This window comes from Bombina bombina, chromosome 4, assembly GCF_027579735.1.
Source record: "Bombina bombina isolate aBomBom1 chromosome 4, aBomBom1.pri, whole genome shotgun sequence".
NCBI lineage: Eukaryota > Metazoa > Chordata > Amphibia > Anura > Bombinatoridae > Bombina > Bombina bombina.
Window position 1 is genome coordinate 790,778,365 of NC_069502.1, and position 120,012 is coordinate 790,898,376.

Genomic DNA, 120,012 nt, shown 5'->3' on the forward strand with positions numbered 1-120,012 from the left:
ATTAAAAACAATGACAGCGTTATAGATTGGACATGGCGTCTATAATTGTAATACTGACATTTTAATGTTGTTACTCACAGTTATTCTATGTATGAGAAATGTATGATTGCTCTTTTTATCTATGATTTGTGACTGGGCACACATTCCGTTTTGTTGTGATTATCCAATACCTCAATAAAAATTATTTAAAAAAAACAATGACTGCTCTAAAATCAGAATTCCCAAGACTTTTCAATAACTGGCTTACCTATTATCAGATTTGCACCTACCTATCTACTCATCTGAACAAAGACTCTTTCGTCAGGCCTTTGACGCCATTTGAGACCTTATGTTCCACACATATCCTTAAAAAAGGCACACTAGGATTCTCATACAAAATTTTATCTGAGATCACATCTAGGTCTCTCCCCACTTACACAATCTCTTGGAATAGGTTAATATGGACATAACCTCGCAGCAATGGCACAAAATATTTTTATTCACAAAAAAATCCTCATTTTCAGCATCTATACTTGAAATGAACTATAAATTGCTCTTAAGATGGTATCTAACACCAACGCGAATAAAGTCTATATACCCCTCTACATCAGATCATTGTTTGAGAGAATGCGGTGAAATTGGGACGATCAGCCATATTTGGTGGGATTGTATAATACTTAAACCTTTTTGGTCACAAATTATACCTAATATAAATACAATCCTATCTGACCTCACCAACATATTCCCCCTCTTGTTGTCCTACTCATTTATCCACCCAAAATTTCATGCAAATATAAATGAACTCTTTTCAAGATAATGTTAAATAGTGCCAAACGCCTCATTCCAAGATATTGGAAAACAACTCAAATTTCCTCTATCCGAGAATGGAAAACTATTTACGAAAACTTTACAATTAGAAAAACCACACTATATGAGAACAGGAAATCTAGACTTCTTCCTCAATGTTGAATTCTATTGGAAGGAAACCCCCTAAAAGCATAATGGCTTCAGAAGTAGCGATCTCGCCTGGTCATTCCATTTTAGACTACAAACTACTTCTCCCTGATTTACATAAAACTGAACTCTCCTATGTTAACATCTGTGTTTATAATGTATGCTTCAAAAGGTAACCTTTATTATGTAATACTAGCCTAATTAACGCTAATAACTGTTCGTATCAAATTGTAACACTTTAGGTCACATCTATTTTCAAAGTCAGATTTGTACATGCCTTACTATCTTACTCAATATACGTCATGCACTTGCAATGTTTATTTTTCTATGAAAAAATTAATAAAAATATAAAATAAAAAATCATTATCGACAAGTCTGAGGTTACTTGGCTACAGAACAAACAAAACACCACACTGTTAAATACTGGAACTCAAGATCACAGATGGGTCATTCAAATATCTAGGTATACACTTACATGTGAATCCTAACAAACTATACCACCTCAATCTCAGGGAAACTGTCAAAAATATTAAACTTTTGGGCTGTGCGAAACTACCAATTTCTCTCTCTGGTAGGGTCCACCTTTTCAAAATGGTTGCTCTGCCTAAACTTCACTACCCTCTGCAGATGTTATGTACTTGAAATGCAAGAACCAAAGTTACTTTTAACAGTGTTTGTTTGTGTGTGTGCAGGAGTCCGGCTGGACCCTGATTTATTGGCAAAATATTATTTATTTATTTTATTCATTTTTTATTGAGGTTTTTGTGCATTAACATAATAGATAAAAGAAAAAGTACAAGGTATTGACAGATCAAGACAGTTGAGAGATTATACAACAGGCTAATATCTTGTTTCAATAACTGCTGTGCGCTAATTAGAACATAGAAGTCCAGTATACTCATTATGGTAAATCAAATAGTAGTAGGCAAGATATTCACTGTGAAGAGATAACATAAACACCAATGAAACCTCATTTTTCATTATAGGTATAGAAATGGAGTAACTATAGAATGAGCTCAGTGGATTACAGACTAAGTGGTGGATGATAGTTACCTGGAGGTCACTCATGGACCATGTGAAAACGAGTAAGGGGAAAATCAGCAGGCAAGAGCTGCTTGGAAATTGGGGGGGGGGGGAGGGAGGGGGAACGTGTCCAGGGAATTTAATGACCGCCTCAGGTATAGTCAGAGGGGTTGCCATCCTATAAAAGCATAGATATCTGGCACGTTAAGGAGATATATACATTTCTTTGTGACCCAATAAATAGTAGGATATACATGTTGGGATATGATACCTGGGGACATGTATCTGTTCATATGAGTCTGTAATAGAGACCTTACGAAGATAATATCTAAGAGAAACATAGGCAAATCCCCAGTGTACATTCTAGGTTTCTATACGTATTAGATAAAATACATTAAAACTTATTGGGGAAGAATAAGAGTGGAACAAATATAAAACAATACAGATTACAACACGTTACTAACGAGAGAGCAACAGGTATGCATATTCAACAGGTAACTAGGTATCCTACAGCGTGTACATGTCAGGAACTTTAAATCTAACCCTCTCCTCTCCCTCATAGTCTAAACATATAATGCAGGGGGAAATCGGGTCAACAACCGTGACTATGTGTCAAATGTGGCTATCATATTTGAAAGCAATTATAATCTGATTGTCATGAGCAGTGGTTGGGAATGAAGGCATGGTAGCAAATACCAATATGGAGTATATTCTAACTGGAAGGGAGTATAGAGGATAGAAATAAGGGGGAGGAAAATGGACTGTAATTGTGGGAGGGGGTAAGCCACAGGTATATATGGGGTTTTTCTTTTGTTTTTTTTTAATTTTCAAAAGAGCTTTATTGAAGATCAGCGTAATATACAAACTTGGCTCTGGTTACAATATGAGCCATTCAACATTCAAGTATACAAGTTTTATAGAGTAAGTGTGTTGGCATTTAAGCATCAAGAGTTTCCAAGTTTTCACTATATCTTTAGTTCCAGGTGAGGCCAGTCCATGTCACCCCACTCGTCCGGTGCCAGATAATCTGGCCACTTTTGGGCCATGGTTCAAGTGTCCATAAACTAGAGATAAGTGGGCAATGTGGGGATGTCTGACCCCTCCTAGCTTATAAACTTTGATATATAAGGATAATGGTGTCCTACAATTGAGTCTGGTAACAATATGAATAATTTTTTCGCTTTACATTGTTATAGTGTTTTCCATAAGTTTACATTTCGTGTAGGTCGGATCTTAACATAAAATTATAGGTAAAACGGGGAAAGGTAAGTGGGGTAAGGGGATGAGAGGTGCTAGTTCCATCTGGTCTGTTATCTAAAGCAAGCACACACTCCTAAATTATCAACTGACAAAGACAATTTAGACGATCACATTACCTTATCATAAGTTTTATCCGTCCTTAAAAATCTTCCTGCCGGCAATGCACCAGGCCCAGGCAGCTTTACCTCCCACTACTATACCCGATATACATATTAGCTGGCCCACTTACTGATATGTTTAATAAAATTGATTGGCTCCACCCCTTTTCAAAGTAAATGTTAGAAGCCCACATAACTGTTATCCCTAAACAAGGTAAATCACCACTTCATCCCCAAAATTACAGACCAATAGCATTAATCAACATGAATGTCAAGATTTATGTGAACATTTTTGGCAAACAGGTTGAATAAAATATTACCAAACCTCATCTACCCCGACTAAACTGGTTTCATTCTGGGACGTAAATCCAAAGACAATACTACCAGAGCCATAAAACTATTACATGTGGCAAAATCCTCCTCGGCACAAACGATCTTTGTCTCTATTGATGCAGAGAAAGCATTTGACAGGGTGGATTGGGCATTCATGTCTGCCACCCTGTCTCACTTTGGATTTTCCCAACCCTTTATAAATAAAATCTTTGCATTATATTCTCATCCCACGGCCAAAGTCAGAATCAATGGCACAATCTCTTCCGCCTTTCCAGTTTTAAATGGAACCAGACAGGGCTGTCCTTTATCCCCTCTATTATTCGCCCTCTGCATAGAACCCCTAGCCTGTCTTATCAGAGATAACACACTTATCCAAGGCCTTACGGTAAACCACACAGAATACAAAATATCACTGTTCGTAGGCGATATCTTGTTGACACTGACTTCTCCTATCGCTTCCATCCAACCCCTCCGTGTTTGCTGCTTATAGCAGATGGTCTAACTTCTCTATCAAATATACCAAATCAAACATACTAAACATCTCAGCTACTCCACAGGTATTAAGTTAAATAAACAGACCAACTCTTTAATCCAAACACAAAAACAATTAAATACCTAGGAATTACACTAGCAGACAATATCCCTGAAATCTTCAATCTAAATTACTTACCCCTATCACAAATGGTCCGTACAACCTTCTCCTCCTGGATCTCACATCTTGGCCTGTCCTGGTTAGGTAGAATCGTTGCCACCAAAATGACTATTCTACCAAAAATTCTTTATATATTCCAAGCAGCCCCAATATTCCTATCAAAGTCATATATACTATCTTTACAATCGCAGTTAAACCAATTCATATGGGTAAATAAGCGCCCCAGGATAAAAAAAAACATTTTATATAGACCCAAAGACAAGGGCGGCCTATGGGCTCCAAATATCCTACAATACTACTATGCCACTCACCTATCCCGTATAATACAATGGATTATTATGGATAACAATTCAAAGAGACATGTTAAAAATCAAGAATCTAGGAGATCAAGGTTGGCTAGCTACAAAAGATAGAGAGCCGAATATAACTTCTAACCCCTTGATCTCTGGCACTTTGAAGGTTTGGGATACACTGATTAGCAAATATCCTGTTCTTTCAACAATTCCGTCTCCCTTAACACCCTTGCTAGGAAACAGAGGTTATAAGTTTTTTTTCACACCTAACCACTGGTATACAAATAGAAGATATCATTTCCTATCTCCCTGCCTATAAACTATTCGAGAACCACTCATTAAAAACAATGACAGCGTTATAGATTGGACATGGCGTCTATAATTGTAATACTGACATTTTAATGTTGTTACTCACAGTTATTCTATGTATGAGAAATGTATGATTGCTCTTTTTATCTATGATTTGTGACTGGGCACACATTCCGTTTTGTTGTGATTATCCAATACCTCAATAAAAATTATTTAAAAAAAAACAATGACTGCTCTAAAATCAGAATTCCCAAGACTTTTCAATAACTGGCTTACCTATTATCAGATTTGCACCTACCTATCTACTCATCTGAACAAAGACTCTTTCGTCAGGCCTTTGACGCCATTTGAGACCTTATGTTCCACACATATCCTTAAAAAAGGCACACTAGGATTCTCATACAAAATTTTATCTGAGATCACATCTAGGTCTCTCCCCACTTACACAATCTCTTGGAATAGGTTAATATGGACATAACCTCGCAGCAATGGCATAAAATATTTTTATTCACAAAAAAATCCTCATTTTCAGCATCTATACTTGAAACGAACTATAAATTGCTCTTAAGATGGTATCTAACACCAACGCGAATAAAGTCTATATACCCCTCTACATCAGATCATTGTTTGAGAGAATGCGGTGAAATTGGGACGATCAGCCATATTTGGTGGGATTGTATAATACTTAAACCTTTTTGGTCACAAATTATACCTAATATAAATACAATCCTATCTGACCTCACCAACATATTCCCCCTCTTGTTGTCCTACTCATTTATCCACCCAAAATTTCATGCAAATATAAATGAACTCTTTTCAAGATAATGTTAAATAGTGCCAAACGCCTCATTCCAAGATATTGGAAAACAACTCAAATTTCCTCTATCCGAGAATGGAAAACTATTTACGAAAACTTTACAATTAGAAAAACCACACTATATGAGAACAGGAAATCTAGACTTCTTCCTCAATGTTGAATTCTATTGGAAGGAAACCCCCTAAAAGCATAATGGCTTCAGAAGTAGCGATCTCGCCTGGTCATTCCATTTTAGACTACAAACTACTTCTCCCTGATTTACATAAAACTGAACTCTCCTATGTTAACATCTGTGTTTATAATGTATGCTTCAAAAGGTAACCTTTATTATGTAATACTAGCCTAATTAACGCTAATAACTGTTCGTATCAAATTGTAACACTTTAGGTCACATCTATTTTCAAAGTCAGATTTGTACATGCCTTACTATCTTACTCAATATACGTCATGCACTTGCAATGTTTATTTTTCTATGAAAAAATTAATAAAAATATAAAATAAAAAAATAAAAAATCATTATCGACAAGTCTGAGGTTACTTGGCTACAGAACAAACAAAACACCACACTGTTAAATACTGGAACTCAAGATCACAGATGGGTCATTCAAATATCTAGGTATACACTTACATGTGAATCCTAACAAACTATACCACCTCAATCTCAGGGAAACTGTCAAAAATATTAAACTTTTGGGCTGTGCGAAACTACCAATTTCTCTCTCTGGTAGGGTCCACCTTTTCAAAATGGTTGCTCTGCCTAAACTTCACTACCCTCTGCAGATGTTATGTACTTGAAATGCAAGAACCAAAGTTACTTTTAACAGTGTTTGTTTGTGTGTGTGCAGGAGTCCGGCTGGACCCTGATTTATTGGCAAAATATTATTTATTTATTTTATTCATTTTTTATTGAGGTTTTTGTGCATTAACATAATAGATAAAAGAAAAAGTACAAGGTATTGACAGATCAAGACAGTTGAGAGATTATACAACAGGCTAATATCTTGTTTCAATAACTGCTGTGCGCTAATTAGAACATAGAAGTCCAGTATACTCATTATGGTAAATCAAATAGTAGTAGGCAAGATATTCACTGTGAAGAGATAACATAAACACCAATGAAACCTCATTTTTCATTATAGGTATAGAAATGGAGTAACTATAGAATGAGCTCAGTGGATTACAGACTAAGTGGTGGATGATAGTTACCTGGAGGTCACTCATGGACCATGTGAAAACGAGTAAGGGGAAAATCAGCAGGCAAGAGCTGCTTGGAAATTGGGGGGGGGGGGGGGGGGGGGGGGGGAACGTGTCCAGGGAATTTAATGACCGCCTCAGGTATAGTCAGAGGGGTTGCCATCCTATAAAAGCATAGATATCTGGCACGTTAAGGAGATATATACATTTCTTTGTGACCCAATAAATAGTAGGATATACATGTTGGGATATGATACCTGGGGACATGTATCTGTTCATATGAGTCTGTAATAGAGACCTTACGAAGATAATATCTAAGAGAAACATAGGCAAATCCCCAGTGTACATTCTAGGTTTCTATACGTATTAGATAAAATACATTAAAACTTATTGGGGAAGAATAAGAGTGGAACAAATATAAAACAATACAGATTACAACACGTTACTAACGAGAGAGCAACAGGTATGCATATTCAACAGGTAACTAGGTATCCTACAGCGTGTACATGTCAGGAACTTTAAATCTAACCCTCTCCTCTCCCTCATAGTCTAAACATATAATGCAGGGGGAAATCGGGTCAACAACCGTGACTATGTGTCAAATGTGGCTATCATATTTGAAAGCAATTATAATCTGATTGTCATGAGTAGTGGTTGGGAATGAAGGCATGGTAGCAAATACCAATATGGAGTATATTCTAACTGGAAGGGAGTATAGAGGATAGAAATAAGGGGGAGGAAAATGGACTGTAATTGTGGGAGGGGGTAAGCCACAGGTATATATGGGGTTTTTCTTTTGTTTTTTTTTAATTTTCAAAAGAGCTTTATTGAAGATCAGCGTAATATACAAACTTGGCTCTGGTTACAATATGAGCCATTCAACATTCAAGTATACAAGTTTTATAGAGTAAGTGTGTTGGCATTTAAGCATCAAGAGTTTCCAAGTTTTCACTATATCTTTAGTTCCAGGTGAGGCCAGTCCATGTCACCCCACTCGTCCGGTGCCAGATAATCTGGCCACTTTTGGGCCATGGTTCAAGTGTCCATAAACTAGAGATAAGTGGGCAATGTGGGGATGTCTGACCCCTCCTAGCTTATAAACTTTGATATATAAGGATAATGGTGTCCTACAATTGAGTCTAGTAACAATATGAATAATTTTTTCGCTTTACATTGTTATAGTGTTTTCCATAAGTTTACATTTCGTGTAGGTCGTATCTTAACATAAAATTATAGGTAAAACGGGGAAAGGTAAGTGGGGTAAGGGGATGAGAGGTGCTAGTTGTCGTTTTCTAAAGGTCATTTTGGCTCATAAAGGGCCCAGCCCCGCCACCCAGGTGGTTGCCTGACATCTGAGTCCGCAGGCCTCCGTTTCTAGGTCAGAGGCAATTGTGTATTAAGCTAAGTCGGGAAGGCAACATCTGTAAGTCGTCTTTCGTCTAACTGTTTGCTTTGTGTGCATTCCATCTCATTGTCATGTATTCATGGATTTCAATTTTCCCAATTTTGAGGAAGTGATATCTTACCATAATAAGCTGGTGCTCTACCTGTTGCTTCCATGTTTCTATGTCTGGCACTTCAGTGGATTTCCACTTTAATGGTATAAGTGTCTTTGCGCTATTAAGCATAATGAGCAGTAATGTTTGTTTTATTTCATCATTCAATGTCGGGAGACCGTGATACAGCAGTATACTCGGGTTCCCTATTATGCTTGTGTCTAGTGTTTTGTTAATGTGTTTGATGACATCTTCCCAAAAGGTTCCCAATCTGTCACAACCCCACCATATATGATGCATGTCAGCTATTTCTCCACAGCCCCTCCAGCAGCGATTACTAGCATGTTTGTATATTTTTATGATTCTTGCTGGCGTAAGGTACCACCGTGATAAGTATTTGAAGTTTGTTTCTTGGATTTTAGCTGATACAGATGCCTTTTTATGGTAGCGAAATATCCGCATCCAGTCAGTATGTTCTATGTCTAAGTGTAATTCTTTCTGCCACTTGTGGCAGTAGGGCGGGAGCTGCTCCCTATCAGGTAATAAGAGTATTTTGTATAATGTGGAAATGGTGTGACGGGGGTAGTGTGTAGAAGTGCACATGGTTTCAAAAGGTGTTAGTTGTCTTATCATGTTTTGTTTCAATTTGTGTGTGTTTAGGAAATGTGATATCTGCGAATGTAAAAACCATATTAATGGAGAGTCTCCTAGAACATCCGCAAGTTCTTCGCGGGTGCCCACCTTGTCTCCCGACATCACACTTCTGAGTATATATTCGGCTAATTGAGGGGCTTCCCCCATCGCTGGTTTGACCTGTTGCAGGAAGGGCACGTCAGGATTCACAGGTATATATGGTTCTATGTGTAGAGACCAGAATGTAAGTGGGGTCAAGAGAGTATAGTATTTAGGATTAAGTCCAGTTGGCCGAGAAGATGAGATTCTGTTGGGATGGACTGTGTAGGACAGGATGGGGAGGGATTATGATAACTTGATGCTGAGACTTCTAAGATGGGCCCAGAGTGAGTATAGGATACTGAAAAGTAGGGTCAAGATGATTAAACATGTAGCCTAAACCCCCCAGGGGAAATACAATATGAGTGACGCACATGTTAGTATGGGTGAATAGGGGTAAGGAGCAGGTGAATGTTTTGCGTGATGCACATGGTAGATATTGAAAAAACACAAATATTAGTGTGCAAACCAATACTCAATCTGGGGGTGATTCTGTACCTGGGGGTACTTTATATAAAAGTAAATGGACCTTGTGTCCACATATGCTAAAGTGAATTAATAGACTTATCTAGTAGTGAAATGACCTAGTGAACTTTCCTAACCCACTCCTATTCTATTGTCTGTCAGCAGGCTATGGTAGGATTCTGAAAGGATCCTTAACATGTTCATACATTACTTTACCCTCCATATCACATTAAGTGTGGCAATGGCATTAAGCTGAACTTAAATTTTTCGATACTCCTCATTATACAAGTGAGCTGCATTACCCTATCTCGGCCGCAGATAGGGGACCTGTATTTTAGGTATCAGAGGAAAAAAAAAAAAAAATATTATCTGAGAGTAGTTAGATATATAAACCATTAAGACAGCCACATAGAAAACATTTAGAGTTATCTTTCCTACCACTTGTCCCAAGTAGAGAGACAGAACGAGAGACAGCCATACACATATAACTGTGGTGCAATGTATGATATAAAGTAAACTGTATGACCATTCTAAGATAATGTTAAAAGGTTTGTCACAAAATAAAAAACATGTCAGTAAAAACAAAAAACAAAGCAAACCAGACATTCTATGGACTGGGATCAACATAGAGAGCTCATATTGGAAAAGACTAAAACAGTAACCGATATTAAACTGAGATTAAACAGGAGTAGTCAAGTAATGTCCGGATTGAAGAAATGGACACAGGAATTGTGGAACACTGTTAACCCTACTCCTGTACTCACAGAGTGCACTAATGGGATTGTGAGGTTTGCTAAATGGACCGTAGAGGGAGGTGTAAGTCCAAGAAGGTACTGACTTCTCATTAGCAATCTCAGAGGTCTCGTCAGTATATCTCTCCTCTGACCGGGTATGTTGTGTATCATTGCGACCCCTGACTTATACTGGAGACCCGAGCCAAGAGTAACACTGGTGTGGAGAGTCCCTCCCTTAGAATCCAGCGAGATCCCTGCACCATAGTCAGGCAAGTATATGCCTAGAATGATAAATGTCCGTTTCTGATACCTGGAGTCTATATCGGCTATGATTCCTGACATTGCGTCATCAGTGATTCGGCTGGGTCCAAGTTGCAAGAGTCCCCCAGCTATGTGCGGCGTGGATTCCAATTTTGTAATCATACGGGACCCATCTGATGTACTAGTCGGCACGATCTGAATGCCAACCTCAGGTTTTTTAGTGTTGTCCGATGCATAAGTTCCAGGTTTGAGGCAGGGAATCTCGTACTTTCCATGGTGCAGAGCCATTCTCTGATCCTGCGCAATAACTTCCGAATCTGAACTTCGATCGGCATTGCAATGAGGGGTGAAGTCACCGGTCATTCCCAGTTGCATATTGGCCTCTCCAATCTTAGCTATTTCTAGGGCATCATTGTTTCCCTCCTCACAAGAGTCTCTTACTGTGCAAATAAGATCCAGAAAATTGTATTCCATCCGCAGCTCAAAGGTCTTTAAGGAAAACAGAATTTATGCTTAGCTGATAAATTACTTTCTCCAACGGTGTGTCCGGTCCACGGCGTCATCCTTACTTGTGGGAAATATCTCTTCCCCAACAGGAAATGGCAAAGAGTCCCAGCAAAGCTGGCCATATAGTCCCTCCTAGGCTCCGCCCACCCCAGTCATTCGACCGACTGACAGGAGGAAAATATATAGGAGAAACCATATGGTACCGTGGTGACTGTAGTTAGAGAAAATAATTCATCAGACCTGATTAAAAAACCAGGGCGGGCCGTGGACCGGACACACCGTTGGAGAAAGTAATTTATCAGGTAAGCATAAATTCTGTTTTCTCCAACATTGGTGTGTCCGGTCCACGGCGTCATCCTTACTTGTGGGAACCAATACCAAAGCTTTAGGACACGGATGAAGGGAGGGAGCAAATCAGGTCACCTAAACGGAAGGCACCACGGCTTGCAAAACCTTTCTCCCAAAAATAGCCTCTGAAGAAGCAAAAGTATCAAATTTGTAAAATTTGGCAAAAGTGTGCAGTGAAGACCAAGTCGCTGCCTTACATATCTGGTCAACAGAAGCCTCGTTCTTGAAGGCCCATGTGGAAGCCACAGCCCTAGTGGAGTGAGCTGTAATTCTTTCAGGAGGCTGCCGTCCGGCAGTCTCGTAAGCCAATCGGATGATGCTTTTAAGCCAAAAGGAAAGAGAGGTAGAAGTCGCTTTTTGACCTCTCCTTTTACCAGAATAGACAACAAACACAGAAGATGTTTGTCTGAAATCTTTTGTAGCCTCTAAATAGAATTTTAGAGCACGGACTACGTCCAAATTGTGTAACAAACGTTCCTTCTTTGAAACTGGATTCGGACATAAAGAAGGAACAACTATCTCCTGGTTAATATTCTTGTTAGAAACAACCTTTGGAAGAAAACCAGGCTTAGTACGCAAAACCACCTTATCTGCATGGAACACCAGATAAGGCGGAGAACACTGCAAAGCAGATAACTCAGAAACTCTTCTAGCAGAAGAAATAGCAACTAAAAACAAAACTTTCCAAGATAGTAACTTAATATCTATGGAATGTAAAGGTTCAAACGGAACCCCTTGAAGAACTGAAAGAACTAGATTTAGACTCCAGGGAGGAGTCAAAGGTCTGTAAACAGGCTTGATCCTAACCAGAGCCTGAACAAATGCTTGAACATCTGGCACAGCTGCCAGTCTTTTGTGTAGTAAGACAGATAAAGCAGAGATCTGTCCCTTTAGAGAACTTGCAGATAATCCTTTCTCCAAACCTTCTTGTAGAAAGGAGAGAATCTTAGGGATTTTTATCTTATTCCATGGGAATCCTTTGGATTCACACCAACAGATATATTTTTTCCATATCTTATGGTAAATCTTTCTAGTTACTGGTTTTCTGGCCTGAACCAGAGTATCTATCACAGAATCTGAAAATCCACGCTTTGAAAGAATCAAGCGTTCAATCTCCAAGCCGCCAGCTGGAGGGAGACCAGATTTGGATGTTCGAATGGACCCTGAACAAGAAGGTCCTGTCTCAAAGGTAGCTTCCATGGTGGAACCGATGACATATTCACCAGGTCTGCATACCAAGTCCTGCGTGGCCACGCAGGAGCTATCAAGATCACCGAGGCCCTCTCCTGTTTGATCCTGGCTACCAGCCTGGAAATGAGAGGAAACGGTGGAAACACATAAGCTAGGTTGAAGGTCCAAGGTGCTACTAGTGCATCTACTAGAGTCGCCTTGGGATCCCTGGATCTGGACCCGTAACACGGAACCTTGAAGTTCTGACGAGACGCCATCAGATCCATGTCTGGAATGCCCCATAACTGAGTCAGTTGGGCAAAGATCTCCGGATGGAGTTCCCACTCCCCCGGATGGAAAGTCTGACGACTCAGATAATCCGCTTCCCAGTTTTCCACTCCTGGGATGTGGATCGCAGACAAGTGGCAGGAGTGATCCTCCGCCCATTGTATTATTTTGGTCACTTCTTTCATCGCCAGGGAACTCCTTGTTCCCCCCTGATGATTGATATACGCCACAGTCGTCATGTTGTCTGATTGGAATCTTATGAATCTGGCCTTTGCTAGTTGAGGCCAAGCCCTGAGAGCATTGAAAATCGCTCTTAGTTCCAGAATGTTTATCGGGAGAAGAGACTCTTCCCGAGACCATAGTCCCTGAGTCTTCAGGGATTCCCAGACCGCGCCCCAGCCCACTAGACTGGCGTCGGTCGTGACAATGACCCACTCTGGTCTGCGGAAGCTCATTCCCTTGGATAGATGGTCCAGGGTCAGCCACCAACGGAGTGAATCTCTGGTCTTCTGATCTACTTGAATCATTGGAGACAAGTCTGTATAGTCCCCATTCCACTGTTTGAGCATGCACAGTTGTAATGGTCTTAGATGAATTTGTGCAAAAGGAACTATGTCCATTGCTGCAACCATCAACCCTACTACTTCCATGCACTGAGCTATGGAAGGACGTGGAACAGAATGAAGAACTTGACAAGCGCTTAGAAGCTTTGATTTTCTGACCTCTGTCAGAAAAATCCTCATTTCTAAGGAATCTATTATTGTTCCCAAGAAGGGAACTCTTGTTGACGGAGACAGAGAACTTTTTTCTACGTTCACCTTCCATCCGTGCGATCTGAGAAAGGCCAGAACAATGCCTGTATGAGCCTTTGCTTTTGACAGGGACGACGCTTGTATTAGAATGTCGTCCAGGTACGGTACTACTGCAATGCCCCTCGGCCTTAGAACCGCTAGAAGGGACCCGAGTACCTTTGTGAAAATCCTTGGAGCAGTGGCTAACCCGAATGGGAGGGCCACAAACTGGTAATGTTTGTCCAGAAAGGCGAACCTTAGGAACTGATGATGTTCTTTGTGGATAGGAATATGTAGGTACGCATCCTTTAGATCCACGGTAGTCATAAATTGACCTTCCTGGATAGTGGGTAGAATCGTTCGAATGGTTTCCATTTTGAACGATGGTACCCTGAGAAATTTGTTTAGGATCTTCAGATCCAAAATTGGTCTGAATGTTCCCTCTTTTTTGGGAACTACGAACAGATTTGAATAAAATCCCATTCCCTGTTCTTTTATTGGGACAGGGTGTATCACTCCCATTTTTAACAGGTCTTCTACACAATGTAAGAACGCCTGTCTCTTTATTTGGTTTAAGGATAAGTGAGACATGTGGAACCTTCCCCTTGGGGGTAGTTCCCTGAATTCCAGAAGATAACCCTGAGAAACTATTTCTAGTGCCCAGGGATCCTGAACATCTCTTGCCCAAGCCTGAGCAAAGAGCGAGAGTCTGCCCCCTACTAGATCCGGTCCCGGATCGGGGGCTACTCCTTCATGCTGTTTTGTTAGCAGCAGCAGGCTTCTTGACCTGCTTACCCTTGTTCCAGCCCTGCATAGGTTTCCAGGCTGGTTTGGGCTGTGAGGCATTACCCTCTTGCTTAGAGGATGCAGAATTAGAGGCCGGTCCGTTCCTGAAATTGCGAAAGGAACGAAAATTAGACTTATTCTTGGCCTTGAACGGCCTATCTTGTGGAAGGGCGTGGCCCTTTCCCCCAGTGATGTCTGAGATAATCTCTTTCAATTCTGGTCCGAAGAGAGTTTTACCTTTGAAAGGGATGTTAAGCAATTTTGTCTTGGATGATACATCCGCTGACCAAGACTTTAGCCAAAGCGATCTACGCGCCACAATTGCAAACCCTGAATTTTTCGCCGCTAATTTAGCTAATTGCAAGGCGGCATCTAAAATAAAAGAGTTAGCCAACTTAAGTGCGTGAACTCTGTCCATAACCTCCTCATATGGAGTCTCTCTACCGAGCGACTTTTCTAGTTCCTCGAACCAGAACCACGCTGCAGTAGTGACAGGAACAATGCACGAAATGGGTTGTAGAAGGTAACCTTGCTGTACAAAAATCTTTTTAAGCAAACCTTCCAATTTTTTATCCATAGGATCTTTGAAAGCACAACTATCCTCGATAGGAATAGTAGTGCGCTTGTTTAAAGTAGAAACTGCCCCCTCGACCTTAGGGACTGTCTGCCATAAGTCCTTTCTGGGGTCGACCATAGGAAATAATTTCTTAAATATAGGAGGGGGAGCAAAAGGTATGCCGGGCTTCTCCCACTCCTTATTCACTATGTCCGCCAACCGCTTGGGTATAGGAAAAGCGACGGGGTGCACCGGAACCTCTAGGAACTTGTCCATTTTGCATAATTTCTCTGGAATGACCAAGTTGTCACAATCATCCAGAGTAGATAACACCTCCTTAAGCAGTGCGCGAAGATGTTCTAATTTAAATTTAAATGTCACAACATCAGGTTCAGCTTGTTGAGAAATTTTTCCTGAATCTGAAATTTCCCCATCTGACAAAACCTCCCTCATGGCCACTTCAGATTGGTGTGAGGGTATGACAGAACAATTATCATCAGCGCCCTCCTGCTCTTCAGTGTTTAAGACAGAGCAATCGCGCTTTCTCTGATATGCAGGCATTTTGGATAAAATATTTGCTATGGAGTTATCCATTACAGCCGTCAATTGTTGCATGGTAATAAGCATTGGCGCGCTAGATGTACTAGGGGCCTCCTGCGTGGGCAAGACTGGTGTAGACACAGTAGGAGATGATGTAGTATCATGTCTACTCCCCTCATCTGAGGGATCATCTTGGGCAATTTCATTATCTGTGGCAGTACTGTCCTTACTTTGTTTGGACGCTGTGGCACAATTATCACACAAATTTAAATGGGGAGACACATTGGCTTTCATACATATAGAACATAGCTTATCCGAAGGCACAGACATGTTAAACAGGCTTAAACTTGTTAATAAAGCACAAAAACCGTTTTTAAACAAAACCGTTACTGTCTCTTTAAATTTTAAACAGAAACACTTTATTACTGAATATGTGAAAAACTATGAAGGAATTGTTCAAAAATTACCAAAATTTCACCACAGTGTCTTAAAGGATTAAGAGTATTGCACACCAAATTTCAGAGCTTTAACCCTTAAAATAACGGAATCGGAGCCGTTTACAAATTTAACCCCTATACAGTCCCAGCTACAGCTTTGGCTGAGATCTAACCAAGCCCAGAGGGGAATACGATACCAAATGACGCCTTCTAGAAACTTTTCCAGCTATTTTCAGGTCCTCACACATGCATCTGCATGTCTTGCTCTCAAAAACAACTGCGCAGTAATGGCGCGAAAATGAGGCTCAGCCTAAAACTGGGAAGGCCCTCCCTGACTGGAAAAGGTGTCTAACATAGTGCCTGCCGTTAAAAAACGTTCCCCAAGCTTATAAATGTGAAATATCATCATAAACATGTATAAAATGCCCAAATAAAGCAATCGATTTAGCCCATAAAAGTGTCTACCAGTTTTATAGCCCATATTAAGCCCTTTATTCTGTTTGAGACTAAGAAAATGGCTTACCTATCCCCATGAGGGGAAAAATGACAGCCTTCCAGCATTACACAGTCTTGTTAGAAATATGGCTAGTCATACCTTAAGCAGAAAAGTCTGCTAACTGTTTCCCCCAACTGAAGTTACTTCATCTCAACAGTCCTATGTGGAAACAGCAATCGATTTTAGTTACTGTCTGCTAAAATCATCTTCCTCTCACAAACAGAAATCTTCATCTTTTTCTGTTTCAGAGTAAATAGTACATACCAGCACTATTTTAAAATAACAAACACTTGATAGAAGAATAAAAAACTACATTTAAACACCAAAAACTCTTAACCATCTCCGTGGAGATGTTGCCTGTGCAACGGCAAAGAGAATGACTGGGGTGGGCGGAGCCTAGGAGGGACTATATGGCCAGCTTTGCTGGGACTCTTTGCCATTTCCTGTTGGGGAAGAGATATTTCCCACAAGTAAGGATGACGCCGTGGACCGGACACACCAATGTTGGAGAAAGCTCTTATCCTTGTGTATTGGTCCTCCTCCATTCGTAAATAGGTATATCTGCGAATGCCACGTGTAGATATTCACTAATCGGCTATTGTACCCGGCGTACCGGGGGAGGAAATCCAAGGCCCTAGCTTACCAGGCCTCAACCGTCCAGATCAGAGTATAGGCGTCATAAATATATTCAAGTTTGGTATTTTAATGATCAGCTGGCTTGCGTTAGCTTGAATATATAGTCTTTTTCCAACTATATTGCTTGATTGCTTTGAAAACTTGTAAGTTTAATAGACTCAGCCTAGAGCTCTCTGATTTTGCGTCCTCTCCCAACGCTGCCCGGACACGCCCCCCGCAAAATAATTTTTAAATAAAGTTATTTAGTATGGATGTGCCAATTGAATGAATTTTTTCTTTTCAATGCAAGGCTTACAAACATTGATTGTCATTTGTACAATATACCAGAAACACAAAGAAAAAATAGTTTACAGCCAGTATAGGTCAGAAACAATAAAAATCTACTTAATAATATGACAAATAGCAGTTGTAGTTTAAACATTGTTTGCCTAAGGAACTGTACACCCACTTATTGACTCATGAGGTCACTCTTGGACCTCCATTAACATGTACAACATAAAGTTAGAATAGGTAGTCTGAAACTAAGGGAGACCACTCGGGTCCCAAATGGTAAACCAAATTTTACGAATAATAAATATCACATTTTTTAATAGTAACCTTATGCGCCAAACTTAAGAAGAACTAAAAAAAAAATCCAGTACTAGATGCTCCTGGACCCCCTGCTATTGAGAACAATGGGGAAATGGATCAACAACTATTATCAGTTATGGAAGAATCTTTGCCACTTCTTCTTACTCAGCAGGACGCTAATTTGTTGCAGTCTGCTTTGGGACAATTTATATGGAGGGGGGAAAACATAGGATATGGAAGACCTACTTAACAATGCCATTGTGTAGGGGTGAGCTTCGCCTCCCTAACATTTTATGGTATAATTGGGCTACACTAACAAAATTAACATTGGATTGGCTGGGCCAAGTTGTGCAGAATATGGGGGTGCTGAAATCTGTAAGTAAATATTTACCAATTCAATGTAATTTGCGTTTTTTACCTTGATAAACTACGAAAACATTCAGATTATGGCAACAGAAACATCTCACCACACTCAAACAGCTCTTCAACCCTTTAACGCTGGAAGTCATACCCTTTCAAGAATCGCAAAACTCATATGATCTCCCTAACACCCATAGATTTGCATATTTCCAGTGTAGACATATCAATAAGCTGAAATTAGATGGCTTGCTCACTAGGTAATCAACCAATATTGACAGGCTGTGTACGCTAACAAAGCAGGAATCTTACAAAATTACAAATACATATAACCTTATACTTCAACACTTTGAGGATTCTGCTATGCAGAAGATATTATCCAAATGGCTCAATTATGAAAACTTAACAGTAGACAAGGAACTTATTAATGCTAAGTTTCAATAAGATACAGGCCGTAACTATTTTAGCAAATCTAAGAGAGTCCTATCTGAAAATCCTGCAACAAGCCTATATAAAACTCCTGGTCTCCGCTCTAAATAGCTACCCGGGGCTGAAAATATCTGCACTAAATATAGTTATGCCTCACCAGACTGGATCCATTTGTTGTGGGATTGCCCCAAATTGAAAAGTTTTTGGCACAAAATTTCTTATTGGCTGCCCAAACTAACTAAATCACAGGTGTGCCTTTCAGCTCAACATGTAATATTCTTAATACCAAAAGATAGGAAATTTAATTTTGATATCTTCATATCTACAGTTATTGGGTTGGCAAAACAATTCATTTTGGCAGGTTGGGCAAGTAACAAAACACCCCCCTTACAACAACTAATTAGAAATATACATGCTCAGATGTTGGTTGAACAGGCCGATACAAAAGGAGATCCAGAGAAAAGAATCAAATGTTTTCTTCATAAATGGGAGGCTTATCTACTATACTTAACAGCCACTGTTATATATATCTTAAATGAGAATCTCAAGGGCAACTGGCGTTTTGTCTGAGTGTATTGTTGGTTGGGTCTCCCCCTGTTTCCCTCCTTACTGGCGCCTGTCTGTGGAGGGCGATCTGGAAGCACTCTGAGTAAGTTAATATATATATTGTTTATAAGGTTTTGTTTTATGTTTCTGTTTTCTTTTTTGTATAAATACTGAAAAAAAGGATCCAGGTCACTACATGAAAAACATCTTGACCTGCTCATACCTATCCGGACTATACTTACTATGAAACACAAGATTTCTGCTTTCTGCAGCAACAAAGTAAAATAGCTATTGCTATCTGGTTTGCCATGTGGGAAGTGACTCTTTTTGTTTTTCATTTCCTGGCCTCTACATGGCAACTGCATGGGTCTGCATTTATTTATTTAATCAAGATTGTACTTATTGATCTATGTATTGACTTCGGCTTTGTGAAAATAACGAAGTATTTGTATTATTTCTGCCAGGTTTGTTATGTGTGTAATGGATCTTATTACTACAAATAAAGTTATTAAAAAAGAAGAAAAAGCAGACTTGCTTGTGTGTGTGTGCACATAACTTTTCTTGACGCACTAGCATATGGATGAGAAGGACCAAGCTAGCACAGAGAACAAATGTACTTATTTGAAAAACTTGGTTTAACTGTGGATGTTGGCGTGCTTGCTGGACTATGCAGGTTAAGAGTCCGGGGGGGGGGGGGGACAGAGGGGGAGTGGTTGGGTTCCTTGTTCAGCCAGGCCAGGTGGTCTGGGGAGTCTGGGATGTGAGCAGAGGTTGAAGGGAGTGACAACATCCGAATGCAGCTACAAATGTGACCCAGTTGCCTCTATTTGGCCTTTTTTTCTATAGCTAATCATTATAGCAATACGTTTGTGCTAATTACTCTTAAGCATTCTCATATAAATTCTTGCTTCAATTATTGGTGAGTGATTCCCCTTAATGCTATTGCCTTTGTATTTAGGTTTACATTGCTATTAGTTGTTTATAATAGGTGCTGTAGTTACAGAGTGAGATAGGGGTACTTTTGATAGGTATTAGTTAAGCCCCTGTAAAGGTTCAGCTACTAGTCTATATTCTTTAGGCTATGCTTACTGGTTGTGATAAAATGTCGCCTAAGGGTTAAAGGTGTCATATAGAGTTTAAGACAGGGGCGTATTACTGCCTAGGCAAACTAGGCCTGGGCCTAGAGCAGCAGCCTAAAGGGGGAGCCAATTTTTGGAGCCTCTGTGCCGGCTTATCCTTCTAATGTGTCTTACTCTGGGCACATAATCTGGTGTGCATAGAACTACGGCTCTTTTACACACCCCTCAAGGTATACTGATCTCCATTACTGGGCTTCTTCAGGCTTTATTGTATGACACAATGAACCTGGAAGAAGCCCAATATAGCGCAGGAGAAACATGCGTAGTTTCCACATTGTGAGAGGGGATGTAGGACCAGTGAACACTCCAGACGGACAGTGTTTGGCCGAGGAGAATTTGCTGCTAGCATTTTGAATGCAATGTGAGTTGAATACAAGTGGAGTGTCACGGCAGATATCACTGAAGCAATCATAGGAGGCACTGGTTATAGGTATTGCCACCAATTATCAATGGCTGTCATAACGGTAACATAATTAAAAGCACAGTAACACAGAGGGTTGGGATAAGTAACGTTATAAGACCAACGTACCATAACCAAACTGTTTTACTCAGAGGATATACACATTTTTTCAGCAATCCAATTTTGCAATTTTACACAGCTGAATTTTAACTTAGAGGCTGCCAACTACTAGCATATCTTTGATTTAAAAAGTGTAAATATAAAAATTTGCGTTTATTTCATTTTTTTGAAAACATTTTTTTAAACAAATAATCTTTATAACCTTGTGATAAAGAGAACATTTTAGGCAGTTGAATGTATAGGGCAGAATCGACTGATACGGTTTGACTTTTACACTAAGGATTTACTGTTGCAAGGTAGTTAAAAAAAAAAGTAATTTTACACCCTAAACAAAAAATATTATCTATAAAAAAGCAGCAGAATTTTGAGTGCCTAGGGCAGCACAAAATCTAAATACGCCACTGGTTTAAGATGTTCTTAGAATTAACTGAAAAATAGACATCCTATGATGGGGGGGGGGGGGGTGACACCCCAACAGAGGGGGGCTGAGAGGTGAGCTAACCACAAGAACTGCAGCTGTAGAAATCTGTAAGTTTTACTGATGTACATGTTTGTTCCCATTTCTTTTTTGCAATTAGCAAATACTTCTGTTAGCAAAATTATAATATTGTTAATGCCTATTTTTGCTGTACTTTATATAGTGATGTAAGCAGATAGAAAAGGGTTGAGCCTTCTATCAGATTGTAAACCTGATATTTACTTTGGGGATAAAAGCCAGAAACCACATAATACTATTTACTATTTTCATGTTATCACTTTTTAATATCCCTTTAAAACACTGGAGCAACCTATACTCATAGCACTGATTAAAACGTAACCTCTGGGTCAGCCACACATGCAATAAGAGATGGAGGGAAGAGAGTATGAAAGAAGGAGAAACAGAAACTGTGAAAAAATAACAATTGTCTGTGGCCAAAGTGCAGTCAATGCAAAACAGAGAGGTGTGGCTGTCCAGGGAGAAAGATCAAACCCTTATCCTAGATGCCAGAGCCCAATTTTTCTTCGTTCTCTTGGTATCTTTATTTGAAAAGTTGTAATGTAAGCTTAGGGTAGCCACCAATCAGCAAGCGCTACCCAGGGTACTGAACCAAAAATGGTCCGTCTCCTAAGCTTACATTCATGCTTTTTTAAATTAAGATACCAAGAGAGCGAAGAAAAATTTATAATAGGAGTATTTTAGCTGACTTTCTTCACTACAAGTTCATCTTGAACTCTTACTACTCTGCCCTTAATCTTTATAAGCAACATTACTTCTCTACTCTTATCTCTACTCTTTCTTCAAACCCAAAACGTCTGTTCTCCACTTTCAAAACTCTTCTCCGCCCACTCCCACCTCTTAACCTCTTAAGGACATATGACGGAATTTTTCCGTCATAAAACAATTGAGCAAACTGAAAGCTGTGTCCTTAAAGGGTTAATACAACTTCTCTCTCAGCTCAAGATTTTGCCAGCCACTTCAATAACGAAATCGATTCCATCAGAAACTAAATCAGCTCTCAACATACTTCCAGTCTCTCACGCCCTCAAAAGCTTGCAATCAACCAAAACCCACAGTCATAAATTTAGCTCTTTCTCCCATTACTGAGGAAGACGTTTCTGCACTTATACTTTGCTCTCACCTCACTACCTGTCCCTTCGACCCCATCCCCTTATAGCTAATGCCCCTCCCTCTCTTCTACACTTACTCCTATACTCACACACATTTTCAAACTCTCCATCAGCACCAGTATATTTCCCTCATCTCTAAAACACGAATTGGTCACACCTATCCTCAAAAAACCTTCTCTCGATCCAACCTCTCCGTCCAACTACCGCCCTATTTCCTTACTCCCTATTGCCGCAAAGCTTCTTGAAAAGCTAGTATATGCATGCCTATCCCATTTCCATACATTAAACTCTCTCCTTGACCCACTGCAATCTTGGTTTCGCCCCCATCACTCCACGGAGACAGCAATCGTTAAGGTTACCAAAGACCTACTTACAGCAAAATCCAAAGGCCACTTCTCTCTGCTTATCCTCCTTGATCTATCTGCAGCCTTTGATACTGTTGACCACCCTCTTTTGCTCCAAACCCTCCAATCATTCGTCATTTGTGACACAGCCCTCTTGTGGTTCTCTTCCTACCTGTCTAACCGTGCCTTAAGTGTAGCCTTCTCTGGGGCTTCCTCTGTCCCGTTACCACTTTCTGTTGGGGTACCGCAAGGCGCTGTCCCCGGTCCCCTTCTCTTCTCAATCTACACGTCAATATCATTTTCTCAATCTACACTTCAATATCATTTTTATGCCGATGACACTCAAATCTACCTCTCTGCACCAGACCTATCTCCTTCCTTGCTAACCCGTGTCACTAACTGTCTTTCTCACATCTCTTCCTGGATGTCCTCTCACTACCTTAAGCTAAATCTCTCTAAAACTGAGCTCCCTTTCCCCCCTTTTCCTAAAATCTCAATCCCCATCTCTCTATAACTGTTGACAACTCCATCATTACCCCTACCCCGCATGCCCGATGGCTTGGGGTCACATTTGACTCAGATCTTTCTTTCACTCCTCACATTCAGTCCTTGGCTAAATTCTTCCGCTTCCATCTCAAAAACATCTCTAAAATTAGATATTTCCTTACACTAGACACAACTAAGATTTTAATCCACTCTCTCATGCTTTCCCGCCTCGACTACTACGATTCCGTCCTCTCTGGTCTCCCTAGCTGCCGCCTAGCTTCTTTACAATCCATGATGAAAGCATCTGCCAGCCTCATCTTCCTTACACGTTGCGCTTCATCTGCTGCACCTCTCTGCCAATCCCTTCACTGGCTTCCTCTTGCCTCCAGGATTAACCACAAAATTCTGACTCTGACATACAAGGCCTTCAACTGCACTGCTCCCCCCCTCTGCTGTTTCCAACAGCAACAGTACCATTACACACATACTTTCCAATAGTCATTCGGTGATCTAACAACAGAAAAAACCTAAAGAGAAGATACCGAGGAACACTAGGGATTTCTCCCCAAAGAGACCTTTGTTTTGTGTTTTTTTTTGTTTTGTTTTTTGAGACTATGAATTCTAGCCTTATGTATAAAGGGAGTAAATGAGTGGGAAACTAAACTTTTTATCCTGGAATATTGGGGGAGTGACATCACCAATTAAGCGCAAAGGTATTCTAAAAACCCTTAAAAAATACAACCCAGATATAATCCTCCTACAGGAATTACACTTGAAGTCCGCAGAGATACCTAAGTTAAAACCGAATTGGATTGCTGAAATATTAGCCACACCTTGTGCCACAAGAAAATGTGGAGTAGCCATACTGATAAATAAAAATTTAACATATAGTATAACCAGTATTGATGCAGATATAGCGGGCAGGTACATAATTGCACAAATTAAAATTGCTGCCAAAACCTGGACAATCTGTAATGTGTATGGTCCAAATGTACTAGACAAAGAATTTTGGAATAAACTTAAATATAAACTAGTCCCGTATCTAGGTCAAAATCTGATTATGGCAGGGGCCTTCAAATATGGTTCTACATCCAGAAATAGATAGGTTCCTACAGAAGAAAAGTGGAGGAAAATATAATAGGGAGGCTAGCTTTTTTAGAGAGTTTTGCAAGACTTTAAAATTAAAAGATATTTGGAGGATACAACATCCGGATGCAAGAGAATTTTCTTGCGAATCTAAAACATACAGGAATTTCTCCAGAATCGATTTGTTTTTAATTGACGAGAATATATTAAAGTTAGATAGAGAATCTGAAATTTCAGACTTTGGGCTATCGGATCATGCCATAATAACCCTAAAAGTAATTCTCAATGGCCAAGAGGGAATAAATGTTAATACTTTTAGATTTCCAGGATATATAGTCAATAATCTAGGCTTTTGTAATTGGCTTGTTCAGAAGTGGCGGGAATATTGTAATTTAAACAACACATACAGGGATAAAATAGAAACGTTCTGGGAAGCTGGTAAAGCGGTTATGAGGGGGGAAATTAAAAATTACATGGTAAGATTGAAAAGAAAAATGGCCAACAGGGAGCTACAATTAGCGAATCAGTTGAAAAATGCATACAGAAAATATATCATAAGGCCAGATAGAATTTCGTGGGACAGCTATAGGAACGCCAGAGCAAAACGTGAATTATTTTTTTAACAAAAAATGGGCCCTGGAAGAGATTAAGAATAAACACTACTGGCAGGGACCGCAGGGTATATCTGCTAAACATTTGACTAGAATAAGAAACTTTAGAAAAAATAAAAATAGGATTATGGCAATAAGGCACAATAATTTAATATACACTAAAACAACAGAAATTTGTGACGCCTTTTATAAATACTATCAAAATATATACGCTCAAGGGAAGGTAGACGTGAAGGCAAAGGAGAGATTCTGGAAAGAGATTAATCTCCCAAAAATTGATAGAGAGAAACTGGCTCATCTGAATCTACCAATAACTTTAAAGGAAGTGAAAACTGCCATAGGAAAAATGAAGTTAGGGAAAGCCCCAGGCCCGGATGGTATCTCGGCGGAATACTATAAGATATTGAATTCAGAAATAGCCGATATTTTACTAGAAATATTCAATCTATATTATTTACAAAACAGAATGCATTCTCTGTATTTTATGGACTCAATAATTACCCTCATACACAAAAAAGGTAAACAGGCAGACGATATGGGTGCATATAGACCCATATCGTTACTCAATAATGACTATAAGATCTTAATGGATATCATAGCAGATAGGCTTAAGAAGGTAGTTGGAGAGATAATTCATTCAGACCAGACAGGCTTCATGCCGGGATGGAACGTAGCCAGAAATATACGTAGAGTCCTATTAACTATAGAACATTTCCACAAATTCCACAAAACAGGAATACATGACAAAACAGATCTTGTTTCTCAGTAACTCTAGAACAAATATCCCAGTAAGTCTTGAGATCATAGAGCAGTTCAGTAAGTTTACGGGTTATAAAGTTAATAATCAAAAGTCAGAAATTTTATGGATCAACAAAAATAAAAATAGTTATTGTGAACATCCGTTTAGGGAAGTAGTGCATATTAAATATCTAGGAATCATTCTGGGAAAGGATCCACGTGGTTGGTATAATCTCAACTATGCTGATTATTTTTCCAAATTACACAGGGAGCTACAAAGGTGGAATATGTATTTTCTTTCCCTTTCGGCTAAAATCATGATAGTTAAGACAATTGTCTTTCCGCGTCTGTTGTTTTTTCTGCAAAATCTCCCACTGTTTATTTCAAGGCAAGACATTATTAAGTACAATAAGGCATGTAGCAAGTTTATCTGGGGTAAGATGAGACCACGGATTTCTGTAGATAGACTAACTATCCCTAAAAAATTTGGGGGTATGGCCTTGCCAAATATACGTTACTACAACTGGATAGCAATGTTAAAATATGGGATAGACTGGATTCTCGAGGCACAGTATATTACCTTTTATGAGGTGGAGACAGATCTAATAACACCTTTTAGTCTAAAATCTGCTTTACACCATACATACGCTAAGCTACCAGAGAACATTAGACAGTTTTCAACAATCTCAAACATTATCCTGGCCTGGCAGAAATATTGTAATACAATTGGAGTCGATTACAGAAAATCTCAATATCTCCCGATCATGGGAACCCCGGATTTTTCTCCGGGGCAAAACAACATAGTCTTTAGAGAATGGCGCACACAAGGGATTTCATATTTCACACAACTTCTTATAGAAGGTACAAATAAGATACAATTATATAGTGAGATATCAAAAAAATTTCATCTTCCTCAAAGATATTTCTTCGCCTACTTGAAAGCCAGAAGTTTTATCACTATGTTATCTCAGTCTAGTGAGCTAGGATGGAATCAACTTGAGCTAGAGGCGGGGTTTAAACTTTATAAAGCAGGTCACAGATCACTATCATACTGGTATAATACACTATATGCAAAACTAGGCCCAAACCACATAAGGGAAATTAGGGAGAAGCTCCAAAAGGTTATTCCAGCTATTCAGGAAGAGGAGGTCATGAATAGTATTAGGTTAAGTATGGGAGCAACAGCAACAATTAGTTGGAGGGAAACTCATTGGAGAATCATTAATAGTTACTATCTAACCCCGGACAGAATAAATAAATGGGTAGGTGAAGACTCCAAAATAAATTGCTATAAATGTAGGGCTGGAAGGGCTGATCTTTTACATTGTTTATGGTCCTGCCCCAAGATTAGACAGTTTTGGGGTAAGGTCAATTACTGGTTAAATAAGTATGTGGTGTCGCAAATTGAATTCACCGCAAGTAGGATTTTCCTCCTCTATCAAGATCCATTACAGCCAGGAGACCGACTCTTAGTTAATACCACTATAATGGCAGCACGAAACCTTATAGTTAAAAAGTGGAAATCAAAAAAAGCCCCGGACCTGTGTGAGTTCATCAATTTAATTAACCAACAAATGAGAATTGAGTTATAGGACAACAAACTGAGCAAGGAGTCAAATCTCAGGAAATATTTAAGCAAATGGTTAAAATTAATTCTAGACTGGCCATTAGAGACACAAAGGCAATTTATATGCCTGTTAAAAAATCTAGTATCCTTTTTAACTCTGGTTCTGGAAGAAAAGATACCGCATCAATGGGTAGAGATAAGGGAAGAAATGAGCTAAGGTACAGCCGTACTTAAGGCGGGCATGTAAAAGTCTCTTTCATTTTTTTTTATTGATTTGTTGTACTTTTTTGTGTTTTATATTGTTTGGGGTTTATGTTTAAATGCCTGAGATAGGAAACTTGATTGAAAATTCCAGTTGTGTGTACAACCTTAAAGCCCTTTATACTATGTTAAGAAGAATGTAATCCTGCAACTCAAAGATGTAATTTTATTTTGTGTGATATTTTGGCCCTGCGTGGCACAAAAAAAAAGGGGCGTGCCCTGTTTCTTGCTGATTTTTCTGCCAATTGTTTTTTTCTTTTTTATTCTTCTCTTGGTAAGACTGTACACTACTGGTTATAAATAAATATTTAAAAACAAAAAACTGCACTGCTCCCTCCTATATCTCAGACCTTGTTTCCAGATACTCTACTTCCCGTCCCCTTCGCTCTGCTCACAATCTCCTCCTCTCTTGATACCTCCTCACATTCCCACTTATAGGACTTCTCCAGACTGGCTCCCATATTGTAGAACTCTCTGCCTCGCTCCACAAGACTCTCCCCTAGTTTTGAAAGCATCAAGCGCTCCCTAAAGACTCTACTGTTCAGGGATGCATACAACCTACACTAACCTTTCCTAATACCAGTTCCTCTCCTCCATTGCTATCCACCAGGACTATCCTTAGCATGTAAGCCTATGAGTCCAACTGTTTGCAGATCACCTCATAAGAGCTGACTACAACAGTGCGACTCTCGGCAGGGCCCTCTACCCATTTGATCCCTATAAATTTTACCTTGTATACCGCCTATGTTTATAGCACTGCAGAATCTGTTGGCACTATACAAATAACCGATAATAATAATAGGAGATTTTGAGGCCACATGGAAAAAGGTGTTATGGGCAAATGAGACAAAAATTTAATTATTTGCCCTCAATACCAAGCAATATGTCTGGAGGAAATCCAATACAGCTCACCATCCAAATAACACCATACCTACAGTAAAGCATGGAGTTGGTAATATCCTATTTATGGGGTGTTTCTCTGCAGCAGGCACTGGAGCACTTGTCAGGATAGAAGGAATAATGGATGGGGCAAAATATTGTCAAATTCTTGAGGAAAATCTGCTGCCCTCTGCCAGGAAGTTGTCAATGGGAAGGTTTACCTTCAAACATGAGAATGGCCCAAAGCACAAAGCAAAATTGACCACACAGTGGTTGAAGGAGAAAAAAGATGAATGTTCTTGCATGGCCTAGTCAGAGCCCAGACTTAAACCCCATTGAATATCTGTGGCATGACTTGAAGACTGCAGTCCACAAACGGTCACCCTCAAATTTAACGGAACTAAAGCAGTTCTGCAAAGAAGAGTGGGCAAATATTGCACAGTCTAGGAGGCCCATTTATCAAGCTCCGTATGGAGCTTGAGGGCCTGTGTTTCTGGCAAGTCTTCAGACTCGCCAGAAACACAACTTATAACCCTGTCCACCTGCTCTGATGAGTCGGACAGGAATCGCCACAATACAACCCGATCGAGTATGATCGGGTTGATTGACACCTCCCTACTGACGGCCCATTGGACGCGAGTCTGCAGGGGGCGGCGTTGCACCAGCAGCTCTTGTAAGCTGCTGGTGCAATGCTGAATACGGAGAGCATATTGCTCTCCGCCTTCTGCGATGTCTGTCGGACCTGATCCGCACTGTCGGATCAGGTCCGACAGACATATGATAATTCGGCCTCTAGATGTGCAAAGTTAGTAGAGACATATCCCAACAGACCAAAGGCTGTAATTAAAGCAAAAGGTGGTTCAACAAAATACTGACATAAGGGGGTGATCCTTTTTCCAACTCAGTGATTCTGTTTTTGAATTGTCATTATTTTTGCCTGACATGTTGGTGTTATATCTTTCACTTGGCTGTTATAAGTTGCACTGAATAATTACAACTGGATAAACAAAAAATGTGTCTGTCTTTATTTCAGGCTGCAAAGCAACAAAATGTGATTATTTTCAAGAGGGGTGATTCTTTTCAATACCCACTGCAACTATTTTCAGTCTTTTGCACTCATAATTTATGACTAAAATCCAAGTCTAAATGCAATATCACCTACAAATAACAGGCTAAAAATGTTTTATTGGGAGGCTCCAAAAAATAAAAACAAATTCTCCCTCTTGCCTAATAAAAACCTCCCTGTGCCTAGTGGGGCAGGTGATCTGTATCCCACAGACACATCATACACGTGCACTCACCTGTACTGATATTGTCACTGATTTCCTGCTTCACAGCTTCCAGTTGACTATTAACATACAGATCATTTGTTTGTTCAGCATTAAGTGTAACTCTAGACTTAATATCACCTGCATAGATCACATAAATATAGTCCCATTTTAGCTTTTTTAGCTCTGCACAAGGAATTTGTAATATCTGAAAAACACACACACATACCCTCATCTGTGCCCTGCGTCCCTGAGAAACATCCCTCACTACATCCTAGGTCCCTCAAGTCACACGCATACACTCACATAAACCCTGCTTCACTCAGACACGTCACACACATACACTCACTTGTGCCCTGCATTCCTTAGAAATGTCACACACGTACACTCACCTGTACAATATCACATATTTCACGCTCCGGAGCTTCAGGCACATTAGCCACATACTTTGTTTCTTCTGTGTTATATGAATGTTTTTTTTTTTAAGGTTTCAAAAGGCTTTATTGAAAAACGTACAAACGATAAATCCAATGAAAAATACAAATAGTTACATATGCAACAGAGCTCTGTTATCTTATAAACATTAATCAGTGACAGTTTCTCCTTTGCATTGGTTATATACAGTGGGTTGCAAACAGAGCTTGGTTATGTATTTGCTGATCATTGTATGTACAACTTTAACATGCATAAGATATTACATGAATGAGTGGTGGAGCTTAACGTGAAACAAAAAGTAGTTGTTCCTGCAGAGAAAGGCATATGTGTTTTCCTTGTTGGGCTACGGAGGTGACCCTCTGACCAGTTTGAGAGAATGAGGCGCGGCTTCAAGTCTGTTGTTGGAATGGGATAGGCGGGTTTGGGATTGGGAGAGATGGAAGGGTGCTATTTGTGGGTGCGTTGGGTGTCGAGTTAAGATATTCTTCCCATAGAAAGCAGATGGAATGGTAATCGTCTTTTCGTTTGTTGCGAGTATAATGATATTTATCCAATTGGAGGGATTGGGAAGTTGATTCCCTCCAAACTTCGATAGATGGGAGATTGTGGCTTTTCCAATTTCTAGGAATTAGCCTTTTTTACCGAATTTGTCATGATGGTCAATAATGCTAGGCACAGTTTACATTTTACTCGGGAGAATTTAATGAAAAGGAAAAACCATATATTAAGTTCAAGGGTTGTGGATAAGATCTTCTTGAACTCTATTTTGATAGATTCCCAGTATGTCTGGGCGGTTGGGCAGGTCCACCAAATGTGTGTAGGGGTACCGAGTGCTTTACAGACCCTCCAGCATTCTGGTGTGAGTGTGGGAAGGATAGTGTGTAGTTGGTATGGGATATAGTACCATCTATATAATAGTTTAACGTTCATCTCCATTACATAGATTGGCGACGAGGATTTTGTCATATGGGAGAAAATATTTAGCCACTCCTTTTGGGTTACAGTGGTGCCAATTTGTATCTCCCATTTATGTGTGAATGAGGGGAGGGATGTGTGGTATGGTTTCATGAGCATTTGATATGAAAAGGATAGAAAGCCCCTACTGAGCGTGTCAAGGAAGCAACTGCTTTCAAAGCTGGTCAGTGAGCGCATAAGTTGCGTTTTTTGAGAGCATTTATAGATGAAATCTGCAAGTTGTTGGTGTTGAAACCAGTTTAAATGTACATTTCCCAGAATGTGAGCAATTTCCGTTAGAGGTTTGATTTTTCGGTCGTGAATAATTGTAAGGCAAGGGAGAGAATTGGTGATATTAGGTGTTTGGGTCGTTTGTCGTAGTGGTTGCATGGGGTAGTCTGGATTTTCACAAAGGGGTGTCAACAGGGAGGGTATTGTGGTGAAGGGAGATTGGGCGAAAATTAGCGGGTGTAGTAGAAGGTTTACCTGGTTTCGGGATTACTGCCACCTGGGCTTCTAACATTGATTGGGGGAATGGATTAGCATCTGTGACCTTGTTAAAGAGTTGGATGAGATAAGGTGAAAGTAGGGAGGAGAAAGTGTGATAGTATTTTCCGGTGAAACCATCTGGCCCCAGGCTTTTCCTGTAGTTGAGCAATTTGATAGCCGCTAGAAGTTTAGGTTGAGAAATGGGGTTGTTGAGGGTCAGGTTTTGATCAGGCGTTATATTGGGTAGTTGCACGTGGGAGATTATAGGTGATCAAGTCTGGGGAAGACCCTTGTGCTGGGGCATCTTTTTGGATGTTGTAAAGGGCAGATTACTAGTTATGGAAGGATTGTATAAGCTGTCTTTTGTTGTTTTCATGGTGACGGGAGGGTTGGGTAGCTGTATTTAGTTTATGTATGATTTAAGTCTCTTTTTTTCAAGGCTCTTGCTAGGAGTTTGCCTGACCTATTGCTCTTGTGGTAGAACATACTGTTGGTTTTTGCGCAGAGTGTCTGATATTCGATTTGTAGGAAATCGTCTAATGTTTGTCTGGCCTTTTGCAGGTCGGTTGCTATAATGAAGTCTGTGGGGGATAGCTTGTGAGCCAAGTCGAGGCGAGTGAATGCGTTTGATAGCTCGTATTTTTGTCGGTGTAATTTTTTTGTGCTGGGCCTTTAGTTTAATTAACTCGCCTATGAGCACACATTTGTGTGCCTCCCAAATTGCATATTTGTTAGTTGTCGAATGTGTGTTTAGGTGGAAATATTCTTTAATACTAATATTAAGTTTTGTGACCGTGTCTGGGTCATTGAGCAAAGTGTTATCAAGTTTCCAGATGTAAGGTGTAGTAGCTGTATTTTGCCAAGATATTTTCAGTTTTACCGCCGAATGGTCTGAACACGATGTGGGGGAAATGTTGCATCTATGGACCAGTGACAATGCTGCCTGGTTGGAGAAGATATAGTCTAAACGGCTGTGTGTTTTGTTGGGGTGTGAGAAAAAGGTGTAATCTCGGGTTTCTTGGTGGATGAAATGCCAGGTGTCGTGTAATGTAAGGTTCTTCAATCCTGTCCACAGAGCATTTGTGTTTTTTTTTGGAAATTGCTACGTTGGATTAGAGCTATCTTTGGCTGGTTGTAGAGGGATGTTAAAATCTCCCGGAACAAATGTAGGCCCTTTCATTATATCTACAACTCTATTGAACATGCGTTTAAAGAAGGGGGCTTGGTTGGTGTTTGGGGCATAGATATTGATCAGTGTGATAGGTCTACCGTAAAGCAGGCCTACCAGCCCCAGAAATCTACCTTCTGAGTCCTTAGTGGTTTGAATGTGTGTGAAAGGGAGTGATTTATGTAGGTGGATGCTAACCCCGCCTTTCTTAGAGGTGTTGGAGCAGTGATAATGGGAACTAAATATTTTACCAAAATATTTGGGTTCCCTATTTCTTCTAAAGTGAGTCTCTTGCAGGAATAGAATATCAACCTGTCTTCTCGCTAGGTCTAAGAGTGCTTTGGATCGTTTGTGGGGCGAATTCAGTCCTTTGGCGTTTTGTGTCAGAAGGGTTAATTTATGAGTCGTCTCGTCCGTAGTCATAGGTGTCATGATGTATTTGCTGTTGTATTCTGTCTATTTGTGTTGGTGTAGTAGTGTTATACCATATGTGGAATGGTAGTGTTTGCGTGAGTGGGTGGTGTTATATGAAATCTTAGCATAACATTTACCTAAAAAAAATATAATCACAAATTACAGATGATATGTTAGCTTTTGCGTTGAATGTCACATATGTGCACTCACCTGTACCCTATATCCCTAAGACACACATATATACTCACCAGTGCTAACATTTTCACATATGTTCCGCTCTGCTGCATCTGTAATATTACTTAACAACTGATCTTCTGTTTGTTCCAAATGACATGAAATCACAGCATAATTTTCAACTGAAATAAAAAACAAAACAAAAGAATTACTACTTACAGTTTCTATGGTCTCTTTTTTAAAAAAAAGAAGATTAATATTAAATTTGACAAATTGTGTGATTTAAGGTAAATAAACCTGAGTCTACACCACAAGCAGTCACATCCGGAAAAAACATTCTCCTATACCGGACATGAAAAAAACACAGCACAAGTATTCTAACTAGGGGTTGACCGATTATTGGAGCGGCCAATTATTAGGGCCGATATAAAGAATTTCTGAAATAATCGGTCACAAACTAATATTACGGATATTGCCGATATGGAGCAAGCTATGTGTACTTCAGGGAAATTATGTAGTTTTAAGTGACACAAATCATCTATGTTTGTTAATGGCCTGCCTTTGGTGGGTATGGTAGTTGGTAGCTAAACTCCCAGGAACACCTGGGCTTGGATTCTGTTATCAGATGTAATGATGCACTACATCTTGTTTTTGCAGCCTGATAGCACATATAAGCTGGACGTAGCATAGCATCTAGTAATAAATAGCAGTGATAACCAAGTCCAAGCCCAGGTGTTCCTGGGATCTCAGTTACCAACTACCATAGCCCCAATGGCAAGCCTGTAAATGGACTTGCATAAACAAACATATATAATTTGTGAAATGGAAAATGTGATCTTTAAGTGGCACTTAAAATTACATACAGTAGTTTCCCTGAAGTACACAGAGCTAAATTACTTTTGATTTGCTCATAGGGGTCAGCAATACAATCAATCTGCTTGTTAATTGTGGTAATAAATAGATCATTTATTGCATTCTGATACATTTTACACTTTTGCAAAACATTTCACTAAAGCTGCTATATTTAACGAGTTTTAATTTAAATAGTTTATTTTCCCCTTTGAAGGGCATAGAAAAAAACATTCAAAAAAATTATAGTTCAGGCAATCCTTGAGTAGAAAGCTATGCAGTATAGGAGACTAGAATCAATATTCTCTAGCAGTGGATAACAATGCTCTGACCATTAGGTGGCGCTGTTACACACGTATAAAACTGCCCATAAGTGACAAAATAAAGAAACTTATAGTCCACTCCTCCGTACCAGGGAAGGTATTTGCAATCCAGTAAATTTATGAGCATATTAAAAATTAAAGCAAATAAATAAATCTAGCACTGATATTCCAGCATGTCCTTTCTTTCCCTGTTTAGTGGTAGTACACACACATATACATATATATATATATATATATATATATATATATATATATATTTACTTTACTTTTAACCCTTATCTGTAAAGTATACCAAGTGAGTGGGTTTTTAGTGAAGTGGCAGCAATATATGAAGAAAAAAACTGAAGCTTAACAGAAGAACATGCTGAAATGTTATGCTTTCTGCACTATAATGTTGTTCTACTTAACTGGAAGTATTGAAGAAATTGTGTAGTGTCTAGCTTTGCAGTAGTGGCCCTGAAAAAATGATATTGGTCTATCCCTAATTCGAACAGCCTATATACCACACATGGGGACAATATAGCACTAGTATTCCAACAACCCCTATACCAAACCCGAAGACAATACAGCCTTAGTATTCCAACAGCCCCTATACCAGACACGAGGACGATACAGCACTAGTATTCTAAAAGCCCCTGTACATGACATGAAGACAATAAAGTACTAATATTCCAACATACCCTATGCTTGACATGGGGACAAAACAGCCCTATTATTTAAACAGCCCCTATAACTGACATGGAAAAAATACAGGACAAGTATTCCAACAGCCCTTATACCTGACATGGATAGAGTACAGCACTAGTATTCTAACAGCACTTATACCTAACATGGCCACAATACAGCACTAGAATTCCAACAACCCCTATACCGGACATGAGGACAATATAGCACTAGTATTCCAAAAGTCAGAGACTATCAGCTTTTATTGCTCTGTGACACTCAATATATGATTGAGGTTACATAATGTACAGTATTTACAAACAAAAGCCAGGCAATACCTCATAAGCAGAAGACATAACACACATGTTCACTTACCTTCATTGCTGCTTCCAGCCGGCACGTTACACTCATATCTTCTGTTTTAACATCTACGTCAGTATTAACCTTTTAACGCCGTTATGCCGTTCTATTCCGTCATATTTACACTGGGCTTTAAAGCCGTTATGACGGAATAGAACGTCATATCAAACGGCTGTCCTGAAGCCTTCTGCGCTTCAAGGACTTGATCGCGGTCTGGAGGGCGTTCCTAGGGTTGTAGGGACGCCCCCCAGATGCGATCCAATAATTGAAATCTCGCGATCGTATGCACGATCGCGTAGTTTCAATTTGTCTACATCGGAACAGGTGTTCCGATGTAGACACTTTAACCCTGTCACGAAAGGGTTAATATCAGATAAAATTTAATGTTTAGATTTTATTTTCACTTCAAAAGCAACTAATGCTTATTTTATATATAAATATATATATATAAATATATATATCTTGGGACATTTTGATATGGGTCAATACCATAAAAAAAAAATTTTTTACGGCTGCAACAACTAATCGGTAAGTTTGATCATAAAAATAGTTGTCAACAAATCTCATTATCAATTAGGTGGTCAGCGATTAGTTGGTCAGTTGCACAGCACCAGCTGCTTCAATCCAATGAACTCCTGCACATGGTATTGTGCAAACATTTTTATTTATTGATTTATTTTTCTATCTGATTAATCGGATGATTAATGTCCGATTAATCGGATAGAAAAAAAGATTAAAAAAATAAATAAAATCATTTTTTTTTTTGCACAATCTTAGTTGCAGTAGATCATCAGATTAAACTAATCGCTTACCACCTAATGATGAGATTTGTTGACAACTATTTTTATGATCAAACTTACCAATTAGTTGTTGCAGCCCTAATATTTTTATTCGATTTAAGAACTTGAATGTTACATTAAGGGCCAGATTACCAGTGGAGCACAAACATGCAAGCAATAATGGGTTTATTGCTGGTTTTTACGCTCGTCGGCTTACTGCTGGTATTAGAACTTGAAAGTAAATGTTATCGCTTGAGCGCAATTGTGATTTACACTAGTATAATTACCGCAACCTCAGTGCTCTGGTTAAATTTACACTCTTTTATGATTCAGATAGAGAGCATGCAGTTTTAAGACACTTTTCAATTTACTTCCATTATCAGATTTTGCACAGTTTTTTTATATGCACATTTTCTGGGGAACAAGATCCTACTGAGCATGTGCACAAGCTCTCAGGGTATAAATATTCTAGTCTGTGATTGGCTGATGTCTGTCACATGATTTAGGGGGCCGGAAAATGAGAGAGAATTTTTTTTTTCAGAAACAAAATAATCTACTGCTTATTTGAAATTCAGAGGTGTGAAATCATTGGGTTTTTTTTTTGTTTTATTTCTTTTATTGAGGTTTTAGAAACAGTAACAAAGCAGATGAAATTTGACATGACTCAGACAATACAAAGATTAGTACAATTTTCATAACATAAAAATGACGTGTGCTCTTAACTACATACAAGTGGTAGTTAGGCAAATGTAAATAAAACCTCTCTTTTTGTGGTTATATAACCCTCCTAGTATATTTAAAGGCCACTCTTGGACCTGTGTGCCGCAGAATTTTTTTTAATGAAGGCAAGTTAGCTTGGTCTATAGCCACTTTTGGACTTGGTATTGTGGAAAAACTAAATGTAATATACTTAGGGAATGTGACATCGATATCTATAGAAAAACTTAAAACAATTTAATGGGTATTTATGTCAGTACAGGAATTACCATTATTAGTTCCTCCTATTTCTCAAAGGGTCACTTGTGGGCCCAATTCTATGTGAAATACACTTAGAGGAATCTTAAGATATATACGGCCACTTCTGGGCCTTGAAATAACATCATACTGAATAGTATGTTAATGAGGGAACCATATGTGCTAGTTACAGAGTAGCAATTAGGAAGTGCAGATGGTTATAGTATCAAGTACTCAAGTAGGAACTGGCAAAACATTTACAAAACTTGAAATATACTTAAAGGTACAGTATAGGAGCTAGAAGCAAATGTTAACAGGTATCTTGTTAAGGGAACCATCAATGCTGAAAATTTAGTTTAATGAGATAATGTAGAAGTTAGTCCGCATTTTTTTTTTTTTTTAAAGCAACCTAAGTGTTGCAGACACCCAGCTAGGTCTTAAAAAATGACTACTAGTATAGACCTTCTAAAGTAAATATCTCCCCTGAGCCCAGGATTATAGATGAAATTGTTAAAAGACTAGAGGGTAGAGTGATGTCAGTACAAAATATATTCTAACACACTATCACTTGTTTACTGTTGTTAACGTTGGTGGTATTTTATAAAACATTGAGATGTACTATCCCCACTGCAGACAGCCCATCATCAGTATAGAATAGATTAAAACAACCAACCAACATTAGAGAGACTATTACCCTTAAGGCAGTTAATAAAGGACTCAATCCATATAAAGAAATTATAGTGACTGTATATATACTCTAGGAGAATGATTGAACTACATCAAACCTCACGTTAGTATTACACTATAAGAATATAAGAATTGTGATAAAAAATATAATTAAAATAAAGTTGGGGGTAGAGGTTATGAAGATAGCTTTACAACCCACAAGTTATTGTGGAATTTTTATAAAATTATAGAGCTTTAAACATACCACGTAATCATCATTATGCTTACCTACAGGCAAAACACTATGTGACTGAATTGCTAAATAAGAAACTGCCGACAAATGACAGTAGGCTCAATCAATATATACAAGCAGGGACACAAATCAATTTGGGTAGCCTATAAACTACTGACAATGCTAATACTCTGCAACACATCAGTGAGAAATGGTCACACATCCTAGATGCAGGACATACCACCCACATTAATACAGCAAAGTACAGTTAAAACACGGAAAGCTACCCTATCAGCAAGTATCAGGGAATCGCACACCAAGATTCTTGAAGTAGCATACATAACTCCTAAAATACATAAAACTTGGGAACCCAACTATGAAGGGAAATGCCCAAAATGCTCATATCCAAAGGCTGATCTACTACACATGCTCTGGTCCTGCCCCAGTCTGTACAAATTCTGCGGCATGTTGACAAGTTGGGTGAACTCCACAATTAGCAAGAAACTAGGGCGATAATATTCTTAGATATTCACGACCTGCCGGCTAGAAGCTCCCCGTTTGTCTATAACGTCATACTCCAGGCACGAAATACCATACTACAACACTGGCTGAATAAAAGAGCACCAACACTTGCCCAACTCAAACACAAAACACACCAGCAGCTTTTGTATGAACAGGTTGATACGCTCTGAGACCTCCAAGGTAGAACGGCACGCTTCATGGAAAAATGGGGGCCCTATATACTTACTCTCAACACTGCCCAACAGGCACAGATAATTTACCTGATAAGAAACACAGATTATATCCTAAACGCCCAATTGAGGGGCGAATGGAAGCTGGAGCCTGACAGACAACCCAAATAGACAAAGGGGATCATAACAGATTGACAATTGCGGTATAAAGGCACCCTGGGTATTAAACTAGTATAGATGAACCCGGTCTATGTGGACCTAACCACATTGTTATTCCCATATTGTAACCACATATCTAAGAACTAGAGCTACAACAAGCAGGGGGGGAGAGGACCCCCCGACTGCTAGGCCAAGGATCTGAGGAGATCATTTTATTTTGTTCTGTTTGTAATAAAAAATTGAAAATTGAAGACGTACATACGTAGTCCCAAATTGTGGACATATTCAAAGACTAGAAAAAAACTGAGATTGTCAAACATTGTTAACAACTGCATTGTATCCAATATTGTATTTTCATGCACTTTCTTGACATCTGCTTGATGGTTAATATGTATGATATGCTCTTCATATAAATGAAGTATTTTAAAAAAAAAATATAGACCTTTGGGCGTTTGTGAATATATATAAAAAATTGGATAAAGACCCCTCCCCCCAATATAGCCTAGAACTTAATCCTTTTGTACTCAAGGTAAGGGAGGATGGTATCCTCACGACTGAGGAGGCTAATTTTATTCTCATCTCATGCCCTTCTGTGCCTTTGTTTTATCACTTACCGAAGGTGCACAAGGACAGGTTGAACCCACCCGGGAGACCTATTGTCTCCGGGGTGGGTTCTCTAACTAGTAATTTGTCATGTTACCTGGATTGGTTTTTACAACCCACCGTTAAGTTAACCAAATCCTATTTGAAGGATACTACTGAAACGATAAAATTATTTGAAGGTTTAGAGTGGGATGGAGATCTCCTATGGATATCCTGTGATGTCACTTTGTTGTACACGAATATCCCACATGTACAGGGAGTCAAGGCCCTTGAGGAATTTTTTGATAAATTTAGTGATTTACCATCTATACAAGTTCAATTTCTAGCCAAGGGGATTTAATTCATTTTGTTCCACAATTTCTTCTCTTTTGAAAATAAATTTTATCAGCAAACGCAAGGGACGGCAATGGGTTGTTTATAGATCATACCACAAATAAAACGTCAGTAAAAAAACTATAGAAAAAATACAGATAGTAATGGTTTTTTGGGGGCGGAGCTTCAGGCTGCTCCAAACAAAGGAACGTTAACTGGGATAAGGAACGATCAAATATACATTGGACGGTACCAGAGCTCCCTATGCCGGATTGGGACTCGTCACTTCTTTTCCCTAATTGGGATCCAGGCTGGTTTTTTATTTTAATCTTGTAAGTGTGATATTTGCAGCGTGTACAATAAAGGTTTGAAACGTCTACCTTGATGTGGGGCTGCGCTCTTTTCTTTTGTTTTTTGCTACAGGATTCTTGCATAAGAGAGTGTTCAGTGACACACCTCTGAAAGCAGCTGCATCCCACGTATCAAGGACTTTGGAGAGAACCCTGGACTTTTAATCAACAGTTGTACCTGGATTGGGACTTCTCAAAATTTCAAGAAATCTTTACCTTAAAATGGTATAAGTATTGTGTATAAATGAATTGTGGTAATTTTTAAATAACTTTATAATATCTTAATACCATTTTATTAATTGTTCAATTTTATAGACATATATTTTATATATAATTTTTATTTTTTCACGTATGCTGCAATTATAAATTGCTATTTAGACATAAAATTAATATTTACAATCCTCTTAGTTGCGCTGTTAATACTTTGTGTGGGTTTTAATCATTATATATGTTATGTGTATTAGAAGATAGCCCAATGAGACGACTTGGTTGTAAGAATTGCGATATAGAATATAATTAAAATAAAGTTGGGGTAGAGGTTATGAAGATAGCTTTACAACCCACAAGTTATTGTGGAATTTTTATAAAATTATAGACCTTTGGGTGTTTGTGAATAAAATGTAATTAATCATTATATATGTTATTTGCATTAGAAGATAGTCCAAGGAGACTTGGTTGTATACAACAATAGCACTGGGCAGGTTTGCTGAATCGTTTGTGAAGCTATATTAAGCAGTTACCAGTATGTCTATATGGTAGCATATATGTCAATATATAATGGTATCCTGAGTCATCTATTCAGCTTTAAAATCTAGTATACACTCAAACATCATGCGGGAATCTTATAGCATATGATTACAGCCTAACGTTAAACATGAATTAAGTAGCCAACAGAAATATAAACTGTATAACGATGATATGCAATGAGGGGTAGATAGAAGCATGTGATAGCCCTTAACTGAGTTTCAGACAAAATGTCCTCATGTATATGATTTACCCACATTAGAAAGGATATCTCTGAGAAGGAGGCACATATCGTTATAGTTTCTAACAAGCTCAGTAGAACTGCTCAGGTGCTCCGAAGTCCTGGTTTTGTAGCTCGCTTATCCTATTCCGCATGGCTCAGCAGGAGGGATTCTGACTAGGAGATGGAGCTTTGGGTAAGGAAAATATTCTCTCCAGGGTCTGCAAATTCGTAGTTTCTGGGGTTCTAGTTGGCTCTGGTTACTGCGAGTTAAGGAGCATAATTCCTGTTTCCGGCAAGCCTGAAGGCTCGCGCAGAAACAGAGGCATCAGTGTCTGTATGGGGCATCATAAATCGGCCCCTATGTATTTACTGTAAATATTTAACATTCCAATGTTCTGCACATAGCAGAATGTGTTCTAAGTATTTCTACATAGATATTCTTTTATATATCTATACCTATATACAATCATCTGTATATAGGTATAGATATATTATTGTACCAAAAAACACATCAGATATAGTTAGAAAATAAATGAATAAATTGAACATATTCTTCTATGTGAAGAACATTGGAATGTGAAATATTCATATTTAATTGTCGGGTTAGCGCCCAAGAGAATATGCGATCGAGTTTGATCGAGAGTGTGGTGTTAGTTTACTTTTTTTTTAATGAAATATTTTTATTACGTTTTCAAAAAAAAACAAACAGTTACATTTGACCAGAAAAGGACAATCTGACACAGTTGAGGTGTATAAGGAATAGCATAGGTGATATCATTAGAATAAAGTTTACATTACAATTTCACTTTATGGATAGTGCAAACAATAAAGCTGGTGTAGTCAAGTGAGAACAAAAACTGGAATAAAAACCAGAAACATAACATTTTCATTGTACAGATATAAATCAATTCTCTCGTGAGGGGGAAAAGAAGGGGGAGGCAAAAGAGGGAAATGATTAGAAGGTAGGGGGGTCTATTAAATCTCCTATTGCATGACTGGTTAACAGTAAGTTTGTGTAATGGGGTGCGCTCCAGAGTAACTGGTCTTTCGCTCTATTTCTCGAGTATTATCTATGATCTGTGTGGCTAACGTGGCTTCGCTTGTGGGGGGGGGAAGAAGGGTCCTAAAGTAATAATAAAGTCCTGTTTACCCAAATAAGTGTAGTATATTTCCTCTAATGACAGTACTTGGTCGATCGTTTGTAACCATTGAGAGTGTGTGGGGACTTGCGCTTTTTTTCCTAAAGTCTTGGGATTAGCCGCTTAGTGATAATCGGCATGTATTGGAGAAATTTTTGGCGGTATTGCCATGCAATATTTGGCGTATCGTTAAGGAGTATCATTTTAGAGGTTATGGTTAGATTAGTCCCTATTGTGTCATTAATGCTTTTGGTAATGTCACTCCAATAGGTTTGGATCAAAGGGCAGGACCACCAAATGTGAGACAATGTACCTCTTGAGCCAAATAAAGACACACTTTTTTACTGAATCTGTGATATTGTCTTTTCATATTGGGAAGGAGCCGGTAACCTGCAATATATAGTGGTGTATTGCCTGATATTTCAGCACCACTATTTTGCACCTAGAGTTATACAACCGAGGAAGGAAAGGAAGACACCAACGACTGATACAAGTTTGCACTTACCTGAACCAGCGCCTCCAGCTAGCACACCTCTTTTCCTGTAGTGTCACCAGCAAAGTGGAGACGTTTTTGAATATATGTTGTGCAGTCTTTGTGGTGTTAAGTTTGTTGTTAATTTCTACAATGGTTTGGGAGATAGATGATTTTTTAACTTTTGTGAATATCTTACTCCATTGTTCTTCAGTTAGTGTGTTGCTCAATTCTCTCTGCCATTTCAGTATATAGGACGGTCTGTGTTCAGGTAATGAGCTTTTAAGCAATTTATGAAGAAAAAAAAAAAACATAACGAGTAATAGTAGGGTTTGTGCAGAGTGTCTTGAAAGGGGTAAGTGATCTCTCAAAATTAGATCTATCTGGGCAGGAGTAAATGGCATGTCGTACCTGGAAGTAAGGATACCAGTTCTAAAAGGGAGGGCCTATGAGTTTTGAAATATCTGCTTTTGTGCGGATCTGCACGTTTGACATGAGTAGGTGTACTGGTATGTTTGTTGCTTTACTGTGAAGTCTGGAAACTTGAGAAAATTTGAGTTGGCCAAATGTTTGATTGTCTATCAAAGTGGTTAGAGGGGAGACCTGAGTAGATATACGTGGGGTGGGGGTGAGTACACTATCCCAAACTTTCAATGTGCTAGCTATGTAGTAGTTTGAGTAAATGTCCTTGGGTCTATGTTTTGCAGGAGTGTAGTAGAGTTCTCCTATGTTTTCTCTATCATCATAGATTCTAAATGGGTCCAGGGTTCTGTAGGTGGGGAGTGGTTCCAGGCTAAGTGCGTAGCTCTATAATAGTGGAGTAAGTTGGGGACTCCCAATACTCCATGTTCCTTATCTAGATACAGGGTCTCTTGATATTCTCGCTTTACGGCAAGACCAGATAAAGGACTCTAACATTCTCTGCTGAGTGAGTAGATAATGTTTAGGTAAGTCGAGGGGGAGGTTTTGAAAGATAAAAAGGTATTTGGGCAGAATGGTCATTTTAGTAGTGTGAACCCATCCTATCCATGAGAGGTGTAAATTTTTGTACCAAGCATCTAAGAGTTTTTGAGTATCTTTTTGAATTGGGATGTAGTTGAGATTGTATAGTTCGGGTATATGTGGTGATATGAGTATTCCTAGATTACAGGAAAATTATTATTCTTAACATGGGATAGAGTTTGTAATATGCGTATTGTGTTATCTTTGGCTTCTCTACCTGGGATGAAATCGACCTGGTCGGTGTGAATGAGATCCGGCAAGACTTTGTTTAGTCTTTGTGCTCGAATTTTGGCATACAATTTCACGTCTATGTTAATATGTGATATCAGTTGGTAGTTGGAGAGTTTCTCAGGGGGCTTCCCTGGTTTCGGGCTGACCAAGATTGTAGCTTCTAGTATTGGTTGTGAAAAAACGGTGCTTTGATCTAACTTTTGGTACATCTTTAGTAGGGCAGGGATGATAAGATGATTAAAAAGGTGGTAACATTTCAGCGTGAAAGCGTTCGGTCCTGGGGCTTTACCTGTAGGTAATGTTTTGATAGTAATGAACACCTCCTGTAGGGATATAGGTGCGTCTGAGCATTGTTCTTGGGTTAAAGTCGGGAGCTGTATTTGTGAAAGGTAGGATTGTATTAGATTCTTTTTGTCTGGTTGACTTGTGGGATGTAGGTTGTACAGGGATATATAATATTCAGCGAATCGGGTCACAATGTCCGTGCTATGGGAAAAGGTATTATCATTTGTTCCTATTTGCCTAATGAATGTTTGTATTGGCGTTTCTTTAAGGATCTGGCCATTAGGCAACCAGCTTTGTTGTTTTCAGCAAATTTTTTTTTTACCTTTTGCCCACAGGTGTGCATTTTTTACTAAATGCTTGTTTAGCTCCTCTCTAGCCAGTTGTAGGACTGCTAAGCACGAGATTGGATGGCGTTTGAGTGCTGCTTCTGACTTGAGGAGGTGAGGTTAGAGGTGAGTGTAGTGGAATATGCTGATCTGAGTTTGCAGAGTCTGTGCGTGTACTGCATAGGTTCTCCTCTTATGTAACATTTGTAAGCTTCCCAGTTATTCATAGGTAATGTGATGTCCAAATCATTTAGGGTGAAGAACTCTTATGTACTTCCAGAGATCTTCGTGATTAGTAGGGGGTCAGTGAGAACATAATCATTAAGTTTCCAATGATGGTTACTGATTGGTTTGGGTGTCCATGTGAAGAAATTGAGCACCATGGTATGGTTTGACTATGGGGTATGTGATATGCATGAGTCAATCAGTAAAGTTAAGGTGGTATGGTCACATAAGAGGTAATCTAAACGGGTGTAGGAGTGTTGTGGATTAGAGAAGGTGTAATCTCTAGTTTCTGGGTGTCACTAACCAAGCCCCCAGACTAAAAAGAAAAGGTCTGGGAGGCATTCTGCTAGAAAGGGCTGTGTGGGGATTTGAACCTGTGACTCTGCGTTTACTACTCTGTTTGCTTGTATGTTGAGCCACAGCCAGTTGTAGCAGTTTAGGAGTTTCAAGTGTAATAGCATGCAACTTAAAAGATCTGTGAAATGAGTACTGGTCTTACTTGTAATTACACCTGTGCAAAACACAGGTGCTCTCAATTTTGGATTTACTCAGAACCAATCTTGTACAAAACCTCACTATTTAAGGCTGGCTGTTAGGCTGCATATTGTCTTGACATTGTTTGTGTTTTGTCACAAGCCAGAACCTGTTTCCTGTACTTCAGTACATATCTGGAGGAAGACTTCACCTTTGCACCTGTTTACAAGGTTGTTTCCTGCACTTCAGTTATTACCAGGAGAAAGACTTTCCTTTTGAATCTGCATCTGTGCTTACTTTTTTGTTCCTTTCCACTCCTGGCGTATGAGGACATAACAAACCTGAATAGTATATATTAAAAATACCCTGCAAGTATTTGCTTAATCAAAGTATTTTGCTATTTAAATAAATCTGATATCTTTTCAATCTATATGGCTTCTACTAATCTTCATTTAAAAACGACTGTTCCAGACAATGAGGCTCTCACAAAATAACCCGCAAGAAAAAAATGCCCAAGTTATTAAAACTTTAAAGTCCTATAAAGCTCCAGGACCAGATGGTTATACTGCCATTTTCTACAAACAACTTGGCTCCTTAATAACTCCCTTACTTACCAAAGTGTTTTCTCTCGCCAGACAGTCTGGAGCTCTCCCCCCTGAGTTCCTCGGGGCAACTATAGTAGCAATACCGAAGCCCAGTAAGGACCCCAATATATGCGCACATTTTTGGCCCATTTCTTTAATTAACGTGGACACTCTTCGCTAAGATCTTAGCTACCCACCTAAACCATATTCTTCCTTCTTTGATTAACTGGGACCAGGTGGGATTTACCCCGGGCAGAAAAGGTCCGGACAATACCAGGCACATTCTGAATATCTTCTTTGAAGCCAAACGTGAAAAAATACCCTATGCTACCTTAGCCCTCAATGCTGAAAAGGCATTTGACAGGGTTAATTGGCTTTACTTATTCGAAGTCCTTAAAAAAATTTGGATTTCCTTCTCACTATTACACATCTGTCAAAGCTTTGTACGCTTCCCCATCAGCGACAGTCCGAGGTTTGGGGTTTTTGTCCCCCTCCTTCCCAATTACTAACGGGACAAGGCAAGGATGCCCTCTGTTCCCCCCTTATTTTTTGCTCTAATTATGGAACCCCTAGCCGAAGCAATTAGATCTAGCGCAGACATTAAAGGTGTAACAATTGAAGGAATCCCTCAAAAAACTGCGCTGTTTGCAGACGACCTTATCATCTTTCTGGGCGATCCCGCCCATTCTCTTCCCGCTCGTCTAGATCTCCTGCATACCTTTGGGGCAGTTAGCTATTACAAGCTAAATGTAAATAAGACGGACGCCTTTGTGATTAACATTCCTTACACAGAATACGCCAACCTGAAAAAACGCTATTCATTTAATTGGTTGCAACAGAGAATTAAGCACTTGGGAGTGTTCCTCTCCTGGAATATCTCTACCATAGTTGAATCTAACTTCTATCCTCTTCTTCATTCTTTCCAAAAATATGTGGAGCACTGGAATGTCCCTAGTATATCCTGGTTAGGCAGACTGGCAGCCTTTAAAATGACTCTTTTACCAAAGTTTACCTATCTTTTCCGAACTCTGCCAATACCCATACCTAAATCTCTCATTGCAAAGTTCCAATTGCTCTGCAATAAATTTATTTTGAAATTTAAACACCCACGAGTAGCTACAAAATTTTTACAACTACCACTGCCGAGTTGAGGCGCTGGCACCCCCAACTTGGCATGCTATCATGAAGCATCCAGATTGGCCCATATTCTTCCGTGAAATACAGTTACCTCGGAGTGTAAGTGGTGGAGGCTAGAACAGGCGACTCTCCCTGATTCACTTACTCTCTCAGACTTGCTTTGGATTCCTAAACACATCCGAACCTCTTAACATCCAAAACTAGGGATGCACCGAAATTTCGGCAGCCGAAATTTTCGGCCGCAAATGAGCCTATCCCATTCGGGCAGAAAGAGGGGCAAACCAGCCGAAAATTGCATGCTCTATCTGCCCCACACCTACACTTACTAGCCGCCGCTTACTGCATCCACTCGCACCTAAAATTAAGGACGGTGCAGCTAGAGGCCTTCTAGGCCGTTTAATTAGCAACTACATTTCCCACAACACCACTCACTGCAGTACAGCCTCCTCCCTCCTTTCCTACCTAGAGCGGTTCCTTCCTCTTTTTGCAAAATCTGCACTTCCTGTTCTGAAAGGCTCCGGTCACGGTGTACTGTTTGCTTACTGCTGTAGAAGAGGAGTTGCTCTGGTTCAGCAGTTCAGCTCTGTGAGAGACATCGGAGGTTTGATTTACAGCAGTGTAGTGTGAGGAGGTAGAGGGGGGTTGCTCTGTGTTATGCTGCTGTAAATCAAACCTCTGTTGTCTCTAACAGAGCTAAACTGCTGAACCGGAGCAACTCTTCCTCCACAAAATGCTGAATAATTGCAGTAATAGACAAAGCTTCTACGTTTTAAATCCCTAGTAAACAGTTATGCAAGCAGGGCTTTTACTTAGTGTGTGTACCACATGTGTGACTTTGTTGTGCTGTTATTTAGTCTGTAAATAGTGTGTGTGAGCTGTGTATAACATATTTACTGTGTATGACCTATATATATATATATATATCTACTCATAACCTAAATATACAAAGCTTATTCTGTGCTGTTATATAGCCTGTAAATAGTGTGTGTGAGCGGTGTATAACCCATAAATATCTAATACAAAGCTTATCTGCTCTTTATTAAACATGACAAATACCAAACTGCAGCTCTGTGCTGTTATATAGTCTGTAATTAGTGTGTGAGCTGTGTATAACATAACTATTTAGTGTGTATAATCTATATATATCTAGTTATAAGCTAAATATCTAATACAAAGCTTATCTGCTCTTTATTAAACCTAACAAATACCAAGCTGTAGCTCTGTGCTGTTATTTAGTCTGTAATTAGTGTGTGTGAGCTGTGTACTGTATAACATAACTATTACACATGCAGTATTCCTGATCTGCCAATAAATATTAATACTGCAGTGTAAACCATTTCTTGCAAGTTTGAATTATCTAGCCCTTACTGTTTTGCATAGATAGAAAGGTTTTCTAGGACTATACTTAATTTGGATAACTAGTAAACCAAAAGAAAATCTCTTAAATCTGATTCTGTTACATAGAACTGAATGAAGACTGTATATTGATATTAAATAATCAACAATATATTATTCTTCACTCATTCACATATAACAGAAACAGATTTAACAGATTTGTATTTATATTGCTTTTTAAAGTTATTTTTCTGTCCAATTTCAGTGTGGTTAATGGTTATTTACTGGCTTGTAGTTTTTTTTATTTCAGATCCATTAAATTCATTAAAAACTCTAATATAATAAAATTATAGAAAAAAAACTATTTTAAAATCATTTTTGAAAAAAAAGTCAGTTTCGGTTTTCGGCCAAGGGCATCCTGAATTTTCGCTTTCGGTCCAGAATTTTCATTTCGGTGCATCCCTATCCAAAACTATATAATCCTCTCAGCATTACGCTTCTGGGATAAAATTTGATCTCTCTCTCAAATTGCTCCACACCCCTCACCGATTCATACATTGTCGGGCCTCCTTCGAGCACTTAGAGACTCACATCCTTTGCTGTGGCACTCGCACGGCATCACTACTATAAATGACCTCTTCCCAGGCGGACAGTTGATGTCACCTGCCACTTTCTGCTCCACGTACCGTCTTTCCCAGCATTTACAATTTGAGTTCTGGAGGCTGAGAAGCCTCCTTCAGTGGTGGGGATTTACGGTTCTCCCCTTACGTGCCCTCACTTGCTGGGAGCAGCAATGGATCACGGCCCGGAGAATTCCTAGAGCACTATCAATTTCTTACCAAGATTTGCTTAATCCGACTTTCTATAAATCACCCTATATTGTATCATGGGAAAGAGCCTTACATTTTCACGCTTCCCAGGAAGAGTGGTCCAGGGCCACTCTACTTACAAAACAAGCTCTTCATTACATTACCTTGTTGGAACTATATCTCAAAGTCTGTACCCAATGGCATTTGACTCCTCTGAGACTCTTCAAAATATCTCCTTTAAACTCTCCGTTATGCTGTAGGGGATGTGGGGAGGTGGGCTTGCCGTGCCATGTGTGGTGGGGATGCCCTATGCTACAACCTCTCTGGAGAATGCTCTCTCGTAGGTGCTTTGCCCTGGATCCTACCTTGTGGACTAAACCACAAAACTATACTCTTTCATTTGTCCATTGGATTTCCCCTCACCCCCAAAGGCTTGCTTAGCATTTATCTATTGATGGCAACTAAGTTATCTATCGCTCGTCTATGGAAACAGTTTACACTCCCCACCTGGAATGATATTACCAAGATTATGGACTATTTGGAATGTATGGAGAGCCCTATCTTTACCGTTAATAATAAGATAAATTTACACTGTCAAACATGGGAAATCTGGAGACAAATCAAATAAGCTCGGAAATTGGGTGGTGTGGGAGTCCTATTGAGCATGCAGGATAACCCTATGTCCTTTTTATTACCCTTTATTTTCCTCCCCCCCTCTTTCCTCCCCCCTCCCCCTTTCTCCCTCCCCTCCCCTGTCCCCCTCTCCCCGCCCCTCTCTCCCCCTTTCCCCTCCCCTCTCTCTTTTTTTTTCCTCTCACTCCTCCTCTTTTCTTTGTTCCCAGACACTCCGCTAAACATTTGTGACCTTCTCGCAGTCTTGTACTTATTAAGGTATCCCGGTTCGAGGGATACTACTCCATTCCCTTGGTTACAATATACACCGTGCTGTACTATGACTTTTAATATTAGTTCATGTATTTATTACATATTGAAACTGTTGTTGCTTCTGTTTATTGTTGTTATTTCACTATATTGCCATCAATCTTGTACTTTTTGGATTCTTATTGCTGTAACTTTGGCATGTTGTAATATAGATTTGAAATAAAAAAAAATAAAAATGTTCTTGTTCTCTGATCTATGTGGGTGAGACCACCCGCATGGTCAGGGACAGAATGTCGCAACATCGTTCAAATATTAGAAGTAACAATTTGGAAGCACCGGTGTCAAATCACTTTTTGAAGTGTGGTCACCAAGTGAGTCAGCTCAGGTGGCAAATAATAGACAGCGTAGGCCCCCAAAGGAATGGTAGCAATAGAGAAAGGTTATTAAAACAAAAAGAAATGTTTTGGATACAAGAACTAGATAGTATGACCCCCTAAAGGCCTGAATAGGGAGTTTGATTGGACTGTATTTCTGAAATTAGTATGCCAGGACATTTTGGTATCAGTTGAATCTGTATATATGTATATATACATATATATATACACATATACATATATACAGGGCAATGTAATGGTTATCCAGGCAGTGCTTCTGAAATTAATAATAAGGCTCTATAAAATTTGTAAATGAGTTTTGTAATATCTGTAGAAAAGCAAACATTGTTTTTAATGTGTAATTATTTTTGGCCAGAAGGTGGCAGCAGATCCGCATTTTTCTGCGGTTGGCGCGAATTTCAAGGCTTTTAAATAGTTAGGAAGTTTGTTGTATATAGCATGAATAAGGGTAGTTGACCCGAAACGTCGCTATGTTATATGATGTCTGTATAATATAATAAAGTATATTTGTTGTACCAGCACTAGGGACATCTGTGTGGAACCTTTGTGATTGGGGGATTTGGCAGAGTCCCTGCCTTCACTGGCGCGGGATTGAGACCTTTAAGTTGCTGTTTCATATTCAAGTATTGGCATGTGTCAAATAGTGGTATGGCTTATAATGCTGACCAGTTGGCTTTGATTTGTCCTCTGTTTATGTAATAACGTCCAGTCGAGGTGTCTATTGACGAGCAAATAGGAAAATTGAGGTTGCCCCCTAGTATAATGGGGCCTTTAGCAATGTCGAGTAAACGATTGATAACAGAATGTAAGAAAGAAGTTGTTGGGCGGTTAAGCTAGAGGTTAACCAGAGTGAGTGGTCTGCCATAGTAGAGTCCCACTAATATTAAAACTCTTCCCAATGGGTCTGAATACTTGTGTAGGTGTTGGAAAGAGGTGACTTTGCGGAATAGGATTCCTACTCCGTTTTTTTTGTTTGTGCCAGAACTGAGAAAATGTTGGTCATAATAGAATTTGGAAAGGTTTGGTTCTTTAGATTTTATAAAAGTGGGTTTCTTTTATAAAGTGGGTCTATCCGCTTCTTATGGAAGTCATGTAGAGCTATGGAGCGTTTCTCAGGAGATAGGAACCCTTATACATTTTGTGTGGCAATATGGAAGGTATTGTTAGGAGCCATAGGTGGTTTGGATGAGCGTAAATAGGAGATGCAGTTGTGTGGTGTTTGTATAAAGAAAGCGGAAGAAGAGAGAGGGGTGGTTCAGGAGGTGTGGTGTAAGGAGAATCAGAGGATGAAGGGGAAATTAAGATTTCACAGGCTCTCAAAATAAAGGGAGAAAAAAACAAAACCGGAAATCTGAAAAAACAAACAAAAGGGTGTATTCACAAATCAACGAAACCCGGTGTATGCCAAGTGCAACAGTGTAAGTGCTAACGTCTAGCTCTAGGGGTTGAGAACCCTAAAGGGTAAGTTAGGGTGATCTAGATGTGATCTGTATGTGTTATTCATCTTATAAGAACCTGATTGGTCAAATCAAATTTAGTTTGCTGTGGAGAACAGTGCGCTTTGTACATTGTTAATAAACAAGCAAGAACAGTCATACTGAATAGTAACGTGTGCAATTTTTTTTAGAAAAGTCACAGACTCATAGGTGAAGAAAGGGTAGACTCTCGCAGTCCACAAGGTCATTTGTAGGAAATGTCCGTGCCCATGGGGCCTTTAGTATGAAGAGTTCAAATGTGCTAATCGTCTTACAATAACCTGGCTAGAAAGGTAAATCTAATCTAGTATGCTGTAAAAACAGTATGCGATAAACATTCACCTAGATTAGGGTGCGAAACGAACGCCAAAAAAGTTGCGTTATTTCACTCTCCATAGCGCTGCCATTACTAATTACTGAAAAGCCTCCTTGTGCGTGCGATATGATGGCGAGAAGCTCCATACGGCACAAAATCCAAGGGCTGCTTTGACGTGCTCGTGCACGCTTTACCCCATAGACATCAATGGGGAGTGTTAGTAAAAACACCTGAAGTGCGGAATTAAAAATCTCCGTAACTCAACCCCATTGATGTCTATGGGGAAAAAAAAGTTAAGTTTAAACCTAACACCCTAACATAAACCCCTATCTTAACACCCCTAATCTGCTGCCCCGACATCACCGACACCTACATAAAGTTATTAACCCCTATTCTGCCGCTCCCAACACTATAATAAAGTTATTAACCCCTAAACTTCCGGCCCCCCACATCGCCGCCACTAAATAAACCTATTGACCCCTAAACTGCCAACCCCCCCCTATTGCAAAACAATAAATTAAACTATTAACCCCTAAACCTAACACCCCCCTAACTTTAAATTAAAATTACAATATAACTATATTTAAATAAATAAAAACTTACCTGTGAAATAAAAATAAACCTAAGTTTAAACTATAAATTAACCTATCATTACTATTCTAATAAAATAAAAACAAACTACCAATTAAAAAATCTAAAATTACAAAAAATAAAAAAACACTAAGCTTATAAAAAAATAAATGAAATTATCCAAAACAAAAAACAATTAAACCTAATCTAATAGCCCTATAAAAATAAAAAAGCCCCCCCAAATAAAAACACCCCCTAGCCTACAATAAACTACCAGTAGCCCTTAAAAGGGCCTTTTGTAGGGCATTGCCCAAAAAGTTAAACAGCTCTTTTACCTGTAAAAAAAAATAAAAAATACAAAGTTCCCCCCAACAGTAAAACCCACCACCCAACCAACCCTCCCAAAATAAAAAAAACCTAACTCTAAAAAAAAAAAACCTAAGCTACCCATTGCCCCTAAAGGAGCATTTGTATAGGCATTGTCCTTAAAAGGGCATTCAGCTCTTTTAGAAAAGCCTAAAGCCCTAATCTTAAAAAAAAACTAAAAAAAAAACACCACTACAAAAAATTAAAAATAACCAAAACAACTAACACTAACCCCAGAATATCTACTCACGGTTCCTGAAGTCCGGACATCCATCTCCATCCAGGCAGCAAGAAGTCTTCATCCAGGCGGCGACACCTTCATCCATCTCGGGGACATCTTCTATCTTCATCCCGGCGGCGCGAAGCGTCCTCTTCATACGGTCACCGCCGTACACTGAAGTTGAATGCAAGGTAGCCGTTTCAAAATGGCGTACCTTGCATTCCTATTGGCCGATTTAATTCTTCAAATCAGCCAATAGGATGAGAGCTTCTGAAATCCTATTGGCTAATTTGAACAGTCAATTTTAATTGGCTGATTTGAACAGTTAAACTGAACAGAAACATTTACAAAAACATTTTAGAAAAGTCACAGACTCACAGATGGAGAAATAGCAGTCTCTCACAGTCCTCGAGGTAATTTGCTTGGAATGTCCATGCCCTGTGGGCCTTTAACGTGAATGTCAAGTTGTTTTAACAGTGTTAATGGCTGCTCCGGGTGTTTTCTTCTTTCTTGTGCGGTGTGACCTCTGCCCATGATTTTCTTTGCGGTTTAGGAAGGTGTATAGATGTTTGTGTAGTGTAGGGCGCCAAAGTGTCATTGTCTTCAGGAGCGGGTATGCTCAGTTGCTTGCAGAAGGTTTCAGGTTTCTGCTGGGTCAAGGCATACATGTCACTTGCAATTTCTGTTGATTTGCAGGGATACAGGGAATCCCCACCTGTACGGTATCTTTAGATTTCTTAGGTGCGTGGTTAGATGCGTAAACTCTTTTAGTTTCTGTAGGGTCTTGATAGAGAGGTCTTGATAAATCTGGATACTCGCCACCATGTGTGAGAAGGTTGGTTGGGCTCTGGAAAAATTGTATGTTCTTTCTGTCATATGACTATGATGTCTCTAGGTGGTTGATTTTCCCCTGGTTTTGAGCATAAAGAGCAATGAGCCCTTTCTAGGGGGATCTCATCCATTACCACCGAGTTTGCGATGGCAAGTGATTGGAATAAGCTCAGGAGGTATTCTGGAAAGTCTTCTCCATTCACTGTCTCAAGAATACCATTGATCCTCAGATTGTTTCTTCGTGTTCTGTTCTCGATGTCGTCCAATTTGTTTTCTAATTCTGTGATCTGCGTTTGTTGGTTGGCTATAGTATGGGGCATGTCATCCATGTCTTTAGCTAAATACTCTCTGTCCTCTAATGCCTCAACCCTGAACCCCCATTGATGTCTCTCTTTAAGTCAGCGCATTCTTCTCTTATGCAGACTTTTACTTGGCCTATCAAGGCCTTTCCTTTGGCAAAATGGGTCAAAAGAAGGACTTGACAGGCTCAGAAAAGTCAAAAATAGTGAGATATCTTGCAGAGGGATGCAGCACTCTTAAAATTGCAAAGCTTCTGAAGCGTGATCATCGAACAATCAAGCGTTTCATTCAAAATAGTCAACAGGGTCACAAGAAGCGTGTGGAAAAACCAAGGCGCAAAGTAACTGCCCATGAACTGAGAAAAGTCAAGCGTGCAGCTGCCAAGATGCCACTTGCCACCAGTTTGGCCATATTTCAGAGCTGCAACATCACTGGAGTGCCCAAAAGCACAAGGTGTGCAATACTCAGAGACATGGCCAAGGTAAGAAAGGCTGAAAGACGACCACCACTGAACAAGACACACAAGCTGAAACGTCAAGACTGGGCCAAGAAATATCTCAAGACTGATTTTTCTAAGGTTTTATGGACTGATGAAATGAGAGTGAGTCTTGATGGGCCAGATGGATGGGCCCATGGCTGGATTGGTAAAGGGCAGAGAGCTCCAGTCCGACTCAGACGTCAGCAAGGTGGAGGTGGAGTACTGGTTTGGGCTGGTATCATCAAAGATGAGCTTGTGGGGCCTTTTCGGGTTGAGGATGGAGTCAAGCTCAACTCCCAGTCCTACTGCCAGTTTCTGGAAGACACCTTCTTCAAGCAGTGGTACAGGAAGAAGTCTGCATCCTTCAAGAAAAACATGATTTTCATGCAGGACAATGCTCCATCACATGCGTCCAAGTACTCCACAGCGTGGCTGGCAAGAAAGGGTATAAAAGAAGAAAATCTAATGACATGGCCTCCTTGTTCACCTGATCTGAACCCCATTGAGAACCTGTGGTCCATCATCAAATGTGAGATTTACAAGGAGGGAAAACAGTACACCTCTCTGAACAGTGTCTGGGAGGCTGTGGTTGCTGCTGCACGCAATGTTGATGGTGAACAGATCAAAACACTGACAGAATCCATGGATGGCAGGCTTTTGAGTGTCCTTGCAAAGAAAGGTGGCTATATTGGTCACTGATTTGTTTTTGTGTTGTTTTTGAATGTCAGAAATGTATATTTGTGAATGTTGAGATGTTATATTGGTTTCACTGGTAAAAATAAATAATTGAAATGGGTATATATTTGTTTTTTGTTAAGTTGCCTAATAATTATGCACAGTAAAAGTCACCTGCACACACAGATATCCCCCTAAAATAGCTATAACTAAAAACAAACTAAAAACTACTTCCAAAACTATTCAGCTTTGATATTAATGAGTTTTTTTGGGTTCATTGAGAACATGGTTGTTGTTGAATAATAAAATTAATCCTCAAAAATACAACTTGCCTAATAATTCTGCACTCCCTGTATATAAAATATATACAAGACCTTTATTTTTATACTGGCATACTTTCTGCTAGTAATTAAGATGGTGGTGACAATTGTGAGGTGGGGGAGGGAAGAGAGCTGTTTGAGGGGGGACTCAGGGAGGGATCAGAGGGTGGAATGTGTCAGGTGGGAGGCTGATCTCTACACTAAAGCTAAAATTAACCCTCCAAGCTACCTAATTTAACCCCTTCACTGCTGGGCATAATACAAGTGTCATGCGCAGCGGCATTTAGCAGCCTTCTAATTACCAAAAAGCAACGCCAAAGCCATATATGTCTGCTATTTCTGACCAAAAGGGGATCCCAGAGAACTACAATTTGTGCCATAATTGCATAAGCTGTTAGTAAATAATTTCAATGAGAAACCTAAAGTTTGTGAAAAAGTGAACAATTATTTTTATTTGATCGCATTTGGCGGTGAAATGGTGGCATGAAATATACCAAAATGGGCCTAGATCAATACTTTAGGTTATCTACTACACTAAAGCTAAAATTTTAACCCTACAAGCTCCCTTCAAGCTACCTAATTAACCCCTTCACTGCTGGGCATAATTCAAGTGTGGTGTGCAGCGGCATTTAGCTACCTTCTAATTACCAAAAAGTAATGTCAAAGTCATAAATGTCTGCTATTTATAAACAAAGGGGATCCCAGAGAAGCATTTACAACCATTTGTGCCATAATTGCACAAGCTGTTTGTAAATAATTTCAGGTAACTTTTTTAATTTGATCGCATTTGGCGGTGAAATGGTGGCATGAAATATACCAAAATGGGCCTAGATCGATACATTGGGATGTCTACTAAAAAAAAAAATATATACATGTCAAGGGATATTCAGGGATTCCTGACAGATATCAGTGTTCCAATGTAACTATCGCTAATTTTGAAAAGAAAAATGGTTTGGAAATAGCAAAGTGCTACTTGTATTTATTGCCCTATAACTTGCAAAAAAAGCAAATAACATGTAAACATTGGGTATTTCTAAACTCAGGACAAAATTTAAAAACTATTTAGCATGGGTGTTTTTTGGTGGTTGTAGATGTGTAACAGATTTTGGGGGTCAGTTAGAAAAAGTGTGTTTTTTTCCATTTTTTCATCATATTTTATAAAAAAAATTTATAGTAAATTATAAGATATGATGAAAATAATGGTATCTATAGAAAGTCCATTTAATGGTGAGAAAAACGGTATATAATAGGTGTGGGTACAGTAAATCAGTAAGAGGAAAATTACAGCTAAACACAAAAACAGCAGAAATGTAAAAATAGCCCTGGTCCCAAACAGTCAACAAATGGAAAAGTGGTCTTGTCACGAAGGGGTTGAAGTGACATGAAACCCACATTTTTTTTTTTTTCATGATTCAGATAGAGCATACATTTGTAAACAACTTTCAAATTTACTTATAGAATCATGCACTACTGGGAGATAGCTAAACACACGTGTAAGCCAATTACAAGAGGAACCAATTAACAGCTAGCTCCCAGCACCTGAGCCTAACTAGGTATGGTTTTAAACAAAGGTACAAGATAATCATAGAGGCAAAATTAATATTAATATAAAAGTGTTGGTTATGCATAATTGTGGAATGATTAATACAAGGATTATCTACATTTTTAAACAATACAAATTTTCATGTAGACTGTCCCTTTAAATCATTTAAGAATCTAAGTTTCAAATTATGAAGCTTCTATCATAGATCACTCACCTGCAGAGACGTCTGATGGGGTCTCCACTGGCTGAATACTCTGTACAAGTTCTGCAGCTCCTGTATCTAGATTGTCATCACTGTGACTTGTTAGTTCTAAAAGAGAATACATTTGTTTTGTTAAATGGACTTAAAGAGAATGTCATGTTTGATGAATCAGTGTCCGGTTTTTAAAAACCCTATTAAAAACAGGGGCACTTTCATTCATCAAACTTTACATTTCACTCATTGTTAAAATACTTACCTTTTAACCTTGAAAGCCGCTCCAGCGATTCCCCCTCCTGCTGCTCGTCACTTCATACATCAGCAATAACGAATACGGCATCCTCCAATCACGGCTTCCCCCCAAGGGGAATCATCGCCTGAGACAACGCTGTGATTGGAGGAAGCCAGATTCATCATTTTTGCCATATGAAAAGGCTTGCGACGGGCGGGGGAAGCTCTGGCGTGGCTTTCAAGATTAAAAGGTAAGTATTTTAACACAACAAGTGAAATGTAAAGTTTGATGAATGAAAGTGCCCCTGTTTTTCATAGGGTTTTTAAAAACCGGGCACTCATTCATCAAACTTGACATTCACTTTAAAAAGGAGACTGAAGACTAAATAGATTCCATGTACCTCCCTCTAAACATGGGTGCTGCCATGTTGGAAATTAGGTTACACTGCAGGTATCTGAAGGAGAGTTGCTGCAGATGTGCAAACAGGTCAGCACTGGAAAGTAATGAAAGGCAGATTTCAACTTTGCAGGACTAATAACTAGAGAGAGGCAGGAAATATCCTCAATAATATTCTTATAACATGTAGTGTGTGTTCAATGTCCCTTTAAGTCCAGTTGCTCACAGAGATCAGGTTTTATGTGAATAAACCTCAAAGCACAACAAACAAAAATTATCTGCATTGTGTTAAAGGGAAATGAAACCCAAATGTAGCCACAAATCAGCAACCGCTACCCAGGGTGCTGAACCAAAAATGGGCCAGCTCTTTTAACTTACATTCCTGCTTTTCAAATAAAGATAGCAAGAGGACAAATAAAATTGATCATATGAGTAAATTAGAAAGTTGCTTAGAATTGTATTTTCTATCTGAATCATGAAATAATAAAAAAAATGGGTTTCATATTCCACAACACATCCGTATTTTATGATTGCAATTGGTTTGCCTCCAGGTCCATCCTTTACATAATTATTAATAAAAATATAATAATTTGAGAATTGAGTTTTCAAAAGGTGAAAAAAAACATTACTAGTAGCTGTCACCTGCAGACACATCTGATGGGGTCTCCACAGGCTGAATCTTCTGTACAAGGTCTCTATGTGCTTCTGTGTCTAGATTTTCATCACTGTAACCTGTTAATTCGAATAAAGAATAAAATTAGTTTATTTAGTTAAATGGATATGAAACACTTTTTGTTGCATCTAAAAGATATAAGAAGAACAAAAAACAATCTGCTACATTTTGCATATAAAATATTAACATATATAAATATATAATTGCTTTAACATTAATTTAAAAAAAAATCTCATGCCTCTTTACAATTTTTAAAATTATTTTTGTTTGGTATAAAAACTAGTTTATAATCAGACAGCTCATCAGTTTACACATGACGGATTCACTGGAGATGTGCATTATCAGTCACATCAGTAGTGTATGTGCATTTGCTGAGTGAGATATTTTATTACTAAATAAAAAGAGAGAAGCGCTCAACCTGAGAACGAACAATAGCATAAAAGCTTGTTCTATGGCTAGTTACCACACAAGAAGCAGCCTCTTTTCTTCTGTGCCTTTCACAGAGAAGAACTTTCCTTAAGCATATCAGTCTGATCCTGACTTCACAGTACAGTCCAGCCCCGAAATACCAGGCAATCCCTCTCTGAACGAGAGAAACAGCAAAACCCCAGACGTACGTTTCGGCCTATTTGTGCCTAGAGGGATATGCCTGCACCTCATTGACGAGGCCCACACTAGGCCGAAACGTGCGTCTGGGGTTTTGCTGTTTCTCTAGTTCAGAGAGGTATTGCCTGGTATTTCGGGGCTGGACTGTACTGTGAAGTCAGGATCAGACTGATATGCTTCAGGAAAGTTCTTCTCTGTGAAAGGCACGTTGAGCAAAAAGAGGCTGCTTCTTGGGTGGTAACTAGTCATAGAACAAGCTATTATGCTATTGTTCGTTCCCAGGTTGAGCGCTTCTCTCTTTTTATTTATATTTTTTTACTACACAGCATTACCTGAGCTCTCATTTCCTGTGATCTCCATAGTCCTTAGTACTTGGTGAGTCTCTAGCACGACGTCCTTGTAAAGCTCCTTGTGTCCCTCTATATACTCCCATTCCTCCTCAGAGAAATACACGGCAACATCATCACACTTTATAGGTACCTGAAACACACAAAACCCATTCAGCATTGACACAGGGACTGTTTCTGTCACACACGTTTACCGACAGAGTCAGGAGAGTCAGGATAATGTTACTGAGAACATGCAGAGACACAGACAGAAGGTAGGAAATACACACAGGGCCAGATGGACAGTAAAGGATGTAACTTTGCCCTGACCCTGGTATAATATTCCATTCCCTAACAGCGCTCACCTGTCCACTTAGCAGGTGAATTCTGCTGTGAGGGGGATAATGCTACTGAAAACATGCAGGGACACCAACAGAAGGAAGAAATACACACAGGGTCAGATGGGCCAGTAAAAAGAGTCACTGTGCCCTGACGCTGGTATAATGTCACATTCTCCAGCAGTACTCACCTCTCTGTTCAGCCTATGAATGCTGCTGTGGGATGGCTTCTTAGTCACAATGGTGTATTCCTATAATATTTACAAGAAAATCATAAGACTCCAGTTCCTCTTTACATTAAGGAGTTTTCTCCACAGTCTTAACCACCACAAAGTAACGTAGCAGGCTGAATTACTTTGTGGGAGATCTGTGGTTTGAAGATGCTGTAGACTAATTACATGGGCTTCAATCAAGAATTAAAATATTGCATAATTATCAATTAATGTAGGCTAGAACCATTGGGGGTGTTTGATTTGTGGACCATAGAGTTGAGACTTTGGTTGATTGGGAGTTTCTTAGATGCTGGGTCCTGAAAGGAGAATAAAGTGTTTTATATTTTTAGGGCATTATGCAGGGTGACCCTTGGGTTCTGGATTAAGTGTTGCCATGGTAGTTATGTAGTAGAACCTTAAGTGCTTGGAATTTTTCTTTATGCTAGGAGGATCATGCAGGTGGAGGGTTTGGGTTGTTTAAGTTTACATTTTGCAATGGAGGATTGTGCAGGAGGCCCTAGGTGCTGAGGTACATTTCACAGTGGAGTATTGTGCAGGGGACCCTGGGTGCTGGGAGAGTATGCAGGTGTGCAAGCTTACGATCAATGAGACTGGTTTGGTGGATGAGAAACAGCACAGTAAATAGGACCAGTGTCACATGACATTACCCAGCAGCTCTTACCTCTCCGGTCAGCAGGCAGATGATGCCTAGGGCCTGACTCAGGAACTGCTCTGCCATCTGCTTCCTGTATTTGTTCATCTTGGTTTTTTTTTTCAGTGACAGAGTCCAATGCTATAAATGTGACGCCTACGAGAAGAAAGGAAAACAGAAAAAATGAGAGATCAAAAATAATCAGAGCTCTTCCTGTATTTATATTATGGTAAATATCTGATTTTCTGATATTAAACATGTTTATTTCACTTATACACTGTGTGCAGAATTATTAGGCAAATGAGTATTTTGACCACATCATCCTCTTTATGCATGTTGTCTTACTCCAAGCTGTATAGGCTCGAAAGCCTACTACCAATTAAGCATATTAGGTGATGTGCATCTCTGTAATGAGAAGGGGTGTGGTCTAATGACATCAACACCCTATATCAGGTGTGCATAATTATTAGGCAACTTCCTTTCCTTTTGCAAAATGGGTCAAAAGAAGGACTTGACAGGCTCAGAAAAGTCAAAAATATTGAGATATCTTGCAGAGGGATGCAGCACTCTTAAAATTGCAAAGCTTCTGAAGCGTGATCATCGAACAATCAAGCGTTTCATTCAAAATAGTCAACAGGGTCGCAAGAAGCGTGTGGAAAAACCAAGGCGCTAAATAACTGCCCATGAACTGAGAAAAGTCAAGCGTGCAGCTGCCAAGATGCCACTTGCCACCAGTTTGGCCATATTTCAGAGCTGCAACATCACTGGAGTGCCCAAAAGCACAAGGTGTGCAATACTCAGAGACATGGCCAAGGTAAGAAAGGCTGAAAGACGACCACCACTGAACAAGACACACAAGCTGAAACGTCAAGACTGGGCCAAGAAATATCTCAAGACTGATTTTTCTAAGGTTTTATGGACTGATGAAATGAGAGTGAGTCTTGATGGGCCAGATGGATGGGCCCGTGGCTGGATTGGTAAAGGGCAGAGAGCTCCAGTCCGACTCAGACGCCAGCAAGGTGGAGGTGGAGTACTGGTTTGGGCTGGTATCATCAAAGATGAGCTTGTGGGGCCTTTTCGGGTTGAGGATGGAGTCAAGCTCAACTCCCAGTCCTACTGCCAGTTTCTGGAAGACACTTTCTTCAAGCAGTGGTACAGGAAGAAGTCTGCATCCTTCAAGAAAAACATGATTTTCATGCAGGACAATGCTCCATCACACGCGTCCAAGTACTCCACAGCGTGGCTGGCAAGAAAGGGTATAAAAGAAGAAAATCTAATGACATGGCCTCCTTGTTCACCTGATCTGAACCCCATTGAGAACCTGTGGTCCATCATCAAATGTGAGATTTACAAGGAGGGAAAACAGTACACCTCTCTGAACAGTGTCTGGGAGGCTGTGGTTGCTGCTGCACGCAATGTTGATGGTGAACAGATCAAAACACTGACAGAATCCATGGATGGCAGGCTTTTGAGTGTCCTTGCAAAGAAAGGTGGCTATATTGGTCACTGATTTGTTTTTGTTTTGTTTTTGAATGTCAGAAATGTATATTTGTGAATGTTGAGATGTTATATTGGTTTCATTGGTAAAAATAAATCATTGAAATGGGTATATATTTGTTTTTTGTTAAGTTGCCTAATAATTATGCACAGTAATAGTCACCTGCACACACAGATATCCCCCTAAAATAGCTATAACTAAAAACAAACTAAAAACTACTTCCAAAACTATTCAGCTTTGATATTAATGAGTTTTTTGGGTTCATTGAGAACATAGTTGTTGTTCAATAATAAAATTAATCCTCAAAAATACAACTTGCCTAATAATTCTGCACTCCCTGTACACAATTTAATACTACACGTGACCAGCTGTATGCAGAGCAGATAATACTTGGGGGCCGATTTACCAACCCCCGTATCGGCCCCAATGCCTCTATTTCCGCGCAAGCCTTCAGGGGGTGGAATTGCACAAGCAGTTCACCAGAACTGCTTGTGCAATGTTAAATGCCGACAACGTATGCGAAGCAGGGCGGAGATGATTTGCTATAGCGAATTATGTCTGCCCGGTGTATGATAAATCTACCCCATAGTCTCAACATGTGACAACCTTTATACAGGTAGCCCTCAGTTTACGCCGGGGTTAGGTTCCAGAAGGAATGGTTGTAAATCGAAACCGTTGTAAATTGAAACCCAGTTTATAATGTAAGTCAATGGGAAGTGAGGGAGATAGGTTCCAGGCCCCTCTCAAAATTGTCATAAGTAACACCTAATACATTATTTTTAAAGCTATGAAATGAAGACTTTAAATGCTGAACAGCATTATAAACCTAATAAAATAATCACACAACACAGAATATATAATTAAAGTAAGTTAAATGAACAAAAACATTTGCTAAACCGCATTATAAACCTAATAAAAACAGAATTTATGCTTACCTGATAAATTACTTTCTCCAACGGTGTGTCCGGTCCACGGCGTCATCCTTACTTGTGGGATATTCTCTTCCCCAATAGGAAATGGCAAAGAGCCCAGCAAAGCTGGTCACATGATCCCTCCTAGGCTCCGCCTACCCCAGTCATTCGACCGACGTACAGGAGGAAATATGCATAGGAGAAATCATATGATACCTTGGTGACTGTAGTTAGAGAAAATAATTCATCAGACCTGATTAAAAAAACCAGGGCGGGCCGTGGACCGGACACACCGTTGGAGAAAGTAATTTATCAGGTAAGCATAAATTCTGTTTTCTCCAACATAGGTGTGTCCGGTCCACGGCGTCATCCTTACTTGTGGGAACCAATACCAAAGCTTTAGGAAACGGATGAAGGGAGGGAGCAAATCAGGTCACCTAAATGGAAGGCACCACGGCTTGCAAAACCTTTCTCCCAAAAATAGCCTCTGAAGAAGCAAAAGTATCAAATTTGTAAAATTTGGCAAAAGTGTGCAGTGAAGACCAAGTCGCTGCCTTACATATCTGGTCAACAGAAGCCTCGTTCTTGAAGGCCCATGAGGAAGCCACAGCCCTAGTGGAATGAGCTGTGATTCTTTCAGGAGGCTGCCGTCCGGCAGTCTCATAAGCCAATCGGATAATGCTTTTAAGCCAAAAAGAAAGAGAGGTAGAAGTTGCTTTTTGACCTCTCCTTTTACCAGAATAAACGACAAACAAAGAAGATGTTTGTCTGAAATCTTTAGTGGCCTCTAAATAGAACTTTAGAGCACGGACTACGTCTAAATTGTGTAACAAACGTTCCTTCTTTGAAACTGGATTCGGACACAAAGAAGGTACAACTATCTCCTGGTTAATATTCTTGTTGGAAACAACTTTCGGAAGAAAACCAGGCTTAGTACGCAAAACCACCTTATCTGCATGGAACACCAGATAGGGCGGAGAACACTGCAGAGCAGATAACTCAGAAACTCTTCTAGCAGAAGAAATTGCAACCAAAAACAAAACTTTCCAAGATAATAACTTAATATCTACAGAATGTAAGGGTTCAAACGGAACCCCTTGAAGAACTGAAAGAACTAGATTAAGACTCCAGGGAGGAGTCAAAGGTCTGTAAACAGGCTTGATTCTAACCAGAGCCTGAACAAACGCTTGAACGTCTGGCACAGCTGCCAGCCTTTTGTGAAGTAAAACAGATAACGCAGAGATCTGTCCCTTCAGAGAACTTGCAGATAATCCTTTCTCCAAACCTTCTTGTAGAAAGGATAGAATCTTAGGAATTTTTATCTTGTTCCATGGGAATCCTTTAGATTCACACCAACAGATATATTTTTTCCATATCTTATGGTAAATTTTTCTAGTTACAGGCTTTCTAGCCTGAATCAGAGTATCTATTACAGAATCTGAAAACCCACGCTTTGATAAAATCAAGCGTTCAATCTCCAAGCAGTCAGTTGGAGGGAAACCAGATTCGGATGTTCGAATGGACCTTGAACAAGAAGGTCCTGTCTCAAAGGTAGCTTCCATGGTGGAGCCGATGACATATTCACCAGGTCTGCATACCAAGTCCTGCGTGGCCACGCAGGAGCTATCAAGATCACTGAAGCCCTCTCCTGGTTGATCCTGGCTACCAAGACAGTTTAAAAGGGAAATTGTATGAAAAACAATGCGCTAGATAAGATCTGAGCTACACATAAAAAACAGGCAATCCCTAAGCCTGAAAATGATCGAATGTGCAAAAAGATATAGGTATATATGTGTGCGCCAAATTTGTGTGAAACACAAATGGCAATAGATCTTTTTAAAAATGGCTTCTATTTAGTTATCTATTTTAAATCGATAATTTTTCTTATTTATAGAGTAAATGGTCCATAAAGTGCTGATAATATGAAAATCACAATAAATATATAAAAAATATAAAAAAGGGACTATTATTGTACTAAAATGTTGAATAATCAATAAATTTTATTTGTTTAAAACATCGATTATTAATTCAGAAAAAAATATATAAAATACACCAAAAAATTATACAGAAGCAGTGTAATACTGTTATTTCTCCCTATTGGTACCAATCTAAGAGCTAAATAAATAAATAAATAGTGGTGTTTCTTTTAAAATGTATAAGTGATTTAGCAGCCTAATAATATTCTAAGAGACTAACTAAAAGTAATCTAAAATAAAATTTTCTAAAAACCTTAAAAAAGTAACTTTGAAAAAATAACTTTGAATAATTTCTCCTGAGAAATGTTAGCAGTTAATATGCTTACAATCTGACTTAAGCATATATCCAGATCATATATCCAGATCTCCTTTTTGTTTAAATAGGATTGTCCTGTCTTATTTCAAAGTCTGTGTAGGTAGTATGGACAATAGGTCAGCATATGATGATAGTAGAAGAGGGTTATTACTCCAAACCCCAGTGTCCGTATGAAAGATCTTTAGCAAAAATAGCCTTTCAATCTAATCCTTTAAGAGTCGTACCTTTGTTCAAAAGCAGAGAGAAAGTACCTCTTTAAACACCGCTGCCAATGCTCGTCAGTTTAGGGGTAGCGCCAAAACCACAAAGTTCCGTGTCGGACCTTGAACACGCCCACAAGTGCGGGAAGTGACGTTGGCAAATCGTATCCCTGTTTGAAATCTGACTATCCGTGGCAGCGTCTTAGCAACGTCCTCAGCAGTGTCCTCGGCAATATCCTCAGTGTATCATCCGTGTATTGGTAACGCGTTTCAGCTCCTTGGAGCCTTTGTCAAACCATACCGGATGATACTGATGGGGTCTTTTTATACAAAAATGTCCATAATGATTTCGGTTATCAATTGATACATTTATGCAAATTTAATATAAGTATCAATTGCTTTTTGATTCTATACAATGTTAAAAACTTTATTGCACTTTAGTGGTGTGTTTCAATGGTTAAAAGTTCCTAGTTACGATGTTCAAAGGCTTATAGAACTTAAAAAGTTTTAAAATGATAAAAGTACATAGTTTTAAATGAATTAATAATTGATTATCATAAGAAAAAAATTTATGTATAAGTAGTGAAAGGCATATTATCAGTTCATAATGGACATATAGAAAAAAGTGTCCTAATCAAAAATGTTTCATACAGACTGTTTAGTATAAAAGGGTTATAAAGGAATTAGGCAATCATGGCATATGAACCTTTTAGAAGAAACAAATTTAATAGGATGTGAATAAACTGTTATATTAAAAATATTTTTATATAAAAATGCATTTTTATAAAAAGTTTCAAAAGAGGTTTATAAGGGGGTTTATAAATGTGTCATTTTTTAAAAAAGGTATTTTATCATTTAAAAAAACTTCCTAATTCAATTTCTAGATTAAGGCCCTGAGGGTATAATGTGTCAAGATTAAAAATCCATTTACTCTCTAATTGCAACAACTTATTATGTACATCACCTCCTCTTGTTAGTTTGGGCAATTTGGCTACCCCCATATATTGGAACCATTTTAGGTTACCTCCATTACATTGTTTGAAATGTTTTGGGACCGGTAGGTCCTTATTTCTTTCTTTATCCATGTTTTCGATAGATAAGATGTGTTCTCTGATTCTTTCCCGTAGGGGTCTTTCCGACTCTCCTACGTATTGCTGACCACATTTACACTGGATTACATATACCGTATTGCTATCCGTACATCTAATACAATCGTGGATTTTAAATTCCTGTTTATTTATATTAGAAACAATTGTTTTTCTTTTTTGTGAATGTCTGCATGATTTGCAGATAAAACAGGGGAAAAAACCTTTTATTTCATTACCTTTTAGGTCCCTATCATTATTTCGTTTTTTCTTTATAGTGGTGGGTGCTAGCTTATTTTTTAAGTTATTTGCTCTTCTATAAATAAAATGGGGTCTTTCATTGATTAGAGGTCCTAGTATTTTATCTTGTTTTAAAATATGCCAGTGTTTCTTCATAATTTTCTCTGTTAATTTATGGTTGGCATTATATTCTGTAATAAATGGTACTTTGATTGTACTAGTTTGTGAATTATCTGGTTCCTTTTGTTTCTTTGTTAGTAAAGATGTCTATAAATAAGAAAAATTATCGATTTAAAATAGATAACTAAATAGAAGCCATTTTTAAAAAGATCTATTGCCATTTGTGTTTCACACAAATTTGGCGCACACATATATACCTATATCTTTTTGCACATTTGATCCTGGCTACCAGCATGGGAATGAGAGGAAACGGTGGGAATACATAAGCTAGGTTGAAGGTCCAAGGTGCTACTAGTGCATCTACTAGAGTCGCCTTGGGATCCCTGGATCTGGACCCGTAACAAGGAACCTTGAAGTTCTGACGAGAGGCCATCAGATCCATGTCTGGAATGCCCCATAATTGAGTTATTTGGGCAAAGATTTCCGGGTGGAGTTCCCACTCCCCCGGATGGAATGTCTGACGACTCAGAAAATCCGCTTCCCAATTTTCCACTCCTGGGATGTGGATTGCAGACAAGTGGCAGGAGTGATCCTCCGCCCATTGAATTATCTTGGTCACTTCCTCCATCGCCAGGGAACTCCTTGTTCCCCCCTGATGGTTGATATATGCAACTGTCGTCATGTTGTCTGATTGAAACCTTATGAATTTGGCCTTTGCTAGATGAGGCCAAGCTTTGAGAGCATTGAATATCGCTCTCAGTTCCAGAATGTTTATCGGGAGAAGAGATTCTTCCCGGGACCATAGACCCTGAGCTTTCAGGGGTTCCCAGACCGCGCCCCAGCCCACCAGACTGGCGTTGGTCGTGACAATGACCCACTCTGGTCTGCGGAAGCTCATTCCCTGTGACAGGTTGTCCAGGATTAGCCACCAACGGAGTGAATCTCTGGTCCTTTGATCTACTAGAATCGTCGGAGACAAGTCTGTATAATCCCCATTCCACTGTCTGAGCATGCACAGTTGTAATGGTCTTAGATGAATTCGTGCAAAAGGAACTATGTCCATTGCTGCAACCATCAATCCTATTACTTCCATGCACTGCGCTATGGAAGGACGAAGAACAGAATGAAGAACTTGACAAGAGCTTAGAAGTTTTGATTTTCTGACCTCTGTCAGAAAAATCCTCATTTCTAAGGAGTCTATTATTGTTCCCAAGAAGGGAACTCTTGTTGACGGGGAAAGAGAACTTTTTTCTATGTTCACTTTCCATCCGTGAGATCTGAGAAAGGCTAGGACGATGTCCGTATGAGCCTTTGCTTTTGACAGAGACGACGCTTGAATCAGGATGTCGTCCAAGTACGGTACTACTGCAATGCCCCTTGGTCTTAGAACCGCTAGAAGGGACCCTAGTACCTTTGTGAAAATTCTCGGAGCAGTGGCTAATCCGAATGGAAGTGCCACAAACTGGTAATGCTTGTCCAGAAAAGCGAACCTTAGGAACTGATGATGTTCCTTGTGGATAGGAATATGTAGGTACGCATCCTTTAAATCCACCGTGGTCATAAATTGACCTTGCTGGATGGTAGGAAGGATCGTTCGAATGGTTTCCATTTTGAACGATGGAACCCTGAGAAATTTGTTTAGGATCTTGAGATCTAGAATTGGTCTGAATGTTCCCTCTTTTTTGGGAACTATGAACAGGTTGGAGTAAAACCCCATCCCTTGTTCTCCTATTGGAACTGGATGAATTACTCCCATCTTTAACAGGTCTTCTACACAATGTAAGAATGCCTGTCTTTTTATTTGGTTTGAAGATAATTGAGACCTGTGGAACCTTCCCCTTGGGGGTAGTTCCTTGAATTCCAGGAGATAACCTTGAGAAACTATTTCTAGTGCCCAAGGATCCTGAACATCTCTTGCCCAGGCCTGAGCAAAGAGAGAAAGTCTGCCCCCCACCAGATCCGGTCCCGGATCGGGGGCCATCCCTTCATGCTGTTTTGGTAGCAGTGGCAGGCTTCTTGGCCTGCTTACCCTTGTTCCAGCCTTGCATCGGTCTCCAGGCTGGTTTGGGTTGAGAAGTATTACCCTCTTGCTTAGAGGATGTAGAAGTAGAGGCTGGTCCGTTTCTGCGAAAGGGACGAAAATTAGGCTTATTTCTAGCCTTAAAAGACCTATCCTGAGGAAGGGCGTGGCCCTTTCCCCCGGTGATGTCTGAAATAATCTCTTTCAAATCAGGACCAAACAGTGTTTTGCCCTTGAAAGGGATGTTAAGCAATTTTGTCTTGGAAGACACATCCGCTGACCAAGACTTTAGCCAGAGCGCTCTGCGCGCCACGATAGCAAACCCTGAATTTTTCGCCGCTAATCTAGCTAATTGCAAAGCGGCATCTAGAATAAAAGAGTTAGCCAATTTAAGTGCTTGAACTCTGTCCATAACCTCCTCATACGAAGATTCTTTATTGAGCGACTTTTCTAGTTCTTCGAACCAGAAACACGCTGCCGTAGTGACAGGAACAATGCATGAAATTGGTTGTAGAAGGTAACCTTGCTGAACAAACATCTTTTTAAGCAAACCCTCTAATTTTTTATCCATAGGATCTTTGAAAGCACAACTATCTTCTATGGGAATAGTAGTGCGTTTGTTTAGAGTAGAGACCGCCCCCTCGACCTTAGGGACTGTCTGCCATAAGTCCTTTCTGGGGTCGACTATAGGAAATAATTTCTTAAATATAGGGGGAGGAACAAAAGGTATGCCGGGCCTTTCCCATTCCTTATTTACTATGTCCGCCACCCGCTTGGGTATAGGAAAAACATCGGGGGGCACCGGAACCTCTAGGAACTTGTCCATCTTACATAATTTCTCTGGAATGACCAAATTGTCACAATCATCCAGAGTAGATAATACCTCCTTAAGCAGTGCGCGGAGATGTTCTAATTTAAATTTGAATGTTACAACATCAGGTTCAGCTTGTTGAGAAATTTTTCCTGAATCTGAAATTTCTCCCTCAGACAAAACCTCCCTCCTGGCCCCTTCAGATTGGTGTGAGGGTATGTCAGAAACGTTATCATCAGCGTCCTCTTGCTCTTCAGTGTTTAAAACAGAGCAATCGCGCTTTCTTTGATAAGTAGGCATTTTAGATAAAATATTTGCAATAGAATTATCCATAACAGCCGTTAATTGTTGCATAGTAATAAGTATTGGCGCACTAGATGTACTAGGGGCCTCTTGTGTGGGCAAAACTGGTGTAGACACAGAAGGGGGTGATGCAGTACCATGCTTACTCCCCTCATCTGAAGAATCATCTTGGGCACTATTATTATCTGTGGCATCATTGTCCCTACTTTGTTTGGGCACTATGTCACAATTATCACATATATTTAAATGGGGAGACACATTGGCTTTCATACATATAGAACATCGCTTATCTGATGGTTCAGACATGTTAAACAGGCTTAAACTTGTCAACAAAGCACAAAAAAACGTTTTAAAATAAAACCGTTACTGTCACTTTAAATTTTAAACAGAACACACTTTATTACTGAATATGCGAAAAAGCATGAAGCAATTGTTCAAAATTCACCAAAATTTCACCACAGTGTCTTAAAGCCTTAAAAGTATTGCACACCAAATTTGAAAGCTTTAACCCTTAAAATAACGGAACCGGAGCCGTTTTTACATTTAACCCCTATACAGTCCCAGGTATCTGCTTTGCTGAGACCCAACCAAGCCCAGGGGGGAATACGATACCAAATGACGCCTTCTATAAGCTTTTTCAGTGGTTCTTAGCTCCTCACACATGCATCTGCATGCCTTGCCTTCCAAAAACAACTGCGCATTAGTGGCGCGAAAATGAGGCTCTGCCTATGACTAGAGAAGGCCCCCATCTGAAAAAGGTGTCCATACAGTGCCTGCCGTTTTTTAACAACAATCCCCAAGATTATAATAACTATAAAGAGTTATAATCTGTCAAATATGCTTAGCAAAGTAATCCTTTTAGCCCAGAAAAATGTCTACCAGTTTTTTAAGCCCTTATAAAGCCTTTTATTCTTTTGCTTAATCTAAGAAAATGGCTTACCGGTCCCCATAGGGAAAATGACAACCTTCCAGCATTACAAAGTCTTGTTAGAAATGTGGCCAGTCATACCTCAGGCAGAAAAGTCTGCCAACTGCTTCCCCCAACTGAAGTTACTTCATCTCAACAGTCCTGTGTGGAAATAGCAATCGATTTTAGTAACGTTTGCTAAAATCATCTTCCTCTTACAAACAGAAATCTTCTTCTCTTTTCTGTTTCAGAGTAAATAGTACATACCAGCACTATTTTAAAATAACAAACACTTGATTGAAGAATAAAAACTACATTTAAACACCAAAAAACTCTTAGCCATCTCCGTGGAGATGTTGCCTGTGCAACGGCAAAGAGAATGACTAGGGTAGGCGGAGCCTAGGAGGGATCATGTGACCAGCTTTGCTGGGCTCTTTGCCATTTCCTGTTGGGGAAGAGAATATCCCACAAGTAAGGATGACGCCGTGGACCGGACACACCTATGTTGGAGAAATAATCACACAACACAGACTTCACTTGCATTTTTCTGCAAACAGTTCTTTCTATGCATTCCAATCGGGACTGATTTATAGACAGGAAGATCTTGTTCTTTTGAAATCTGCTTGATAGCTCAGGTCTGGTTAAACTGATTAATTTCAGTTTGCTTGGCTTTGCTGCAACACAAGCGGACAGCTCCACCTACTGGCTATTTTAATAAATACACTGCTTCTCAATGCTTTTCAATAGCAGTCACATGACTGGAAAAAAAGGTTGTTATTCTGAAACGGTGTAAATTGAACCGTTGTAAACCGAGGGCCACCTGTATAGCATATTTGTCAAATGTCAAGGGGGTGATACATTTATTTAAAGGGATATAAACCCAATTTTTTTTTTCTTTTGTGATTCAGTCAGAGCATACAATTTAAAAAATAATTCCAATTTACTTCTATTATAAAATGTGCTTAGTTCCCATGGTATTCTTTGTTAAAGAGATACCTAGTTTCTGAAGCACTACATGGCAGGAAATAGTGCAGTCATCTAGTGCTCTTGAAAATATATAACATTCTTGCAAAACTGATGCTCCAGTCACATCCATGCTATTTAACAAAAGATACCAAGAAAACAAAAACATTTGATAATAGAAGTAAATTAAAAAGTTGTTAACATTTACATGATTTATCTGAATCGTGAAAACATTTTTTTGAATTTCATGTCCCTTTAATATTAAAGAGTCAGCAAAAATCATGAGAAGGTGATTGTATACAGCAGAGAATGATTATCCTGCATACCAAGGAACAAGTGAACCAAGAAAATGGGCCCCCCGGAGCTGGGTAAAATTCCATGTTCACTTTTTCTGGGAGAGGTATGAGTCAAAGCCTCACTTCTCCCAGTACAGTCGTACAATTACATAGCCGTACGTTGTTTCAGCTGAGTGCGTACTGACAGTAATGTATATGGGAGCTTCCAACTCTGAATTCAGTGACAAGAGTAACAGCTCTGCTTTGTGCTGCCAGAATAATGCTCCTCCCTCTCTTGCTTTTCTTTCCTTTGCATTACGGAAATCTAAGTCCTCAATGGGCTTAGCCCTGTGTGACAGGCAGTGCTGTATCAACAGTCTGTCCCTTTAACAGTCTTCAACCTTCCTGCTTGAGGAGAATTTATGCAACTGTAGGGTACAGCATTTCACATAGATCACATACTGCACAACAAACTGTATGCTGCCTCATAAGATCTGTAGAAAATCACTAGCTCTCTTGCTCTCTTTTATATAAGGATTTTTTTTTTCGACTTTACTGTAACTATTTTTAAAAGGCAGGGAAGTGCTATAAATTAGTCCCCATATCTAAGGATCTGCCTAATTACCCTAAAATGTATGTATGTAATAAATATCTCTCATGCATAGCCCCCTCTCTTACACAGCCTCCTTCTCACCATCTTAGAATCTATCTCCCTCACACATATAGCCCCCTTCTTACCCTCTTAGCCCCCTATTCCCTCTCAGAACCTCTCTCCCCAATCACAATGACCTTCTCACATTCTTTGCATCTCATCTCAGAATCTCTCTTCCGCACACACAGTCCTTTCTCACACTCTCAGCCCCCTTTCCCTCATACACCTTCCTCCCTCACTGCCTCCCTCTCAGTCCCTTCTTCCTTGCACAGCCCCTTCTCAACCTTTCAGTCCCTTCTCCCTCACACACAGCCTCTTCTCACCCTTTCAGCTGCACTTCCTATCATCATACAGCCCCCTCATCATCATCTCAGCATTCCTCGCTCACTAACAGTCTCTCCTTGCATGCACTCTCAGCTCTATTCTCAGCTCCCCTTACCCTCTCAGCTATCCTCTCCCTCACAAAGCACCCTTCTTAGGCCGCCTCCCCCTCGCACACAACCCTCTGTTCTACTCGTTATACAACCCCAATCCTGACTTGCCCTTCTTATCCCCTTCAAACGCACATTAGATAACAGGCGGCTCTTGTTAGTTGTCAAGTTCCCTCCTGCCTCACACACAACCGATAACTCACTCACAGGCACAGCTCACAAATTTTCTAACTCGGTCCGTCAGCTAAAGTATCGACGATGATGTCACAGCAGCCACGTGACCTCACCGGTCCTACAGCTGGATGGGATCTAGATGCAACTGTGCTCCTACCACAACGTAACAAAGCATAAGTAGCGGTTCTGTACGTGCTTTATATCTGTATATTGTATACTGAAAAGGATACGTGTGAGGCAGAAAGAATCTCTATGATGTTATAGATATGTGTATAGCACACTGTTGGAGGGAGCTGTTTAAATGATATAGCAATAATATCTCTATAATATACATCTGTATTTACTGTGAGGAGAGTCTCTGTATAAAATGTGTGAGGCTGAGAGAACCTCTCAATAATATTATATAATATGTATATAATGTGCAGAGGAGGGGTGTTTTTTTAGACAGGAACCTGCCTATAATATTATGTATCTGTATATAAGGGGGGGGGGGGGGGGACTGTGTGTGTGAGGCAGAGAGGACCTCTGTCTCAATAATATATATTTGTATATAAGGTTCTAGGGATGACATTGAGTGTGTGAGACACAGAGGGGGCCTCTTAATAATATATCACCTATCTCTGTATAAGGTACTTGTACTTATGTATTTCTTTGTATGACCCTTTTAGATTCATCCCCCCCCCCCCCCTGACATACAGCAACTACTCACCCTCTCAGCCCTTCTCTCTTACCAGTGTTAAACAAAAACAAAAAAAAGGCTTTATGATAAGTTATTTGTGTGTGTGTGTGTGTGTGTGTGTGTGTGTGTGGTGTATGTGTATATGTATATGTCCATGTGTGTGATGTGTTTTATGTTATGGTGTAAGTAATAGGTGTATATGTGAGTTGGTCTATGCACGTTTGGGGTATACATGTATACAGATGTATTTCAGGGGTGCAGTTTGTGTTTATATATGTGTATGTGTAATGCTATTATTCATTATTCTCATATCTGTACTTTCTGTCGTGTGTGCTACTGTTGCAGGTCTCAGTGTTACAGAATATCACTGACCATGAGCAAGATGAATAAGAAGCTGCCTGAGCAGATCCTGAATCACATCCTGGAGATTCTCTACCTGCTGACAGGAAAGGTGAGAAAACATCATAAAAACACCACGGTAACCTCCTGCAGTGAAGGCGTGCATTTGTTGCTTAGCAACAAGAGGTGACAGATGCTCAGAGGAAAAGCCTGTGTTTTGTGCAAATACAAAAGTGTAGAGTTGTTCTGGGAATGTCCTGTTGATGAGACAGTTATTTCCCAGAAGCCTTTTATTATTAGTTCTATCATCCCCATATACAGGCCAACAATAGGCAGCTTATGAAGTGATGTCAGGCTTAGGCTAATAAAGAATAAACTTATATTTAAATGGTATAAACAAGTATTAATTTGTGCAGAAGAGGAAGTGCTGTTGTATAGAATGGCGATAAGCATGTGTACATATCTCATATATAGATAATACCTGCACATACACCAGCTAGCTGGTTATATTTCTTGTTATGTCTGTATCACTTGCATTTCTTCACATGACAATACATCCACATTATTACAGAGTGTGTCATGATAAACCTCAGCTCTTACTGGTGCCTTCAGAATTTTTATTATTATATTATTTTTTACTTATTGCTTAGTTACTTACCTTAATTTCCATTTGCCCCAAACACATTTAGCCAATTTATGTTATCAACAATCATATGGATATTAAACTCAAAATTGAATTCCTTAAAAAAAAAAAAAAAATTACATTATACCTAGTGAGGAAATGTTCAGTTCATGGTTTATTTTGCCTGTTTTTTTTCTGTAATTTATCTCTGTTTATGGTGTTTTCTTAATGCACTCAAATATATTGGAATGCAACCTACAGGATCCAGAGATTGATTCTACAACATGTTACACAGTAATTGCTTGATCAATGCAGGAGCTCATTTTTATTTTATTCCTAATTGGCCACAGCAGAGGAGATATCCACAGACCATGCCTCCCAAAATTAAAGATAGGAAGCCACGTACATTGGATGCTATGATGGAAAATACTAGTGAAGGAATAAATATGAGAGCAGACCTACAACCATTAATTACCCAACTTAGTGATATTTTTTTGCCCCAATTCGAATCTCTTAAAATTCAAATATCTAGTTTATCATCAGAATTAAAAGTATTTGCTTATAGACTCACAGAGGTAGAAGATATATTATCTACAGTAGAAGATACCTGTAATAATCACTCACAAAGAGTATTAGACCTTGAAAAGAAAAATATGATTCTGACTACTATGATAGATGATCTAGAAGATCGCTCTAGATGGAGTAATCTAAAAATAATAGGCTTGCCTGAGACAGAACAGTACAAAGACCTTTTACAATTTGCATCAATAACACTTCCCCAAGCTCTGGGTATAGAACAGCTCCAGTTGCCAATACTGGTAGAAAGAGCTCACAGACTGGGACCACCTAGAAGTAGAATTAATGGGAAAAAATATTCACAGACCAATCCTGCTAACATTTTTGAACTTTCAAGATAAAACAAATATTCTCAGAGCATATAGAAAAGTTGAAAATTTTCATATTGGAGAAAATAAAATCTTAGTATTCCAAGATTATTCTACAGACACAGCTTTCAGGAGGAAAGAGATGGCACCCTTCTGTACTAGGTTGATTCAAGAGGGCTTTCTAGCAAAACTACTGTACCCTGCAAAAATTCTTATAGAAGAGAAGGAGGGAACATCTAGATTAGACAATTTAGAGGAAGCCAAAGCTTTTTTAAAAAACATAAGATATCACTCACATAAGAATTTGTGACTTCACATCAGGTATTTCTGAGAATGGTTATTTTGCATGTTAATGTATTTGCTAGACATGGAAAATTTGTATATTGTTTCCAGGATAAACATGCTCTTTATTAAGCTGATGCACATGCTAGAGGAGCTAGCAGATTGTATTTCACTTCGGCTGGAAAAAGTTTTTTGTTGGTTATATGTTAGGTTTGAATGGCTGTATGGTTGTTGGGTTTCCCCCTTTTTTTTTTTTTCCTTCTCTCTGTTTTCTCTCCACCATCCCGCCCCCCCCCCCCCCTCCCCAAGCAAATTTTAAACGCTTTATAAATTAAAGGAAATATTAGATGTCTTTCATGGAATTTGGGGGGTATCACCTCCCCAATTAAAAGGAAAATAATAATTAGACAACTTGGCAAACACAATCCCGATATAGCCCTATTACAAGAAACACATTTAAAAGCGGAGGAAATTGTTAAACTTAAAAGTAAATGGGTTGGGGAGGTGATAGCCACTCCCTGTTCCGGAAGGAAAAAAAAGAGTTGCTGTTCTGATAAACAAAAAATGATCTTATAACATTTTGAATATAACCTTAGACCCCCATGAGAGATGGGTAGTTTTGGAGATACAGGTGGACAGACTTAAATTGGTGATCTGCAATGTGTATGGTCCTAATAATACGGAGCCTAGCTTTTGGAATAGTTTAGTTTATATGTTATCCAAATTTCTTGGACAAAATATAATTTTAGCGGGCGATTTTAATTTAATACCTACAGAAACGTTAGATAAATTTACGCCCACAAACTCTGCCTTTTCTAAACAGAAGGCAAACATTTTTAAACAAGTATGTAAAAACTTTAAGCTTCAGGATATCTGGCGTTTGCAGTACCCAGACACAAGGTCCTTCACCTGTGACTCTAAAAGTCATGGTTCTTTCTCCCGGATAGACTTTTTTTTACTGTCCAGCTCTTTAATCAAATTAGAAGTTAAGGCAGAGATATTTGACATTCTGATTTCAGATCACGCAATTATCTCATTAGATTTACAGCTACAACCAACTCAAAGTAGTGAAAGGAATAACTTCTTCTTTCCAAAATTTTTAGTAGATAATTTAGAATTTAATAACAGGTTAAAACATAAGTGGAGAGAATATGAGTACTTAAATAGAGCGTACAGAGGAAAAATAGAAATATTCTGGGAAGCCTCTAAGGCCTATTTAAGAGGAGATATTAAAGCCTATATGATTTAAAAAAAAAGGAAGCTACAGGAAAGGGAAGTTCAGCTATCTAAACAAGTTCAGAACGCATACCGTAAATATATTAACCTCTTAAGGACATATGACGGAATTTTTCCGTCATAAAACAATTGAGCAAACTGAAAGCTGTGTCCTTAAAGGGTTAATAACCCTTCCAAGCAGCTAAGGGACAAATATAAAACACTTAAAACAGAAAGGGATATTTTTATTAAACAAAAGGTCTCTTGGGAAGAACTTAAAATAAGCACCAAATACAAAGGTCAATACGGGAAATCGGCTAAATTTTTATCCAGGTTAGATAAAGCTAGGAAAAAGTCCAATATAATAGAAGCAATTAATGATGGGATAAATAGAGTTACTGGTCAGACTAAAATTAAAAATGTCTTTCTAGAATATTACCAAAATTTATACGCAGCAAAAGAAATCAGCACCGAGAATAAGAATGAGTTCTGGCACAGGATTATCCCGCCCAAGATATCTCAAGAAGCGGCCATTACTCTTAATAGACCAATAACGAAAGAGGAAGTACTGGAAGTTATAAATAATGCTAAGTCTAATAAATCTCCGGGTCCGGATCAGATACCTGTTGAAATGTATAAAATACTTAGAGTAGAGATAGCAGATATCTTAGTTTCATTGTTTAACGGATACTATATTGATGGTTTAAATATGTCTAAATATTTCTCTGCCTCCATCATATCATTGATTTTGAAAAAAGGGAAAAATCCATTAGATCCTAAGTCATATAGACCTATCTCACTACTCAATGTAGACTATAAGTTATTAACGCATATTCTTGCTAATCGACTAAAATTTTGTCTTGATCCTATTATTCATGTTGATCAAACGGGCTTTATGCATCAAAGATCCTCCACTAAAAATATCCGGAAAGTAGTCTTATTATTAGATCATTTTTGGAATAAAGTATCTGATAGAAAAACAAATAATCAGGATTTTGCATTAATTACAATTAAATTTTTTTGGTTTTTCAGGGCATTTTGCACAATTTATCAAAATTATATATGACCATCCATGGTCCAGTATTTTAATTAATGGCAGCTATACCGCAAATCTATTACTACACAGGGGGACGAGACAGGGCTGCCCACTCTCCCCTTTACTGTTTAATCTTGCAATAGAACCCCTGGCTATTATACTACGGCAAGAACTGCAAGGTATTAGGTTAGGACAAGAAAAACTAGTATTATCCCTATATGCAGATGACCTGCTATTATTCGTTAGAAATACAAAGAGAAATATACCACAGGCCTTAAGTATCATTGATATGTTTAGTTCCTTCTCAGGCTACAAAATTAACGCTAATAAGTCTGAAATTCTCTGGTTACACAAGACTAAAACAAGTATTCAAGAACATCCTTTTCAAGAGTCTTCTAGTATTAACTATCTAGGATTAAATTTCCACGCTGACCCAAATCAATGGTATAAATTAAACTATTCCATTTTTTTCAAAAAAGCTTCAGAGAAATTGCAACAATGGCTTGCCTTTCCCATTTCCCTTTCTGCTAAAGTGATGATCATAAAAACTATCTTGTTCCCTCAATTAATGTATATAATGCAAAACTTACCATTATTTATAAAGGGTCAAGATATAAAAAGATTCAATAGAGAGTGCGCCAATTTTTTATGGAATAATAAGAGACACATGTTATCCATAGCAAAACTAACACTTGGATTTGAAGATGGTGGTCTATCCTTTCCAGATATTAAAAAGTATAATATTGCTGCGCTAGCCCGCTTTGCAATTGACTGGTTAGCAGAGGCCAACCACCTTACACATTTCTATATTGAGGAACAATTGACCGCGCCATATACATTGAAAGCTTTGTTGCACTGTCCAATATAACAGTTTCCAAATGATATTAAAAGCATGACATTAATACGTAACACTATTGAAGCATGGCAAAAACTAAACAAATCGCTTAATCTAAACTTTGAGATATCTCCATTCCTCCCAATACGAGGTAATCCAAAATTCACTTAACCAAACAAAAGAAAAACCCCAAACAGCGCTCAAACAGCACTTCGTAACTAGTTTTGATTCTCAACTCACATAGTGTACATGTGGACAGTACCTTTAAGCTCGAAAGTGGCTCTTCAGCTCGTTTGGCTCGTGCTCCGGTCCCGGTGCTCTCCGGCGTATGGAGCTTAAGCGGACTTCCGGTTACGGTCTGTCTCCTCCCACATGGGTCCGCACTCTGATACGTCACAATGAGGTACTGTGGCTGTGTCTAAGTAGTGTATAGCTATAGCGTTAGCCCGCAAACCGCCAACAGACTTGCTGGTCTGTATTAAGGAATCAGTAGTAAAACAAAAAAAGGCGAGGCTGGGCAAGCAGAAAAATTTAAAACTTTTTTTTTTTTTACACTTTTCTTTTTCTTTCTTTTTTGGTGTGGTAGGGGTTAACTATTTGATTGCTGCATATGATGTCAGAGTGAATTTGTAATTTAAGGGGCCTGTGAGCTTTGAGCAGCACAGTCTATGAGTAAGGCAGGAGCCGAAACATGTAAGATTGCTGCTGCTCAAGCTCATTCTGACCCATACTGCATGCTATTTTTGCATTTTATTTAACCTTTCTTTTTGGCAATAAACGTTAATTTTTCTGCTTGCCCAGCCTCGCCTTTTTTTGTTTTACTACTGAATCCAAAATTCACCCCTGGTTTATCTTACGAAGTTTACAATGTCTGGGCACAAAAAGGTCTATTAAATGTATATCAATGTTTAAATAATCACCTTCAAATAAGAACGTTCGAGGATATCGCTAGAGAATTTTGTCTTTCAAATAAAAAATTTTATGCTTACCTCCAGATCAGACATTTCATTACAGAAAGCAAAATATCAAATTTAGAAACCGAAGGGTGGCGGAAAATTGAAAAATATCTAACGATCTATAAAACAGGTAAACATAGTTTACTATATAAAATCATACTTGCAAAACAGGGTCAATTAATAATCAATAGCCTTTTTGAGAATTGGAACACCCTCTTCAAGGACATCTCCGTAGATACATTGAATGAAAGCTTTAAATGAATTAAAAGTGCCATTATTTCCATAGCCTGGAAAGAATCACATATAAAGTTACTTAATAATGCCTATCTGACACCTATGAAAATGTCTAAATGGCATATCAATTCCTCCAATAATTGTCCTAGCTGTAATAACGTAAATGCAGATATAGTACATTGCTTCTGGGATTGCCCCAAAATTATGCAGTTTTGGACCAAAGTCGAGTTTTGGATTAATAAGGTGTTAGATAATAGAATAAAAATTATACCTAAACATATTTTCTTTCTCTTTTCCACAGAGACTAATGGATACAATGTTAACCTTATTAATACAGCGATTATGCTGGGGCGTAATCTAATATTAAAAAATTGGAAAAGCAAAAAGGCCCCCTCAATGCCATGCTTTATAAATTGAATACACTCCCAGCTAATTTTCGATCAAATGAGTATATCAGCTTCACAAAAGAAAAAGATTACATTTTTTTCAAAATGGTTAAGAGTTATTTTATCTTACCCACGTGACATTCAATTTTCCCTTATCTCCAATTTCCGAAGAACAGATTACTTCAAAAACCTGATTCTGACAGGGGTCTTTCAAACTGAATGGTATTGATCCCTGATGAAGTTAGAGGCCGAGAGGAGACCATAGATGGAGAGAAGGGCATATCGGGAGGGGCGGCTGGGGTGGGGAGACATACGAGAGAAGAATAGGGATAGGGTATTCCCCCCCCCCTTCTTTTTGTTTTTGTTTTCTTTTTCCCCCCTTTTTTTTTTTGTCTTTTTGAATGAATGGGCCTTGCCCTCTCTCATAGCAGAGGGATAAGGCAGACAAGTTAAAATATTTGGAAAATGCAAAAGGGTACTAGACTATATTATTTTTGAACCTCACTGTTAGAAAAAGATAGATTTATGAATACCATTGAATGTTCTAAATAAGATGTTCTTGTTTTTTCTTCAAGTTGTACTCGTTTTGTTTCAATAAAGCGTTTAAAAAAAAAAAGGAGATATTTAAAATAGAAAATACAAATTTTAAAAAGTTTTCATTTTACTTCTATTATCAAATTTGCTTTTGTTCTCTAGTTATTCTTTGCTGAAAAGATATCTAGATAGGTATTGCGCCCACGTCTGCAGCACTACATGACAGGAAATAGTGCTGCCATCTAGTGCTTTTGCTAATGTACAACATTGTTGTAAAACTGCTTCCATATAGTGCTGCAGACACGTGCACACTCCTTCCTGCTTTTCAACAAAGGATAACAAGAAAACTAATTTGATAATAGAAGTAAATTGGAAAGTTGTTTAAAATTGCATGTTATTATTCTATGTTATTATTATACTTTATTTATGAAGCGCCAACATGTTCCGCAGCGATGTCTATGGGTACAATTCATATAAATAAAACAATGATATAAAACTTGTAAGAGACAAGACAAAATTTGACAAACACATAAAGGAGGAATTATGTCCGCCAGACTTTGATAAATTGGCCCCATTGGGCGGTAGTTTTCAGGAGAATTAGGGTCAAGGGTGGGTTTTTTGAGTATGGGAGTGACCTTTGCATGTTTGAAAGAAGATGGGAATGAACCGGTAGAGAGAGATAGGTTAAAGATGTGAGTAAGAGCAGGAGTGAGAGTGGAAGACAGAGAGGGTATTAGATCTAAATCATGAAAGAAAATGTTTGAATTTTATTTCCTTTTAAAGGGATAGAAAGGTCAAAATTGATGTGTGCATAAATGGATTTCAGTTTTGAATAGAATCTTTTTTTGCAGTATACTTTTTATTACCAAAAACACTTCTAGTAAAAGATATTACTGTTTTTCAGCAGCATACGCAGATATGCTGTGATTGCCCTGTGCACCAGCATTCAAACGCCACACGTTCTCAGAGAGTCAGCAGCGGTTTATATGGCACAAATAAAATCTTCTCTGATTGCAATACAAAAAACCACCATTCTCTAAGGACGGCATGGTGTTTAAATCTTGATGCTCTAGTCACACACAACATATGCAAGTATGCAGCTGAAATGGTAAAATCTTTTACTAGAAGCACCCATGCTCATTTCAATTTTGACATTTCTATACCTTTAAAGGTACAGTGTACTTTAAAATTGTTTTTTCCTTAATGTGTTTCCAATGACATGTTTTATAGTATGAGGAATTACTTATTTAGTTTTATTTTTGTATAGGACATCTCTTGTTTTGTTCTTTGAAACCACAACCCAATAAAATAGGTTGTGCTTGCAGGGAAATCAGATCTTATGATATCATGTATGTACACATACATGCTTGTTGATATTATCTCTGTCTGTATACCAAAACCCAATATTTAGAAGAACAATTGGAAATTAACATTTGATTGTATACTATTTCCCACTTGAAGTGTAATTTGTTCTGCTGGTTATTTTTACACAGCCTTTCTATAGTCTATACTTAAGTATATAAACGTTCAGTATAGGTAGGGATACCACAGGCAAAATCAACTATTTTAAATGCTGAAATAAACGTAATGGAGCTTTTTGTAAACAATTTAATACACTACTGGACACTAAGTTTTAGACAGGTGTTCACAGTGGCCATACAAGGTGATTGTCTTGTCATGTGACCATGATGAGATGGAGAATATGATAACTGGATACACACCTGGATGTGACAAGGGTCAGTGAGTCTGATGTTTTATTTTTCACTCTTACAGCGGGTGAGTAACTCACTGACAGCGAATCACATGACCGGGGACAAGATGACGACAGAGAGGATACTGACCCACACCCTGCAGATCCTGTACCTGCTGACAGGGGAGGTGAGAGCTGATGTAATATGTCATAATAACAGCTGCATGTAACTGTGACCGGTTGTTTATTTACATGTGTTAAATGGACATTAAACTGCTGGGTACAACTACACTAGCAGGTTACTACTTACCATCTTATTGCTTTCCCTCCTCGGCCTGCAGCTCTCTTTAAAGCCATTTTCTTATTTTAACATCTTATACATATCAGATAGTAAAGCTCCACATCTTCACACTGGGTGCCTCCATCTTGTAACTCTGGTATTCTTCGTGGCAGAAACAGTGCACATTCACAGATCAGTGACATTGTTGTATTTTTGACAAGTGATATTGTGCACTACAGTTTAGAGTACAACATAAAGAGAGGAGACATTACATTTTTGAAGCGGCTGTATTACTCATTATTCCTGAGTTCTTTATATTCGTGTGTGTGTGTGCTTACATTTGTTTATGCAAACATGTTAAAGGGACAGTCTACACCAGAATTTTTATTGTTTAAAAAGATAGATAATCCCTTTATTACCCATTCCCCAGTTTGGATAACCAACACAGTTATATTAATACACTTTTTACCTTCGTGATTACCTTGTATCTAAGCCTTTGCAGACTGCCCCCTTATTTCATTTCTTTTGACAGACTTGCATTTTAGCCAATCAGTGCTGACTCCTAGGTAACTCATGAGCACAATGTTATCTATATGGCACACATAAACTAACGCCCTTTAGTTGTGAAAAACAGTCAAAATGCATTCAGATAAGAGGCGGCCTTCAAGGGCTAAGAAATTAGCATATGAGCCTACCTAATTTAGCTTTCAACTAATACCAAGAGAACAAAGCAAAATTGATGATAAAAGTAAATTGGAAAGTTGTTTAAAATTCCATGCCCTATCTGAATCATGAAAGTTTATTTTTGACTAGACTGTAAGGGATTTCAGTGATGAGGCAGTTTATTGTAATGGGGGATCTGGCAGTTTAGGGGTTGTATGTGATGGCTATATAGATCACAGCTCGTTAAACTGTGGGTCGTAACCCTAATTTGGGGGTTGCAAAAAAATTCAGGGAAGCCCGTGTAAGAAGGGGCCTCCGGATTCCACAAAATGTCAGCGATCGCGCATGCGCTATTAAAACGCAGGCGATCTTAAGGCCGGTCTTAGAATTGTACGACCTGTGCCATAGCACAGGGCACACACTCCAACTGTTGGCTGGCTGCCTGCTTCCTCCCAGCACTCCCTCTTCCCTCATCCGCGGCAGCGCTGGGAGGAAGTGATCATATGTCACTTCCTCCCAGAGCACTGTGCTGCTCAGGAGAGAAGAGGGAGCCCTGCAGAAAAGGTCCTTGCCCAACAGGTGTACAAGAGGGGGGGAGAGGAGGAGCTGAAAGAATATGGGGGTAGTCTAAGCACTGAAAGATGGATGGGGGGTATAAGCATGGGTATGAGAATGGGATGGGTGGTATGAATATGAAGGGGGAGTATAGAAGGGGCAGTAAGCATTGAAGAGGGAGTATGGGTATGGAAGGGGGTATGAATATGAAGGGGGAGTATGGAAGGTGCAGGGGAGTGATCATGGAAGGGGGGAGTATGAGCATTGAAGGGGGGAGTATGACTGAAGGGGGAGTATGAAGGGGGAGTATGGAAGGGGCAGGGGAGTGAGCATGGAATGGGGGAGTATGGAAGGGGCAGGGGAGTGAGCATGGAAGGGGGGGTAGTATGAGCATGAAGGGGCGAGTATGAGTATGATTTATTATCAGTAAATGTTTGATTTGTATACCTATGTTATATACCCGGGTCACGTAAAAATATCTCACGCAAAAAGAGGCTACGAGTGGAAAAAGTTTAATAAGCCCTGATATAGATAATGGTAACAGTTTACAGCAGTTTTTAAAAATAATTTAAAAAAAAACACTTTATTATTGTGTGCATGTGGCAATCAGCTTCTGATAGTATGGTGAATTTGGCTAGCATACTAATTAGTCTAAACCATTAAAAGACTGTTATATGCTAATTTATCTGCTCACAAAAAACTCTTTAATTAAGGGCTAGATTACAAATGAAGCTCTATTTATTGCTCCCAATTGCGTGTTAACTCAGTTAGATGTTTTTAGATAGTTTTGTCAGATGTTACTATGGTATACTGAAGTATAATTACAAGCATTTCATAAGTGTCAAAGTCTTTTATTGACAATTACATTAAGTTTATGCAAAGAGTCAATATTTGCAGTGGTGACCCTTCTTTTTCAAGAACTCTGCAATTTGCCCTGACATGCTGTCAATCAACTTCTGGGCCACACACTGACTGATGGCAGCCCATTCTTGCATAATCAATGCTTGGGGGCAGATTTATTAAACCTCTGTCCATCATGATCCGCTCAGCGGATCATGTCCTCCGGCATCGCTGAATGCCGACAGCATACATTGTCGGCATTTAGTTCTGGTGAACTGCTTGTGCAATGCTGCCCCCTGCAGATTCGTGGCTAATCGGCCACTAGCAGGGGGTGTCAATCAGCCCAATTGTATCTGATCGGGTTGATTGCTGTCCGCCCAGAGGCGGCGGACCAGTTGAGGATTGACCACAAGTTCTCAGTGGGATTAAGGTCTGGGGAGTTTCCTGGCCATGGACTCAACATTTTTATGTTTTGTTCCCCAAGCCAATTAGTTATTATTAGTTTTCCATGCTATAAAAGGCATTGTTCATCACCAAACTGTTCTTGGATGGTTAGGAGAAGTTGCACTTTTGTTTTTGTATCATTCTTTATTCATGGTTGTGTTCTTAGGCAAAATAGTGAGTGAGCCCACTCCCTTGGCTGAGAAGCAACCCCACACATGAATGGTCTCAGGATGCTTTACTGTTGGGATGACACAGGACTGATGGTAGCGCTCACCATTTCTTCTCCTGACAAGTTTTTTTCCGGATGCCCCAAACAACCGTAAAGGGGATTCATCTGAGAAAATTACTTTACCCCAGTCCTCAGCAGTCCAATCCCTGTACCGTTTGCAGAATATCAGTCTTTCTCTGATATTTTTACTGGAGAGAAGTGGTTTCATTGCTGCCCTTCTTGACACCAGGCCATCCTCCAAAAGTCTTTGCCTCACTGTGCGTGCAGATGCACTCACACCTGTCTGCTGCCATTCCTGAGCAAGCTCTGCACTGGTGGTGCCCTGATCCCCCAGCTAGAATCAACTTTAGGAGACTGTCCTGGCGCTTGCTGGACTTTCTTGGGCGCCCTGAAGCCTTCTTCACAACAATTGAACCTCTCTCCTTGAAGTTCTTGATGATCCGATAAATGGTTGATTTAGGTGCAATATTAGTAGCAGCAATATCCTTGTCTATGAATCCCTTTTTGTGCAAAGCAATGATGACTACACGTGTTTCCTTGCAGGTAACTATGGTTAACAGAGTAAGAACAATGATTTCAAGCACCACCCACCTTTTAAGGCTTCCAGTCTGTTATTCTAACTCAATCAGCATGACAGAGTGGTCTCCAGCCTTGTCCTCGTCAACACTGACACCTGTGTTAACGAGAGAATCACTGACATTGTGTCAGCTGGTCCTTTTGTGGCCATTGTCAAAACTTTTGGTTAGGACTATATATCTTATTTTTTTTTATCCTGAATTCCTGAGAGTGCATTTTTTGCTGTTGTGTATATATATTCAAATAAATATATATCCTATATTATAAAAGGCCAGGTATGTTTGTCCGATGCAGTCATGTGCAGTAAATACTACAGCACGAGACAAACATACCTGGCCGTAAGGAAGGATCATCAGTAACCGCTGTGAGGACAGCAAAGAGGGTGAGCGGGAGGGGGCGGAGGCAGGAGTGGGCGGTGCCGGGACCGCTGCATTGCAGAAAATAGCACATATTCACAGGCTTTAGGACTAGTATATATATATATATATATATATATATTAAGACATGGCCGTGATAAACCCAATATTGCTCGCATATAACTATTAGCGCGCCACTCGTAATCTGGCCCTAAATGTTTTTAACCAATGACTAATACTAAATCAAGCAATACTGATGGAGCGAGGTCAAGAACAAAGCTGTGCACAACACACATTCAGTATTACTTGACTTATAATCTACCCAGTCTTGTTTGGGTAAGTGGGCGCATATAAATCTTATGGGTCAGATTCTATGTTTTAAGATTGGAAATTTTGTTGTATAGTGCACCATTACCCCATTACCCAACAATAGCATTAACTTGCTGACCAGAGAGATGAGCACTTCTAGGGAATGTGACATTATCAATTTTATTAAAGAAAAAAGTAAACCGAGGGAAGGAGTGGGATCAGAAAAAGGGAAATCTAGAAAATAGGTTTAGTGCACACGCATAGTTTAGCCAGTAACTCATTAAAACGTAACTTTTAATGTCATTGTAATAAAAAGTCAATTTCATTAAGCTAAATGTTAAAAACCAAAAACTCTGAAACTAGTTAGCAATTTGTTCAAATTGGCAGTAAAAATTCAAGCAAAAAGGAGCAATTCAAGAATCACAAAACTATAACCTAGATGTCGCCCTCTGAATATTCCTGGCTGATAACAGGAACCACGGCATCAGTTAGGAAGGTGACTCTGATAGATAATAAAGCAAATGTGTCTCCTGTCCTGTCATAATAATTGATTGGGGGAGCCTTTTTGGTAATTAATATCAGCTCCATTTTGTAACTACAATTCATTCATCACCTACTGGATTCAGACTTTTTGGTTTTCAACATTTAGCTTAATGATATTTCCTTTTTTTACAATTACATTAAAAGTTAAGATTTAATAAATAACTGGCTAAACCAGAGCATGATTATTCTGGGCATCACAGCCCACAGGTGCCTTCAAAATTGTGTCTGGGGGGGCGGAGCTAACTAGCAGAGCGAGCAGACGTGTGTGTCTGTAGCTCCGCTACCAAAGTACAGTTTTAAGTCTCTTTTTCTCCGCTATCCACACAGAATACCTTAAAATTGTGGTGTCTAGGTAGGCAATTACAGCTCTCTACCCCAGTGACATAGATTATTGCCCAGGAGATCGTTAATCTGTGTGGAGGGGTCTCCCCACTGCCCTACCACTGAGGCCTTGGAGTCGGAAAGCCCTTTTCTCCCCGCTGGGATCTCGGTGTTCTCCCTGATAGCGCAGAGAAGCAGGGGGCCTGGAGGAGGTTGACCTACCGTTCTGCCTACTTGGCGGTCTCGCTGTGGATATCGGAGACCAGAGGAGCGGGTGGAGCCCTGGTTAGCGCACGGCCTATGTGTCTTAGAAGACACAGCGGCAGACTGCCTCCGCTTCAGCCACTTTAGACGTCCACGCTTCGGCTTTACGCTGAACGGATGGACTCCTTGGCTATACAGAGCTCTTCAAAGGGAGATCCGGACGTTCCCCGCAACTGGGAGTGAGGTCTTCTTGCTTTTGGCGCGAACCGCCATCTTCCTCAGTATCGTAAGTGCGCAACACCTCACGCCCACATCTACACTAGGCCTCTATCACCCCATGCTCTACTGGGCCTCCAGAACTCAAATAGATCAAACGATCCTGCAAGGGGGTGAGGTGATTACCCAGGAATCACAGGGGACTTTATATATTCACTCTTAAATCCTTCCATACCCGGATTCAAAGGCCATAAATTTAAATTCCGGCCCTCACTTGTTACTTCTGGGGCCTGCAGTGACTGGGGATTATCAACTAAGAGGACAACTTGGCACTATAAGTCACATCACCCAGCATACATACCTACTGCTTAACAGCTGTTTTTCACAGTTAAAGAGACAAAGGGGGCCTATAGTAAATAAATCTACCTGTTAGGCCCTACTTGCCAGAAAACAAGGAATAACAACAAACATACTTATACCAAAGTAGGTGAGAACCCTTATGCAGACCATTATATTGTATTACAGGCACACAGACACTGTGTATTATTGGCGCCTCTCCTCCCTTTCCCGCCGGCGCACTTGCCTGCTTGTCATACCCCCACACCTTCTCCCACATCGCTCTGAGGGAGCACCTCCCCAGGAGAGGAGGCCTGACCATCTTGTACTGGGACACTGGTTCCCCCACTATCCTTTTCCTTTTTTGGCATATGTTGAAAGTCTAATTATGCTGGAGTAAACACTATAAGCACGGGGTGCCGGGCACATTTTCCCGCACTCATCTAATCTATAATTTCTTTGGAATTTGTAACCAACCTATACCATATCTGCTTCACTGACACAGCTCCCTACTGTTCTAAATGACACACTCTCAAAAGAAAAACAGAAACAGGCAGATAACCCTAAGAGGACGTTAGCAGATCATTTCAACAGCAAAATTCTGCCAGACCAGGAAGGATCTGATGAAGATTCTAGGGAATCGATATCCTCATTCAAAGGTAAGGTAATCAATAAGATGAAATATCACTCTACAGATATGCCCACGTTCTCACATTCCTCCATTATGGAGTCCATTAAAGCTTTATCTGACAAAATGGACATTCATTATGCTTCCTTAAAGCAAGACCTCAAAACATCTGTCATAGAACTCAAAATAGACATATCGTCACTGGGGGAATGTACAGAAACACTTGAAAGAAAGCATGAAGACCTTGCAGTCAATCATGACCTATACTCAATCCCTATCTGACATGATAACAGATTTAGAATCTAAACTAGCTGACCTTGAAGACAGGTCATGCCGCAATAACATTAGAATTCAAGGAATACCGGAGGATGTAGGCACTGCTGATCTGCCTAATTTTCTCCTGGGCCTATTCAAGGAGCTCCTGGGATCCCTGCAAGATTATGACCCTCTTATTGATAGGGCTCACAGAGCTCTCTGCCCAAGAAATTTGAGTTATGATACTCCAAGAGATGTCATCATCCGACTACATTATTATACCTTTAAAGAGAAGTTACTCAGGGCATCCTTTCTTAACAAAACTTTGAAGGAACCCTACCAGGCACTGCAGATCTATCCTGATCTCTCCCCACACACGCTTGCAAGAAGGCATGCATTTCAACAGGTCGCGCAATCTCTCCGAAAGAATAGCGTTAAGTACAGGTGGGGATTTCCAGTGAAGATTTTCTTTCAGCATGATGACCACTCATACATTATCTCCACGCCGAAACAGGGGATGAAACTTCTTGAGTCTATGGGTCTGTTTCATTCACCCGAACAAAATAACAAACCTATGGACAGCTCCAGACAACTCAACACTGCAGCTCCAGAATGGCAACCACTACCTAAACGGCCCCAACAACAGCCCAAGCGGAAGGACAGGCCAGAAACTAGAGATGACTCTTGAACCTCAGACGTCTGACCAATTGGAATCTTAAAATAATGATGCTTTCCCGCAATAGGGAATGCTACAAGGACTTGGGACTATACGTATCCTTTTACTTAATAGTCTCTCTTGTTTTATGTTCTTTGTTTACTGTTTATGTTTTAATTCTCTGTTTCCTGGATGCATGGGTTGTAGTATTGTTACAGGTCTCTACAGGAATATCGGTCTAGAGGGGATTACTGATCATGGACTCTCCAGTGGACAGTGAGACCCGCCAGCAGGAATCTCTCCTCCCAGAGGCATGGACTGTGATACCTTCATGGCTGTGAGGTTATATATTAAGTCACTTTTGTGATTCACACACCCTCCACTAGCTAACTTAGATCTGTCATTATTTATATGTCTCCTTCATGAATACCACCCATATTACCTTAGATAACCCAGTTTTATGATCAGAGATTTTGACGTGGGCCTTCAAAGAGAGCCTACTAAGGCAGACAGCCTACTACATAGTTCTAGTCTCCTGCTTCATATTCCCCTAGTAGCAACTTTCATAATATGACATCCTATCATTAGACCTTCCATAGTTGCCCACCCCTTCAAACAACCTTATCACTTTCCCCAAGCACAGGTCTCCTATACTCACTACTAACTGCTAGACTGTATTGTTTCATCACCGTGAGTTTACTCAGTTGATGATACAATTCACATACCCTCGCATTGGCTAATCTATCTCTATCATTGTTTATTTATTTTACTTATGATTGCCGCCCATGCTACTCTCATAGCCTAGTCTCACTACTAGAGGTCTCGACATTGGCTTTTTTAGGATGTATACTAACATAGACGACTAGTCACACAATGCTAGACCTCTATCTCGAATACCCTCTATTAGATACTTTTTTTAGGTCAGGTATACCCGCACTAGGCTTTACATGGTTACTCCCTCCTACGGATAGCGTTGTAGCTACCCTATATAATAGGTCTTATCTGCCCTTAACATGCATAGTGTTTCCCTATCCGCGTAATGGTATACAAATATTACCTTAACTCCTCATCAAAACCCATGACCCTATTAATAGGCTTCCTTAGGGAAACTGGGTTATTTTGTTTCAGAAGTCTACTAGTCTATGTTAATTAAATTGTTTCATTATATTCACGGTTTAATGATTTTATTACTGGTATTTGGTAATTATTGTTTGCATATAAAAACCTTTTTTTGGGCCCATCCTCACCTCATTTCCACCCTTCATCCATATTAAACCTGGGAACCCTGCGAAAAAATCTCCTTAAATGCATGATAAGGTTTATAGTACTCTAGCTAAGGGTCAGCCAAATATATCACCACTCAGATCCGGGTAGAAGTATCGAATACCCTCCCTCCAGCCCCCTGGACAACAAAAATCCCTGCTATCATTAAAGCTTAACCCCGTCCAAATGCAATGGTCTGCTGTAAGCTTCATGGACCTCATACACCTTTGGCTCTCTTGCTGACTCCCGCCCACAAACAGGCTTTATATGCTCTTTATTTCTGTGAATTGTATGTTCATGTTTTGGTCCATTCCTTATAGCATCCACTGTTTTCGATTAAAGGGACACTGTACCCAAAATTTTTCTTTCGTGATTCAGATTGAGCATTACATTTTAAGCAACTTTCTAATTTACTCCTATTATCAAATTTTCTTCATTCTCTTGGTATCTTTATTTGAAATGCAAGAATGTAAGTTTAGATGCCGGACCATTTTTGGTGAACAACCTGGGTTGTCCTTGCTGATTGGTGGATAAATTCATCCACCAATAAAAAACTGCTGTCCAGAGTACTGAAACCAAAAAAAAGCTTAGATGCCTTCTTTTTCAAATAATGATAGCAAGAGAACGAAGAAAAATTGATTATAGGAGTAAATTAGAAAGTTGCTTAAAACTGCATGCTGTTTCTGAATTACAAAAGAAAAAATTTGGGTTCAGTGTCCCTTTAACTCTAGGGTCTTATTTCTTTTTGTATATAGTAATTTGAAGGTTATGTATGTTAACTTCCCTATTGGAAGATGTTAAGCGGCTATGGGTTATGAGTTGTCGGCCCGAAGCTAGAGCCCACAGTATTGTACATTAGTGACTTGTAGTTCTGTATACACAATACAATCACCTCCCCAGGGAGTCCGGAAGAGGCCTTCTGCCACTCCTGCCACACTCATTTTCTGTAATAGACCTAGGGGTTCGTTAGTTTTTACTCCCAGTTGTTCTTCTGGATATCCAGGCTGACGTACCCCAGATGGCCGCATTGGACAACTCACTCTAGGATGTGATATACGACACACCGCACCCTCAGTATTCTCTACATCTTAGGTACCTATGTCCCTTAAAATACATCCCCATAATACGAGCACTAGCTCCTACTCATCTTATCTCCCCTAGTCCTAAATTACCTTGATGTCCATTGGTTCCTGTAACTTACCATGCAGCTACCATACTACCCTACTCTTACAAATTCCACACATACACGGGGAGGGTATCTACCTTCCTTAGGACGGCACCCCCACTCTCCTTCTATTAACACCCCCCAAGGTACTATTATCCGCTCTTCGCAACACCTTAAACATTATAACTGTTGGCTTCTCACGAAGCCGCCATATATTTTTTTTACCACCTCCGCCCCCACATACTATCCTTTACTTAAAAGCAGCTTTTGTCTGCTGATTATCCCTTTTAGGAATACATTCTTATACTCATTGCACTATAAAACAAGTAGTTAGGTATAGGGATATCCCCTAACAGACCACTGACCCTCTTCCCCTCCTACTTCCCACCTCTTACCCCTTAAGAGGTGGGAATTGGGAGCCACTATGGGCAGAATTATCCGCAGTCCTCACTCGGTTGCAGATCAGAATACCCCAGCTTCCTACCTACTCCACATGAACATGCCCAAATTGACCCAGCCTCAAAAAGGCCATGTACCTATTCATGGCCGCTAAACTAGCGATAGCCAGAGTGTGGAAATGTGGAACTCCACCGCCATTTTCCAGTGTTATCTCCATAGTACAGTACATCAGACGAATGAAGTTACACCTGCATAGGCTTCTGGATAAAGTAGACTTCTACTTTCAAACCTGGTCTCCCTGGGATGAAGTGTACCTGGAATGAAAGTACTGGGCGTCTTTAGTCCTGAGATTTGTCAGAGCCCCCCCCTTACAGTCCTCATCTCAACCTTCCACCTTCACCCCTCCCTTTTTTTCCTCTCTTCCCCTTCTTTTCCCTCCCCCCCCCCACTCCCTTCCCTCTCTTACCTACATCATCTCACTACAACAGTTCACTAGTCACCCCTATACACCCATACTTTTATACCACAAACTAATCACTCTACAGTGCGCATAACTTTTGAAGCTCAATAGAGTATTTCTTGACCCATGATGTAGTAACATCAACCATATGCGGCCATTCACAGATGATAAATACAAAATAGTTCCTAATCACCCCATAGAGGTTACATGTTGTTGTACAACTTTTCATCACTTTTTTGGCCTGCCTATAAGTGTTTTATTTTTTAGCTCATATATGCTATGCAAGAAGAATTCTGTGAGAACTTACATATTACTGTGATGTTTAGAGTCAGAATGTCTATACATTAAGCCAACATTATGGGAATGATTGAATGCCTTTTCTTTCTACTTGTGTCCCTTATTATCATTACCAGATGCATTGTCAGACTGACGTATAATATTGTTTGCAACCACTCTGTAACCTTCACTTATGTATACTCAAGTTCTACCTCAATAAAAAGATTTTGTTTCAAAAATAAAATTGTGTCTGGCTCCTTAATTTTAGTCCCCTTATCTGACCCTATTGTCCCTTTTCCTTTCCCTTTTAGCGCCGGGGGCTACTGTGCATGCATGTGGCGGCGTCCAATCTAATTTAATTAGAAAGCGCTGGAGGGCTACTGCGCTTGGTGCACATGTAGTTTATATGGAGGTAAGAGTGCAGGACCGCAAGGCGCAAGCAAGAAGTCTGCTGTTGCTGAAGTGGAGTGCACAGAGAAGATTAGTGAGGATAGGACATTAAGTCAGCACACAATTCCCAGTACGAGCCCTTGCAGCCATAACAGACTCGACTTCCCCAGGTAATGTCATGAGGCAGTATTAAGCATCTCTGGCTATGTGTGATGTCACACAGGCAATACAAAGGTCTCATTCATACACAAGCAGTGTGCATGATTGCTAAATAAAGTGTGGCACAGACAATGTAACATTACTCCATTAGTCCAATACCTGACCTTAGACCATTCTTGCACACGGATATCATGGGCAGTAAGCTGTTGGTATAAGCCCTGTTCTTGCACACTTTGCAATGTACGTTTATTATTTGATTTGCCCTATTATCCGCCAATTTTTCCTGTGTTTTTTTTCACTGTCCTATAAATGATGGCATGTAACATTCTACACAGTGATTGCTGCATCACTAGAGGAGCTCATGTATATCTGCCAATGCATTCCAGCATTTCTGGGCAGTGAAAACACACAGAAAAATTTGGAGGAAAATAGGGAAAATCAAATAATGAATATACATATATGTTTGTGTGTGTCTATATATATATATATATATATATATATATATATATATATATATGTAAACTATGGGCTAAACTAAGAGAGTGTGCACTAAACCTTTTTTCTAGTTTTCCTTTTTTCTGATTCCTCCCTTTTTTTTTTATTTTGTATAAATTTGATAATTTGAGGAGTGTTAGCACCAGACTGATTGTCTGATCTTGTAAATATTTTATTATTAAACACAATGCCAACTATAATAATACATTCTTGTGAATGTGACATTATAACAGTGCCAGGGCACAGTAATTCGCTTTGATCATCTAGTCCTCAGTACTTCCTGCCTTCTGTCTCTGTCTCCTTATGTTCTCAGTAATATTATCCCCCTTCACAGCAGCATTCACAAGTTGACTAGAGAGGTGAGCACTGCTTAGGTAATGTGAGAGTATACCAGTGTCAGGGCACAGTGATGCCATTTACTGACCCATCTGGCCCTTTGTGTATTTTGTACCTTCTGTCTGTGTCTCTTCATGTTCTAAATAACATTATCCTGGCTCTGTCAGTAAAAGTGTGTGACAGAACCAGTCCCTGTGTCAGTGCTGAATGAGTTGTGTGTGTTTCAGGTGCCTATAAAGTGTGATGATGTTGCTGTGTATTTCTCTATGGAGGAGTGGGAGTATATAGAGGGACACAAGGAGCTTTACAAGGACGTCATGATGGAGACTCACCAAGCACTAAGGACTATGGAGATCCCAGGAAATGAGAGCTCAGGTAATACTGTGTACTAATAAATATCTCACTCAGGAAATGCACATACACTACTGACGTGACTGACAGAGCGTAAAGGAGCAGAAAATCTGTCATGTGTGAACTAATAAACTGTCTGATCATAAACTAGATTTTCTCCAACATTGGTGTGTCCGGTCCACGGCGTCATCCTTACTTGTGGGATATTCTCTTCCCCAACAGGAAATGGCAAAGAGTCCCAGCAAAGCTGGTCACATGATCCCTCCTAGGCTCCGCCCACCCCAGTCATTCTCTTTGCCGTTGCACAGGCAACATCTCCACGGAGATGGTTAAGAGTTTTTTGGTGTTTAAATGTAGTTTTTATTCTTCTATCAAGTGTTTGTTATTTTAAAATAGTGCTGGTATGTACTATTTACTCTGAAACAGAAAAGGATGAAGATTTCTGTTTGTAAGAGGAAGATGATTTTAGCAGACAGTAACTAAAATCGATTGCTGTTTCCACATAGGACTGTTGAGATGAAGTAACTTCAGTTGGGGGAAACAGTTAGCAGACTTTTCTGCTTAAGGTATGACTAGCCATATTTCTAACAAGACTGTGTAATGCTGGAAGGCTGTCATTTCTCCTCATGGGGACCGGTAAGCCATTTTCTTAGTCAAAAACAAACAGAATAAAGGGCTTATTATGGGCTAAAAAACTGGTAGACATTTTTATGGGCTAAATCGATTGCTTTATTTGTGCATATTATTCAAATTTGGGCTAACAATTGACATTTATAATCTTGGGGAACGTTTATAAAACGGCAGGCACTGTATTGGACACCTTTTTCAGTCAGGGGGCCTTTCTAGTCATAGACTGAGCCTCATTTTCCCATTAATGCGCAGTTGTTTTTTGAGAGCAGGGCATGCAGATGCATGTGTGAGGATCTAAGAATCTCTGAAAATGCTTTTAGAAGGCGTCATTTGGTATCGTATTCCCCTCAGGGCTTGGTTGGGTCTTAGCAAAGACTGTATCTGGGACTGTATAGGGGTTAAATTGAAAAACGGCTCCGGTTCTTTTAAGGGTTAAAGCTCTGAAATTTGGTGTGCAATACTTTTAAGGCTTTAAGACAATGTGGTGAAAATTTGGTAATTTTTGAACAATTCCTTCATACTTTTTCACATATTCAGTAATAAAGTGTTTTCTGTTTGAAATTTAAAGTGACAGTAACGGTTTTATTTTAAAACGTTTTTTGTGCTTTGTTGACAAGTTTAAGCCTGTTTAACATGTCTGTACCTTCAGATAAGCTATGTTCTATATGTATGAAAGCCAATGTGTCTCCCCATTTAAATTTATGTGATAATTGTGCCATAGCGTCCAAACAAAGTAAGGACAGTACTGCCACAAATAATGATATTGCCCAAGATGATTCCTCAAATGAGGGGAGTAAACATGATACTACATCATCTCCTACTGTGTCTACACCAGTTTTGCCCATGCAGGAGGCCCCTAGTACATCTAGTGCGCCAATACTTATTACCATGCAACAATTAACGGCTGTAATGGATAACTCCATAGCAAATCTTTTATCCAAAATGCCTACTTATCAGAGAAAGCGCGATTGCTCTGTTTTAAACACTGAAGAGCAAGAGGACGCTGATGATAATTGTTCTGTCATACCCTCACACCAATCTGAAGGGGCCATGAGGGAGGTTTTGTCTGAGGGAGAAATTTCAGATTCAGGAAAAATTTCTCATCAAGCTGAACCTGATGTTGTGACATTTAAATTTAAATTAGAACATCTCCGCGCACTGCTTAAGGAGGTATTATCTACTCTGGATGATTGTGACAATTTGGTCATTCCAGAGAAATTCTGCAAGATGGACAGGTTCCTAGAGGTTCCGGTGCCCCCCGACGCTTTTCCTATACCCAAGCGGGTGGCGGACATAGTAAATAAAGAGTGGGAAAAGCCCGGCATACCTTTTGTTCCTCCCCCTATATTTAAGAAATTATTTCCTATGGTCGACCCCAGAAAGGACTTATGGCAGACAGTCCCCAAGGTCGAGGGGGCAGTTTCTACTCTAAACAAACGCACTACTATTCCTATCGAAGATAGTTGTGTTTTCAAAGATCCTATGGATAAAAAATTGGAGGGTTTGCTTAAAAAGATTTTTGTACAGCAAGGCTACCTTCTACAACCAATTTCATGCATTGTTCCTGTCACTACGGCAGCGTGGTTCTGGTTCGAGGAACTAGAAAAGTCGCTCAGTAGAGAAACTCCATATGAGGAGGTTATGGACAGAGTTCACGCACTTAAATTGGCTAACTCTTTTATTTTAGATGCCGCTTTGCAATTAGCAAAATTAGCGGCGAAAAATTCAGGATTTGCTATCGTGGCGCGCAGAGCGCTTTGGCTAAAGTCTTGGTCAGCGGATGTGTCATCCAAGACAAAATTGCTTAACATTCCTTTCAAAGGTAAAACTTTATTTGGACCTGATTTGAAAGAGATTATTTCAGACATCACTGGGGGAAAGGGCCACGCCCTTCCACAGGATAGGTCTTTTAAGGCTAAAAATAAGCCTAATTTTCGTCCCTTTCGCAGAAATGGACCAGCCTCTAATTCTGCATCCTCTAAGCAAGAGGGTAATGCCTCACAAGCCAAACCAGCCTGGAAACCAATGCAAGGCTGGAACAAGGGTAAGCAGGCCAAGAAGCCTGCCACTGCTAACAAAACAGCATGAAGGAGTAGCCCCCGATCCGGGACCGGATCTGGTGGGGGGCAGACTCTCTCTCTTTGCTCAGGCTTGGGCAAGAGATGTTCAGGATCCTTGGGCGCTAGAAATAGTTTCTCAAGGTTATCTCCTGGAATTCAAGGAACTACCCCCAAGGGGAAGGTTCCACAAGTCTCACTTATCCTCAAACCAAATAAAGAGACAGGCATTCTTACATTGTGTAGAATACCTGTTAAAGATGGGAGTGATACACCCAGTTCCAATAAAGGAACAAGGAATGGGATTTTATTCCAATCTGTTCGTAGTTCCCAAAAAAGAGGGAACGTTCAGACCAATTTTGGATCTGAAGATCCTAAACAAATTTCTCAGGGTACCATCGTTCAAAATGGAAACTATTCGAACGATCCTACCCACCATCCAGGAAAGTCAATTTATGACTACCGTGGATTTAAAGGATGCGTACCTACATATTCCTATCCACAAGGAACATCATCAGTTCCTAAGGTTCGCTTTTCTGGACAAGCATTACCAGTTTGTGGCACTTCCATTCGGATTAGCCACTGCTCCAAGGATTTTCACAAAGGTGCTAGGGTCCCTTCTAGCGGTTCTAAGACCAAGGGGCATTGCAGTAGTACCTTACTTGGACGACATTCTAATACAAGCGTCGTCCCTGTCAAAGGCAAAGGCTCATACGGACATCGTTCTAGCCTTTCTCACATCTCACGGATGGAAGGTGAACAAAGAAAAGAGTTCTCTGTCCCCGTCAACAAGAGTTCCCTTCTTGGGAACAATAATAGATTCCTTAGAAATGAGGATTTTTCTGACAGAGGTCAGAAAATCAAAACTTCTAAGCTCTTGTCAAGTACTTCATTCTGTTCCTCGTCCTTCCATAGCGCAGTGCATGGAAGTAATAGGATTGATGGTTGCAACAATGGACATAGCTCCTTTTGCACGAATTCATCTAAGACCATTACAACTGTGCATGCTCAAACAGTGGAATGGGGATTATACAGACTTGTCTCCAATGATTCAAGTAGATCAAAAGACCAGAGATTCACTCCGTTGGTGGCTGACCCTGGACTATCTGTCCCAGGGAATGAGCTTCCGCAGGCCAGAGTGGGTCATTGTCACGACCGACGCCAGTCTAGTGGGCTGGGGTGCGGTCTGGAAATCCCTGAAAACTCAGGGTCTATGGTCTCGGGAAGAGTCTCTTCTCCCGATAAACATTCTGGAACTGAGAGCGATATTCAATGCTCTCAGAGCTTGGCCTCAACTAGCAAAGGCCAAATTCATAAGGTTCCAATCAGACAACATGACGACTGTTGCTTATATCAATCATCAAGGGGGAACAAAGAGTTCCCTGGCGATGAAAGAAGTGACCAAAATAATTCAATGGGCGGAGGATCACTCCTGCCACTTGTCTGCGATCCACATCCCAGGAGTGGAAAATTGGGAAGCGGATTTTCTGAGTCGTCAGAAATTTCATCCGGGGGAGTGGGAACTCCATCCGGAAATCTTTGCCCAAATAACTCAATTATGGGGCATTCCAGACATGGATCTGATGGCGTCTCGTCAGAACTTCAAGGTTCCTTGCTACGGGTCCAGATCCAGGGATCCCAAGGCGACTCTAGTAGATGCACTAGTAGCACCTTGGACTTTCAACCTAGCTTACGTATTCCCACCGTTTCCTCTCATTCCCAGGCTGGTAGCCAGGATCAATCAGGAGAGGGCCTCGGTGATCTTGATAGCTCCTGCGTGGCCACGCAGGACTTGGTATGCAGACCTGGTGAATATGTCATCGGCTCCACCATGGAAGCTACCTTTGAGACAGGACCTTCTTGTTCAAGGTCCATTCGAACACCCAAATCTGGTCTCCCTCCAACTGACGGCTTGGAGATTGAACGCTTGATTCTATCAAAGCGTGGGTTTTCAGATTCGGTGATAGATACTCTGGTTCAGGCCAGAAAACCTGTAACTAGAAAAATTTACCATAAAATATGGAAAAAATATATCTGTTGGTGTGAATCCAAAGGATTCCCATGGAATAAGATAAAAATTCCTAAGATTCTCTCCTTTCTTCAAGAAGGTTTGGAGAAAGGTTTATCTGCAAGTTCTCTAAAGGGACAGATCTCTGCTTTATCTGTCTTACTACACAAAAGACTGGCAGCTGTGCCAGATGTTCAAGCATTTGTTCAGGCTCTGGTTAGGATCAAGCCTGTTTACAGACCTTTGACTCCTCCCTGGAGTCTACATCTAGTTCTTCAAGGGGTTCCGTTTGAACCCTTACATTCCGTAGATATTAAGTTACTATCTTGGAAAGTTTTGTTTTTGGTTGCAATTTCTTCTGCTAGAAGAGTTTCAGAGTTATCTGCTCTGCAGTGTTCTCCTCCTTATCTGGTGTTCCATGCAGATAAGGTGGTTTTGCGTACTAAGCCTGGTTTTCTTCCTAAAGTTGTTTCTAACAAAAATATTAACCAGGAGATAGTTGTACCTTCTTTGTGTCCGAATCCAGTTTCAAAGAAGGAACGTTTGTTACACAATTTGGACGTTGTCCGTGCTCTAAAGTTCTATTTAGAGGCTACTAAAGATTTCAGACAAACATCTTCCTTGTTTGTTGTTTATTCTGGTAAAAGGAGAGGTCAAAAAGCGACTTCTACCTCTCTTTCCTTTTGGCTTAAAAGCATTATCCGTTTGGCTTATGAGACTGCCGGACGGCAGCCTCCTGAAAGAATCACAGCTCACTCCACTAGGGCTGTGGCTTCCACATGGGCCTTCAAGAACGAGGCTTCTGTTGACCAGATATGTAAGGCAGCGACTTGGTCTTCACTGCACACTTTTGCCAAATTTTACAAATTTGATACTTTTGCTTCTTCGGAGGCTATTTTTGGGAGAAAGGTTTTGCAAGCTGTGGTGCCTTCCGTTTAGGTGACCTGATTTGCTCCCTCCCTTCATCCGTGTCCTAAAACAGAATTTATGCTTACCTGATAAATTACTTTCTCCAACGGTGTGTCCGGTCCACGGCCCGCCCTGGTTTTTTAATCAGGTCTGATGAATTATTTTCTCTAACTACAGTCACCACGGTTTCATATGGTTTCTCCTATATATATTTCCTCCTGTCCGTCGGTCGAATGACTGGGGTGGGCGGAGCCTAGGAGGGATCATGTGACCAGCTTTGCTGGGACTCTTTGCCATTTCCTGTTGGGGAAGAGAATATCCCACAAGTAAGGATGACGCCGTGGACCGGACACACCGTTGGAGAAAGTAATTTATCAGGTAAGCATAAATTCTGTTTTTACCCAACATAAATACAATTAAAAAAAATTAAAGTGGCGTTTGAGGCAGAAAAATGTCACAAATATTAAAGCAATTCTATATTTACTAGTGTTAAAGCCCGTGTACACGGGCCAAAATGTGTTAGGAAAGAAATATACCAACACACTCATCCTTAAAGTGACAGTAAACCTTAAAAATAATGTTATATAATTCTGCACATAGTGCAGAATTATATAACATTATATTAGCGCAATCATTATAAGTCATAATTTCCCCTTTGAATTTTTTAAAAAAAACTGCTGTTTTACAGACCCGCTCTCTGTGATCTTCTGAGCGGGTCTGTTTTTTTCAAACAGCGCATCTGGCCAGCTGTATAGTCACAGCCCTGCCCGACCGCGCCATAGACCTAAGTGCAGCTCGCTCCTGCTCTGTCAGACAGCAGGAGCGAGCTGCACTTAGTGCTATGGCGCGGTCGGGCCGGGCTGTGACTATACAGCTGGCCCGATGCGCTGTTTGAAAAAAACAGACCCGCTCAGAAGATCACAGAGAGCGGGTCTGTAAAACAGCAGTTTATTTAAAAAATTCAAAGGGGAAATTATGATTTATAATGTTTGCGCTAATATAATGTTATATAATTCTGCACTATGTGCAGAATTATATAACATTATTTTTAAGGTTTACTGTCCCTTTAAGGCCAGGTATGTAGCTGCCCAACTTCCTCCCCCCTCCCTCCAAAAACCTTTCCCTACCCTCTGATCCCCCCCATCCACTCAGATCCCCTCTCCCTTATCCCCCCTCCCACCTTCCCCCTCCGTGCTTCTCTCAACATTTTTTCTTTCTGCAACACAGTGGTTCTACCCACTCCCACCTACCTCCAGTGATGGGCCGCCCTCCTGCCTTCCTCCTAACCCTCCCAAGCCACCAACGATCGGCACCATCGCTGCCCGATGTAGAGAGGGAGGGACACAAAGTGTCCCTCTCTGCTTCGGTACCTCTGCAAGACCGAAGCAACACTAGTGGCAATCTTGCTACTTCTAGTGGCACTGGTCGTTAAGGGGATAAGGCCAGGTACGTTTGTCTTGGGCAGTCTCTACTGAGTATAGCTGTGTCGGACAAACATACTTGGCCTTTTATTATATAGGATAGTACTAAAGCCCGTGTACACGTGCCATTTTTTGCAGTACAGCGGTCCCACCCCTTGATCTCTCCCCCCTCTCTTTTGCTCTCTCTCCCCCTCTCTTTTGCTTTCTCTCCCCCCTCTCTTTTGCGCTCTCTCCCCCTCTCCTTTGCGCTCTCTCTCCCCTCTTCTGCTCTCTCTATCCCCTCTTTTGCTCTCTCTCTCCCCTCTTTGGCTCTCTCTCCCCTTTCTTTTGCTCTCTCTGCCCCCTCTTTTGTTCTCTCCCCCCACTTTGGCTCTCTCCCCCCGTCTTTGGCTCTCTCTCTCCCCCCCTATTTGGCTCTCTCTCCCCTTTTGCTCTCTCTCCTCTTTGGCTCTCTTTCCTCTTTTGCTCTCTCCTCTTTGGTTCTCTTTCCTCTTTTTCTCTCTCTCTTCCCCCTCTTTGGCTCTCTCTCCCCCCTTTGGCTCTCTCCCCCTCTATTTGGCTATTTCCCCCCTCTATTTGGCTCCCTCCCCCCCTCTATTTGGCTCTCTCCCCCCCTCTTTGGCCCTTCTCCCCCCCCTCTCTTGCTCCCTCTCTGGCTTTGCCTTTTTCAACCCTTTGCCTCTCTGGCCACTCCCCCATCGCGACACCCCGTCTGACCATGCCTCATCACGATGACACCCGCCCGGCCACACCCCTCACTGCGCCCGGCCACGCCCCTCACCGCACCCGGCCACTCCCCCATCGCAACGCTCCCGTCGGCCACGCCCCCTGACACTCCGCTTCAGCCTTGCTATGTGCTGAGTGTCAGGATCCAAACGGCCAGGTATGTTTGTCACGTGCAGTCTCTACTGTGCATGACTGCATCTGACAAACATACTTGGCCATTTATTATATATGATATGTGTATTCTGCAAAAGGTTATATTTTTTTTTTATTTTTTTTTTTATGCAATACATTTTAAGATGCTTTCCTTTTTTTAAATACAACAAAAAAGTGTTCCATAATTAGCTAAATACATTTATTGTATTCTCTGCTATAACTAACAGGTCACAGTGATGAAAATCTATACCCAGGAGCACATGCAGAACGTTTACAGAATATTCACCCAACAGACATCACTGCAGGTGAGGGATCTATGACAGAAGCAGCTTTTTTTAATCTTACAGAATATTCACCCATCAGACATCACTGCAGGTGAGGGATCTATGACAGAAGCAGCTTTTTTTAGTCTTCTTTAAAAATTCAGATTCTGAAAATATTTAGAGCTAGATTGCGAGTGGCGAGCTTACTGTTACACGCGAGTGATAATTGGTTTATCGCGGGTGTTTGTATGCGTCGGATGCAGCACGCGTATTATAAGTTGAAAGTTAACACTTTAGATTGAGTGCTATTGAATATAATGTATGTCGGGTTTTCGCAACCTCAGAGCGTTGGTTAACTGTTGCGCTTGAATAAAAAGTTGCCTAAAACACATAAAAAATACATTGAAAAGTACAGTTACACTCATAATAAAAGATAAAGCAATCACAAGTTTTATAAGGGCTCAAAGATATGATTTATCAGGCTACTAAGGGCTTTAACATAGCAACATATATATAAAACACACAGAGAAAGTCCAGCACTCACTTACAAGCTCTCAGCTAAGATTTAAAAGCAAAAATGGAAAGGTTAGTTACCGCAGGAAGAGGACCTTGATGTGGTACCTGGGCTTGTCCCATTTGGCCAAATGCGGTAACTAACCTTTCCATTTTTGCTTTTAAATCTTAGCTGAGAGCTTGTAAGTGAGTGCTGGACTTTCTCTGTGTGTTGTATTGATTTGTTTTGTAATTTTCCCTATGGTTCTTGCACCCATACCTGTCTGGGGTTAACTGCCTGTGACTCTGGGGACAGCACAGCTTCCTGTGAGTGCCCGTGAGCACCCAGGGCTGAGCATGTTGCAGGGTCATGGGATGTGTACCCGGTCCGGTATGAGAGTGCAGTCCCCTTCCGTGTTTTGTATATGTCTAGGGTTATTACATAAGCCTGTGAACCCTTCCCTTGTTCCCAGTTTGTTTGGATTTGAGAGCTTGCATTGTGTGGCTGTTTTAGGGTCCCAGGTATTGGAAAGGACCTTGATGTGGTACCTGGGCTTGTCCCATTTGGCCAAATGCAGTAAATAACCTTTACATTTTTGCTTTTAAATCTTAGCTGAGAGCTTGTAAGTGAGTGTTGGACTTTCTCTTTTTGTTGTTTTAATTTGTTTTGTAATTTTCCCTATGGTTCTTGCACCCAGACCTGTCTGGGGTTAACTGCCTGTGACTCTGGGGACAGCACAGCTTCCTGTGAGTGCCCGTGAGCACCCAGGGCTGAGCATGTTGCAGGGTCATAGGATATGTACCTGGTCCGGTATGAGAGTGCAGTCCCCTTCCATGTTTTGTGTATATATATATATATATATATATATATATATATATATATATATAGTCCTGCAAAGAGACAGCACTCACTGGAGTTAAATTAAAACTTAGCTTTTATTGTAGAAATTCAGTAGAAAAAAGGTCCCATGACGTTTCGGTGCCTAACTGGCACCTTTATCAAATGGATCAGTCATTAATCAGGCAGATGGCATAGCCCGACATCCGTAAAAAACGGCTATGCCATCTGCCTGATTAATGACTGATCCATTTGATAAAGGTGCCAGTTAGGCACCGAAACATCATGAGACCTTTTTTCTACTGAATTTCTACAATAAAAGCTAAGTTTTCATTTAACTCCAGTGAGTGCTGTCTCTTTGCAGGACTGTGTTTACTTCTGACAGAGCACCCTGGTGGATGTATATATATAGCACACAGAGAAAAGGGTAGGATGCTCCAGCCGAACAGACCATGGCGTTCTTCTCCGCTATCACATGGTAGGCAAACAGCCAGTGAGGGTGCACGTAGGGAACACGTCCCTGTTCAGACGTGAGCAATCAAATGTAGACAAAAGGATTCCCGGCACTCCAAAAGGTAAAAACAATCCTTTTATTCGAAAACATTTAAAAACATAGAGGCGAGCAGTAGCCCTAATAAAAACAAAGAGGGACAGGAGAGGAACCAAGACCTCCTAGTACACTATGCGTGTTTCATGCCACTAGGGCACTTGTTCTCTGATTATATATATATATATATATATATATATATATACAGTATATTTTCTCAGTCTCTTATCTCTATTAGAATACAGGAAAATACATAGAAAATACATGATATTTGTATGCATTATTAAAAAAAACTGAAAAAAAATTAGCGTGGCTTCCCCTTACACTTGAGCAATAGCAGTAACCTGGCTCTCATAAACCTAAATGGATTTGAACCCTAATTATTGTCATTGCTAACACCTGTATTGGTCCTACTATTTCATGTCAAAATCAATGCAGTAAAATCATATTTGGATAGAAAAACAGCTAATAAAACACTGACAGTCATGGACTGGCCTCCACAGAGTCCAGACCTGAATATTATAGAGGCAGTATGTGATCACCTGGACAGAGAAAGAAATAAAAGGCAACCTAAATCTAAAGAAGAACTCTGGGAAATGCTTAAATAAACCTGGTATAATATACTAGAAGATTACTTCAGAAAACTTCAGGACAGTCTCCCTAAAATAGTTCAAGATGTGCTTAAAGGGACAGTCTAGTATAAATTAAACTTTCATTATTCAGATAGGACGTTTAATTTTAATCAACTTTCCAATTTACTTTTATCATCAAATTTGCTTTTTTCTCTTGGTATTCTTAGTTTAAACTAAACATAGGTCTAAGCCTTTGAGGGCTGCCTCTTATCAGATGCTTTTTAAATCTCTTTTCAACACAAAGAGACAGAAAGTACACGTGGGCCATACAGGGAGTGCAGAATTATTAGGCAAATTAGTATTTTGACCACATCATCCTCTTTATGCATGTTGTCTTACTCCAAGCTGTATAGGCTCGAAAGCCTACTACCAATTAAGCATATTAGGTGATGTGCATCTCTGTAATGAGAAGGGGTGTGGTCTAATGACATCGACACCCTATATCAGGTGTGCATAATTATTAGGCAACTTCCTTTCCTTTGGCAAAATAGGTCAAAAGAAGGACTTGACAGGCTCGGAAAAGTAAAAAATAGTGAGATATCTTGCAGAGGGATGTAGCACTCTTAAAATTGCAAAGCTTCTGAAGCGTGATCATCGAACAATCAAGCGTTTCATTCAAAATAGTCAACAGGGTCGCAAGAAGCATGTGGAAAAACCAAGGCCAAAAATAACTGCCCAGGAACTGAGAAAAGTCAAGCGTGCAGCTGCCAAGATGCCACTTGCCACCAGTTTGGCCATATTTCAGAGCTGCAACATCACTGGAGTGCCCAAAAGCACAAGGTGTGCAATACTCAGAGACATGGCCAAGGTAAGAAAGGCTGAAAGACGACCACCACTGAACAAGACACACAAGCTGAAACGTCAAGACTGGGCCAAGAAATATCTCAAGACTGATTTTTCTAAGGTTTTATGGACTGATGAAATGAGAGTGAGTCTTGATGGGCCAGATGGATGGGCCCGTGGCTGGATTGGTAAAGGGCAGAGAGCTCCAGTCCGACTCAGACGCCAGCAAGGTGGAGGTGGAGTACTGGTTTGGGCTGGTATCATCAAAGATGAGCTTGTGGGGCCTTTTCGGGTTGAGGATGGAGTCAAGCTCAACTCCCAGTCCTACTGCCAGTTTCTGGAAGACACTTTCTTCAAGCAGTGGTACAGGAAGAAGTCTGCATCCTTCAAGAAAAACATGATTTTCATGCAGGACAATGCTCCATCACACGCGTCCAAGTACTCCACAGCGTGGCTGGCAAGAAAGGGTATAAAAGAAGAAAATCTAATGACATGGCCTCCTTGTTCACCTGATCTGAACCCCATTGAGAACCTGTGGTCCATCATCAAATGTGAGATTTACAAGGAGGGAAAACAGTACACCTCTCTGAACAGTGTCTGGGAGGCTGTGGTTGCTGCTGCACGCAATGTTGATGGTGAACAGATCAAAACACTGACAGAATCCATGGATGGCAGGCTTTTGAGTGTCCTTGCAAAGAAAGGTGGCTATATTGGTCACTGATTTGCTTTTGTTTTGTTTTTGAATGTCAGAAATGTATATTTGTGAATGTTGAGATGTTATATTGGTTTCACTGGTAAAAATAAATAATTGAAATGGGTATATATTTGTTTTTTGTTAAGTTGCCTAATAATTATGCACAGTAATAGTCACCTGCGCACACACAGATATCCCCCTAAAATAGCTATAACTAAAAACAAACTAAAAACTACTTCCAAAACTATTCAGCTTTGATATTAATGAGTTTATTGGGTTCATTGAGAACATGGTTGTTATTCAATAATAAAATTAATCCTCAAAAATACAACTTGCCTAATAATTCTGCACTCCCTGTATAGATAACACTGTGTTCAGGCACAGGGGGTTATTTAAGATCTAGCACAATACAATGCTAAATTTAAGACAATAGGAAATAAACAGTCACAGTCATGTGATCAGGGGGCTGGAAGAAGGTTCCTAGATACAAGGTAATCACAGAGGTAAAAAGTACATTAATATAACTGTGTTGGTTATGCAAAACTGGGGAATGGGTAATAAAGGATTATCTATCTTTTAAAACAATAACAATTCTATGGTAGACTGTCCCTTTAATGCCAAGGAAAGTCACACTAAATACCGACTTTTGCCTGATTTAGCCGTTTTATTCTGAAAATTGTGTTTTTTTATATTTTGTTTACATATTTCCTAGTTCATAGTTTGTATCTTAATAAAGAGACCCAAAAATAAATATGGATGGTCATTAAAACTTTGCTAAAACAACAAAGCTGGTGGTGGCCTAAGAATTTTGCACAGTACTGTACATGTCTAAAGTTGTATATGTATGTATAGATGTGTGCATTTATGTATAAGATATAGAAAAATATATATATAGTAATAAAAAAGTACACAACTCAGAATGCAGGAACAGTTACACAGAACAATTAAAGTCTTTTTGAAAGCTTTACTGATTGATTAGCAAAATAACAGTCGGTAGTTCACAAATTAAAGATCACAGAAACAGCAAGTTTGAATATAGTAGGCCTTATGCAAATCGCTAAAGTCCAAAACAAGGTTCAGAATATTTTAAGTAGTTAGCAGTAACTAAGTTAATAGACACTGGTGCTTAAATTGAACAGTAAAGGGTGAGGTTGTCACAGAATAACTGGTAGGTACAGCAGGCACAGCTGTTAAGAAGAAAGCAGACACAGATTTCTCAGCAGGCACAGCATACCCAGCGGGTACTGTTGGTGAGACTATCACGGGATAGCACAGCTGGTTTGAGAAAGGCTGTCACTGGTATAGTAGACACAGGATTCTCAGCAGGCACACTATATCCAGGGGATTCTTAGGGCTCGTTAATGAAATATTACATATAAAATATTATTAAAAATGAATATAAAGTATTAAAAATTAATAAACATACTGTAAAATATATAGATATATTCGATGAATTAATTTTACAGTATGTTCATTCATTTTTAATCATTTATATTACTTTATATTAATCTGTTATATATAATATTTCAATACCGGGTCTTAAGAATCCTAAGTTCTCATGTGCGCTAACCCGAATGCATTAAGATCTAAATTGAGAAACGCAAAACACATATTTTACAATCCTATGTTCTTCAGATAGAAAATAATGTACTTTTTATTATTAAATATATTTCTATATATATGTGATGCATAAACACAAAAATACATATGTATACATATCTAGACATAGTGCATTGGAGCCTTTTGCAGTTCAGTAGCTGAAAACATGTAAAATCATATTAATGCAATAAAGTGTTTAACTATGTACAGTGGGGCAAAAAAGTATTTAGTCAGCCACCAATTGTGCAAGTTCTCCCACTTAAGAAGATGAGGGAGGCCTGTAATTTCATCTTACGTATACCTCAACTATGAGAGACAAAATGTGGAAACAAATCCAGACAATCACATTGTCTGATTTGGAAAGAATTTATTTGCATATTATGGTGGAAAATAAGTATTTGGTCACCTACAAACAAGCAAGATTTCTGGCTCTCACAGACCTGTATCTTCTTCTTTAAGAGGCTCGTCTGTCCTCCGCTCATTACCTGTATTAATGGCACCTGTTTGAACTTGTTATCAGTATAAAAGACACCTGTCCACAACCTCAAACAGTCACACTCCAAACTCCACTATGGTGAAGACCAAAGAGCTGTTGAAGGACACCAGAAACAAAATTGTAGACCTGCACCAGGCTGGGAAGACTGAATCTTCAATAGGCAAGCAGCTTGGTGTGAAGAAATCAACTGTGGGAGCAATAATTAGAAAATGGAAGACACTGATAATCTCCCTCGATCTGGGGCTCCATGCAAGATCTCACACCGTGGGGTCAAAATGATCACAAGAACGGTGAGCAAACATCCCAGAACCACACAGGGGGACCTAATGAATGACCTGCAGAGAGCTGGGACCAACGTAACAAAGGCTACCATCAGTAACACACTACGCCGCCAGGGACTCAGATCCTGCAGTGCCAGACGTGTCCCCCTGCTTAAGCCAGTACATGTCCGGGCCCGTCTGAAGTATGCTAGAGAGCATTTGGATGATCCAGAAGCGGATTGGGAGAATGTCATATGGTCAGATGAAACCAAAGTAGAACTGTTTGGTAGAAACATAACTCATCGTGCTTGGAGGAGAGAGAATGCTGAGTTGCAACCAAAGAACACCATACCTACTGTGAAGCATAGGGGTGGCAACATCATGCTTTGGGGCTGTTTCTCTGTAAAAGGGAACAGGACGACTGATCCGTGTACATGAAAGAATGAATGGGGCCATGTATCGTGAGATTTTGAGTGCAAACCTCCTTCTATCAGCATGGGCATTGAAGGTGAAACGTGACTGGGTCTTTCAGCATGACAATGATCCCAAACACACTGCCCGGGCAACGAAGGAGTGGCTTCGTAAGAAGCATTTCAAGGTCCTGGAGTGGCCTAGCCAGTCTCCAGGTCTCAACCCCATAGAAAACCTTTGGAGGGAGTTGAAAGTCTGTGTTGCCCCGAGACAGCCCCAAAACATCACTGCTCTAGAGGAGATCTGCATGCAGGAATGGGCCAACATACCAGCAACAGTGTGTGACAACATTGTGAAGACTTACAGAAAACGTTTGACCTCTGTCATTGCCAACAAAGGATATATAACAAAGTACTGAGATGAACTTTTGATATTGACCAAATACTTATTTTCCACCGTAATTTGCAAATAAGTTCTTTCCAAATCAGACAATGTGATTGTCTGGATTTGTTTCCACATTTTGTTTCTCATAGTTGAGGTATACCTATGATGAAAATTACAGGCCTCTCTCATCTTCTTAAGTGGGAGAACTTGAACAATTGGTGGCTGACTAAATACTTTTTTGCCCCACTGTATTTACTGTAAATATTTCACATTCCATTAATATTTATATACAGTATATATATATATATATATATATATATATATATATATATATATATATATATAGTCCTCCACTGGATTCAGCACTCCAAATAGCCCAAGTATATCAACTGTCGGAGTGCACTCCAAACAAATTATGCACAAAGTAAATCCAATCAGGCACTCTCCAGTCATTAAATCTTTTTTAATAGTGACGTTTCGGGGTGGTCCCCCTTCCTCAGACTCAAGAATTACAACAAACACAAAAGTGTTACTTACCCCCTAAAATACCCCACCATCAGTGACAGCATGGTCCGTCAATGACAATCGTTGGCGTCTACAGATTGAAACTGCACATGCGCACCGGATTCCTACAGAGTCATCAACAGGGCCTAAATAAAAATGCAAGCGAGTAATTTAGAGCTTAATGAGAATACATGTCATGGGCATTGCTATCATTTATCATATTACTCGGCACTATATTAAACCTTCATACTATAACATCTACTGATGTACTTCAACACATAATTCTGTTAATCTTATATTCTGCACAGATTTACATATAATCAGTTATGTCAACTACACGAAACTAAAATAAGATTCATTTTAAATTTAGACACTGACTGGCGCACCAGCCTCTTTCGTTGAGGTGATAATCTAGCTTACTATTAGGAATAGTAGCTAGATCACAAAGATAAAACAATCTATGTTTATATTGCTCAATCTGACTGGAAAATCATATATTATACAATCAATTATTATATAAACATACACTATAAATCTGATCTATATGACTCAGCTTATCAAATTTCTAAGGCTACATTTATCAAGAACTAACATCTCTGAAATAATTTCTACCTGGTATAGACAAACCCCTAAATAGCATACATTATTTACTCATATAAACCTATATCATACTTCAATAGCAAACTGACAAGTATTCTCATCAATTATTAAGTATATATGTGTTTCTCTAAAATATCACAGAAGCATTGAAAGTCCAGGTATGTGTTTTAACCCTTTATGTATTAAAATCTATAGAGTGTAAAACCATCTTGATGCTGTATCAATATCTTCGCTCTATTGCCCCCTCTATCCAGTGGGGGGGGGGGGGCATGATATATGATCATGTATCTGAGATCAGAGACTGAATGTTTCGCCAACAGAAAGTGCTTGGCTACAGGTTGGTCTGCACTACCTGAGTCTGTGGCAGTTCTTATAACACACCTGTGATTCGCCATCCTTGTCCTCAGGTCATCATTAGTCTTTCCAACGTAATACTTCCCATAGTTGCAATGTAGTAAATGCACTATGAACTTTGTACACATTACTCTATACCTTATTTTATATTTCTGTTTTTTCCATGTGTGTACAAAATATTGTCTCTGTGAAAGCCCGTTCCACGTTGTACAACCACTGCATTTGAAGCAACCTAGGACTACCCAACCACGTTCTAGGTATATAGCTGTGCTTAAAATAAGGCCTCATAAGAAAGTCTCTTAAGGAATTCCCACTCTTATATCCAATTCTAGGATGTACATACTCCCTCAATGGAAAGAGAGTTGTCACTTAAGGTCCGTGGAGGAGACACTATTAATGGATAACATTGTGAACTTGAGTGACTACCAACTGACTGATGATGAGAGACGAGTACTTAATAAAGGTTTGTCTTTTGTATCCTCGAAAATAACAGATGAATTTGACCTCCAAGTGGACCTATACAGGTTCCAAAGAACTTCGAGGCTGAAAGAACACTTCAGGAATGAGAAACATGAGATTGAAAATTTCAGGGGAAAAAGTAACTTCGATCCAAAAAGTACTAATGCAAGCATCAAACATTCTCCAGAATGGTCACATAGCAGACATTAGAATTGACAAAACAGCATAAACCAACAGTAAGGAAGAATATGACAAGGTTGGAATGGAAAGCATTCAATACACTAAGAAACAAGCCAGATATTGTGGTAAGGGAGGCTGATAAAGGTGGAGCACTGATTGTAATGAACTATAGGGATTACAAGCAAGACATCCTTGGACAACTGGGAGATGAATCAACATATAGAAAACTTACAACAGATCCGGGAGTAGTGTTCAAACAGAAAGTGGATGAATATTTGGTGACACTGGAAGGACAGGGCTTGATCAATAAATCATTGAATGCATATCTGACAGTGGTAAATCCAGTAACGCCTATAATATACACACTCCCTAAAATAGACAAAAACCCTGTGCATCCACATGAACAACCAATTATATCAGCTAGAGGAACGATACTGCAACCCTGAGTCACATATTTGGATAGTATGTTGCAACCGCTGGTAAGAATCATTCCCTCATTTCTGTTGGACTCTATGGAAGTGATAAAGTTGTTCAATGATGTAAATTTTGCAGGATAAGATGAAGATGTACTGGTGACTCTTGATGTCACCAGTTTATATACTGTGATCCCGCATGAAGAGGGTTACGAGTGGTACGTAATTATCTAAATAGATACCCATTTGTGGGACCGCCAACTGAAGTTCTACTCCAACTTGAATCTTGAATACTGCCTAACTCTGAATTATTTTAAGTTTGAACAAAAGTTCTACCTACAGACCTCGGAAACAGCAATGGGCTTGAATATGGCTCGAATATGGCTCCATATTAGTTTGAATAGTATAATTCATCTTTTTTTGCGAATAAGCATATCATGATGTTCAAACATTGCATTGATGGACTGGGACACAGGATGAACTTGATAACTGGTTTGGACAGCTAAATGAACAAAGAACCAACTTGATGTTTAAGATGCAGCGCTCGACCAAGTCGATTCATTTTTTTGATCTTAGGATATATGAAGAGGATGGCAAGATTTTGACAACGTTATATGAAAAAGAGACAGATAGGAATTCAATCCAACGAGCCGGCAGTTGCCATCCGCAAGCACTAAAAAAAAAGCATTGCCCAAGTCCCAAATAACAATGGTCATCAGAAATAACTCTACAATGGGGAAGAGAAATTAACAAATACAGTTGATGCAGGATACATTCAAGAAAAGGGGATACTATGAGGCTTGCCTATGTGTAATCAGTAAGGAACTGCAAACACTGACACAAAAGGAAGCATTGATAAAGCAACCTATAAAAACACAGGATGAGAAATGGTTAACATGTGTGACCAAATTTACACCGCATAAATGCGCCATGTCTGGTATTCTAAAGAACAACTGGTCAATTGTGAGCAGTGACAGCTCCACCGTACCATTGAGGGAGTATGTACATCCTAGAATTGGCTATAAGAGTGGGAATTCCTTAAAAGACTTTCTTATGAGGCCTTATTTTAAGCACAGCTATATACTTAGAATGTGGTTGGGTTGTCCTAAACTAGGTTGCTTCAAATGCAGGGGTTGTACAACGGGCTTTCACAGAGACAATATTTTTTCATTTGGGTGTACCAGAAATATAAAATAAGGTATAGAGTAATGTGTACAACAAAGTTCATGGTGTATTTACTACAGTACATCTGTGGGAAGTATTACGTTGGAAAGACTAATGATGACCTGAGGACAAGGATGGCGAATCACAGATGTGCTATAAGAACTGCAATAGACTCAGGTAGTGCAGACCAACCTGTAGCCAAGCACTTTCTGTTGGCAAAAAATTCAGTCTCTGATCTCAGATACATGATCATAGATCATGTCCCCCCACCTCAACGAAAGAGGCTGGTGCGCCAGGTCAGTGTCTAAATTTAAAATGAATCTTATTTTAGTTTAGCGTTGTTGACATAACTGATTATATGTATATCTGTGCAAAATATGATATTAACATAATTATGTAGATGTTATGGTATGAAGAGTTTAATATAGATAGTGCCGAGTAATATGACAAATGATAGCAATGCCCGTGACATTTATTCCCATTAAGCTCAGATTTTCTGGTTTGCATTTTTATTTAGGTCCTCTTGATGACTCCGTAGGAGTCCGGTGCGCATGCGCAGTTATAATCTGTAGACGCCGACCGTTGTCATTGACGGACAATGCTATCACTGATAGTGGGGTATTTTAGGGGGTAAGTAACACTTTTGTGTTTTTTGTAATTTTTGAGTCGGAGGAAGGGGGACCACCCCGAAACGTCACTATTAAAAGAGATTTTTTTATGACCGGGGAGTGCCTGATTGGATTTACTTTTTGTGCGTATATATATATATATATATATATATATATATATATATATATATGTATTTATGAATATATAGAACATATTCTGCTATGTGAAGAACATTGGAATTTGATTTATTAATATTTCATGTTGGGTTAGCGCACATGATTAAATGCGATTGGGTCTATGGGAGAATGTTAACGTGATTGCAATATTTGAAGTTCTGCTTTTTACATTCGCCGGGTTATCGCACGAGCAAAAACTTTTTACTTTCAAATTTAAATATAAGCGGTATCCGATGCAAACAAATAACTTCTAGCGCAGTTAGCGCGCAAACGTGAGCGATAATTACCGATGCGCTCGGAATCTATTCCTTAATATTTCTATTTTATATTTAGAACCTTGCAAGCAGCTACATGAATGTCTATAGCTATTGGGGTCTGTATAGAAATCAGCAGGACAAAGAATGACCTTACATCCGCTATATATAAAATAATTTATACGTCCAGCATCGTTGTAGTGAGTTATGCAGCACCTCAGGAAGACATTACATCATGTTGCTTCAGGATGAAGTTGTTCAGCTGATTCTAAATATTAAAGCTCATTAGCAAGTTATGACAAATATATGTGTAGCTTATAAAGACAACATCCTACTGTTGTCTTGAGTAGTGTCTGGCCACATAGCAGGTATAGGGGCTGTAGTGTACTGTTACCATGTCAGGTATAGGGGCTGTTGCAATACTAATGCTGTATTATCACCATGACAGGTATAGGGGCTGATGGAAAACTAGTGCTGTATTGTCACCATGACAGGTATAGGGGCTGATGGAAAACTAGTGCTGTAGTGTCACCATGTAAGGTATAGGGGCTATTGAAATACTAGTGATGTTATGTTAGTGTGACGCAAATTAATGTGTAAAGTGTAATTATAATGATGTTTTATGAACAATGGAATGGATTTTATTTTGAAAACCCTACAATACCCAGTAATACACCCCCATTTTACGCATTCAGATTTTCCCATGTGAAGTGTATTTGCAGCTAGTAAAGTAAATGATTCCCAGCTAATTTGCTTTACTACATGACACAAGTTGTATTTACTGTTGTTCTGATGTCATTGCATGGAATGCAGGCTCAGGTTTCTTTCATTTAAATTACACTATTTTTCAAATTTTATTTTAATCTTATTTTTAAAAATGGCATTCTGAATATCTCAGTGCACAAATGGGACATTTATAACACAATTATTTTATGAATTATGATGTTAAAATAGAACATAGAATCTGGAAATAGTGATATTTTTCTTTAAGTGAAAGTTATGCTAAGATTTCATACACAGAAGAAAGAGAAGATCAGTGGCTAAGAAATGTGCTTGAAGCTCCTCCAGAGCAGGAAATATGTGAAAATATTAGTACAAGTGAATTTGCGTTTGTGCCATGTTTGAGGGAAACAGAGCACAAGTGAGTATTCTTGTGGAACGTGTCTAAGGGATGCAGAACACAGGTAAGTGTACATATGATGTGTCTGAGGGATGCAGAACACAGGTAAGTGTACGTCTGTGATGAGTCTGAGGGATGCAGAGCACAAGTGAGTTTTCTGGGTGGAACGTGTCTAAGGGATGCAGAACACAGGTAAGTGTATGTTTTTGATGTGTCTGAGGGATGCAGGGCACAGGTGAGTGTACATGTGTGATGTGTCTGAGTGATACAGGGTACAGGTGAGTGTACATATGTGATATGTCTAAAGGATACAGGACACGGGTGAGTGTACGTGTGTGATGTGTCTGAGGGATGCAGGGCACAGGTGAGTGTACATGTGTGATGTGTCTGAGGAATGCAGGGCACAGGTGAGTGTACGTGTGTGATGTGTCTGAGGGATACAGGGCACAGGGGAGTGTACATGTGTGATGTGACTGAGGGATACAGGGCACAGGTGAGTGTACGTGTGTGATGTGACTGAGGGATACAGGGCACAGGTGAGTGTACGTGTGTGATGTGACTGAGGGATACAGGGCACAGGTGAGTGTACATGTGTGATGTGTCTGAGGGATACAGGGCACAGGTGAGTGTACATGTGTGATGCATCTGAGGGATACAGGGCACAGTTGAGTGTACATGTGTAATGTGTTGCAGGGATGCAGGGCACAGGTGAGTGTAAGTGTGTGATGTGTCTGAGGGATACAGGGTATAGGTGAGTGTACGTGTGTGATGTGTCTGAGGGATACAGGGCACAGGTGAGTGTACATGTGTGATGTGTCGCAGGGATGCAGGGCACAGGTGAGTGTACGTGTGTGATGTGTCGCAGGGATACAGGGTACAGGTGAGTGTATGTGTGTGATGTGTCTGAGGGATACAGGGCACAGGTGAGTGTACGTGTGTGATGTGTCTGAGGGATACAGGGCACAGGTGAGTGTACATGTGTGATGTGTCTGAGGGATACAGGGCACAGGTGAGTATACATGTGTGATGTGTCTGAGGGATACAGGGCACAGGTGAGTGTACGTGTGTGATGTGTCTGAGGGATACAGGGCACAGGTGAGTGTACATGTGTGATGTGTCTGAGGGATATAGGGCACAGGTGAGTGTACGTATGTGATGTGTCTGAGGGATACAGGGCACAGGTAAGTGTACATGTGTGATGTGTCGTAGGGATGCAGGGCACAGGTGAGTGTACGTGTGTGATGTGTCTGAGGGATACAGGGCACAGGTAAGTGTACATGTGTGATGTGTCGTAGGGATGCAGGGCACAGATGAGTGTACGTGTGTGATGTGTCTGAGGGATACAGGGCACAGGTGAGTGTACATGTGTGATGTGCCTGAGGGATATAGGACACAGGTGAGTGTATATGTGTGATGTGTCTGAGGGATACAAGGCACAGGTGAGTGTACATGTGTGATGTGTCTGAGGGATGCAGGGTACAGGTGAGTGTACATGTGTGTGATGTGTCTGAGGGATACAGGGCACAGGTGAGTGTACATGTGTGATGTGTCTGAGGGATACAGGGCACAGGTGAGTGTACGTGTGTGATGTGTCTGACGGATACAGAGCACAGGTGAGTGTACATGTGTGATGTGTCTGAGGGATGCAGGGCACAGGTGAGTGTACATGTGTGATGCGTCTGAGGGATACAGGACACAGGTGAGTGTACATGTGTGATGTGTCGCAGGGATGCAGGGCACAGGTGAGTGTATGTGTATTATGAGTCTGAGGGATACAGGGCACAGGTGAGTTGTACGTGTGTGATGTGTCTGAGGGATACAGGACACAGGTGAGTGTACTTGTGTGATGTGTCTGAGGTATGCAGGATACAGGTGAGTGTACATGTGTGATGGGTCTGAGGGATACAGGGTACAGGTGAGTGTACGTGTGTGATGTGTTTGAGGGATACAGGGTACAGGTGAGTGTACATGTGTGATGTGTCTGAGGGATAGAGGGTACAGGTGAGTGTATATGTGTGATGGGTCTGAGGGATACAGGGTACAGGTGAGTGTACGTGTGTGATGGGTCTGAGGGATACAGGGTACAGGTGAGTGTACGTGTGTGATGTGTTTGAGGGATACAGGGTACAGGTGAGTGTACATGTGTGATGTGTCTGAGGGATAGAGGGTACAGGTGAGTGTATATGTGTGATGTGTCTGAGGGATTCAGGGCACAGGTGAGTGTGCATGTGTGATGTGCCTGAGGGATACAGGGCACAGGTGAGTGTATGTGTGTGATGTGTCTGAGGGATACAGGGCACAGGTGAGTGTACGTGTGTGATGTGTCTGAGGGATACAGGACACAGGTGAGTGTACTTGTGTTATGTGTCTGAGGTATGCAGGGTACAGGTGGAATGTACATGTGTGATGTGCCTGAGGGATGCAGGGTACAGGTGAGTGTATGTGTGTGATGTGTCTGAGGGATACA

General features: G+C 39.8%; 2 protein-coding genes across 2 annotated transcripts; one reads left to right on the forward strand and one right to left on the reverse strand.

Annotated features, from left to right (window-relative positions):
* Positions 1-33,202: 33,202 nt before the first annotated feature.
* Positions 33,203-74,089, reverse strand: LOC128656982 (gastrula zinc finger protein XlCGF66.1-like). The gene is made up of 7 exons (XM_053711192.1): positions 74,047-74,089; positions 61,162-61,287; positions 60,459-60,518; positions 59,936-60,083; positions 58,967-59,056; positions 57,712-57,807; positions 33,203-33,380 (listed from the first exon to the last, which is right to left on the reverse strand). Exons 2-7 carry the CDS (start codon positions 61,237-61,239, stop codon positions 33,250-33,252), a joined length of 603 nt encoding a protein of 200 aa, XP_053567167.1. The 5' UTR covers positions 61,240-61,287; positions 74,047-74,089; the 3' UTR covers positions 33,203-33,249.
* On the forward strand, positions 74,075-118,405 carry LOC128656983 (gastrula zinc finger protein XlCGF66.1-like). Its single transcript, XM_053711193.1, has 6 exons — positions 74,075-74,201; positions 75,038-75,143; positions 83,789-83,893; positions 96,286-96,433; positions 104,541-104,618; positions 117,446-118,405. Exons 2-6 carry the CDS (start codon positions 75,066-75,068, stop codon positions 117,568-117,570), a joined length of 534 nt encoding a protein of 177 aa, XP_053567168.1. The 5' UTR covers positions 74,075-74,201; positions 75,038-75,065; the 3' UTR covers positions 117,571-118,405.
* Positions 118,406-120,012: the final 1,607 nt, after the last annotated feature.

Bases quoted from the DNA above. Each gene is read 5' to 3' on its own strand.
- LOC128656982 (XM_053711192.1), bottom strand. From the start codon at position 61,239: ATGAACAAATACAGGAAGCAGATGGCAGAGCAGTTCCTGAGTCAGGCC. The intron at 60,519-61,161 runs GTAAGAGCTGCT...TAAATATTATAG, and splicing joins TCTGCCTGCTGACCGGAGAG to GAATACACCATTGTGACTAA. The intron at 33,381-57,711 runs GTGAGTGATCTA...TTTTTATTTCAG, and splicing joins CCCATCAGACGTCTCTGCAG to TTGAAAATTATGCTGTGATT.
- LOC128656983 (XM_053711193.1), top strand. From the start codon at position 75,066: ATGAGCAAGATGAATAAGAAGCTGCCTGAGCAGATCCTGAATCACATC. The intron at 83,894-96,285 runs GTGAGAGCTGAT...TGTGTGTTTCAG, and splicing joins TGTACCTGCTGACAGGGGAG to GTGCCTATAAAGTGTGATGA. The intron at 96,434-104,540 runs GTAATACTGTGT...TATAACTAACAG, and splicing joins CCCAGGAAATGAGAGCTCAG to GTCACAGTGATGAAAATCTA.